General features: G+C 48.4%; 4 protein-coding genes and 1 long non-coding RNA gene across 8 annotated transcripts in view; 3 read left to right on the top strand and 2 right to left on the bottom strand.

Moving 5' to 3' along the window:
* The first annotated feature begins 12,282 nt into the window (after nt 1-12,282).
* On the top strand, nt 12,283-49,623 carry Gata4 (GATA binding protein 4). 2 transcript variants are annotated; one of them, XM_055609660.1, is made up of 6 exons: nt 12,283-12,971; nt 44,036-44,202; nt 44,740-44,865; nt 45,120-45,207; nt 46,868-47,034; nt 47,979-49,623. In XM_055609660.1, exons 1-6 carry the CDS (start codon nt 12,359-12,361, stop codon nt 48,159-48,161), a joined length of 1,344 nt encoding a protein of 447 aa, XP_055465635.1. In that variant the 5' UTR covers nt 12,283-12,358; the 3' UTR covers nt 48,162-49,623. The 2 variants fall into 2 exon arrangements, with proteins under 2 accessions (XP_055465635.1, XP_055465634.1); XM_055609659.1 differs by having other exon boundaries at nt 44,033-44,202.
* Nucleotides 49,624-54,244: 4,621 nt separating this feature from the next.
* Nucleotides 54,245-66,266, top strand: Neil2 (nei like DNA glycosylase 2). 2 transcript variants are annotated; one of them, XM_055609826.1, is made up of 5 exons: nt 54,245-54,311; nt 56,444-56,642; nt 60,049-60,389; nt 62,569-62,765; nt 65,198-66,266. In XM_055609826.1, exons 2-5 carry the CDS (start codon nt 56,505-56,507, stop codon nt 65,509-65,511), a joined length of 990 nt encoding a protein of 329 aa, XP_055465801.1. In that variant the 5' UTR covers nt 54,245-54,311; nt 56,444-56,504; the 3' UTR covers nt 65,512-66,266. The 2 variants fall into 2 exon arrangements, with proteins under 2 accessions (XP_055465801.1, XP_055465802.1); XM_055609827.1 differs by lacking the exon at nt 54,245-54,311 and adding an exon at nt 55,409-55,424.
* LOC129678865 (uncharacterized) lies at nt 61,444-64,816 on the bottom strand. The gene is made up of 2 exons (XR_008720455.1): nt 64,715-64,816; nt 61,444-61,621 (listed from the first exon to the last, which is right to left on the bottom strand). It is a non-coding gene; the product is annotated as an uncharacterized LOC129678865 (long non-coding RNA).
* A 3,955-nt stretch (nt 66,267-70,221) lies between the features above and the next one.
* Nucleotides 70,222-95,849, top strand: Fdft1 (farnesyl-diphosphate farnesyltransferase 1). Its single transcript, XM_055609652.1, has 8 exons — nt 70,222-70,422; nt 79,744-79,841; nt 80,892-81,075; nt 84,099-84,227; nt 86,577-86,768; nt 90,570-90,746; nt 92,001-92,153; nt 95,273-95,849. Exons 1-8 carry the CDS (start codon nt 70,324-70,326, stop codon nt 95,492-95,494), a joined length of 1,254 nt encoding a protein of 417 aa, XP_055465627.1. The 5' UTR covers nt 70,222-70,323; the 3' UTR covers nt 95,495-95,849.
* Nucleotides 95,850-99,395: 3,546 nt separating this feature from the next.
* The window catches only part of Ctsb (cathepsin B), a 20,569-nt gene continuing 17,255 nt past the window's right edge, over nt 99,396-102,709 (bottom strand). For both annotated transcript variants that reach the window (XM_055609653.1, XM_055609654.1), the window contains 2 exons: nt 100,782-100,910; nt 99,396-100,331 (listed from right to left, as the gene is read on the bottom strand). In XM_055609653.1, coding sequence (XP_055465628.1) covers nt 100,234-100,331; nt 100,782-100,910 — 227 coding nt within the window. In that variant the 3' untranslated portion in view covers nt 99,396-100,233. The remainder of the gene's footprint in view (nt 100,332-100,781; nt 100,911-102,709) is intronic.

Raw genomic sequence — 102,709 nt, 5'->3', positions numbered from 1 at the left:
GTGTGTGTGTGTGTGTGTGTGTGTGTGTGTGTGTGTGTGTGTGTGTGTTGGGTGTCAGTGGACACCTAGGATGGGACCCTGTAACCAGCTCTGTGCAGTCAGGGTGAGCAGGGGGCGGGGGCGAGGACCAAGGCTGGAGTGTGCATCTCTTAACAAGAAGCCCAGAGCTTCCTGGGCATCTAGATCGCTCTCCTGGGGGGTTGAAGCGCCCTGGAGACCAGAACCAGGCAGAGAGGAGGGGGACGGAAGGATTTTATCTCGGCTCCCAACACCCTTTACTCTCAGATTTACTGACGTATGCTCTCCGTGTTGGAAACCTTCTCCTTTTACTGTATAGTGCTATAGGTATTGGCAAAGATGTCCAAACAGCCCAAACACTACTCCTAATTTTCTGATCTCACTCCACCCCCTCACTTAACTCTACCTCCCCACATGGCCCTGGCTGCCCCTGATTGATCTTCAGCAGGTATGATGCTGTCTTTTAAAGGATGCCATGCACAGATGTTCCTTAAAATATAGTCTTTTGAATCTTCTTCCATGACACTGAACACCTTTCAAATTATCCGTGTGCTTGGGTGTAGTTGTAAGTCATTTTTGTTGTTGTTGTTGCTGAACAGTATTCCATCCCGTGGCTGGGCATACAGTTTATCTGTCTCCCACTTGAGCGTCCTGGTTTGGAGTAATTATGATCAAACCTGTAGGATTTTTTTTTCAGATGCCAATGATAACTTTTGGTATGTGAAACAAAACCTTGAGGAGCTGGGTGTGTGGCTCAGCTAGTATTGGAGTGTTTTCCTAGCATGTGTGGAACCCAGTTCAGAATAAAACTGGATGTAGTGGCCCACGCTGGTAATTCTAGGACTCGGAAGGCAGGAGCAGGAGGATCAGAGTTCGAGGTCATCCTTTATCCTAAACTACATAGTAAATTTGAGGCCTCCCTGGGCCACATAAGATATTGTTTATTATTTTTAAACTCAAATTGCCAGGTGACGGTGGCACATGTCTTTTAATCCCAGCACTCTTGGGAGGCAGACACAGCCAGATCTCTGAGTTTGGGGCCAGCCTGGTCTACAGAGAGAGTTCCAGGACAGCCTCGGCTACACAGAGAAACCCTGTCTCAAACAAACAAACAAACAAACAAATCTATAAATAAATAGACTAAACGAAGCTCTTCCCACTCCATGGTAGACCTGCTGGACAACCTTCAAAAGAGCAAGAATGACACTGTCCCTAACAAAATGTAGCCTGTGGAAGGGGGTAGGGGATTCAGCTCCGGGGTGAACGAGTCCCGTGCTAGGGATCTCTCTTACACTGATGGTGTAAGAGATCGTTACCCGCAGTGCAGGCGTCAGCAAATGAGCATCTCTGGAGACATGCTGGGTGGCAGATCCGGATGCTGCCCCACTCCCCAAGGAAAGGTCCTACTCTGTGTATTGAGTGATGTGGGAAGAGAAGGCTGACGCCCGAATCTGGGCGCCTTTCTAGGGTAGCTCCCAGTACTTTGATACTCATCGACCCATTTCACTCAGGGTTTCTTCGCTCCGGGGCTGTTCTCCCTTAGACATTTGTTGTTCATTAGCATCTCTAGGGAAGCGCTAGGGCTTTAAGGAGAGTGCATCCTGTCCCTCATCTAACCAAAGGGGAAGGGGGAGGGGGGTTTGAAACCAGCCGGGAACCGAGTGGGAAGCTTCCGTGTGAAAGGACTCATTTCCGAAAACTGTAAGAGCATCGTGACCTAGTCGTCCTGGCGCCACGCTCCCTTTCCACCTTCTGCGGAAGCCAGGTACCGGGTATTTCCCGGCTGAGAGGTGCTGGAACCAAGAGAAGAAGCCGCGGCTCCGAGGGCACCTGCTGCGGTGCTGGGGCATGGGGGGATGGAGGCGTCACTGCTGGTCCTTGACTGGGAAACAGGGCCAGCCTGGAGATGGTCGGTCACTGCGGGGACAGGGTGACCTCCAGTCCCCTTCGCCCCGCCCCCAAAACCTCAATTTGGGACTGAGCCTTGCTGGGAGCTCGCCGTTCAGACGCTGTTTTTGCACTTGGGCTTCGGGCTTCCTTGACACTTTCCTGTCTCTCCGGGCCCGCCACGTCTCGGCGCCTGCTTGGGCGTCTTCCCCGGCTCGGGGTCACCTCTGGCTCCGCATGGGTGAGGTGAAGGGTGCTGGGGTCGGCGGGCGTTCTTTCCGGCCACCTCGGGGCGGGGGAGGAGGCCGCCTGTGAGGAAGTAGGTCCAAGCTGGAGCTTCGAGCATCAGGTCCCTGGAGTGTCTCCCGGTCGCCCCAGATGTGCGTGTGCTGGGAGTTCCTCAGGGGTGCTGGGGTCCAGTTGTGGAGTCTGAAGAGAGAATCCCAGCAGCCCTGTATAACCCCCTCCTGGGATAGCCCCCTCCTTTAGCACGTAGCTCCAACCCTTCTGACCAGTCCTGTGTGTGTCTGAAGCCCCTACAAATTGTGTTTGACATTCTACCTGTTTGATGTGGTTCTCATCTGTGTTTGTTTTAATGGAAAGGAGCTGACCAGGACAACACCAAGTTTCCACCCCTGGAAGTTCTGGGCACACAACAACGCCTGAGAAATGTAAATTGAACGAATGAAAGGTGCTCCGCTTTTGTTTGTTGTTTTGTTTTTCCAAGACAGGGTCTCTCTGTGTAGTCCTGGCTGTCCCAAAACTCACTCTGTAGACCAGGCTGGCATCAAACCCACAGATATCCACCTGCCCCTCCTCCCAAGAGTGCACCATCTTGAAAGGTGTGCCATACTACATCTTCTTCTGGCCTTTTCTAGCCTTATAAGATCCGGACCTCAGACCTTCCTCCGCTCCTGGATGCCTGGTCTCTGCCTGCTTTATTTCCATCTCTCCTCCTTTCTCTCCCTCCTCTTGTCCTCCCAACTCTCCAGTTTTCCCTCTGTACTGATGTCCAACAGTCTCCTATCCCTCTGAGACATCAGAGCCATGCACCCAACAGCATCCCTTGCTGGGCTGTCTCTCTAGGACCCCCACCACCTCCCTGCCTGCCTTTGCTACATTGCTGCTGAGCTGGGTTCTCCAGCTAAAGTTGACTTTCAGCACCTAGTTTATACCTAGACATCCATCCATTCTTTTTGCCTATCTTGGGGCATCTGGTGTCTCCTGAGGTATAGTCTAGATTTTGGTGGGCAATTTGTAGTTAGGACTGGATTAGCTCTCTGCAGATCTGTCCTCGCTTGGCCCCAAGGCCCCCCTGTGGGACCAGGTAGAAAGGCTGTGCATCACTCATGGACCAAACCTTTTGAAAAAGAGTTTTGTGTTCTCCCAGCAATACCAGAGATGCTATGCCCTCTTTGCCTGGTGGTGCATGACTTTAAGGGTGGAAAAGGCAGAGCCAGAGGCAGGTACGGGTCTATGAGTTCAAGGTTAGCCTGGTCAATATGGCAGAACTCTGCCTCAAACAGAACAAACCTTTCTTGCAAATTCAACTATTCAACAAACAAGCATTGAACACCTGCTATGCATCAGCCTTAGCTGGTTTTTCACCTTACACAACTTACTTGGGGAGGGGGGGGGCGTGGTGTGAAAATGTATGCCGGCAACCACAGACAAACAAATTCTAATTTCAGGAACAAAAGATTTACAGATCAATCAAATAGATGTTTAGAATCATCATAGGGAATTAATTAATGGCTCGCTGCTTGGGGTACAGTGTTAGCCCTGGGCAACGTCAACGGTATGAATGAGGAACGAATGGGAACGAATACAGTGCCAGGTCAGCAAGATTAAGTGTAGAGGTGGCACCTTAGATCTCCAAGAGAGACTGGCCGCTACCAACAGCATCTGGAGCCTGTCGTCTTAGAGCAGGCAACCATGATTCCAGGGTCACTCCAGAAGCAGGCAACTCCTCTCCTCAGCTCCCTCTCTCTACCTTCCAGATGGACGCCCTTCCCTAAGGAGGGGTAAAGGAGTCCTCGGGAAAGCTGGAAAGATGGGGTCTGTGGGAAGAGGGGGTGTCAGCAAGTCTATTTCAGGGCCAGAGCTCTGGGCTCCCAGACCTGACAGCCAAGACCTTGCCAAGACTCCTGACTGAAGATTGCCCATCCCCTCCATTCACAAAGCCTCTGGCATCATTCACAAACTTAGCAAAAAATTTTACACAAGGCTCTTTTGGATTTTCTTAGATTATGAGACACAAACAGGTTTGTTCTAAATTGATTTTGAATTTTTAGCTGTCAGACACTCATGATGATGGAAATTGAGAGGATTAAAAAAGTAAAAGGACCGTTACAAAATGTATTTTCTTAATATTAGAATATTAAGAAGACAGGATTAGAGACCATTGCCCCCACACACACTTCACACCTAGAATTTGAATCCCAGTGTTTCTGTGTCGTTTTAAAGACGGTGATGGTAACTTTGTCTTCCTCATTTTTGGTTTTGCAATGTTGTTTCCCCAAAGAAAAATAAAATAGGTGAGTGGCTTGTAATTTAGATGTGACTGTAAAATAGGCCACTAACTGTTCTCCAGACTGGAAGCCCCGGGAACAGTTTCCGGAGGTCTGCGAGAGAGGAAGACGCGCTTCCTTTTGCAATATTGATCAATTCAGCTTCTTTTTGCAACACCGAACAAGCCTTTAAAAGCAAGACTGTTAGTAAGGGCTACTTCCTCTTAAGGCTGGAAACCTCAAGAGCCCACCCTGGGTGTGGGCTGGTTCAGAAAATTCACCTCTGTCCCCCTTCCACCTGGACTCCCAAGTGCGGAAGGCCCAGGGCTGGGGGGGGGGGGGGGGGGAACAACCGCCGGGCCTTTCAGGTTGATTGGTTCTTCACCTTCGTTCAGTGCGGGTCCTGTGCACGCGGAACCCAACAGCTTTGCAGAACCGCAGAGGCGCCGTCTGGCATTTGGGGTACGTGTCTATGGGACCAAGGTGGACTTCCGTCGTCTTCCCTCTGGCTCCCGTTTCCGATAGAGGACACTGGAAACTGTCCAAGCTCCAGATTCTCTCCAGAAGTCGTTTTGTCTCACACCGAACGACCGGCTTGAGAGTCATTCCTGCTGAGCTGGAGGTGGGGGCGACTGGCACCCGCCTCCAGAAAGGCTGACACCGTGGCGAGCAGCACTGCCCACGGTTTAAACCAGTCCCAGAGGGCACTGTCTGGTGCCCAACTTCGGGAGTGTGGGGTGGGGGAGGTGGGGAGGAATGTCCCTTGGTCTCTGTGAAATCCAACATCTGCTGTGTATTCTTTTCCTTCGAGGGAATTCGAGTCGTAATTCCTCCGTCCGTTGTGTTCAGCCTGCAGTTTCATTTCTACCAGCTTGGAGATGGGCTTAAAGTTCAGGATCTTTCGTGGAGCAAGAAATAACATTTATCTTTTCGCGCCCTGGGATCATTCAGGAGGACAGCTCACCTCGGTCAGTCTTCCTATGCAAAACCTCAGGCCTTTCGCTGGGTCCTGAGGCTCCAGACCTCCGCCCTGAGCAAAAAGACCTAAGAAGGTTGAAGGTGAACCCGATCGTTTCTGCCCGTAGACCATGGGAAAGGACAGCAGAAAGGGGGGACGTGAGTGGGGTTGGGCCACCCCCCCTGCCATCCTAGTGGCACCCTCCTTAAAAATAGCCAAGTCGGAACCTCGGCGTGCCCAGCCCCCCTCCTCCCAGCGGCCTCCCTAGTCTGAGAGGAGCCTGGGAACCTCTGGAGACAGCCGATAACCCCCCTCCAGCTCCAGCCAACAAGGCCTTGAAATGCTCCCCGCTCCTGGCAACGCGCGAGGTCGCCTTGGTTCCCCCGGTTCCAGCCGAGGAAGGGAGCGGCTGAAGGACCGGAGGGAGGTGAAGAGAAGGAGGGAGGGAACGAGGGAAAAAACCGAAAGCGCCCGACAAACACCTCTGGTTTGACTCTCGGCCCCCACACAGGGCGAAATTTGGTGTGTGGTACCCAAAGTGTGTGTGTGGGGGGGGGGAGGGCGGGTTTAAATCACAGGAAGCCGAAACAAATGTCTCTGTTCCAGGCGCCTTACAGAGTCAAAAAATTGTCTCAGGCCTTGGGCTGGCAGCTCTCAGCCCAGCAGGAGACGCCTGCTGGAGGCCTGGAGGGAGAAAGCGGCCTAGGAGATACCCGGTTGTCGAGGGCAGCAGGCAAGAGCTGAGGATCACGCGAGTGGGTCGTGACGAGTGGGCAGGGAGCAAGAGCTGGGAATCACGTTTCAGGAAGACTGAGGAGTGGTAAGGGTGGGGAAGGCTAGCTGCTGGACGCTACGTTGCCCAGGCTCATCCGGCACACGGAGAGTGTCCCCTTACGCACAAGGAGCAGCCAGGACGACCCGGGGAGGAATCCTATGGCTGCTCCCCCAGGCGCAAAGCCTGAAGCCTCAGGCTTCCTGGTGACAAACAAAACTAGAAAAGCCAAGTCTGACCCCGAAGCTTAACACATTTTAATCTATGTGGGTTGCTATAGGGAGGCGTCGGGAGGGAGGGAGGGAGAGGAAAGGGAAAGAGAGAGGAAGGGGAGGGAGAGAGACTGACTCTTCCGTGTTCCACGGGCCTTTGGTTTCTTTTCTCTCCTGCTCACCCGGTAGCTGAGAATTCTTTGTAAATAAAGTAAGGGTCCTACCATTCTCTGCGCTCATCAGATCCAAGTGTGCTCGGGGAGGGGATCGCTGATGCCCAGCGATGGCCTCTGGGATCCCCAGAATACGGTCCCTAAAACTTTACCAGACGTGGAACCTGCAGCCCCTGATTCTGTCCAGGCACTCTTTAGGATGAATTGGAGCTGGAAAAGAGACCCTAGTGGTGGGACCCCAGCTCCTGGGGCGCCACAGGGCTCAAGCTGGGCGGCCCCCGTGGCATCGCCTGCGAGTCAGGCCATGGCGCGGGCATCCAGCAGCTCCGTACCCCTGGCGGCCTCAGTTTTCTCTCCTTCTCTGGAGCTGCCCAGGGTCTCGGCCCCTTTGGAAAGAGAATCCCTCCCATCCATCCTCCACCCCCCGCGCAGCCGCCCTCAGTCCTTCCTCTGGGATTTTCCTGAGATCCCCACGGGTTGGCCAAAGTCCCACGGGTTTTTCCTTTCCCTCCGCTCCGGGCCCCAGCCTGTCCCTAGCACCGCTCGAGTTGCCTCTGCCCTGGCCCGCGGTGGCACTCTGCTGTGGATCACCGAACCGCGGGAGAGGGGACCATCCCGAGCCTTCTCTGGCGGCGCAGGTTTCTGGCCGGGTGGTGTTCCAGCCCCTTCCTTGACCCCTCTGATCTTGTATGAGAAACCTGTGCTGGGGAGAGAAATGCGGCCTTAAGGGGTGTGTGTGGGGGGGGGGGGGGGAGGTTAGCCCAAAGCGTGAGAGCCACCAGCGAGCTGTTATCTGCGGCTGAAGGCTGTGGTAATCGATGGGTTATTTTTACGCGGTAATAGGGCCCTGTGATTGCTCTATTAACCTTTAGACCTGTCTCGGGGACTCTCCCCTCACAGCCCCGCTGAGCCAGGGCCCACAGGCCCTGACGCCGACCCCGAATTCGGGTCTGACACCCTCCCCGCCCCCATTCTAGGGAGGGAACTCCAGCCCCAGCATGGGCTCCTGAGGTTGGAGGCCAGGTTCCCCAACCCCCCACTTCGTCCTTTTGCTTGGACCCCCGGCCGCTGGGGGCTCCGGGGAGAACGGGGACGGAAGAGAAGGGGCGGGAGGCCGCAGGAGTTGGAAGCCGTGTCGGCAGGGGTGAGCATTGTTGTCTAAATACATAAACTCCCGGGCTGGGGGCCGGATCTCGGCGCCTTTCAGTCTCCACCGGCTGGTGGGGAGGAGAAAAGGCCGCTTGCGTCCTCCAGGCGCTGACCTTAAGGTCCAACTCAGCTTGTTTAGGGCCTCCTGACCCCTCTCTCAAGCGCCCTTCAAGGGCCCCGTAGACCCGAGGCCGGCCAGGCACCCCGGGTGCCCCGGTGGCCCGCAGGCCACCAGGAGCCCAGCTCTGGAGGTCACCTTCTCCTCTGCCGGACCCGCCCCCCCTCTTGCCCACCGCGGCTGGACCCGAACCCCTGAGGGGCGGGGGGAGAGGGAGGAAAGACTAAGAAACTGGTGAATAAACGAGATCCTCGGAGGGGCAGAGAACCGCGGGAAGGTCGGGCCGCGCACGGTGGGCAGAGCCGGGCGTCGGTCCCCGGCGCTCCAGCGCCCGGAGGGATCGGCGAGCCTGGACTTTGGCTGCTCGGGGAAGCTCGGGGGAACAGCCCCGCCGGGCGGTCCTGCCCCGCGGAGGTGCAGCCGGGGCCGCGCACCCCCGCCCCCCGCCCTTGCACGTGACTCTCCTAGGCCAGTCAGCGCCGGCGAGCGCTGCGCGGGGCCCGGGGACCGCGCCGGGAGCAGGGGACGAGCCCGGGGCAGGCACAGTGGCCGCCGGAGGCTCCGCCGCCGCCGCAGCTCCGCGGGCTCCGGGGGATCTCGCCGGCTCTCCGGGCGGCTCGGGCTGGCCAGGTAGGCTCCCTCGACCTCCCTGCTCCTCCCCGGGGCTCACCGTCCCGCCGCCCTAGTCGGTCCGGAGTTAGGGAGGTGGGTAAACGGGAAGGGAAGCGCGGGTCACCCCTGGGCCCCCAGACTGGCTGGAGACGGCTCGGCTTTTTTGACTTTGGCCTAGCAGGGACTTTACATGCAGAGAGACTGCTGAGGGACCAAACCGATGGGTTCTCGCGAGGTGCGTTTGGCTTGTTTGCGGGGGACTCGGACGCTTTTTAATCTGCCTTGTTGGCAGATTCTCCAGTTCTGTCTTGCGCCCCGCCAGGGCCCGTGTAATCTATCTGACTGACTGACCTGGGTCAGGCCGCATAGCCCGCACACTTTGGGGGCGCATGGGGGGGGGGTCTCCAGCCTGTGAGGCAGGGAATGCAGAGCGGCGGTGGCGGGCAGCCGGGGAACTTGGGGGAGGTCTGGAGGCGCTCGGAGGTAGGTTCCGCGTCCCCCGGACCCTTGCTGCTGTCTGGCCCACCTCCCCAAACTCCAGGCTGGGGCCCGCGAATTGCGTGCGTCCAGCACTGCTAGCTAATGCCCATCCACGGGACCTCCAGCGGACATCTGGGGGGGTGTTCCTGGCCAGCCACCTCTAGCTCCCTTCGGTCCGCATATTATATCGCTTGGATGTGGCCTGGGAGTGAGTGGGCAGTTGTTACTCTTGGAGGAGAGACGTCTAGGTGGTGAACTTTCACCAGGTGGGAGGAGAAAAAAAGGGGCTTTTTAGACGAAAGGAAGATGGGAGCGAGGGACCCGAGGTAGGGGCCGACCTAGGGCAGCAAGGCCGCGCTGCTGGGAAGCACCTCGGGGATTTATTTCCTGTACCTTTGGCAAAGGGGGGCAGCCAGAAAGGACGCTTCGGACATTCAAAGACGGAAAAGTTGCATGGAAGAGGCTGGACAAGCATCATTCCTGAGGGCTAGTGGATAAGTGGGTGGGTAACCGTTCTCAGCGTGGCGAGACTAGGGAGACCGCAAGAGCCGAACAGAGAGAGACCCGTGAAAGGACACATGCCAGCGCGTTTCATTCTCCAGCTCGCAAAAACGGGTTCCAAAAGGGATGTGGGCTGAATCATGAGAAGAGAAAGTATTTTCTTTCTGTTTAGGAACTTGGGGTGAACTTTGTAGAGCGAGAAAAGCCTAAGGCGGACTAGACCTGTGTGAGAATCTGGAGGTCACGGCGCGCCTCCCCCCCATCACAGACAGGCAAGAATCCACCTAAGGGAACAGTTTCTGGCCTTTCCAGAAACAGAGGAGTATCATCCCCACCTTCTATTGTTTTAGCAATCCAACTTCAGGTTAAAGTATCAGCCATTCGAAACTGCAGAGAGCCTTTGCCCGCAAGCTTGAGATACCAAACTGGTATTTGTGCTTGCATTTTTCAAGCTTGCAAGTCAGCACCACCAATATGCTGTAAGTTACAGTTCTGAATGCCAAATCTCTTCCTTTAACTGCAATTAGTTGAGAAAAAAAATTAATTACTTTTAAAAAAGAACAACTTCCTGAGTCGAAAGTGCAATTAATTAGGCCGACTACTTGATTTAAAATCTGCATATCTGCTTATCGGAGCCCAGAGATTTCTAGGAAGTTTTAAACTTTGTGCCTTTCTTTTTTAAAGGGAAGAGTTGCTGACCTCAGGTCAAGTTTCTTTTATCCATCCTCCAGCCAAATTTGCTGGAGGGAAATGTCCAACCACCAAGCCAATAGTTTATTGTATTGCTAGAGGGAAATGTCCAAACACCAAGCCAATGGTTTATTGTATATTTTGAAAAGGTAAATACTAAACAATTTATCAGTCACCACATGGCTGCATACTTTATAACAATTGCATTATTGCTGATGGAAAAATTGTGAAAAACAATTAGTGTGTATATAAATGCCCTGTTCCAGAACCTCTCCAGTAATAAAGATGGTAATTTATTGTAAGTATAGATTACATCCCAGGTACCCTTGCGATATATTAGAAATCTGTGATAATAGCTGTTATGTCGAAGTGTGTGCCTGTTGTAATAGGCTTCTAGGATCTGGTTATGAATGCTTTGCGTGTATTAAATTATAATTGTCAGCCAGCCACAGCCCTCCAATGACTATAAGACACAGGTACCCTTTATATTTGCACACTACAGATGAGGGAATGGGGTGTTTAAAGTTATTTATTCAGCGAATGGCAGACCCTGGGTTTGTATCTAGTTTATTTAATATTATTGCAAGTGCATTGTTCACTAAAATAGAAACCAATTCAAAGAAGCTGCCTGTTCTTAAGGACAAGTGTAAGTGTATTGGAAATTTCAAATACTTAAGGCCCTGCAGCACCGGCTCCCCTTCAAGTGTACTTTGATCTTCAGCAAGTTCCCTCTTTGGTGGAATAAGGAAATTTAGACACCTTTACTTAGTGAAGGAACAGATAGAAAGGCTTGAAACAACAGGAGTTTTAGAAAAATAGAAGCACCCCTCCCCCGCAACACACACACACACACACACACACATACACCATATTCTCCGTTAATGCCAAAATACAGGATGCCAGAAAGGATACGTTCAAGCACCAAGACTCCGTTCTGCTTTGGCGGATCAATTCCACAGGGAAAAGCCAGCCCAGCCCGCGAGCTTGAGCGCTTGCTTCCCTGTTCTGTAACATGACCTTGTTCCTCCGGCCTGCTTCTCTGGTCCCCACATACAGTCTGCAAAGTGTTTAAAATGTAACTATTTGCAGAAACGTGTGGCCTGTCTGATTTGACACCCACATGGTGCACAGTACATTTAAGGAGTTTCACAATCCTTTTTAGGGTTTCGCCGACACTTGCTCACTTATAAACATTTAGATTCTACCTCTAGGCGTTCTTTTTTAGCATTACAAACAAAACATTTGTAGGTCGCTGGTTTTTATAAAGTTTGTCATCGGCCCCGCCCAATCTACAGTTCTTGTTTGGCCGAGAAAAAAAAAATGTCTGAGGAGAGGTAGGGAAACAATTGAAAAGCAAAAACAAAACAAAACAAAACAAAAAAAAAACCATAGAAATCTTTTGAGTCCCAAGCCTTCTTCGGGTAGACTACTTAACAGAAAACTCAGACAAAAAAGAAGAAGAAGAAAGGGGAGGGGGCTTGGAGAATAAGGTAAAAATAAAATCCTTCCTGATAAGCAATATAAGAATAATTGGCCCAGATCACAGCCAAGAACTCCAAATCCCTTAGGTCGCCCTTCAAGACCCTGGCAGCCTGACCCGGACAAAACAAAAGGCCTCGGCTTCAGGCTGTTCGGCGCTCTCGGAACCTAGGCGAGGGAGGAGGTTTCGTTTGCTGTGCGGCAGAAACCTCAGAAAAGGGGTCCAGGGCCCTGAGAGCCCCGTGGTGAACTTTCTCTCACCCTTGCTGTCATTTCTCCTCCAGGACTGCCGCTGCAGTGAGGGGAAGGAGCCTTCTTCGTCCTTCGTCCTTCGCCGAAGCCCGGCTGGAGCCAACAGCTGCCCCTGGGTGTGCAGCAGGAGTAGGAGCCCCGGGTCTGTGGGTGACCTGAAGCCCTGGCCAAGCCTCGACGGCGCCCCGGGCACCTCCATTCTCCTTGCCCTGAGAGTGGAGTCGGCCCTCGCGCGCGCACTACCTTCTGGAGCAACCACAAATCCAACCGATTTCTTTTTTACTTTTTTCCTGAGTGAACCCAGAGCCTAGAGACTGCTGCTCGGATGCTGGATTTACCTTGTGTCTAATTTGAACAAGCCGGGCCTCTCCCCCACTGATTTTTCATCTCCGTCATTTTTTTTTTGTTGTTGTGGGGGGGACGGTTGCGTACAGCTGCGTCCGAACCCCTGTCGCTTCGGTCTGCTGTGCCCGCCAGCCCGCGGCTCCTTCGCCTGCCGAGGGAAGGGAGGACACCGACGGACGCCCAGAGCTCGGGGGAGGCGGCGATGTACCAAAGCCTGGCCATGGCCGCGAACCACGGCCCCCCGCCCGGTGCCTACGAGGCGGGCGGCCCCGGCGCCTTCATGCACGGCGCGGGCGCCGCGTCCTCGCCGGTCTACGTGCCCACGCCGCGCGTGCCGTCCTCGGTGCTCGGCCTGTCCTACCTGCAGGGCGGAGGCGGGGGAGCCGCGTCCGGATCGGCGTCGGGTGGCGGCTCCGGGGCCGCCCCGTCCGGAGCCGGCCCCGGGACCCAGCAGGGCAGCCCGGGATGGAGCCAGGCCGGGGCCGAGGGAGCCGCCTTTACCCCGCCGCCGGTGTCCCCGCGCTTCTCCTTCCCGGGGACCACTGGGTCCCTGGCGGCGGCCGCCGCTGCCGCCGCCGCCCGGGAAGCTGCGGCCTACGGCGGGGGCGGCGGGGCGGCGGGCGCGGGCCTGGCCGGCCGCGAGCAGTACGCGCGCCCCGGCTTCGCCGGCTCCTACTCCAGCCCCTACCCGGCCTACATGGCCGACGTGGGCGCGTCCTGGGCGGCCGCCGCCGCCGCCTCCGCGGGCCCCTTCGACAGCCCGGTCCTGCACAGCCTGCCCGGACGGGCCAACCCTGCCAGGCACCCCAATCTCGGTGAGTACCCCCGAGGGGCCTGGAGCCCCGTCTGATGGTGGTGGTGGTGGTGGTGGTGGTGGTGGTGGTGGTGGTGGTGGGCATTCGACTTTCCCAACTCGGTGGATGCCAGGGGCCTTCCAGGGAGGCGGCCCGGTTGGAGGCTCCCGGCGGTGGGCCGTGCACCGAGGAGGAGGGCCCTGGCCGCCGCTCCAGCAAGGCCCCTCTGTAAGCGGCGGGCTGGCCTGTGCGGCGTGGTGGTGACAGCGGGAGGTGCTGGGTTCTCTAGGGTCGGCTGGAGCAGCCTGGCGGTCTGCTACCTGGGATTCAGCCCCCATTTCCTCTGCCCCTTCCTCCGAGGCTTCAGCAGACCTGCGCCATTTGGCAGCCAGGTTGGAGGAGCCCTGGGGGCGGGGGAGGGGTGGCAGATGACTTTCCTGTGGGGGGTTTTCACAGCGGAAATAAATGAGGAGATCAGCCAAGGAGACCGCCCGAGGAGGTGGGTTAAAGTGGAGCCTAGCCCAGCCGCGTCCTCGGGCCGCACTGTGGGGTCTCATGGTGCCAGCTCTGCTGGTCAGATACCTTAGGGCAGTGCCCGGGGACAGCGCAGAGGGGCCTTCTCTGTAACGCCTGAATTAAATGGAGACTTTGTAGGGCCGCCTCATCTCGGGAAGGCCAGGTTAGCGACAGTGGCCAATGCTCCTATCCAGGAGGACCAGCGAACTTGCCCACTCACCAAATCTAAACACTGAACTAACTTTTAGAAGGGCTCTGGCTGCTTGGACTGGGGGTGGGGGTTGCTGTCCACGCGCGCAAAGCGCCAAAGACCCTGTCGGTAGAATTTCTGGAAAAGAGTGAAGGCAGAGTTTGGATGGAGCTGGCTCTTGGGGGGAGGGAGGAAGCACAGACTTGAGAAACAAAGTTAACATTCATTGACTACCTACTAAGTGCTAAATCCTTCTGCGTTTGCTGTCACTTTGAAGAGTAAAGTCTGTCCCTTGCCGCTCCCGGGGTTAGTTTGTCTTCTGAGTAGAGGCTCTGGCTTTGAAGAGGTTTAAAGTTATTCTCTGGCCCCGGGTGGCCAGGGAAGGCCCTCCCCAGGAGGGGGGAGGGTCTAGCCAAATATACATCGAAGGTAAACTGATTAACAGTGGAAGTGGCGCCAGGGCCGGGTTTGTGGCTACCAATGTCCTCCTCCCCTGCAGGGCCAAGTAGACTGTACCCAGGGAAAGGAGGGTCAGCTCACCAATTCGGCTCAGACCTTTGAGACAGAGCTGGGTGCTGGCTTCCGTATGGCGGAGGCTGGATGTGGGGCGGGGGTGGGGGGGGGAGCCTCTGGTCTGCATCCTTAGCAGTGGAATTTCCCCCCTCCCTCCGACCCAATCCAGCTCCTAGTTTAAAATAAGAAGGAATAAACTGGTGTGATGCCACGCGACTGTAATTTCAGAACGGGGAGGATAGCCAGGGGTGCATAGCAGACCCAGTCTAATTTAGATTTATTTTTTCATGTATATGAGTGCTCTCTTTGCATGCATGTCTTCATGACAGAAGAGGTCATAATTGTGAGCCACTGGGTGGTTGCTGGGAAGAACTCAGCACCTCTGGAAGAGCAGCCAGTGCTTTTAACCACTAAGCCATCTCTCCAGCCTGATGCAATCTAATTAAAAAAAAAAAATCTTAGAGTTAGAATTTGATGTTTGGCTATAGCAAAGATTGAAGTCCCTATCCAAAATGAAGGTATTTTGATATCCAGTACAAAGACAAAGCGATGTTGTGTGAGCGTACATGTGAGCATGGGGGATGAAGAGGGTTCCCCAAATTCCAGGATCCACACACTGCAAACACAATTGGAGATTTCTCCCTACCACCTCCAGGAAGGCCTGCCTCCAGCCAAGGGTTTAAAGAGCTCTGGGATTGCCATGAGGGAACACCAGGCAGTTTTGAAAATCTGTTGTCATGCTTCCATATAATTGGGGGATATACTTGCTTTTTTTTTTTTTTTAAATCACATAGCTTGGGGGGGGGGTCAAGCTGGTGGCTTCGCTCCAGTTAAAAAGTGCTCTCTGTGAAGGTGTTTTCTTCTCCTGCTCCACCCTAGGACAGAAGGTTAAACAGTCTCTGACATGGGCTGGGTGAAGGCTTTACCACTGAGAGGTAGTCTCAGCTGCAGGCCCTCCAAGGAACTTTGTATATTGCCCTGTCTATGCATGTGCTAGTGAATGCTTGATAGCTTTAGTAAGAACCAGCCATCATACCAGCTGATGCTACCAAGGGTGAAGAGAACAGATTCTCTGATGCTTGTTCGATTTGGGTGGATGTTATGATCCCTGAGGTCTAAATGAGCAAGAGAGCATGCTGTTTTGACCACGGCCTTTTTGGAGGCCCCAAACCTCCGTGTCAGAAGGCCTCTGTCCAACTCATTGCATATTCTATAGGGTGGCTTCAGTCCAGCTCAACTTCTTTTGGAGTTGTCCTGACTTAGGCAATCCATGTGATATCTAGTAATTGCTCTTTTACAAATGATAACTTTTAATTTATTTTCCCACTTTTTCTAGGATGAAAGGGCTTCCCGGGTTTTGAAGTTTTTAGCATTAAACCTGGGACAGTTCTGATTAGCAGGCACAGTCGGATACCCTAGTTAGATATGAAAATGTAGAAATGACTGCAGTAAGGGGACGGGCGATGCGCTGAGAGCAAAGCAGAGAAAGCAGAAAAGGAACTTCCCTCTGGAACCCTGGAAGTGTCCACCTAGGGAGCCATCCTCACTAGGTCTTGTCAGGTCATTAAGCGGTTGCCAGGAAAGGAGCCCGAACCTGCAGTTAAAACAAGGAAGAGGAAGAGAGAAAGAGACGTTCACTCCCTAACTCAACGCATCTGTAGAACCGTGGGCTACTACAACACAGCTTGTGCTTTGCTTCAATGATAGAATCTCCTCCAAAGATCAATCTCAGAGGCTGAGTCCCAAGTCTGAAAATGTTCTTAATTTGCGTCGAGGAGAAATAAGCCAACTCCATTATTCTTTTTGTCTGAGGTTGGACTGTTTTGGTAATAAAAGCTAACTAACAACCAGCAAGTTCTTGTGTTGGCTATTGGAAAAAGACAAAAATCAAAGTAATAATAATAATAATAAAAAAAAAACGAAAGGGACACGTGACAAGACACGATCTTGGCAAGAAAGAAAGTATTGTGCCCTGACTGTACTATATGTGAACTTTAGTTCATTCCAAGTTCAACTGACCCAGGACCCTGAAGCAATTGTTAGAAGCATTAGTTAGGCACAATAATGGAATTCTGTGACCTTCCTGGGGTAGGTACAGAGTCTTACTCATATAGAGGTGCCTGGCACATGCTGGGCAGGTAGCAAATATTTGAGTAGAGATCTGGGAGGTAATTGCCCCAGGACTCTGCCCTGCCCTGGTCAAACCACACAGAATGGGTGTGGTGGTATACACCTGTGACCCTAGCACTCAGGAGGCTGAGGCAGGAGAACTGAGCACTCCAGGCTAGTCTGAGCTACATAGCAACCCCTCTTCTTCAAGAGGAAAAGAGGAAAGATCTTACTGGAGAGTTTCAGGGCAGAGTGAGCAGGACGGGCAAGGGCTCTGGAAACCTGGGACCACCGGGGAAAGCTGGGCTCTGAGCCTCTGCTGCTCTCCGTGAACAGGGTTGAGAATGCTGGTGTGCGTAGCTGTGGCTGCCTAGAAGTACAGCATGGATCTCGGCTTGTCTTCCTCTTTTGCTGGGCCCTAAAGTCCAGCTCCCATGCAGCCTGCATGCACCCCTTCCAATACAGCTAGTCAAGCAGTTCTTGCACGTCTAGGGCTGCGCGTGTGAGCTGTAACATTCCCTCGGCCATCTTTATAAAGAATGCAGTGCCACAAGGGCCCTGCTGTAGACATTTGGCAAAGTGCATGGAGATGGACTCTTTAAAAAAATTTTTTTTTTTAGATGTCTTTCTTTTCTATGTATGAGTGTTCTGCCTCCATGTGTGCGTACCACATATGTGCCTGGCACCAGAAGTGAAGGGTGGAGGCCAGAAGAGGGTATCAGATGCCCTGGAACTAGAGTTAAGTGTGGCTGTGAGCCACCATGTAGGTGCTTGGGATCAAACCCAAGTCCTCTGCAAGAGCAGCAAGGGGCTCTAAACTGCTGAGCCATCTCTTCATCCTGAGAAATAGTCTTGTATTCACTGCTCAGCACTATTGAAACAATCCAAAAAGCAAAAAATTGTTGCTCCATCTCCGGTCAGGCTGGCCACTCAAGGTGTTCAGAGAGTCGGAGACTGAGGTCAGCGGGAAACGCTGTGGTGTTTGTTGGGCCTTTTCGGGGACTGCTTTATCCACTGTGCCAGCTGCTTTCAGAGCCAGGTCGCTCATTGCACGGGGAACTCTGTGATCTCTGAAGTAGCCTGTTGAGCTCAAGAACAATTTGTCAGTCTTCAAGAAAACCAAAGTTGTTTAATTTTCCGGTTACCACCCCAGGAAGGTCAGTCAGAGTGGGAACTGGTTTGTGGTGCTAAGTGGAGGAACCAATTAAATAGGAAAGGTGTGTTGGGGTGGCCCCGGGGTGTGTCTCTGGTGTCCCATGAAAAGGTCAGGCCACATTTGCTGGTGGAATATGTTCAGGAGACACTTCTAGATAACGCCTTCTTCTGTTCCCTACCCTGTTATTTTTTTTTCCTTCTTCTTTAAATGCACTAAGAAAACAAACATACTGTGAGGTGTGTGAGACAGGAACTCTGATACCCACGGGTGGGAATGTTCGTTGGTACAACTTTTGTGGAGAGCCATTGGTAAACCAGTCTAAATTACACAGCAGATAGCCTCGCCACTGAACTTTTGACTCCAAAGAATTAGGTCTGAGATAGATATTCGCCACATATTTTGTCACCCACCATACCAAAACCCAGAAGTAACATGAACGTGCACCATCAGGGCTCGGGGGGAGATGGTCTGCACACACACACACACACACACACACACACACACACACACACCTGGGCATAGAGGATGATGGAAGTCATTACCGGGCTGCATAAGATCCCTTTCAAGCCACTTGGAAGTGCTGGAGGTGTGTGCGGCACTGCATTCTTACTGTCAAAAATGGGGGAAATACATTGTATTCATTTGAAAATACACAAATCATCTCTAAAAGCCTTCCCCAGGCCATAGGCAAAGAATTTGTGACATTGACTGTCTATGGGGAGCCTAAGCTGTTTTTTGTTTTGTTTTGTTTTGTTTTGTTTTGTTTTGTTTTGGTTTGGTTTGGTTTGGTTTGGTTTTGGTTTTTCTAAGTAGGGTTTCTCTGTATAGCCTTGGCTGTCCTGGAACTCACTTTGTAGACCAGGCTGGCCTCAAACTCACAGAGATCCACCTGCGTCTGCCTCCCTAGTGCTGGAATTAAAAGTGTGTGCCACCACTGCCAGGCCAGCTTACTCATTTTTGTGCTTCATAAGTCTACCAAATAGTAAAAACAGACTTACATCTGGCAGATAAGTCAGTGGGTAAAAGACCTTGCCGCCAAACCTGACAGTTTGGGTTTGATCCCGCAGGCCCACACGGTAAAAGGAGAGAACTGACTCCTGAACGTTTTCCTCTGACCCCCACACATGACTGTGGCAGGTGAATGGATGTGCACAAACACAGACATGATAAACACATAAAATATAATCTTAAATTCTTTAAAATATATATATTTAAACTCTGGAGGAATTTAGTTTGGTGTAATTTTTAAACATTTAAACTATATTTGTTCATATACATATATAGTATATATGTCTGCCTTTCTCTCTCTCTCTCTCTCTCTCTGTCCTGCATGTGCGTGTGTGTGTGTGTGTGTATCTTGAGAATGTTTTCCATCTTGCAGAACAGCATCGGTTTCTCAGTCCTGACTCTCCCCAGCCACTTCATTCTGCTTTCTGTGGCTGTGAGTTTGATTGCTTTCCCTTCGTTCTCTGAGCAAAATTACTCGGCACCTTTGTCTTCTGTATCGGGTATATTTCACTCAGTGTGATGTCTTCAGGGGCCCGGAGAGATGGCTCAGGTAGCAAAGTGTCCACCGTGCAGGCATGAGAACCCAAGTTCAAATCCCCAACACCCACATAAAATGGTGTTGCAAGTCTGTAACCCTGGTGCTGGGGCAGGGGGAGAGGGAGAGGACAAGCAGACTCTAGTCAGATCACTGAGCTCCTGGTTTACCGGGACACCCCATCTCAAAAATGAAGGCACCTGCTGCCACACCTCACAACCTGAGCTAAATCCCCAGAACCCACACGGTGGGAGGAGAGCCCACACTCCCCCGTGCTGTCCTCTGACTTGCCTGTATACACCACGGCATGTGCATCTCTAAACATAATTAAAAAAAAAAAAAAATAGGTGGCCAGGTGGTGTGGCACAAACTTTTGATACCAGCAAAGCAGAGGCAGAGGCAGAGGCAGAGGCAGAGGCAGATGGATCTCTGACACCAAGGACAGCCTGATCTACAGTTCCAGGACAGCCAGGGCTATACAGAGAAACCCAGTTTGAGGAGCAGGCAAAAAAAAAAAAAAAAAAAAAAAACGGGGGGGGGGGACAGAGAAAGACACCTGGATTCACCCTCTGGCCTCTCTGTGTGTCTGTGTGTCTCTGTGTCTGTCTGTCTGTCTCTCTCTCTGTGTCACACACACACACACACACACACACACACACACACACGCACGCGCACAGTTGTGTGCCCACTCCACAGTTAAGGAGCTGTGCTGGATTTAGAACAGAAGCCGCTGCAAAGGTTGCTGCTTCTGCTGAGAGAAAGACGGGGTGGGGAGAGGACGGTGAGGGTCTCCTTGCCTTTTCTACAAGCCTGATTCTTTTGAGCTTCCTGCTGCCCAGAAGAACTTCCAGAGAACTGGGTGACCTTTGGTAGATCATGACGAGGCCTCATGGAGCATTCTCTGAATGGATTACTCACACGTTTTATTAGCTATCGGTACAGCTGCTCTTCTGTCACCGTCTGAAGAAAACAGGGAAATAATATAAGCAGGGATAATAGGAAATGACCTTGAATCGGTTTTAACCTATGCAAAAATAAATTTATAGTCTTGGTTCTGTGGACGCGCATCTCCTAGCAACCCTTTAGAGATGGTAGCCTTACACTATACCACAGCCCACCGAGAGTAGGAAGTTGAAGACTGAAGCTGGCTAAGACTGCTAAGTCGTCCCTGGGGTGTGGGTAGCTGGTGTTTGTTCGCTAAAAAGAAACTGATGCTTGCTCAGAGAGTCTTTGTGCTCCCCACCCAAGCCCACCAGGAAGCAGGAGCTCCTGCTCAGGGCAAAGAGAGACCTCTACACGTTTACAGCTTCCTCCTCCTCTGCCTCAATGAGCCACTCAGAACCACTAGGTTCAAGGCAGCTATAAGGCTTCTGCATGGTCCCTTTCCAGCTCGGCCTGCTTGCTTCCCATGGACTACAGTCTCTGCAGGGCCTGGGTCTTCCTGAGTCTCCACCATACCCATTCCCAGTTTACAGAGCTGGCAAGGGGTGAGCACATGAACAGGAACCCTGGCCTTGCACATCCTTCTCAGCTTCCTGAAGTTGGTCTACATAGCATGAAAGAGATCCCCCAAATTCAGGGCTAGGTGGTCTCCTAACTTTAGAGAGACTGTTGGCTGCTTAGGACAATCAAAACCCCATGCTTCAAAAATTCTTTTCTAGGGGAATCTGTTACCTCTTCTTCATCTTTGCTGGCTGTGCCAGATGTAGCTGTGGTAGGAAGAGAAAGATGAGGAGGAAAGAAGCCTGGGTGTGTTTTTAATAAAGACAAGTACGGGCTATGGATGCAAACCAGGCATGAAGCCCAGGCTGGAAAAGGTTGCTGTGCATTGCACCTAGCCGCCAGTGACAGCTTTCTTGGGGCTGGCAGGTGGCCTGTGGCTTTATCTATTGCTGCTCTCTAATCAGCATCGGACCAGGATATTCAAACTTCTTATCTCGGTGAAGAGAATTTGGTTTTCTGGCTTTTTGGCATTTTTGCAGGAGACCAATACATGACTTACTTAAAATAATTGTGTCACACTAACAAGTCTAATCTAGGCAGGTAAGCAAACCCATGCTTACAGTCATAAAAATGCCTCGGCCAGTGGCATTTGTTGCTGTCTTTTACTGTGCTGAACGGCCACAGACATACTTTATTTCTTATGAGAAATACTGAAGAAATCGCACATCTTGGATGGGTAGGAATTTTTACAGGTTATAAGCTACGTTCTGTGCAGGTCTCCCAATGGCGGATGAGCGTAACCTCCCTCTTCTTCCCATTTAAACTTCCAGTTCTACTTCCAGAAACCCAGTCAAACTTTATTGCCTTCCCTCAGAACTGATCGATAGCAACTGGTGAGCAGGTTAATTATAATCGCAGAATAAACGCAGAAGTCTCAAAGTTCAGCACTTTGCGATGTTTTCAGACCCCTCGGGGACCATGCCAAGAGGTGCTCATTGACCCATCGGAGCAGGTGTGGCAGTTTGAAGCAGGGGCAGACAATCGGATCTGATTTGGGACAATTCAATTTGTTTCTTATCTGCAGCTTTCCCTATCGTATGAAGTCTGTCATTTCAGATAAAGAGGTTCATCCATTGAACTGTGGCAGGACAGGCTGCGTTTTCCTCTGATAAAGTTTTCTGGTTGTTTTATCAGATTAGGCTGAAATACTTATGTGTCTCTGTCAAGGTCTACAAGGACCTTTTCAGATATTTTATCAGGTATTAGCCCACGGAGACCACCCCCTCCTCTTTCTTTCTTTGACCTAGGAAAGAATGACCTGACTTCCAAGATCATAAATCAAGCTGGGTGAAGAGAGGTAATAATACGAGTTGCCCCTCACAATTGAGTAGGCGGGAAAACGAACAACAAATACGACCTTTCCCTAGCTTGTAAGAACTTAACTTGACCTCACTTGAAGAATGTGGTTCCCATGATTGCACAGTTAGCAGGAAAATTCTGATGATCTGGAAAAAAGAAAAAGAAAAGGATGTTTTCCAAGTAAAGATGGCTTTACAAAAACACGTTTTTGTTTTTGTTTTTTTTCCATCTCAGGAAAACTTTATCTTTCTTTGGTAAAACTTAATATATGAGAATATGGCAAAACAAAAAACTTCCAGTGTGCGAACTGTCAGAAAATTTACCACACCGGGCTAACCAGTGCCAGGCAGCACTCCCTGGCTTTTTAGTTGCTGTACATATATATAAGCGTGGATATATCAATATTTTTAAATCATCGTGAAAGTTATTGTTTAAAATCACTTGGCACTGGAGACAGTTTCTTGGAGATTAGTGAGCCAGACTGGCTCCCAAGGACTGGTCCCTCAAGAAAGCAAAGTCAGAGGATTGGTCCCAAGAACTGGCAGTAGGAGCCGTCAGTGTGAAGAGATGTTTTCACTCTTACAGAATCCAAGGGCTAGCCGATGCAATGCTAAAGCAGATTTACCTTATATGTTATTTACTATCATTTATTTTTGTGCTAGGGGCTGGACGAGGGGCCTTGGGCCTGCTGAGTACATATTCGAACCCTGCTATCCTCTCAGCTTATTTATAGGTTCTTAATTGCACCCTTTGAAATGAAGTCCTTCTTGCAGGATGTGTTGATTTGTGGGGCTCCAGTCACAGGGAAATGTGAGCCATAGTTGTCAACTTGCAGCTAAAAAGCATTCCAGGAGCCCAGCAGCTACAGTGAGGCGACAGTTCATGGGCTCGTGGGTCCAGCATCTTGGATCTGTAGGTCCGCAGGCCTGCCCTCTTGTTTTCTTGTGTATCTGTCTGCATTGTAAGTGAGGAAGCCAGGCAAAGAAATGGTGCAAGGAACTGCCTTAGAGCCCTTGGAATACTTTTTAATGTTTAATTCAATTTTTAATTATATATATATATATGCTATATATATATATATATATATATATATATACATACTATATGCATATATAGTGTGTGTGTATGGGGGGGAGTGTATATGTCCGTGTGAGTGCTGCAGTGTCCAAGAGAAGGAGCTGATCACCTTCAGGAAGTCGTGGGTCACCTGATATAGGTCTTCAAAAGAGCAGCATGTGCTCTTAACCACTGAGTCACCTCTCCAGCTCCAGGGGAGACTTTTAAAAATTCAACAGGCCTCATATAAATAACTCAGATGGACCATGTCTGTGTAGACCATAGGTACCATAACATTGACCTCCATGCTAGAGCTGTGCATTACACTGGCAGGATCAAGCAGGTTTCCATGGCTACCTGCCTCATGAAACAACAGTATATTTGAAATGACACATTAGGTGCCGTGATTCAGCTTTTACACACACACACACACACACACACACACACACACACACACACACACACGGCATATGGCCCACCAAAATGTAAAATCATCCTGGGGAAGCCATGGGTATGACCTCAGTGTCTCTGTGTTGTTGTTGTTTGTATTTATTAATAAACCTATTTACTGCCAGAGGTCCTAGGAAGCTCCGGAGACTCATAGAAGGTAGAGTGGGTGCCAGTCATGTCTTTTCTTCCTAGGCTACCAATCCAAGGAGCATGTCTACAGTCTCTCTGTGAGCCTCCCAGCTGGGCTCTGGCGATAAAAAAAAAAAAAAAAAAAAAAAAAAAAAAAACGTGAGCAAAAAGGTCTCTAACTTGACTTATTGCACGCTAGTTGAGTGCCAGCAACTCACAGTAGGTAAGGGAGCTTAAACAGCAAGGGTACCATCTAAGAGCTGTAAAGGGGAGATTCCCATTATACGGAAGCCCGCGTGTTACCTATCTAGCTTCACAAAGCAGAGGCCAGGCTTGCTGGAGAAGGGGGCCTGTGGAGTCCTACAGCCTAAATGGGTGTTGGTGTGGGGAAGGTCAGTACTGGCCGAGGATGGTGCTGGACTGTTCGGTCACAGGTAAGGGCTGGACCACAAGCAGAGGCACTGGAAGAGTGAAGACATGGAGGGCCTGGACCAGTCAGTAGACTTGGGAATAGAGCAGGGCTTGGGCAACACTCGGGACTTAGCATTTTGGTTTTGAGGCTGAAAGCGTCAGAATGGTGACTGCTGCTTTTGTGTGCACTGCTGTCCTGCAGGGTGATGGCTGCCTCTCTCCATTCTGCACCCACAGGAGGCTGCTGTGAAGCCTCTGAGTCAATGCAGCCTTATGGGCCTGCGTACTGGGAAGTTACATAGACATTGTTAAGCTGTGAGGCTAAGGCGGCTATGTGGTTTCTGCACCGGGACACGCTCCTCATAGCGGCCTGATGTTAAGGCTAAGGGGGACCAAACCCCAGGTCAGTTTCAGCCCCCCAATCCTCTACCCAACTCTAGGATGCAAGAGGCAGTTTTCTGACCCTAGGAGGCAGGCTTTCATAGTCCTGCCTTCTTGCACTTTGTGTATCACCGACCTAGGCTTTTTGTAACATGGTAGATGGTGGGAGTGGCTTTAATAGCAATAGCAATAGTTGCATGGGGGTGGGGGAATACCGGTTTGCTCCGTGGTGCAAAGATCGAGTTAGGGTTTGCACGTGCTAGGATCACAGTCAAACACTTGGCCACCCATTCATCTTAATTTTTTTTTTTTTAATTTTGATGTAGAGTTCCAACAAGTTGTCTAGGCTGGGCTTGAAGTTATTTGGTAGCTCAGGCAAGCCTGGGAATTGTAATCCTCCTGCCTCAGCTTCCCAAGTAGCTGGGATGTGACAGGTCTATACCAATAGCTTTGACCTGATTTTACACAAGTATCAGTGGATCCATGTGGCCCATTTACCAAAGTCCCTGAATCCTAGAAGAAAGCTTAAGGTGAAGCTTAAGGACTCGGGTTAGTCTGCCGGTTCCTGTCTCATTCTGAAAGTCTCCTTAAAATGCATCACTATAATTTTTGTTCATTTGAGACAGGGCTTCTCTGTATAGCCCTGGCTGTACTGGAACTTGCTCTGTAGACCAGGCTGGCCTCAAACTCACAGAGATCTGCCTGCCTCCCGAGTGTTGGGATTAAAGGCATGGCCTGGCACATTACTATAATTTTTATTTCAATTCTCATTAAGCTACTCAGGCTGGCCTTGAGTGTATTGTACAGCTCAGGCATGTCTTGAACTTGGATCCTCTTGTCTCAACCTTCTGAGCAGATGGGATTGCAGTCCTGAATGGTCCCTGCTGCAAATGGTATTGTTTTAATGCGGTCATCCCTTCCTCATTTGTTATCTGAAATACGTCATGAAAAAAAAAACACATTTTTAGTTTACTGAAGATTTGGCTGCCTGGAGTGTAGCTTGGCAGGGAGAGGCAGAATTGATGATTGCTTTTTAATGTACTAGGTAATAAATCCCCTTCTCCAGCATCCTTCGGAGATTATTAAATTAAAAAACTAGAAATTTTAATCTCCCTTTTAGGCATTTTAGACATTTCTGGTGTGTTTTGGTCATATGTCTTGGTTGCTGCCCAGACTTTAGCCTCTCTGCCAGTGGGAACGTGTTCAAATTGGCTTCTGCGGCGCTTGACAAAATTTAATAATTTCCTGTGTCGTGCAACAGAAAGTTCCAAGCTTTTCTGATGTGTATTTTCCTCCCGGACCTGAGTTTGATCAATTTCTTGGGATGCTGAGGTTCTTTCCTCTGAGGAGGCACCGGCAATCAGTCGGAGCCAGCTCAGCTGTTTGTGGTGTGGTCGTCCAATGTGCAAGGAAGCACTGCAGTCCAAGGAAGGACAAGACATCATGCGTGCTCACAGCAGTGTTTTCAGGTCAAATTGGCAAGTTCAGAAAAGAGCGTTATTCATTCCTCGGGTCTTTTGAAAAGGTGTGGTAAAATACACATAACTCAGCTCAGCGTATATCATTGTGATGAAGGATATGGCTAAGTTGGTGGAGTGCCTGCCTTGCATATATGAAGTTCTGGGTTTAGTCCCCATCACTGTGTAACCCAGACATGGTGTTGCATGTACCCTAGCACTCTGGAGGCAGAAGCAGGGGCATAGAAGTTTAAGGTCAACTTTAGCTGCACACTGAGCTTGAAGCTAGCCTAGGCTATGCGACCGCATCTCAGAAAACTAAAACAAAATGCCGTGTCTTTTCCAGTACATGCTCACTTGGCACCAGTGCCCATCTCACGTTTTTATCTTCTCCACATCCTGTATCAGCCTCTGGTCTACTTTCTATCTGTATGACATCTCATGAAAGTAGCTTCATTCCACACAGACACATCTGTGACTGGCTTATTTCACCAGCATAGTGCTCTCCATATGTCCTTGGTTTGTAGCATTTCCTCCTTTCTCGAGGCTGCATGCCACGCCTTTGTAGGTAGAGGCCGCATTTTGTGTGTCTGGCCATCCCTTAATGCGCTCTTGAAACGCTTCTGCCTTCTGGATGTCGTAAACAATGCTCCTACTTCTACAGGAGCGTGTAGTCTGTTCAAGTCCCTTCTTCTGTTTCTTTGGCACATGCAGCAGAAGCTGTATTGCTGGCTCATGTCTCGGTTCCATGTGGCTCTGAGGACCAACCCATTTCCCACAGCATCCGAACCATTTTACATCCTTTGTGGATTTTACATATTTTTTTTTTTTTTACTTTTTTACTTGGTTTCCTTTTCCAGTGCTAGAGACAGGATTCCAGTTCTTGTGCATACCCGGTTGCATTCCCAGACCCTTTCTTATCCTTTGACTTTGGCTCTGCCCCGAGTGTTTCTAGCCCTTGGCTTTGAGGTCCTTTGTAACCAGGAGCTGCTCACACGTAGCCACGCTCACCTCTCACCCTCTATGGGAACCCTCCCTGGGCATTATGGATCTCGTCACACATCTGGGGCAGACTCGCTCTCCCCTCCAGGAGGAGGAAGGTAGCCATGGTGGTGCTAGATAAAGGGGGCCTAAAAATCAGACAGAAGAAGCTCCGGCGTCACGAATGCAGGGCGGGTGAGGCAAAAGCAGTAAATTGGGAAAAGTACACAGGAGTGTGCATGTCTGTGCGTGTATTTGTGTGTGTGTCATGTGCCCAGACAGAATCTTCGAGAATTAGTACACGGCCTGAGCTCTACCTCTCTGTACCTCATGCTTCTGGGTTTGGCTTGTTTCTTTCTTTGTTTATCGTTGTTTCGAGACAGGGTCTTATATAGCCTTGGGTAGCCTTGAACAAACATGCCATGTAACGGACGATGGCCTTGAGTTTCTGATTCCCCTGCCTCCTCCTGGGATTATGGCTGTGTACCACCGTGCCTAGTTAATGTTGTGCCGGGGGTTGAACGCAGGGCTCTCTGAATCCTAGGCAAATATTCTAACGACTAAGCTGCATCTCCATCCTGCTGCTGATACTTTATTTGGTGTTTCATTGGACTAAAGGTGTCTCTAGGGTAAGAATTAACACTTAGTTTGTCTGCAACCTAGTCACCTAATCACATCCAGGTAAATGTTCATTCATGAAACAAAGTATAACATTCAGCCCAAAGCTGACACCCCCCCCCCCATTCTACATTTATGCCACATGAGCAACCTTGCCAGGACTGCTCCTGTAGAGCAGTCAAGCCACCCTTGTAAAGGGTCCCTTAGCAGCGGAGGTCTGGAGATAAGCCCACTCCTAGTCACAATCAGTCCTCGAGGAAGAGCGGGAGAGGGTTGAGGGGGTTGTGAGATCTTGTGAATGGAGCCAACAGGAGGCCAAGAGGTTGGGGATCACACAGGACTCCTGGTGGGACATCTCAAGGGGGACTGGGCACTGGAGAGATGAGCAGAGTTTTGGAAGAGGTGCACTTGAGGCCAGGGCATGAGGGCCTCCATTTGTGTGGTTTCTGTTTGTTTGTTTGTTTGGTTGGTTGGTTGGTTGGTTGGTTGACTGGTTGTTTTTTCGAGACAGTTTCTCTGTGTCGCCTTGGCTGTCCTGAACTTACTTTGTAGACCAGGCTGGCCTTGAACTTACCGAGATCCACCTGCCTCTACCTCTCCGAATGCTGGGATTACACTCATGCACCATAATGCCTCCTGCCAATAATGCCAATGCGCCTAGCTCATCGCCTCCATTTGAAACCTTCCTAACAGAAGGGACCGCACAGGGCAGCAGGGAGAAATAAAGAGGAAAGAGGAGGTGGTGGCTGAGGTGGTAGGTTCAAGCCACAGTAACATATGCTGGCAGACATGAAGCCCCAAACTCAAGCACTCTCCTTGAAAAACATACCTGGGTTCATACCTTGGTCCCACAAGTGCTCTGGGGTCCTAATGGGTTTCATAGGGAGCCACCGGGAACCATCACAGCCTGTCAGTCTGCTGCCGTCCTCCCGGGACTGTGTATCAAGACCTGGAGTTTGGGCCAGCCATTTGTTGCTTCCCACTGCGGAGGCCTGAGTCCACTCTTTCCCATCTTCCTCATGCTGAGTAGAATCCAGGTTCCACCGAGAGGAGGGAGTTGTGTGCGTAACAGTGCAGCCTTTCAGCCTCATCATAACAAAGGACTGAGGAGCCTAAGATCCTCTGTAGATACAAACTCGCCGCCAGGCTCTGTTTAAAGCCTGTAAGTGCCTGTTGACTTTGGAGGAGAGCTCTGCCTGCCTGCAAGTGCCTCACAGAAGTGACAAGACACTCTCCTTCAGGGAATGTTGATATTAAGTTTCCTGCCCTGTGTAAACACACCTCCAGAAATGGCATTAATAATGGAGACCCTTTCCCTGGACAAGACGGAGGGATGGTGGTGAGGAGAGGAAGAAAGGGAGAGCTGGCCACATGGATCCTGTAACCAGTGCGCGTAAAGCGGGAGCCCTGCTGTCAAACTCTCTGTCTTCGTTTTCGGTTTTCAAAAAGTTTGTTTAGATTCCTCGCCGGGACAGCCAGCTTTTCTATTACTTGACAGCTGAAAAAAAAATGAGTGGCAAGATCTTGGGAGTTGGGAGCCAGTTTGGAGAATGGCACCTGGTTTAAAAATCCTGCCTTTGCTCTTTTCAGTGTCCTCCAGTTTTCACAACTGTAACACAGACTTGAGGGCTAGGGGAGTGGCTTAGTTGAAAAGCACTTGCCTAGCATGGTTGAGGCCCTGGGCTCCATCTCAACCACAGGAGTAAAGGGAGACTTGCTGCCATCTTGAAGGAAGTAGGTAGGCCAGCCTAGGCTGCTGGGTTTTGGTGAAAATGAACTGAACAGTGCCTCTAGGTACATGGGCCTTTCTAGACCTGGACTCATAAAATTACCATGACTACAGAGTGGGGAGGGGGAACAGAGCCAGGGCTCTTGCTCAGTTGGGAGAGTGCTTATCTAGCATGTATAAAGCTCTGGGTTTGAACACCAGCACTGCATAAACTGATCGCAGGGGCACACACCTGTAATCCAACTTGGGATATGGAGGCCAAAGGATCAAAGTTCAAGGTTACCCTTTTAGAATAGCCTGAAATAGAGATCCTATTTTAAAAAGAAGAAAAAGAAGAAGGAGGAAAAGGAGAAGGAGAAGGGGAGGAAGAGAAAGAGAATGTGGCAAATGAGAAAACCTGAATGACAATTATGTGTACTTTTAGCATCAGGAGCAGGGGTTTTGTCTGGCCAGCTGTGAGGGCTGAAGATAGCAGGTAGCAGAAGCAACAAAGATAAATACTTGAAAGATTGTCAACTCGGTAAAAAAAAAATAAGATCTGCCTGGGGAATGCCCCTAAAACTTGTAAAAAAAAAAAAAAAAAAAAAAAAAAAAAAGCATCTCGGCGTAGGAAGTGCACAAATATCTTCTATTCCAACCCCCTAAACAAGTCTATAAATTTAATGCAGTCCCAGGAAACAGCCCAATAGGATTTCTTAAATGCAACTTGTCAAGTTGATTATACAATCTCTGTGGAAGAGTTATTGTATGAGAATAGCCAAGATAATTTTTAAAACAAAGACTTTTAAGAAAAGGGAACTTTCCTTATCAGAAATCAAAACAAACTAAAGAGGTCCTGGCACAGAAACACATGCAGCGATGTTCGTTACAGGCCTGTTGTGAGTAGAAGTGAAAAATCACTTGTTGGAAGCCAGCCAAGGTGTTGGGTCCGGGGAGGCGAGCACAGAAAGATTGGCATTAGCAGGGGTGTTTTCAAGCATCAGCAACAGCTGAACAACTGTAGGGACTGGGAACCCCAATGTAGATGTTATGTTCCCTTACGGTGTAAAGCTAGTAAGTCCTCTTAAAAGAGTGAGGTTGGGGGAGCTAGAGAGGTGGCTCGCTGAACGGCTGTTGAGGAGGACCAGGGTTCTGTCCCTAGCGTCCACGGGGTGGCTCACATCCAGCTGGAGCTCCAGTTCCAGGGGATCTGATGCCCCCTTCTGGCCGTCACAGGCATTGCGTGCATGTGGTGCACAGACACACACCCAGGCAAAACACTCACACTCATAAAATAAATTTAAAAATAGGTTTAAGTCCAGGTACGGTGACACGCACCTGTAACCCCAGCACTTAGAGAGAGGCGGGGACTGGCAGATCTCTGTGAGTTAAAGGCCAGCCTGCCTACAAATCGAGTCCAGGACAGCCAAGGCTTCACAGAAAAACCCTGACTTGAAAAAAAACAACGAACAACAACAACAAAATAGGTTTAAAAGAGTGGAACTGACCTGTGCCCATGTGGGAAATGTCACACACTTCGTGAAAAAAGTGAGTTATAGAAAAATGTGTGTGTGTTGTGCAGTCTCCTAAGAGCAGTGTGGATCTCTCTTCTGTCACTCTAAAGACACGGGTTTGGGGACTTGCCTGAAAGTCACCATGCAGCTCCCTAGCAGAGGGCTTATGTGTTGCTCTGCCGTCATTTCACACACATGGAAAGTATGACTCACCTTCAGTCTAAATGCCAGAAAGAGAGCCAGCTCAGCAAGTAATGGGACTTGTTGCCAAACCTGACACCAAGATGGACTCCCAGAACCTACCTGCCAGGAGAGGGGAACCAGCTCCTGAAAATTGCTCTCTGACTTCCACGCATGCATGGCTCCCAGTAAATAAGAACAAAATTGAAAATTAAGATCCCAGAATGAAGCACAGGTACATATCAGAACTATGACTGACTTACAGCTGACATCTACTGTGAACAGAAAAAAGTTCTTACTATTATAAGCTCACCGTAAGTTCTATTGAGATTTGAGGGACATTTGTTACCATATAAGCTAACAATAGCTGACTGGTGTGTTTCTGTTAACAGCATCAAAAGTTAAGCATAAGTCATTTATGCAAATACCTCTGAGCACGGCTATAACAGGCCCATTATATGATTTAAAAAAAAAAAACAAAAACAAAAAAAACTTCCTGCTGGAGAGTGGTGGCACATGCCTTTAATCCCAGCACTCAGGGAGGCAGAGGCAGGCGGATCTCTGAGTTGGAAGCCAGCATGGTCTGCTACACAGAGAAACCCTATCTCAAAAAACAAACAAACAAACAAACAAACAAACAAAAACCCTTTCTCCTATTAAGGGATATGTACAAGGATGCTTGCTTGAGCCATTGCTACAAAAACATAACTTGGAAACAACCAAAACACAGTGAATATATCTTAGTCCAGCTGCTATAGAAGAACACCTGAGCCTGGGTAGCTGAAGAACATGCATTTACTCTGGAGCCAGAGGCATCGAAGCTCAAGATGCTCTTTGTGGCTTGTGGATTGTGATGTTCTGTACCCTCAAATGAGGTGAGAGAGGGGTCTATTTTGTTTCGTATAAGGGTATTCATTCCATTGGTGAGCACTTCAATCTCATGACGTAACTACCTCTTGAGGACCCCGTGTCAGCAGGTTGTGTTTGGGATCTTATAGAAATTGCGGGCTGGAGGGACACAAAGTCTCATAAGGGGACAATGGATAAGGAAAACTTGGTGGCTTGATTTGATGAAAACATGGAGCAGTATAGGCAACAGGTCCACACCAGAAAAATGGATCTGAGGCGAGAATTGGGGCTCCATCTGCAATGCTTTGCTTGCTAAAAATATCTGAAGCAGGACCTGAGGTTGGTCAGCAGCAAAGCATGTGCTTGGCATGCAGGAAGCCTGAGTTCAATCCTCAATGCTGGAAAAAAAAAATTAAGCAAACACAGCAAAGTAATTAAGATGTTACAAAGCTAGGCAGTGGGTTTCATTGTTTACTACATTCTCATTTATTCAGTGATTGAAATGGTTTATGGTTTTTAAAAGTATAAATTCCTATGCAACATGAAGCACTTCCGTAGAAATTTTAGAAAGCACAAAATAATATTTTCATTGCTCAGAGATATTTATGTGTGTGAAAGTATAAAGGTGAGCCAAAGAATTTAATGCTGAGTTCAAAAGATTGGCCTGGAGATGGTAAAGAAGAATAAAAGCAAATTAATTTTTCGTAGCTTTCTGTAATTTAATTTTTGCCTAAAAATACAAATTATAATTAAGAAAATAGACATACTGAAAAATTGGAACTTGTTGGCTACCATTACTAGGGATATAAAATAGTGACAGCAGAGACCTTTAAAAGTGCAATATTCTCATAAAGTATGGCTTGAGTTTTTATAGCAATTTTTGATTTACATAGCTTAAGTGCAAACATTTAAGTATAAATCAGAAGAAGAAAACCTAAAAGTTTATTAATGAGGAGCCTTATAATGGAGTCTCGGGTCAGGTGGTTTGGCAAGCAGGAAGTTAGAAACCATTTTTTCTACAGACTTTACTTCCAAGTTGTGGAGACCAGCTGAAGGGAAGTAAAACAACTGTGCTAAACATTCCCATCTCGGGTTGCTTCTGCAGCGAGCTCCCAGGGCCCTCGCCTTTAAGTCTGGTAAGCGAAGTTTCTGATACTGAGACTGGGCCGCATTAGTCTCACTAAGCAGGGAGAGAGCAGGGAGAGAGTACTGCTCCTGGGGCGCTCCAAGAGTTAGAGGACCTTCCTCAGGGAACCCTTTCACCAACCAGCATGTGGTTCTGTCTTTTAGAGATAATTTAACTTTGATTTTGATCTCTCTCTCTCTCTCTCTCGTCTTAGCTATCCTGGAACTCAGTCTCTAGTCCACCCTGGCCTTGAACTCCTAATTTTTTATTTTCTTTAAAGAAAGGCTCTACATCTTAAAAACAAATGTCAAAGCTGAGTGTGGTGGCACACGCCTTTAATCACAGCACTCAGGAGGCAGAGGCAAGCAGATCTCTTTGAGTTGTAGGCCAGCCTGGTCTACAAATCGAGTGCAGGACATCCAGAGCTCTGTTACACAGAAAAACCCTGTCTCAAAAAAAACAACAACAACAACAAAAATCCCCAAATGTAAAAAAAAAAAAAAAAAAGATATCACTCCCAAAAGAGTAATGTGCAGACCTCATTATTAATCTGAATCATTTTTCAATTAGAGAAGAAGAACTTTAGCTATCTATTATTTGTTTTATGTATGTGGCTGTTTTACCTGTATGTATGTCTATGGACCGTGGGTATGACTGGTGCCCTTGGAGGCCAGAAAAGAGCGCTGGGTTTTCTGGAACTGCAGTTACAGACACCGCCTCTGTGTGGTGCTCTTAGCAGCTGGGCCATCTCCCCAGCCCCAAACTTAATCCTCCGTATAACACCCTCTTTTATAAAAACAGATCCCATGCCTAAGCAAGCATCAACTTCCCCGGGGTCAATTGGCAGAGAAGGTCCCATCTCCTGACAGCACAGAAGTATGTAGTTGTTTTGACTGCTGTTAGCCATATTCCGAACTGAACAGAACCCTGCCAAAACTCATATCAGACCCCGTATTTCACGAAAAAAGCGTGCAGCATTTCAGGGTAACTGCGTAGATTAGCAGGAGAGAAGATGTTAAGTGAAGGCGATTGGGGCTTAACCTTGGTTTGATTAAGTAATCCCCAAGAAACCCCCCCGACAGGGGAAAACAGGCTTGGTGGATAAATTTCGGCACTCTGGCTCCCCCTCCTCCCCCTCGAAAAGGCGAAAAGGCGTAAATCTCCCCTGAAACACCTCCCTAGCGTTCAGGGCAATAAAGAGGTCACATTATATCTCCATAAATCTCCCCTCTGGCTGGCTGGCTGCTGCCATTCTGTCGGAGAGAGGAAGTTGTTTTCCTCCTGACAGTGGCTGCAAGCCTGGAAGGAAAAGGCTTTCCCCAAAGACCCATTGTCTCACCCCCAAGGGAGCGACCCTGGCAATTTGTTCAGTGTTTCCGTCTAGACTGCCAGCCTGCTGTACTCTGGACAAGGGGCCCAGAGGCTAATAGTCACTTCGGCCTGGGCGAGAAAGCCTCTCCTGGGAAAGTCCTGTCTCGGGCTTCCTAGTAAAGTCAAGGAGCCAGGATCTCGTACACACGTGTAACTAAGCTTGAGATACCGAGCAGAGCCACCAGCCTGCACTCATGTAGCTGCAGCGCACGGATGTGGGGAGCTTTTAGACACCGGGGCCTGCGGAGTTAGCATGAGACTATGGTGTGGAATGAGGGAGGCAGTGAAAGCTGATGGGACAGCAGAGCAGAGAACCACTTAGAAAAAAGGGATTCCCTTTTCTCAGTTGTGAAATAAGATGCTTTTGTGGGAAGGTAGCACAGTAGAGGAAAAAAATATCAGAGCATGAAACCTGCCCGACTTCAAACTGTTACTACTACCCGGAGCAGGGATGATGGCTGTCTGTGGCATGTTTAGTCACATTACTGACCATGCCAAATACTTATTTGCTGCTCACTGGAAAGAAATTCACAGTACAACAGGTGTTTGAAGTGAGATGTCTCCCTGAGCCACCAACATGCCTCTCTAAAAGTTGCTACTGCAGAACGTGAATCTTCTCCTCAGAAGGGTCCGTGCACTCACGGCACGCATATCTAGAAGTTGTTTAGTTGGATCAAGTTGCACACGCTGCTTATAGTTGGGATATGGCGTTGCCAAGTCACCGTGCCCCTGGGCTGTGCCATGTTTCCTGTCACACTCCTCATCATGCCCTGGATGCCTGGTTCCTCCCCCTCCCCCTCCCAGGGCACTGTGAGAAGCCAGAGGTAGGCTGGGAGGATGCTGGGAAGGGACGTTGGCACACAGCCCCGTGATTGGAGGAGACAGGACCAGGGCTGGACTTTGCCCACAGTGTGGTTGGCAGCATCCTTTGATATGCTATGTCATCCTCACGCTTGCTAGGACTGTGCCCTGTAGGGACAGCTCTCCTTTCACATCTGCAGATAACACCATACCATGGTGGGTACTTGAGCTAGGTGAGGCTACTGCTAGGAGAATCCTGGTCCTGAGGAGAAGGTATCTTGTGGGAAGTGTTTATTTACCCACTTACGTGGTTTTTTCGTGTCCCTTCATGGGCACGCCATGGCACTCGTGTGGAAGTCAGCTTTCAGGAATTGGTTCTTTCTTATCTTATAGGTTCCAAGAACTCAGCTCATCAGGCTTGTCAGTAAGTGACTTTGCCAGCTGAGCCCATCACTGGCCCCTATTCACATGTCTTTTGAGACAGTCTCATGTACCCTAGGATGATTCAATTGAGATATAGCTTTGGGTAGCTTTGAATGCCTAATCCTCCTGCCTCCACCTCCTAAATGCTGGGATTATAGGTGTGCACTACCACAATTGGCTCTTTTCATCTATTTTGAGATGTGAACATCCAAGGAATAAGTAGACATCTCCCATCCTTCACATGCTAACTAGACTAATTTAATTGCTTCAATTGTTTAATTGTTTGCCTATTTAGTTACTTTACATCATATTTAAGGAGGATTTTGGTTTTGGGGTTTTGGGTTTTTGAGACAGGGTTTCTCTGTATAGTCTTAGCGGTCCTGGAACTCACTCTGTAGACCAGGCTGGACTCAAACTGCCTCTGGCTCCTAAATCCTGGGATTAGAGGTGTGAGCCACCACTGCTGAGTGAAGGGAATCTTAGTATTTCTAATATAAATTATTTTTCGTCTGTGCCAATTTTTTTTTCTTGCTGAAATTTCTTTTTTTTTTTTTTTCTTGCTCCTGATCACTGAGTGGTTGGGTCATTTCCAGTATTTTGCCATAAAAATATTTAAAATAAACATTTCTCTCTTTGGAGAATATTCCAGAGAATTATTGGAGTGGTGGTTAGCATGATGTGGTGTTTTGTTGTTGTTGTTGTTTTGGTTTGGTTTGGTTTGGTTTTGCACAGACACACATCCATTACACACAGTTAGACGTGCACATACATTTCATAAAGTGTGTGTACAGGTGTGTTCTTGAAGCCTCCTGGGGACCCTGCTGCCCCACGGGACCCTTGGGGTTCATATCTTTTTGGAGCCCCGTGTGTCAGTGTGCACTAAGCTCATGTTGTGTGCAGAGCTTGGCGGGTGGAGTGACCCAGAGGGCAGCAGTATGGTGTGGGGGAGGGCACGACCAGGTCACTGACCTCCCTGGGAGTGGCACTAGCCCTCAAGTCACCTGTCTTTTTCCAGACCTTGTTTTCCCCTGAAGAGTCATGAAAATGCATGCACTTCACTTCCTGGTTTTGAGACCACCTTCACAGTGCTGCTCTCCAGGAGCCTTAATGTCTGCGCCCACCTGTGGGAAGGATCGAGGAGCTGCATGGTCGTCAGATGGCCAGGTTGAGGGAAGAGAGGGCACCTGTGGACAGAGTCCAGGAAGCCTTTTGCGTGTTCATTCATCAGGACTCTTGTGTGCAGCTGAGCCGATGGCCATTGACCTGAAGCCTGAAGGCTCTAGGGTGTCACCACTCATGAGAAACACAGTGATGGCAGGATTTTCTGAACCATGTTCTTGGCATCCTTCGAGGATTTTATCTGGGAGGGTCTGGCTGAGACAAAGGAAGTTGTACTTTGGGACATCACGCCGCTTGCTGTGTCCTGCGTGGGCCCAGCTCTGCAGAGCACAGGTGTCCAGGGCAGAATCATTGCTGTGGCACAGACCTTCTCCTGAAGCTTTGTGGTGGGTCCCGCTCTAAACAGGGAAGCCTGCTCTTGTCATATTCCTGAAGTTCTGCTCATGATAGTGGTAGAGGCTGAGAAGCATTCTTCTAGTGGGCGTTCTCAGGGCAATGACACGAATCTCCCTCTCAAAGCTTCAGAGGCCAGACAAGCTGGGAAGACAGCATGCTTGGGTCCTGACTCCTCTCCTGCTGCTGACACGTCATGTTGAGACTGAGTTGCAAACCAGAGCCAGATATAGACCCTGGGTTGAGAGTGTTGGGTCAGGCAGAAAAGCTACAGGATCAGTAGGTATTGGATGACACCTCTGTTTTCTAAGCCACAGCTATAGACCTTCTCTCCGTTGCTCCCTGCCCTGGGCTGACCTCTAACCCTGACCTAACAGTGACAGGCCAGGTAGGAGCAGGAGTAAGTAGTTGGGACTGTGGGACTTTCTGAGGGAAGAGGTGATGGTCCTCGGAGGAAAGGCTGAAGTGGCAGGACTGTGCCTGCCTGTAGTATGAGGCCACTGAGTATTAGCTCCTAGCAATAAGCTGAAGATATTCTCTTTAGTTATTTGTTCTTCAATTTTCCTTTCCAACTCCCCTTCTCGCCTCCCCTCTCTTCTTTCTTTTCATTTTGGTGATTTTTTTTCTTCCTCCCCTCCCCTTCCCTCTCCTCCTCTTCCCTCCCCTTCTCTCTCCTCCCCTCCCCTCCCCCTCTTCTTCCCTCCCCTTCCCTCTCCTTCCCTTCCCTTCCCTTCCTTTCCCTTCCAGAATGTCCTTGCCTGTCTATGATGTTTCAAGACCTGAGTCACATTTAGAGCCCCCACAGGCTAAGGCTTGCCCCACATGAACACTGGCATCATGCTTCTCAGCACAAGAAGCAGAAGTTAGGGAGACCTCCACAGGGTACGTCTCCAAGGCCTGGCTGTGTAGCCGCTTCTGTTCCACAGTCCCCTAGTTTCTAAAATAGGTGCTTTAATCCCATCTGAGCACCATGGGAGCTGTGGCTCTTCCAGCCATCCAGCCTCCTGTCATGGGCTTCTGCTGCAGCCTGATGAAGCCCAGAGGACCGAAGTTTGCTCATAGGCTGCCAGAAAAAACCCAGGGTTTGTTTGTCTCTTGTGCTCCAGACCCAGGCGCCAGCCACAGGGACGGATCCAGGCCTGTCAGGAAATCCAGGCCCAACATGCTGAACTTTGGATGCATGTGAGGCTGGGGTTCAGCATGGGACATGTGGGTGGGGCTATGAACTTTGATCCTGAAGCCCCCTCCCCCAAGTCCCGGAGAAAGGTTTCTGGTACTCAGTCTGGGTTGTGTCTGGCTTTTCCCCCAAAAGATTCTTATTTTTGCATTCTCTTTTCCTTTTGGCTTTTTCCCTAATCCTTATAGCTAGCTGTCCTGGGCATGGACATTATCACTGTGTGGTGTGCCACCCATTTCTGAATAAATGGCATAGTGATCTAGACAGCAGAAGTAGGGAGAGGGTACTGACGGCCAGATTCACTGCAGTCTGCCACATTTAATAGAATTATTTGGTTTGAGCTGTGTGTTCCCAAATAAGCCAATACACCATTGGACAGAGATTTTGCTGCAAATTTTCTACCCTCTCTGTGTGTTCAGCACTTGCCACAGGGGTCAGCGTATGATAGACACGGGGTGAAAGTCTGAGCTGCAGAAGTCCAGAAAAGACCGCATCCAGTTGACAGCCAAGCACGGAGCAAGGGCTCCTCCAGCGTGGGCTCTGGCTCCAACAGCAGATGAAAGACCGGAGGACACACCACAGCCTATTAGGGCCTGTGTGACCCTCAAACTGGCAATGTGACATCAGCTATCCCTGATTGTTTCCAAAGGTCAAGGGACAACCCTGTTCTGCACAGTGCCATGACCTGACTTTGTTCCCTTTCTCTCCCCTCTCTTCCTCCTCCGGTCCTTCTCCCAGTCCACATTTGCTTCCTGGGATGTGCAGAGCCAGATGGGTGGGTTCTACAGGATGGATGGACAGGTAGGAGTAGACTTGAGTCCCTGACTTTGATTGCATCAGCCTCAGAGAGGTCAGGGCCCCGTTTTCCTTTTAGGCGCTTGGGTGGCTGTAGCTGGCCATGATTTCCGGGAATATCCACCCGCAGCAATGTGTTCCTGTTTGAAAGAGAAATGTTCAAAGTAGGTGTGAGATGGTAGTGGGAGTTAGGAAAAAAATTCCCCATTTCCCATGAGCAGCCATTCTGAGAACTCTTATACTGTGAACTTTTGCTTCCAATGTTTGTAGCCTGCAGCCTTAAACTTGAGCTAGGAACCCCGTGGGTCTGAGTCTGGCCTCATCTGCACCTAGAGGAAGCATCAGGTTTCTAAGTCTTCCCTTTTTGTGTGTCCTCAACTTCTCCCTCGTTGTCTCCTTTGTCCCAGGTCTTCCCCTCCTTCTGCCCCTCTTCTCCAACCTCAGGACAATAATCCATCATTGTTATCTCTCTGGGTGTTTGCAGAGCACTCCACAGCCATTGTTGAAAGTTTTCCCTCTTATTTGCAAAGTACTTTACAGCTATTATTACGAGACCTGTCCTCTCAGAGTGGAGAGATGCTGACCCGCTCTTCCAGGGTTGGACTCCCACTGCTCCCCAGTGGGCGGACCGGGGCCTGTACTGGAAAGGGGTGGGAGTGGGAGGCAGGCTGTCACTGCCCACCCGGAGCTGTGGCTGGGCCCTCAGCGTGCCCTCTGGGAAGTTACACCTGATCTTTTCCTGTGAAAAAGTAAGAGGTGATGACTCGGGGCTCCCAGCCAGGCACCCATTCTTCCCCAGAGGAAGTACTAAGCCACTAGAGATGGGCTGCATTCTTTCCATTCCTCAGACCAGGGGGCAAGGGGAGTTTATTTCTGTGTCAGACACAAGAGCATAAAATGCTCCCCCGACACCACCAGGGAGGTGGAGAGCTGCTGGGGAATCATATTTCTCCTTTTACAAAAATCAGAATCTTGAAGAATGAGTAATTATGATGTTACAGACCAGCGCCTTCATGAAAAGCCCCCACAATTAGTCCAGTCAAAGCTGCTCTCCGGCAGTCTTTGTGGCCATCCCTCTGTGGGACACCTTGCATGTTCTGTCTTCCAGTTTGCACGCAAGAGCCAGCATTTCCATTATATTGCTCTTCGTATTAATCAGTTTCCATGGGAGAAGGCTCGCGACCAAGAGCTCTTGTTGCTCCGGCAGAGGACTAGGGTGTGGTCCCCAGAACCCACAAGGCCGCTCACAACCATCAGTAGTAACTCCAGTTCCGGGGGGGCGGGGTCAATGCCTTCTCACCTTTGCAAGCACCAGGCACATGCATGGTGCACGTGCACACATGTAGGCAGAATACTCACACACATAAAATCTTTTTGTGTAACATTTCAGGGAAACCGTTGGGCAGTAAGATTTTGTGGTGGCCTACAGACACAGGTGTTCCTGGCTAGGTGTTTTGAGGAAACAAGGTCTTTGTCTTCTGCCCAGTTTCCTCCTTTGTCGGTGAGTTACACCGACAGGTCTATCTGGGTTGGACTTCCACATTTTCTATCCTAGACCAATGGTGTGTGCCACAAACCCCACATCCAGCTGACAGTTCTGAAAATGGAATGAGTCACCTGATATCACTCACTATTGATTTTCAAGGCCGGTTTGTTAAACTCTTATCATTAGCATTCCGAGACCAAGGCACCTCCTCAGCTCCTACGGCATCTGTTGGTCTGCTTAAATCACAGATGTTTGGTAAATATTTGTGGGTGACAAATACACATTTGCCAATGCCTGGTGACTTTACCTGGGTAGGAAAACAGTTGCTAGAATGTATAGCCTGAGGTTCACTTCCATGAGCAACTCAGGCCAACCTTTCTGTTGAGTTCTTGGAGCAGGGAAGAGTAAATGAGTAGCAGAGAGGACACAGCCATAGATGCTGTTGATTTCCTTTGATAAATTTTACACACATGCAATGTCCTAAGTGTGTGTGTGTGGGGGGGGTCAGGAAAAGCAGGGATCTCTCCTCTTACAAACAGGAACGGAGCAGGAGGGTTTTCCACCCTAGAGTTTAAATGAACCAGAATGAGAAAGAAATTGGTGTGAGCCTCTTGAAAGGCAACATATGGAGCCTTACCTGTGGAAGAAACAGAATGAGATATTGATGAACACGATCTCAGGTTGTTTTCTGTAGAACAGGATGGGTAAAACAGGGAGGGAGAGGCACAGTTGAGATGACCTTGTCCATAAATCTTTGGAACCCAGTTAATGGTTACATAGGAGTTTATACTCTGCCATCTTTGGGATAGAAATCTTTTTCAAGATAAAGAAAAACAGAATCAAAGGGCTGCAGTAGGTTTGAACAGTGAACCCAGTCCTCTCTCCCTAGGTGTGGTTTAAGCCTGTCTGTGGTCTTGGTTCAGTTTTGAGGCTGTAGTGCCATCTAGTGTTCGTGGCAAACAAAAGCTTGCCATTGCTAGCTCTTGTTCCCTCTGGCTATTGGCTCTGGGAACTTCTGGCTTTTCTACTGCCTTTCTAGAGCTTGAGAGCAAAGAGCGAGGCTGACAGGCCACGAGCAAAGTGCTGGTGTTGAAGGTGCTTTTGGTGGCCCAGCATAGAGCAAGCCACGAACAAGAGTCACCGCTAGAGGCAGGTGACCTTGATGAAGGGCCTTCAGTGTGACACAGGTGTAAAAATAGCCTCCCTGGGCCGGCTTTGCTTAACACTCCCTGGCCTGAGCAAACAGCTTCTCCCACCTGTACATTGTGTGCTTGGTATAGACAAACAGGTAGCAGTCTACCTGTTTGCAGGTGTAAATGACTGTTTGTATACCCAGAGCTATGGAGTGGGCACCCTTTCCTCGTCCCGCCAACATTCCCCCAGTGCTGATTACTGAACAGTGAAGTTGGCAAGCCCCAGGACTGGGGCCTGAAGGAGGGGTGGACCTTTAATCCTGCCTTTCTAAGGGGTACTTCTGGCTTCCCTGGGGAAGAACTCAGCATTGCCTTTGGTATCAGGACAAGGACAATCTGGAGACCAAGGTAGCTAACTGACTGTACTTAGAGACAGAAAACAGATGGCATGAGTCACAGAGACTTCTGGAAGCTTTAAACCAGGCCTTATATAGATCAAAGGGAAAGAGAAAACCAACCACACCTTTCTCACTCAGACAATGAGAAAGGACATGAGGGATTCACCAGTTGTAGAATTCTGCAGACGTGGAAGAGAAAAGAAAGGGTTGGTGAGTGAAAGAATGACAGACAGCAGCTTCCTGGTGGAGGTCTAACAGTCACGTTTGACTGACTCTAAGGGACTATGAATTATAGTACGTGTCTTTAGTGTATGCCCCATATACAAGGAAAACAAAAACATCAGATCACACTATAGCTAAAAGTAATACCCTAGTTTCATTTCTGTTGCTGAGATAAAAAAAAAATACCCTGACAAAAAGAAACAAAGGGGCTGGAGAGATGGCTCAGAGGTTAAGAGCACTGGCTGCTCTTCCAGAGGACCTGAGTTCAATTCCCAGCAGCCACATGGTGGCTCACAACCATCTATAATCTGATCTGATGCCCTCTTCTGGAATGCAGAAGTACATGCAGATAGAGCACTCATGCATACAGGGAAAAAAATGAAAGAGAGAGAGAGAGAGAGAGAGAGAGAGAGAAGAAAGGGGTTTATTTTAGGTTACATATTCCAATTTACAGTCCATCTTTGCAGGGAGCCATAGCGTTGAGGTCACAGTTACCTCAAGAGCAGAGAGAAATATGTATGCACACTCACGTGCCTGCTTGCTTGCTTGTACTTCTCTCTACTCTCGAACAAATCAGGACTCCCCGAATAGGGAATGATGCTGTCCACAGTGGGCAGGGTCAATTAACTTTTTTTTTTGAGACAGGGTTTCTCTGTGTAGTCTTGGATGTCCTGGACTCGCTTTGTAGACCAGGCTGGCCTCAGACTCACAGAGATCTGCCTGCTTCTGCCTCCCTGAGTGCAGGGATTACAGGTGTGCACCATGGCGCCGGCTCCACGTTAATTAACTTATTGAGACAATCTTCCACACACACGTTTACAGCCAGTCTCACACAAACCATGCCTCCCTGAGACTCTCTTACCTTCTGAGGCAATGCTAGTTGACAACAGCTCCCAGGTGTCAAGCTGACAATTAAAGCCAACTGTCACAGTGTGAAAATTATGACAATTATAAAGTTAAGGATGGCAATGGAACTCTAGTCTCTGCAACCTAGAAATTCTCCTTCTAGAATGGAACTCAGAGTAATAGCCAGAAACTCACAGATTTTCATTCAGAGATCAGAATTCACAAGACAAACATCAGAAACTAGACAGAGATTACGCAGTCATTGAAGAGCAGAAGTTGGGGGGGGGGCACATTTCAATGATGGACCAATTACGGCGTGCTGGAATGAGCTCATAACACATTTCCAATTTGGTAACACATTAAGGCTTTAAGCAAACAGAACAAAGTGAGATAGGCTTGACCATATCGCTTGACCTCAATGAGGCAAAAGCATGTGTCAACAGAGGAAGCCTTACAAAAGATAGAATAAAATAGCATGCTTGCAACACTGCCAGTGACCTGTTACTGTTGGTACCCGTTTCAGTACTAATTCTCCTATGTTAATGTCTTTACCCCAAAGGAAAACTAATCAATGTGCATTACTTTTGCAATTATTATGACCACAATACCTAGAGAAACTGCTTAACAGAAGACAGATTTTATTTTAGCTTATGATTTCACAGCGATTCAGTCCTCTCTGGCAGAGGAAGCATGGCCAAGTGGACAACATTCTGTGGAGCTTTCAGAGTGCAACAGATCAGAAAGCGAGAACAGGAGAGGTACAAGACTCCCAGTATAACCTCGAGTGATCCTCTTCTGCCAGCCTGGCTCCTCCTCCTAACTGGGCTCCACCACCAACCCAAACAGTGCCATCCGCTGAGGAGCAGGTGTTCAAAACACAAGCCCATGGGGACAGTTAATGTTCAAATCATCACACGGTCATAATTTTGAAAGGGAAAATGAAGAAAAGGGTCTGCGTAGGTTACGTGGGTGCCGTGAAGACACCCCCTTCCCCCACCCAGGAGAGATCTGGACTCAAAAAGGTCCTCTATAGCCTGGGTGGCTGACGACTCTTCCTTGCAGCCCTGCTGTATCTGGGTGGCAGAGAGTGGAACCCACTTGCCATGCAGTACTGAGTGAGGCAGGATGAGTCTTCTGGGGAGACCTCTTGCCCTGCCTTCTAGGTGAAAGGTCTCCAAGCGAAACAAAGAAATAATCATCCGTGTCCTTTCTCCTGTGTCCTCCCTCAGTAGATATGTTTGATGACTTCTCGGAAGGCAGAGAATGTGTCAACTGTGGGGCCATGTCCACCCCGCTCTGGAGGCGAGATGGGACAGGACACTACCTGTGCAATGCCTGTGGCCTCTACCACAAGATGAACGGCATCAACCGTCCCCTCATTAAGCCTCAGCGCCGGCTGGTAAGCGAGCACCCCTGTGGCTTAGGTCCACCAGCCTGGAAGGCAGTCAGCTTCTCCCCTCCTTTCTGCACTTGGCTTTGAGGTCTTGCCCAGCTTTAAATTCTGGGATTAGAAGATACGAGCTGAAGGGTTAGTTAGGTGCAATAAAGAGGGAGCTTCTCACACATTTAGAGCGAGCTTGCCCTCGCTTTGAAGATGCTGGCTCAGGTAATCCGTCCCCATCACCATGCCATGCTAGAAAGTGAAGCTCAGAGAGACAAGTGGCACCAGCCACTGTCCACAGGCCTCTTTGTCTCCATTCCCTTTGTCTTGAAGGCCAACGCAAACCAGAAGCTGTCTTATTTTCAGCTGATCCCCTAGAAAGAGCCAGAGTTCAAGAAGACAAAGCAGTGCATGTGGGTCCTGGCTGGGAGGGCTATCTGTTTCTATGAGTGGTCCAGATACCCAGAGATAGTGCCGAGACTCGCCAGAGGGCTCACATGAGACCATGCTGGCCTAGCACTGCTCGATACAAAACACTTCCTTTCTATGTTGTAGTCTGCTTCCCGCCGGGTGGGCCTCTCCTGTGCCAACTGCCAGACCACCACCACCACACTGTGGCGCCGCAATGCCGAGGGTGAGCCAGTGTGCAATGCCTGCGGTCTCTACATGAAGCTCCACGGGGTGAGCAGATACCCTGCCCTGCAGTGTCGATGCCCTGCCTTTGCCCCTCTCATGCCCTCCTCCGTTCCTATTCTGCAGGTCTCTCCTGTCTTCCCTCCAGAATAGAATCCATTTGTTCCTTAAAAAGAAAAAGAAAAAAAAAAAAAAACCTTTGTGTGTGTGTGTGTGTGTGTGTGTGTGTGTGTGTGTGTGTTTCAGTACTAGAGCAGACATCTACAAATAGAAATCCACATATTTAACTTCCAACCCTTCAGGTACCCAGGCCTCTTGCAATGAGGAAGGAGGGGATTCAAACCAGGAAACGGAAGCCCAAGAACCTGAATAAATCTAAGGCGCCGGCAGGTGAGGAGTAGACCTGTGTGTAGGTATGTAAACCAGTCAGGAGCTCCCAGAGCACATGGGAACCATGTCTGCTCTGGTAGGTGGCCAGCCCAGGCCGCCAGGGTATGATGGTAACCTCCCTGTCCATCCTCTTCTCTCAGGACAGACTGACAACCCAGACAAGAAGTTAGTACCATGCAGTGACGATTGCCTTTCCATGGGCTGGTTGGCTCAATGTGGGCCTGAGAGAGGAATGTCGCTCGGTGCCCCACCCCCAGCTCTGTCTTTGATGCTGTGATCAAAGCAGACAAGTTCCCATTAGCCAGGCTTCTGACAGACTGATCTGTAATCGGGCTATGTTCATGTCACACAGTGCTCTGAACTTGCACCAGTTCCTTCAGGGGTCCTCTCAAGCCCCCAGAGAAGTGGTTTGTTATCCCATCTTCCCGAGAAGCAAACGGGATGCAATGGTTTATTACAATCACGTTGCTACTGACAGGGGTCTGGAATGTCCACTCCAGGATCAGTAGTCTGTTCAGTATACTGTTCTGTCTTCATAGTTTCTGTGTAGCTCGGAATGGCCTTGAACCCATGACCCTCCTGCCTGAGCCTCCTATGTGCTGGATTTATAGGCATGAGCCACTATATCTGGCAATGCCTTCTTAATTTCTAGATTAAGAGGAGGGTCATTAATATCCCCTACCCATCGCTTTGCTGCATGATGCCAAATTAGGATCCGACTGCCTTCAATTGCAGAGGAAATGAATTGCCTGGACAGGCAGACTAACCAAATTGCCCATTTTCACCACCAAAGGCATGGCAAGCATTCTAGTTTCCTAAATTCAACAGGGACTTCTGGAAGAAGTATTTCCTACCAGAACCTTCCGTCACTCCCCAGGGTTCCTGCTTGTGACTGCAGCAGAGCCCAGCCCCTGGGTAACCTCCCCCTCCCTCCCCTGTGACAGGCACAGGTAGGACAGGCATTAGGTTCAGGGGTGTAGCCCTCAACCTGTAAGTCAGAATCCAGGGAGGTAAATTCTGTAGCAGAACCCATTCTGGAGCAGCACAGGCCATTTGTAATCTCCACTTACCCCAAGCAGTGTGGTACAAGTGGAACACTTTGTTACAGAGAAATTAATACAGTTAATTATAAGTTGCTGTCCCAGAACCCTCTGGTAGTATCTTGAAATAGATAGTATTTGCATTTAAAAGCTATAGCAAAAGTGTAGAATCCCAAAACATTATTGTCTCCAGGATGGTCTATTAATAGATCTAGGGTCATAAGGGAATCACCGAGACTTTTGAAAAAGTTCCCTCGGAGCTGTCAGTGGGTAGAGCGCTTACTTAGAACACAGGATGCCCTGTCTTCAATCCCCAGCACTCCATAAACTGGGCGTGGCAGCATAGGCCTGTAATCCCAGCACTCAGGAGGTGGAGGCAGGAATACCAAAAGTCCAGTGGCATCCTTACCTAGTAAGTTTGAAGCTAGCCTGGGCTACAGCAGGCACCATTCTAGGAAGGTAGAATAGTCTCCTTGGAATTTTGATGCTTCTGTCCAATTCTGAGAACTGCTGTTCTCCACCAGAAGGATCCCCGCCTCCCTCCCTCTCCTCCAGCAAATGTACATAAGGCCTCCCTCCCTGCAGCTGGACTGGGTTTTCTGACTCTGCCTTCTTTGCAGGTCCTCCAGGTGAGAGCCTCCCCCCCTCCAGCAGTGCCTCCAGCAACTCCAGCACCGCCACCACCAGCAACAACAACAGCAGCAGCAGCAGCAGCGAAGAGATGCGCCCCATCAAGACAGAGCCTGGGCTGTCATCTCACTATGGACACAGCTGCTCCATGTCCCAGGTAGGTGGAGTGACAGGGCTGACAGGGAAGTAGATTCTAGAACCCCAGTGGCCAGACCAGGCCTGGAAGGTGAGCTGTAGCCTGGTTCTGAGCTGCTGGGTTCTGAACAGCCTAGCCTCCAAGCCCTAGGTACCTCTTGCCCATCTGCAGTGACCTGGACACAAAGAAGAGCAGGCGTTTAGCAACTTCCCTGTGCTGTGGCCTTTGGGGACAAAAAGAGGGACCCAGGGACTGCCCCTAAGGTGTACGTGGCAGATAGTCAGTCTTGATGTTGGGGTTGAAAGCAGACTTGAACCCTAGAACTTGAAGAGCTTTGAGCTTGTCCTTGAAAGCTTTTCAGAGGAGGAGGCAGAAGGACCCTGTTAGCACGGCACACAGAGGAACATGGAGGACAGGGTGGGTGAGACACGGGTAGGAAGCTGATTTCATGAGCTGCAGCTTTGTGAGAGCCTCAGAATGGCCCAGGGGACCATGCCCTCCTGCAGGTATGATGGCACCCCTGTTCCTCTGTCTCTCTAAGGATGAGGAACACACAGGTTCCTTTTTCCAGCCCCCATCACCCCTAATTGTAAGAGGCTGTTTGGGCATTCTACCATCAGAGTGAACCAGACACAACCTGGTTCCACAGAAACAAGAGTGCCAGAACCTGTTCAGGATGGAGAGGATGCCCTCAAGCTGACCCGGAAGACCCCTATGTGAAGTAGTGTTAAGGGTGCCTCCTGTGGCCATCAGAGCCTTCTGAGAAAGCCCAGCAGCACAAGGCTCCTGGGTTGTGGCTCTGCTTACAGTGCTCAGAAGCCACTGAGGAAGCACACAGCAGCCCTGCAGCTGGACCCTAGGGCCTAGGGAAGCAGCTAGAGTCTTAATCTCTTGTCCCCTCCCCAGCTCTGGTCCTTGGGCCCCCAGCAGCATCCTACTGGCTCACTGTGCTCTCTGCCTTCCAGACGTTCTCTGTCAGTACTGTGTCTGGCCACGGGCCCTCCATCCATCCAGTGCTGTCGGCTCTGAAGCTCTCCCCACAAGGCTATGCATCTCCTGTCACTCAGACGTCGCAGGCCAGCTCCAAGCAGGACTCTTGGAACGGCCTGGTCCTGGCTGACAGTCATGGGGACATAATCACTGCGTAATCAGCACCCACCCCTTCCCTCTCAAATTCCTGCTTGGACTTAGGACCTGGGGTCAACAAAGTCTGAGGCCAGGCATCCTGGCCAGCCCCTTCGTCTGGGAACCCCTGAAGAACAACTGGGTAGAACTTGAAGTTGTTGACAGTTTTAGGGATGCGGATGCTGGGCTCCTTCAAACCCTTTCCCAGGATGAGCGCTGGAGAGAGCCTGCATTCCCACAGACAAGCCCGCCTTCGCTGCAAGAACAGTACAGTACAGCGTAGCAGGAGACTTCTCATCCTCCACCTGCCTGTCCCAGACAGACACATAATCTCCTTCATCCCAGCTCCCCACCCCAGTGGCTCTAGGTGACAGTTTTTTTCTCTGTGTTCCTAGAGAGGCTGTAGGGGCCCAGGCTTCCAGACACTGTCTACAGCCTGAGCAGGGTGTCTACTTGTGGACTGGACGTGGCAGCCCTGCCCTTGTCCAACACTCCCCTTGAGGCATGACATGTTCCTGCATGCCCCATACCAGATCTGACTCCAAAAGTACTGGGTGCAAGGCAGATGTTACTGAGTGCTTCCTGGAGGCATGGGAGCGGGGGTGCAGGGGGAGGAGGGGAGAAAGCACATCACCCACCACACAGGATAGCTTCATCAAATCGCAGCCCGGCAGTGGTGCCTCTCCTTCCTCTCCCAGGGACATCAAACCACTTGTTCTCCATCCTGAACATCTCCTACCCTCTGCGAAACTCAAGCTCAGTTCTGTAGCAGGCTAATACCACTTGGTGCTACTCCTAGCATCCTTTTTAACCCCTTCACACACAGAGGTTCCAAGGAGGAACAAAACCTGCTACCGGAAGCAGCTTTGGTGACCGAGCTCATCTGCACCTTGGGTCTTTCTGGAAGTTGTGTCTATAGCACAGTCGTGTTCGTAGGACTCCAGCTTGCTTGCTCTGAGCCTGCCAAGCCATGGCCTCTCAAGTCAGACAGTTACCTGGATCTGGGCCTTTCTCCAGCGCCGATTCTTCATCTAGGAAATACAGAGTGTTTGCAAGATAAATTCCAAGCACAAACAACAAAAACGAAATTTGTGAAAGGACAAAGGTGACAGATGGAAGATGCTTCGGGCCTGACGAGATTGCCATTGCTTGTAGCTGTCCTAGAACTGGCCTTCTCCCCACCACACCCCCCATTATTGGGGCACTCAAAGATTCTTCCTTGTCCTCATTACCCACAGAGCTGTAGCCAACTGTGGCATTACCCTATTGTACCCTAGTCCCCTAGCCCTAACCCCTAAACCTTACTGGCCGTAGCAGAGAATAGCTTTGAACCCAGATTCTGTTGAAATCATCATTTACACACGTTTTCTCCCTCAAGGCCGCCTTCCCATGCTTCCCCTCCTCCACAACCCATTAACATTGTCTTAAGGTGAAATGGCTGTAAAATCAGTATTTAACTAATAAATTTATCTGTATTCCTCTTTCCCTCATTAGTCTTTTCTAGGAGGCCTGATGTTCTTGCCCTTTTCAGTGGAGTAAATGACACAGGCTGCCTCTACCGAGTTTCCCCTTCATGGTTTTGGCAGTTGGCACCTCAGAATTGGTGGCAGAGGCTGCAGAGAGAATGGCAGTGGAAGATCTCAGGACAGGGTTCATCTTCCTGGAGAAGACAGGAACAGCCTTAGCTGAAGCTCCTCTGTCCCCACCTTCTCACATAGAAGTCACCCTGTGAGTGGGGACATTTTTAGAGCATCTGCCTGGGTACTTGTGGCTCCATTTAACTAGATGGTCCTCAGTCTCTCCTGTCTCCTGGTTTAGAACACATCCTGAAGGGTGGCCCCCGAGGGACAAATACTTATCCCCGTGTGACAAAGCCTTGTCTCCTTTATCTACTTTGGCCTCACCTTCTCGGGCACCAGGATGGCCTATTCACTTCACCTTATAAGCATGAGGAATGAGGAGCAATCACTGATCCTAAGGCCGTGTCTCACTTGGTTCCTGTGGCAGTGGCTGGGTTTGCACTATCACTCACCTTCAGAGACATCTACCTTCCACTTGGCTTGTGCAAAATCTAACAAGCATGGAAGGCCTCAGAGATCATGGCATCCGGATTACTTTCTAGTAGTAATAACACACACACACACACACACACACACACACACACACACACACACCATTCTATTTAAAACCAGAAAATCTTCTTAAAAGTTTTCAGAATGATTTAATAGTGTGAATGGGTACACATGCCACAGCACCCCAGTGGAGGTCAGGAACAGCTTTTAGGAGTCTGTTCTCTCTTTTCCACCTTTACCTAAGTTCCACGGATCAGACTCAGGTCTTCAGGGTTGGTGGCAAGTGCTCTGCTTAAATGACCCATCTTACTGGCCCAAGAAAAAATTTCCAACTCTTAAAGGAATAACAACCAAACCCATTAAGCTGAGGACTACTGTCACTCAGGTAAGGTGAGTCCTAGTAAGAAGAGAGATTCCAAACTGCTGGCCAGAGGAAGTTCGTGGTTTGGGGTTAGGGTTTGTTTGTGTGTTTGTTTGTTTTGCTTAAAATATTTACATCACTTCTCTTTAGAAATGGATTTCAGAACACAATTCTACATACTGTCAGCAGATGCCTTTCTGTATACAATCATAACTGGTTCCTTTCTCCAACTAATTTGACTCAGCCTCCTTGATCATCAGACTGGTTGCTTCCCCCAACCAATCAATCCTTAAGGAAGCCTGAGTTGCTGTACCCAAGAGACTATAAAAGATGCAGATAGGCCTGGAAATGAACACTGTCTCAATCATCTCCATCAACAACAAAGATACATTTCCAAATTGTTGGGACATGGTTGGGATGAGGAGGAAGTGAGGGGCGATGCAAAATGATGTCATTGGAATAAATCACTTTCTCAAGGGTCAAGTCTTCATAAGAAATCACATTGCAGGGCTGGAGGAATGGCTCAGCAGTTAAGAGCACTGACTGCTCTTCCAGAGGGAGCCAGGTTCAATTCTCAGCACCGAATGGCAGCTCTCAACGATCTGTAACTCCAATGTGTGATACCCTTATACAGACATACATGCAGGCAAAGCACCAGCGGACATAAAATAAAAATAAATAAATTTTTAAAAATCACATTGCCTTGTGGTCATGCTACCTTCTGACCAAACCTTCTGGAAGCCAGGTGAAGCTGATCTGCAGTAGGATGTGTGCTGGCCCTGGCTTCTGGGCAGGAGACAGCTTAGTTGTGATTGTGTTTGGCTGAATAGACAGTAATGGCCACAAGTCTCTCACTACTGAATAAGCAGCAGATGGGGCTGGAGGATAACCATGAGGAAGACCTGACCCCAAAGCTTGGCATGCTGATTCTGTCGGCTTTCCCTTGCCATAACAAAACACCTGAGAGAATTAACTTGAAAGAGAAAGCTTTGGGCTGGATTTGCCTCAATTGGTAAATTGCTTACTTATACTTACTTATACGTGAAACCCTGGGTTTGATCCTCAGGGCTGTATAAGCCAAAGGTGGTGGTTTATGCAGTCATGAGGTAGAAGGCAGGAGGATCAAGGCCAGCCTGGGCTACATGAGACCCTGCCTCAAACAAAATAAGAAGAATTTTACTGCTCTGAATCTCTGGTATAGTCTAGGGTTGCAAGGCTATCTGTCACAGTAACCCAGTCAAGTCTGTTTCAGGGTACGCTAGCGCTTGGTGGGACAAATGGGGCCTTATTTAGCTTAATTAGGGTTGAAAGATAATTTATACCAACCCCTCCATTCCTTCTTGGAGGTACAAGATTAGACTCTCCGAGAGTTTAGTGGGGCTACAGGGGCTCAATTGCTAAGAATGTCTCAAAGGTTTCCCATAGCTGGCCTGGGAGAGTTGCATGAAGATAACCTAGCTATGAAAGAGGAATCTCTGATCATAGCGGTATCAGAGATCATCTGAAGGTCCATATCCTCTAGTGATGCCACCAGCAGAACTTCCTTAAGGCCACAGAGCTGACGGCAGGAAGATCTCATTTACCTCACCTCCTCCCCCGCCTCTCTCCCTAGGACTAGAGCGCCTGCAAGCACTGTGCTTGCAGTTCATGCATTCACCACGTGGGGGCTCAGGCACACTCTTCCCCTTTCCACCTCCATTCTAGCAAGGTTTTCAAGCCTTTTATCAGCCTCAACCAAATTCCCCTACTCAAAAGCATTGCTGTTTATTGAGCCCTACTGCCTGCCAGACACTGACAGCTTTTGCATGGCTTAGGAGAACATTTGTACATCTTTCTGTCTTTCTTCGTTCCTTCCTTTCTTTCTTTTTTTTCTTTCTTTTGGCTTTTTAGAGACAAGATTTCTCTGTGTAGCCTTGGCTGTCCTGGACTCGCTTGGTAGACCAGGCTGGCCTCAAACTCACAGAGCTCCTCCTGCCCCTGCCTCCCTGAGTGCTAGGATTACAGGCATGCACCACCAACCCAAGCTAGAACATCTTTTTAAACAAGTTTTGCACACAAAGAAAAGGATTTCAAGTCACTTGTCGAAATTCACAGAACTACGAGAGAACCAAGATGTAAAATCTGTTCTGTTTGATTCCAGAATTCTGCTTCTCTAGGAGTGTGCTCCGTAAACTGTAACGGCGATTAGAAGTGACAACAGCAACTAGGAGCCATTCTTTCCCTCAGCCGTAGAATTCTGAGCCGCTTGGTCTCAGGAGAGATCTCTTAGGTGCACAGCTCTGAGAAGGCAAGGATTTAGGCTATATTGGCTTTGGCCCAGCCCAGCCAGTCTATAATAGGGGTGTGTGTGTGTGTGTGTGTGTGTGTGTGTGTGTCCTTCTGAAAGCTGCCATCGGTGTGCCCTGTCTCCTGTACAAGATGTGCTCCTCTGAAGACACCAAATGCAGAAAGCCCACTGCAGTCCTCATACATAAAGCAGGAAGGACCCCCTTCTGCAAATGTTGTACCTTGAAGCTCACCCTCTACCTCCAGGGGACCTTTGCACCTCAGATACTAGAGGCCTCCCCGCCTTACTTCCGGGGAAGGCTGGCTGTCTCCCTGTGCTGGCCGAGTCCTCCTCCAGCCCTCAGGTGCCAGATCCAGGGACTGACACTCTAGCTGGGCCTGTTCAGAGTTCACCAAAAGTCCCTTGACTGGCTCCAACCCTTCTTGGAGTCCTAACTATCTTTGAATAACCTATCATCTTTAATTTTCCAAGTAAAAACTTCAATACACAATAAAAAAAAAATGCCTATAGTAAAAATTCAAACATTATTAAAATAATATAAAGTAAAAAAGTAAAGCTCACTCTTTAAAAGCATTACAGCGCTGGCTGTGTTTAAAATCCTAGTACCTGAGCGACAAAGACTGGAGGATCACCCAGGAGTCCAAGGCTAGCTAGGGTTACAGTGAGATCCAAGCCAGCCGACATTATACTGTGAGGCTTTGTCTCAAAAAACCTAAACCCAAACAAACACCTTCGTGAAGTGTGGAGGAACTGAAATATCTTGGTTTGAGCCATTCAAGACCATTGGATTCTGAGTGCTTGCCTTTTCTTGGTACCGGTCCACTCTTTCCTAGACCCTTATTGGCAAGCCTGTAGGGATAAGGAGGAGGGAATGGGGGGGGGGGGGGGGGCGGGGGGTTAGGCGAAGATGCTCCCAGAATGCTTCAAGGGAGGGGGAAGAGCTTGCACCTCGGCCCAGAGAGAGAGCTGCGCCCCAAGTGATCACTGCGGGGACAACAACGCAGTATCCCTCCAACCCATGCGAGGAGACCCAACTACAGGAGCTCACAGCCCCATCCCACCTCCAGCGCCTCCAGGAGAGAAGCTGCAGCTCCCCATCTCGGGGTGCACCCCACCTCCAGCAACCCCAGGGAAACGCTTGTAGTGCCTCCGTATCGGCGGCAGCCGGGAGTAGAACCCACGGCTCCCTCCCCACCTCTAGGATGAGCTCTGTCCCGGGGAGGAGCCCCTGAGTCCCGGAAGTAGCTGCCCGCCTACCCTGGGGGAGGAGCCCTTTGGCCCTGAGCCACACCGCCTCCAGCCCTCACGCAGGCTGCGGCTGTCTTCCCGCCCTGGTCTGGAAGAAACGGGCGGGCGTACTGCGCTCCCGCCTGCGGCTGCTGAGAGTACAGCTCCGCGGGGCCTGCCTAGGTCCTCGTCGTCCTCCTCCTCCCCACCCTACCGGGCCACACAGGTGCACGTTGTCAACACGTTTTTTTCTTTTTAATCTTTGGTGAAAAGTCAGTTACAGAAAAATTAAGCAGCGTCTCTTCCGGGTAGTTTGTTTTTGTTGATCACGTTGCCTTCCGCTTAGCTGAGCACTCGTGACCCTCACGTGTTCGCTCCCCCTTCCATCCCACCGTAGAGCTGAGAAACTCTGTCGCCCATGACTTTTCCCTGGCCCCTGGAAAACAGGGACCACGTCCTGCGCAGCCTGGCCACCTCACTTTATCTTATCCCTTCCCTGTCCATCAGCATGCTCATGGGCAGAGTTGTTTGTTTTGAAACAGCGTCTCTATGTAGTCAGGGCTGGCCCTGTTGACCAGGCTTGCCTAGAACTCCCAGAGTGCTTGGTGCTTGCGCCACCCAAGACCAGCCATCCAGATTGAAGATTACGGTGCATTGCATGAGCAGGCTTTTCAGACGGAGGCCAGGAGGACTCTGAACTTAGAGGTGGTTAGGCCCTCGGTGCCTGCCAAGCTGCCTTCGAGGCCAGTAGCTTTCCCTGAAGGTGTAGGTGAACTGTTACCACATTTCCATGATTGTGGGTGGGAATCCAAACATGTACACATTTACGTAAACACACTGAAGCCTTGGCACAGTTGGTTGAGAGGGATGGCCTATCTTGCCCGACGCCCTGGGTGTGCGCATAAACCAGAGGTGGTGACGCAGTCCTGTAACGACAGTACTCTGGAGGTGGAGGCCACACATACACAGCGGGCTACAGGCCAGCTTGGCATCCGGAATATAGGCAAACCGGTCTCAAGACAGACAAGAAAAATAGTGTTATTGACTGTATTGCTTATGAAGCCATAAGAATTCGTGGGATGTCTAGGGCATCCCAATTCTTCGATTAAGATACACATTTTAGGTGTCTTAGTAGGGAGCTGTGTGTAGCCCACACTTGGGAGACTTGGGCAGGAGAATCGTTCAGAGTTCAAGGACCAGCCTGGACTACAGAGTGAGACTTAACAACAACCAACAATAACCACCATCCTGGCTTTTTAACAACACTGAAATCATAACTACCTGCTGTGTGCCTTTAATTTTCACCATAATTCATGAGCTCAGTACTGGTGAGTGACAGGTAAGGTTAGGTACAGCTTTGAGTTGGGGATACAGGTGTGTGTGTGGGGGGGGGGAGATGACTGCTCAGTGAGTCAGGATGCAGACAGCCCAGGCTATCTCATTCTGATGCCCCTTGGTGCCTTTGAATGGTTGAGGACAGGGAGGGAAGGAGTGACAGGCAGCCCTGCCCTGCCTTTACTGTTGAGTCAGGCATTAATCAGGAGTTAAGCAGTTTAGCAGCCGCCCTGCCTGGGTGGTGTCTGCTTGTCACCATTGTGAGCTCTGCGGGCACTTCGGGCACAGATAGAGAACCATTTTTAGAGGCCTCACAACTGGTGTATATCATCTTTACCTGAGGTGGTCCTGAGAGAGCCAGATCCATGTATGGATAAGTCAGCAGAGGGTTGGAATGAAAGTTTGAGGACAACTAGCATTATAGGACCAGCTAACCTAGAGCTACATAGCAAGACTCTGTCTCAAGAAATGAAACAAAGGAGAGGTTTCTTTAGTGGCAGTGCCATTAAAGTAGACAGTGCCTGCGACATGGCACCCAGCACCCTATGTTAACATACCCAGCTCAGTCTTCTCTGAGATCTGACTTCCCCACCCCTCACCTCAGTCAGCTTCCAGTTTTGGCATCTATACTCTTAAATGGGTGACCCAAGCTGGCTCCTCGAGGTGCCACACCATCAGACATGCTGGAGAGGACCTGGCTAAGTCAACGGTCTTCTTTGCTGCTTTCTGAGGTAGCCATTCCATTGGACCTGAGATGGTCACGTGCGTGCAAGTCATGCTGGCGAGCTATTCTTGTTGTTTCAGCAGACACCTCCTGTTTTACTTAGTTAAGCTTCCTGTTTTGCTTGATTAAGCCTCCTGTTTTGCCTGGTTAAGCCTCCTGTTTTGCTTGGATATGTTTACTTGGAAAGACCCTTGTGGTTTACCTATATAATTGGTTTACTCTGTAGTAAAGATGGCACCTTGATCAGAGCACTGTCATGGTGTCACTTCTTCATGTTCTCTGTCTCTTTTAATTCCCAGACCCTTGTGCAGGCGGTTACTATCGGTGGTCGCAGGCAACTACAGCTTTCTGCCCGCAGAGATGCCGGAGGGGCCATCTGTGAGGAAGTTTCACCATCTTGTATCCCCTTTTGTGGGCCAGAAGGTGGTCAAGACAGGGGGCAGCAGTAAGAAGCTATGCCCTGCCGTCTTTCAGTCTCTGTGGCTCCAGGATACCCAGGTGAGTATCGCTTCCCCAGGTCCCACTCAGGTGTGCTGGCCACCTCCCCTGGACACATTTACAAAGGGTGTTTTGGGATAGACATCCTTTCTGTAAGCAGTGCACAGCTGTGCTAGGACAGTATATGACCCTGCTCTCAGTGTGCTGTTTCCTGTCACCGTGGACAGGGCACGGTGAAGAACATACAAACAGGACTAATCTGGAGAGCCCATCTCATTGTCTTACGTGAATTTCTGTTTGGTGCCGCTGGTCCCCATTGACCAGCTGTGAGATAAGGAATGAGCACTGTTGAAGATCTGGATTTGCGCCTTATCATCCTGAGCGGGAGTCAGAATTCCTTCAAGGCATTCCGGGACGCCCTGTGGACTGACCCCTCCCTGTTCCTCCAGCCTTTGCACCCACCTTCTAGTCCTTTGCTCAGACTAGCTGCCTGCAGCCCCGTTAGTTCTTGCCGTCAGTGTGGATGTTTGCCCTACTTGGGCACATGTTTCTTTTTTTCTCTCAATTCTGTTTCTACTCCTGCCTCTTCAGTTTACTGTGGTATAAGATCCCCTTAGTCACCCTTTCCTGCCTGCCATACACTGGCTGAGAGATGACTCCTCTGGACTTCTGGGATATCTTCTTTTTCCTCCTGTTCCATCCTTACTGTCAAGTCTGTCCTTCCTGTTGAGTGGGGAGACAGAAACAGGGTGAGGCTGTATCCTGGTCATTCCTCTTTTTGCTTAGCTATGAGTATTTGCATGTAGGAAGTGTGGGGTAAATTTTGTATGTTAACATTTGGGATCTGCTGCTGCTTAGCTTTGTGATCTGAAGCAAATTGTAGTGTCAATTCTGGAATTTTGATTTCTTTTAAAAACACAAAAATACTGTAAGAATACGTGTTCGTTTTAATCCCAGGTGTGAGGATATGGAGCTGCTGCAGACTGTCCTCAGCAGCTGACTATGATTTGCCTTGTGCTCTAGCAGAGGTGTGGTTTTGCCAGCTGCAGATAGTTTCTGTGATTGTGTGATGTTTGTAATTCTAGGGGTTTTTCAGAGGGTATAGAAATGTTAGCTGCCATGAGAAGCATGGTTGGTAGTTGGTTGGTAGTTCTGGGGCATTGGTTTTGGTTTGAAGATAGTCATGCTTTTCAAATAAGAAAAAAGTTAGATTCCAGGATCTCTGTCTCTCTTTCCTCTATCCTTCTTTCTCTCTTATCTAGTGATAGGTGGTGAAACTGGGAAGATAAAGGGTGGAAAAAAGAAGAACCTACAAAGTAGCAAAGGCAAGCCACAGCAGGTTCTCAATTTCTTAGCTCTACTATCTTCTCTACTATCTACTGTAGATGGGGGATAAAACACTTTTGGTAGTTCGAGTGAGAATGATTCCCAAAGGCTTATGCTTGGTCATCAGAGAATACAACTGTTGGGGAGGATTAGGAATTGTGGCCTTGTTGGAGAAGATGTGGTCTTGTTGGTCCACTGGGAGTGGGCTTTGAGGTTCCCAAAGCCCACCCATCTCTCTATCTCTGTCTCTGCCCTCCCCCCTGCCTGCTGCTTATGAGTCAGGATGTAAAGCTGTCTGTCACTGCTCTAGCACGGTGCCTGTTTCCTGCCATGATGGTTGTGGACTCACCCTCTGAAACTGTCAGCAAGACCCCAGTTACATGTTTCCTTTCCTAAGAGTTCTCTTGGTCATGGTGTCTCTTCACAGCAACAGAACACCGGCTGAGACACGCTTATTTGTTAAAGTTCTCGTAGGAGCAGACTTATGCCTGACAAAGCATGCTGTATGCCTGATAAATTGCTAGTTCTTTTCTTCCATCTACACCTGCGCACGTGCACACACACAGTCCCCCTAATCTACAGAACCGTTCTTTGAGGGGAAGATGTCTCATAGCCCTTCACCTATAGTTCATCTTTTGAAACCGAGGCTCTGAATCATCTAAGTGTAGGAGTCCAAACTTTAGTCCGAAGTTTAGATCTTCCAAACTTTAGGCCCGCAGCGTCTTTGTAGAGACTGGATGGTTTGGGTTCCATAGCTTTGGTCTCTCAGCACTTTCTTGCTGGCACAGCGCTGGCACTTCTATATCACTGAAGAGATTTGGGAACAAATGTGTGGCAGGGGAGTGGGAGGTGCAATGGATCCTGTTTCTCAGGAAACAAAGGAGACATCCATGCTGTGGGAGCCCTGAGAGGCCTGAACCTGGGATTACACGATGGTGCTTCCAGGGGTCTTTTCTCCTGAGAAACAGAGATTTGGATGCGGAGGAAGGACCTGTATTTTCATGAGAGAACTGCCCAGGAAGGCAAATCATAGCTGTAATTAAGGCCCAGTAGTAGCTTTGATATGAAGGCGTCCTTCTGGCCTGGAGGAGGTGGGACTTGGGGAGAAGACAGTTTGTGACAGAAGACAGAGGTGTGCCAGGATGCATGCATGAGTAGGCCTGTGTGTATGAAGGTTGTCGGTTGATGTTGGCTGTCTTCCTCAAGGGCTCTTGCCTTATCTTCCTAAACAGCATGCCTCACTGAATGTAACACTCACCACTTGGCTGAACTAGCTGACCAGGGAGCTCCAGGGGTTCTCCAGTCTCCACCTCCCAGTGCTGGGATCATAGGCTCAAATTGCTGTAATCTCACACCCTTCCGGCTCCCCCCAGAGGAGCTTCCTCTAACCCTCAGGCTTGTCTACAGTCAAAGTGGGGTTTCAGGGCAGGTCCCTGTGTCTCTGCTGTATCATATGTGCCACCATCCTGTACCTGCTACCCACCCACATCACAGATGGATACCGTATCCCATCTGCTGGAGGTAGTGGCTTTGAGTTTACCCACTGAGCCATCTCAGTGAGCTCGCAATCCTCTTGCCTCAGCCTTCTTAGTGTTGAGATTTCAGCCGTGAGCCACCACGCTCATCAGATTGTTGTTGAGTCTTTTGTATATGAGTTCTCTTGTGGTTGTTAACCTTTTCCAGGTTCAAGTTGCTGGGTTACAGGATGCCTCTGGGTTTTATGACGTTCTTTCTCTAGCTGTGCTCAGGCTGAGCATGCACACGCTGATTCACTGCAGCCTAGAAACAAGTATCTAAAGGGTCATGAAGTAACTAAAAGAATGACCATTGGTTTAATCTTTTACCGAGTTCCTGAAATCTTTGGGAACTCCCTCCTTGTTGGTTCTGGGTAGCTTTGCTGTCTGGCACAGACCTGTCCCATCGAGAATCCAACTCCTCCAGGTGCTTTCAGGGGTTTGGAAAGCCATGCACTTGCTGCTCACCCCTCTGGGGCAAAAGAGCAAAAGAGAGAGATCCTCTGTTCTGGGGAAGCTCTGGGTGAGGGGAGGGAACCAGACTGTGAGCAGCTAGCTGTTTGTGAAGCTTTGACCCCCTGTGGGGCTCTCTAAGGCTTAATCCTTTTTTTTTTTTTTTTGGCTAGGTTCATGGAAAAAAGTTATTCCTTCGGTTTGATCCGGATGAAGAGATGGAGCCACTCAGCGGCCCACAGCCTGTACAAGGAGTGTGGCAGGAACAAGCCATGGACCCAGAGCTGGCTTTGGGGCCCAGTGCTCAAGAAAGCTCTGTAGGCCCCTCTGGATCTGGGGAGCCTATTCCCAGTGGGTCCGATAGTTCCTCTGGTCTTGGGGGACAGAACCCTTTAGCAGGTGCCCAGAGGTGGCTGGAAGTCAGGTTTGGCTTGTTTGGCAGTGTCTGGGTGAATGACTTCTCCAGAGCAAAGAAAGCTAACAAAAGAGGTGACTGGAGAGACCCGGTGCCCAGGTAATGGTGTGATGTGTGCAGGGGTCCTAGTAGGGTCGACAGTATTCACGTGGTTCCCTCTTTGACAAAGCATGGCATTGGCTGATGGGACGAACTTGGGGATGTCCAGAGTTTGCTCCCCAGGAGGCAGAAAGGGTGCATATTCCCCCATAAGAACTGGGCCGTGGTCTGCACCCGGGATGATTATAACTGCTCAGATCACTGAGAGAACAGGATGGGGTTCCCAGCCAACATGGTACTTGAGAATGAACTGTCTCAAGTGTGAATTTAGGGGCACGGTTATTTATTTCCCGGTTATATATTTCCCACTTATTTAATTTGTGAACATTGAGAACATAAGCTCTGCTTACAGGTAGGGTTATTTCCGTGGCGGCAACTCCCAATTGCTTCTGAAAGGGAATGAACTTTCTTTCTTTTTCTGTTTGTTTGTTTCTTTCATTCTTTCTGTCTGTATTTCCCTCCTTCCTTCCTTCCTTCCTTCTTTTCTTTCTCTCTCTCTCTCTTTTTTTTTCTCTCTCTCTCTTTCTTTTTCCAAATTTGAAGCAAGCTTTAATTAAATCCTGACCAGGATGTACTCTGATCAGGTCCACTCTGGGATCCCAGGGAGTCTCCAGGAATGAACATTCTTATGGCTGTCTTCTTACTGGCAGCATCGGGCTATTTGTGTCCATGCTAGCAATGACAGTTTTCTATTTCATTATTATTGCATGAGTGTGTGCACCTCAGTGTGCATGGGGAGGTCAGAGGGCAACTTCTGGAAGTTGAATCTCTCCCCTTACTGGGAGTTGTGGAGATCAAATTCAGGTTAAGCCTGCGAGGATTCTCAACAGCCTCATGCTGCACTTTTTTAAAGCTTTGGGGTACTAAGCCTGGTAACCCGTGTTGTCAGGATTCTTTCCAGGCACTTGGGAGTTTTTAAGTTTTAGGTAGTCAGTGGTCATGTCTGACTTTACCTTTTAGCAAAGGATTCCCCTTCTGTTGAGTCACTGTTCTATTTTGTAAGTTTGGTGGGTTATTTTGTGGTACTGTGCATTGAAAGAATAATTTTATTACATTCATTCATTCATTTATTCATTCATTTGTTGTGTATGCACGTGTGTGCATATGCCATGGCACATATGTTGAGATCAGAGGACAACTTGCAGCAGTTGGTTCTGTGGGCCCTGGAGATCAAACTCAAGTCATCAGAGTTGACAGCAAACACCTTTACCCTCTGATCCATCTTGCCAACTCTGGCGATTAAAAACAAAAAGGAAAGAAAATAAGAAATATTTCCTGGGTTATTCTATGACAAGGGTCTTCTTGTATAGCCTAGGCTAGTCTCAAATTCATAATCCTCCTGTCTCAGACTCTCTGAGTGCTGGGATTGCAGGTGTGTACCACAGTGCGCAGACCCTAGCTTCCTGAAGTTGCCTCTGCCCTTCTTGCCTGTCAGAACACTGACGAGGTCAGATGTGGATTCAGGCTCTGCTGCTTCCAGTGGAGAGGCAGCTCTAGACAGACTAGCTGTCCCTACGAAGTATCCCGGTATTCCTTTAAAATAACAGAAAAGGTGTGTGAGATGTCCTTTCTTCGCAGGACATCCAAGAGGCCAGGGGCACATCTGTGTAGGAGTGTCCTCCTGGTTAATCTGGCCTGAAACTGGAAGGGATTCCATCTTTGCCACCATTTCTCATCTTCTCCCTAACGAGCCTGCCCCCACCCCTCCAGGTTCCCACTAACCTCCCGGACTCAGACTTGCAGCTTTCTGTCTGTCAGCATGTATTGCTATAATGTAATTAGAAGACAGCATATATGCATGTTTTATTTCATGCCTTTTGGCCCTGAGGTGTTTATGATTCTGATCATGGGAGCTTAACTTCCTGGTTTGATCCAGATGAGTACAGAAACTTAATATGCAGATGAACTGACTGTAGAGTAGGAATTCTGTGTTATGTGCGATCTGTGTGTAAATCCAACCTACGTAGTGATCACTGTATACACACGTGACATGATTATACAGCGGTAACTATATGGTGATATATGTGTGATCGATTACATTGTAATTGTATATATGTGTGAACTGGCTCTGCAGGGGTCTGCTTATGTATGTGTGAACTGACCGGACCGTAGTTGTTGTAATGTGTGAGCTTATTGTATGTGAGGACGAGGGTATGTATGATTTCTTCTGTCTTCTCAGGCTGGTACTCCACTTTGGTGGCGGTGGCTTCCTGGCATTTTATAGTTGCCAGATGTCCTGGAGCCCTCCCCCTGTGGTTGATCCCACCTGTGACATCTTGTCTGAACAGTTCCATCGAGGACAAGCGTTGGAAGCTCTAAGCCAGGCTCAGCCTGTGTGCTGCACACTATTGGACCAAAGATACTTCTCAGGGTTAGGTATGACCTGTGTGAGGGGGGAGGAGCCCCACAGAGCTGATTGACAGAAGTCACTCATCTGTAGGGCACTCAAGACTTGGGGACTCCCGGTTGGGCCAACACTCTTGGTTTTTTATGTCTTGATTTTAGTCTCAGAGGTTGAACTAGTCAGGTCCTCGCTTCTCTCTCTGGCATAGCACTCGAATCATGATAGTGTTTATCCCTCTAAAGGTGGTAGGACCTGGGAAAATGGAGCCGATAAATGAGGTGGACTAAAGTCCCATGCAATGGCCAACTTCATTCAGAGCATCAGACAACTTATCCTCTGAGGGCTAAGAGGATGGTTACATGAGTAAAGTTCTCACGAGTTCAATCTGTATACAATCACAGGGACAAGCCACACATGGCAAAAACGTGTTTTCCTGAAGAGGAATATAGACAAATAACGATAACCAGCTGTAATGAACAATGAAGTAAATTCACTCCTATCCCCTGCACCTGGGAGGAGTATGAAAACACATTCCAAGAACCATCCCGTGTTTTGAAGGAACGGAGGTCACACGACTCTTGTCCTGTTTCCTGTTTTTTTCCCAAGCGCTCAGAATTCTTCTCACATGACCCCATTCTTGGACCTTGCCCCGACATGATGCAACTTCCAGTTGTGAGCCTCCTGATGGCATTTTAGTGTGGCCTCCTAGCAGGGGGATCATGTTGGGCACCTGGCCTCCTCTAAAGCCTGGAGGCCTACGGAGCATATAGAAGGTTCTGGGTCAAGGCATGTTGGGAATGGTTGTCCTGCAGGCCATTGGAAGAGAGGAAGGAGTGTTCCTACCAATAGGTACTGCTCTTGGCAATGGAGCTTCCCGCTGACAAAGCAGAGGCTCTTAGAAGCCAAGAGAATAAATGTTTTTATTTCCTTTGATGATGGGATGAGATGAGAGCTATAAGCAAGCTTTACTAATACATGACTTGGGCTGAGCCAAGAGCATTTCTATCAAAATATCCCTAGGCCTAGGCTTAACCTAGGCCTAGAATGTTACCAGCCTTTTAGTGCTGAATAAGATTACCCTTTACAGTTCTTTCTGAACTCTGGCTGGCTGGATTAACTTACCTCTTCTGGCTCAAAAGCCCTCTTCAAGCTGACTGACTTCTCTTGGCTTCTCCCTGAATTGCTCTGCTTGGAAAAACTGCCTCTAACGTTTGTGAACTGAAGTGCACTGAACTGCCTGTCTTGAACTCAGGCAAACTGCACCGAACTGTATTGTACTGACTGCACAAACTTCACTGTATTCCTGTACTATACTCTATTCCTCTCTACCCTCTCTGCCAGCTCTTAAGTAGCTTCTCTTTTTTGTCTGTTCTTGTAAGAGCTGGACATAACCTATGGATGACTCATTCTGTAAAATCTTTTTCTGATTCATCACTTTGTCGGTCCCTCAATTAGACATCATTGTGTGGGACTAAAGGTGGGTATTCCACCAAGGATTAAAGGTGTATACTAAGGGTATTTCTGTATTCCAGCTGGATCACACAGACCTAGGTCTTTGGATGTGATCCTTTGCCAGAGCAGCCATGTTGCTGGATTAAAATTCCTCTGCAAGAAAGAAGCAGCTTTCTGCTCTAGAGAACTGAATAGTGAAACTGTGAGCATTTCCAGTTGAGACCAGGCGTGGGTAGTTCTTAGTACCTGGGGAATGGCTTTCTTACTACCCACAGGAGAGCAGTAGGTGCCCCCACAACTGTCTGGTAAAGCTGTTGGTATTGGCAAAGCTGCGTCCTTACACCAAATGTGACTTTGCCTGCCATGGGTACAGTCACCCTAGGAAGGTGAGAAAGCCTCGTGCTTTCTTGGGAGAGCCTGTGGGGTCTGTTTCTATGCCTGAGGAGCAACAAAGCTTCCAGAAATGGCTTTTGGATTTGTGGAGAGAGCTGACTGCACCGTGACAGCGGTGACAGCTGGCCTGACTCACCTGACTCCAGGGACTCAGGTACACAGTGGCTGTCCTCGCCGCTGTTCCATGGGGTGATCACAGGTTAGCTTTCCGTTCTATTCAGATGAGGAAACTAAAGCAAAGGGCACCTTGCTGACTAGTGGCGCAGCTGAGATGAGTCCAGGTAGGCTGCCACTCAAGTTTGCTGAGAACCTGTGTGCAAACGGGAGTGCGATTATGAAACTCTTGGGGGGAAAAGTCAGCTGTCTGGTCTGTGGCCACCATGTGTCTCCTAGCTTACTCTGCTCTCCTTATCAAGGTCATTGCCCAGTGGCCAAGCATGCTAGACTCCATTCATCATAACTTAAGACAGACTGTGAGCTTGTGTGGTGGCACATATGTATAACTCAACACTTAACAGATGGAGGCAGGGGGATTAGGAACTTAGCCTAGGCTACTTAGCGAGTTTGAGGCTACATAGACAGAGTGTTTCCCTGCCCTCACATCTCTCTTTGTTTTCAGGGAACATTATAAAGAACGAAGCCCTGTACAGAGCAGGGATCCATCCCCTCTCTCTCGGTTCGCTCCTGAGTCCTCCCTCTCTGGAGGCCCTCGTGGATCACGTGGTGACGATCAGCACAGATTGGCTTCGAGACAAATTCCAAGGCAAGGAACAGCACACACAGATCTACCAGAAAGAACGGTGTCCTTCTGGTCACCAGGTCATGAAAGAGATGTTCGGGCCCCCGGGTGGGTTCCAGAGGCTTACCTGGTGGTGCCCTCAGTGCCAGCCAAAGCTGTCATCTGAGGGGCCACAGAATCTGCTGTCCTCCTAAAATACTCGGTCTCCTCCATGGAACTCGTTAGCCTTGAAGCTCCAGAGAGTCAGGTGTAGGCACAGATTGTAGTACAGGCCAAGGATAGGCTCAGGAGAGTCAGACTTGTTGATGTTCATCTCATAGCATTATCCCTCAATTACAGTTTTCATCGGGATCCGTGTTTTCCTTTTCTAGTTAATTCTGTGTAATCTGTGTAATCCCACCATGCTGTCAACAATCCTGACAGGGGGCTGGGGAAAACTGCCAGGAGCAGCAAGCAGTGAGTCTGAAAAAAGAGTGATGGGGTGTTTGTGGGGGAAGGGGGTTGCAGCTTGGGGCTAGGGAACAGCTAGATGGGACAGTTGTGGGTCGGGCAGCTGAAGGGGTGAACATTTGGGATATACTATGCTCCCAGGCTACTGTGATTCGGCGTTCTGTGCTGTGTTTTGGGAACTGGTTGGTTTTGCGTGTCTCCATTTTTTCTTCTTTCCCATGGAGGGGTCAGGGATGAGGGCAACGCTACAGGAAGGTACTGATGGAAAGCTTTGCCTGGTGGCTTGTCAGGCTGAATACTCCAGGGTGCACAGGGGCTTGTGCCCAGGGACTGTGAGAAAAGCTGTTGTTAAGATGGGCATTTGTTGACTGTTGATGTTTGAACAATTCATGTGTCCAGAGATGTGGAGAAACAACCTGTGGGGTTGTTAGCGACAACTTTATGGAACTGGGGCGCTAGCAATTGAAAATAAAGGATGTGATATTTTCTGTTGTCTTTATTAGGAAGAAATGGATTTTTTTGCTGTTTATGATGCTGGGATGAAACTCGGGGCTTCATGGGCTGTGCCACTAGGTTATACCCAGCTCTCACCCCTGGTGAAGGTGGCCTGGCAGGGTTGGCCTGATGAATCCACTTAGGAGCAGGACAGGAGGGAGGTACAAACCTGCCCTTCTGCCTTGGAGAACTGGACGGACCTTGTCTTTTGCTGAGCTCCTCTGGCAGATGGTGTGATTTTTGAGAGACACTGAAACAGTGTCAACTTCCCCTCTCTGAAATTCATCCCTTGGAGGTTGTCAATGGCGAGTGTGTGACACAATGAAGTGCGCAGCCATGAGTGCTCACCGCATGGAGGGGCCATCCCACACCAAAGAGCCACCTGCCTTGAGGAGTCAGCCTTTTTAAAAGATTTTTTTTTTAACAATGTGGATGCGTGTTTGGCCTGTATGTATGCCTGTCTACCATGTGCATGCAGTGCCTGCAGAGGCCAGAACGTAGCATTGCTGTCCCCTGGGACTGACTGGAAATCAAACCCTGGTCCTCTGGAAAAGTAGCCAGTGCTTTTAAACCCTAAACCATCTCTCCAGGCTACTTTAAAAATATTTTTTTCAAATTTAATGTGTGTGTGTGTATGTGTGTATGCATGTCTATTATTTGTATATAGCATGTGGACATGAGTGCATGGCCTTCAAAGCCAGGAGTGTCGGAATCTCCTAGGAAATGTATGTGGGTCCTCTGAAAGAACATTAAATGCTCTTAACCACTAAGCTGCATCTCCAGCTACTGGTACAGCCTCGAATGTTCACACACACCAGACAGACACTCACCACTTACGTCGTGGTCATAATCTACAGAATAACCCATGGAGTTGGATGCTTAATCATTTAAAAAAAAATTTTTTTTTTTTTAAAAAGGAGCATTGATTTTGAATAATGTGTGGGTGTGGTGTTGGGGGTTGGTCTGATGCTTCTATTTTGATGCTAATTACTGGCCCTCAAGATCTGGTTGCTGCCCCCCAACACCTATCCTTGTATAAACCTGCCAAAGACATTATTTCTGACTGGTTGGTTAAAAGGCTTAAAACCTGGGCAGGGCAGAATGGGGTAGATATGGGTAAGGTTCCTAGGCTTTGGGGACAGGAGAATCAAAGGAAAGGATAGACAGGAAGAGAGGAGAAAGGAAGATGCTAGGATGGATTGGCATGGAGAAGAAATTACGTGGGCCTGGAGGAAAGAACTCCAAGGATGTCGTGAATGGAGAAACCGACCCAGATGACAGATAAGCAACAATTTATAAGATTATGAACGGAAGGTAGCCCAGATGGGAATGGTTCAGGCGGGTGGCAGTGGATGGGGCTGGGAGGTAGATGGGGTTATTGAGACAGCATAGGTGGAATAGCTTCCCAGCCCAAGGTAAATAAGGCAATTATAAGATCTAACAGGTGTCTGTGTCTTATTGTGATAGTGGGTTAAAGAATACTTGCCATAATTATTATAGGACTAATTATAAACACTTTATATTTTAGCCCAATGCCTTTTATCAAGAACATCAGTGTGGTGTGGAGTTATATCCAAACAGTGCAGGTGTCTGAGGAGGTCAGATCCCCAGAAGCTGGAGTTACAGGGGTTGTGAACCTCCCAACTTGGGTGCTGGGAACTAAACGTGGGTCCTCTAGAACAGTGTGTACTCTTGATCAGTGAACCATTTCCTCAGTCCTGGCCACTTGTTCTGGCTGTCCTTACTTTACGTGTGAGTAAAGTGAAGTTTTGGGAGGCTATGGAATTTAAGACGACACAGTTTAACTGAGTGTGGTGGCACATGTCTGTAATCCCAGCTACTCAGGAGGCTGAGGCAATCCAATCCAGTGTTTTAAGCCAACATAAACACTGCCTCAAAGGGGAAAACAAAAGCAAACAAGGTTTAAAGCCACTGTCATATATGTCACAGCAAAAAACAAAAAACCCAGCTCTGTCATCTGTGCCAGAGATGCCCTCAATGTGCCCCAAGGTGCGTGGGAAATAGTCGAAAGGGTGGTAAGAGAGGCCCCTCACATCAAGCTATTGGGGACCTGGAGCACTGGTGATGTGCAGCTGACAGTTTCCAAAACCCCAGGATTGAATCACGGCAAAGAAGCCTGGCTGGCCCTTGCGTAGGATGCTCTGCTGTAGTGCCACCCAGTGCTTCTCCAGAGCTCACATCTTACCCCGTGTGGAGCAGCCCCCTGACTTCATGATGGTATGTCCCAGCAATGTGAAGTCCATGACAGTGTGCATCAGCAGGCATGCCTCTGAGATCATCCACCTGCTCGTCGGTGGCTGATCACTCTCTGCCAGACTTGATTGTCCTTATCAACAGGCCTCCCAGGCCACTTAGGGTGCACTGGGAGGCTGTGGGTGTGGCCGGCCCCCCCACACCCAGTGAATCAAGCCTTCTGGCTGCTGCTGATCTGGGTGCCTGTGCCGCCACCCTCCAGAACGTTAAGGACACAGGCAGATAAGCCCTTAAGCACCAGACTGACTTTCCAGCTGTTTCTAATAAACTGATGTTCTGAACAGAAATTTTAAAAAATCAAAGCCTGAGTGGGTAATCTTTCACTTCCTACAGATGTGTAAGATGGCTGTCTAAGATCAAGGCAGCTTCGGTTATCTGATGAGGGTTCCCCCTTCCTGGAATACAGATGGCACAGTGACCTCACTGTGTGTGTCTGTGTGTGAATCACCTTAAGACCTGCCTTCATAGCTTTGTATATATACAATCCCTATCAAACTCAGTCTCTTAAATTCCCCATTTTAGACTAAAGCTTCAACACAGGAATTTTGGAAGGACACAAGCATTCAGAACAGGCACATACCTTAGAATAAGTGCTTTTATTAACATAGTCACCATACATAATAATGGCTTTCATTATGGCATACATGCAAATAATGTATTGATCATATTCACTCCCTCCTAGTCTCTGTACCTCTCTCCTTGATCTTCCTCTTTGAAACTACATGTTTTTCTTCTTGATCAAGGTTTAATTAGCGGTATTAACAGACGCATGGGCAACTCACTAGCAATCATACCACTTAATAAAATCTGCCCCTCATTAGGTCACAAAAAGGCAGCACCAAACCTGATGACCCGAGTTCTATATCCCCAGGACTCGCATGGAGAAAGGAAAGAAATGACCTCCACACATGGCATGTGTGTAGCAACACTTAACGCCCACATCGAAACGTAGTAAGAAATTTGTGAGTAGAAATGGGGCTAATTGAAAGAGTAAGGATTGACAACAGTGGGAGTCACCTGAGGGCTCAAGGGGATTATAAGCAAAATATAAACATGCACATAGGGAAACTTGCGCAACATTTATGCTAGTAACTTTTAAAAAGTCATTCCACTAGCAACGTAATTTTTTTTTTTTTTTTTTAATCACGAAACCTACTTTCTTCCGATAAACCTCTGTTTCTCAGAACGTAGAGCAGCGCCCGAGGGATGCGGACCTTCGGTGTCCTGCCGCGGCTGAGCCGCCGTTCCCGGCCCCCGCCTCCCTCCCGGTCTGACACCGCTTACGGCGTCTCGAGAGTTAAATGCGGACCGGGAGCGTGGTCCGCAGCACCAAGCGAACCTCTCCCAGGAGCGCCCGGGCGCGCGTGGGTCATCAAGCCGGTTCTCCGCGCCCCGGAACCTCCACGCGCGCGCCTCGCTGGCCGGCCGCCCGCCCTCGACGAGCAGCCAGCAAACAAAGGCAAGACATTCCGGACACCAATCGCGCTTTCTGGCTTCTTCCCAACCCTCCAATCGGGCTCTAGGGTGTGGCCATCGCGCCAGGCCATTCCGGCCGCCGATTGGCCGGCGTCTTCCTGGTGCGAGCGTCCCTGGCCAATCAACAGCCGTCAGTCCACTCCGCCAGTCCTCGTCTGGCGGCGCGAGCGGCGCGGCCGGTTGAGGAGGGCGGGAGGTAGGCGGGGCGTCGGCGCTGGCCCCGCCTCCTCGCCCTGCCGCCCCGCAGCATCTAGACACCCGTGGGAACCGGAGATCCCGACAGGTGAGCCCGGTGCCCGACGGTCGTCAGGATGGAGTTCGTGAAGTGCCTCGGCCACCCGGAGGAGTTCTACAACCTGCTGCGATTCCGCATGGGGGGCCGGCGGAAGTTCATACCCAAGATGGACCAGGTAGGCCGAGCATCCCTGCACCCCCGCGGGGCTGTGGCCGCTGCGCGCCCCGGAGGGCCACGGAGGACGGTCTCGGACGCCCTGGTCTCCTTGGAGGGCGGGATCCCGGCCTGGGTCGCGCACCCCGGCTGGACCCTCTAGCCTTACAGGCCCCGCCCTCCCCTCCACCTGTCTTTAAAGGTTTCTCCAAACCATTGCTTTTCGTGGTGGTTTGGCTGCGCACTTCGTTCTCCTAAGCTTGGGGTTTATTTTCACGCCAGTGGGTGCGTTCCAGAATTGAGATTAGATGGGGAGAACACGCCTGAGATGATTTTTTTGTGAACATAAGGAGCCCTGTGGGAGTTCTCATATCCCTGTCTTCTCTGGAGTGGAAACTTAGACCGCTCCCACACGCTCCTTCCAGTTTTCAGACATCACCGCCCTCGTAAGCTTCCTCGCCTTCCTGCAGCCCCTGATTTGTTCCTGGGTGCTTCCTACGGTTTTCGTTGTGCGCGCATAATCTACAAGTTCTTACTAGCTGTTGGCTGCTGGAAGGCCAGAACTTGGTTTTTGTTTGTATTTCATCGTACGCTACCCTTTGTTAAATGCGTGCTTTGACGATATTTATTCTAACAAATGTATGCAACTGTTGGCATGGATACACATCCAGTTGCATTAGTGAATTACATCAAAACCTTTAAACATTCCCCCCACCGGAAACATCAGACACTGTTTTTATTTAAAGGTATTCTTGATTGGCGTCCTTTATTATAGCACTTTAATTTTCTTGTAACTCAGAATGTTACTCATTTTTTTAAGACTTAGCGCTCTCTCACGAGTGCTCTGGGCCATTCAGCAGACGTTCATGGGACGCTTGCGCGGCGATAGATGCTCTGTTGGGTAAAGCGTGTATGGCAATGTAGTTAAGAGCATAGACAGATAGGGCCCTCAAAGAAATAAACGCAAAGATTACATTTCAGGGGAGAAGGATGTACGGTTGTGAGAGTCTTGCAAGGGAAGGGACCAAAAGCCAAGAATCTGTTTTCTATGTAACCCAAGTCACTGGGTCTCCTGACAGCTCTAGTGACAGGTAGGTTCATGTCCTCTGGGGAGGCCAGTTCATGCTGCCTTCTGCAGAGAGTCACTAGTGACTCCATCTTGCCAGGACTCTGATAAAGTGTTGTGAGATTGTTCTGTAGAAATCCGAGGATGGCATTCTGATCTGAAAGTTTTCTTACCTGCCCTTCTCTAGCACTGTTTAACTTACAGCGATCCCATAGTCTTGTATTCAGCTCCTAAAGTCGCTTTCAGATGTAAGATTTCTATATTTCAGTCTTGTTCCAATTTAAGATTCTCTTATTTGATTCTGGATTTTAATTTTTTTTCCAAGACAGGGTCTCACTGTGTAGCCCTGGCTGTCTTGGAACTCACTTTGTAAACCAGGCTAGCCTTGTTTGTACTCACAGAGATCCACTTGCCTTTGAGTCCGCTGCCTCTGCCTCCTGAGTGCTGGGATTAATGGTTTTCATTACCCCTGGTAATTCTGGATTTTAAGCTGCTTGAAAATGAGAATCTTTTTTCTTTGTGTCTTTACTGCCTTGAACAAAATAGCCTGTCAAACATGTGAAGATGAAATTAACGAACAGACCTGCCTTGGGGAAGCTTCTAGCCCTTTAAACCAGGTGACTTTACCTGAGTGTAGCAGAATAGTGAATGTTACAAGGAAATTTACAGGAGTAAGGAGGAAAATCACTGCTTGTTAAGATTCGAGTTTAATCTTTCCAGGGTTGGCCAGAGGAAATATAGAGATTTCAATGTCTCTGGCTTTTATGACTAAATATTTGTTTGGCTCAATATTAATAAGATTTCTTTGAATGCAGACATTTCTACACCTGACCTCACACATGCATGTGACAAGTCATTTTCAAAATGCAGATATGTTAAAAGCCTTGTGGAAAGTTACCTGTCAGCTGTGTGCGGAAGGCATATGTCAAACAAAAAAAGAATTGCATGTTTGGACTTAGGTCCCATTGCCAAGTTATCTTGTTGCACATTTACAAATCTTCAGAAATCTAAATGCTTCCATCCTGGAGCAGTTGTACATTTGAGCTTTTACAGGGCAAAGTTGCCATAGCTTTTCATTGTTTTGCAGGAATTTGGAACCTAAGATAAAGGTTCACTGCTTGCAGTCCAGGTTGTTTGGTCTCCCGACACCTCTGGTGACATAATTCACCACCCCTGCGGGGGTGGAGGGGGTGCATTTGCTGCCTTCTCTTAGAACTTCCACCCTTTGTTCTGCGCTTAGAGCGAAAGGGAGATTAAATCTTTGTTGTGTAATAAGACCTGAAGTATTAAGAAACTCAGTATTCTCTAATACTGATACAAAGCCTGTGATGGTGGCATGCACGCCTTTAATCCCATCATTAGGGAAGGAGTTGAGGATGGATCTCGGAGTTTATGATCAGCCTAGTCTACATACTGAGTTAAGGGCTAGCCATGGATACATATCGAAACCCTGTTTCAGACAACAGGCCAAAAAAGTATTTGCTACAGGTGGGCGTGGTGGCCCACACCTGTAATCCTAGTACTGGGGGAAACAGAGGCAGGAGGATCTCTGTGAGTTCCAGGCCAGCCTGGTCTACAAATCAAGTCCAGGACAGCCAAGGCTACACAAAGAAATCCTGTCTCAAAAAACATATTTACATCCTTTCTTTAGTTATTTGTCGTATGATACTCTTTCAAGGCCATGTACCTGGTCCTTTTTCTGTTCTCTTTCTTCTCTTTCTTTCTTTCTTTTTGTTTATTTTTGGGGTTTTTTCAAGACAGGGTTTCTCTGTGTAGCCTTGGCTGTCCTGGATTCACTTTGTAGAACAGGCTGGCCACGAACTCACAGAATTCTACCTACCTCTGCCTCCCCGAGTGCTGGGATTAAAGGCATGTGCTGCCACCATGCCCGTCTCCTTCTTTTTCTTTAAAGTTTGGTTTCTATAATTGCATGGTACTCAGGCAATTTTGTTCTGGCTACTTCAGAACTTTATATTTCTTTATCATGCTGTTATTTCTAATTCCCATACCTTAAGATGGATGGTCTCTGGGTGTTCCATTTTTTTGAGACCAGCTCTGTCACTTTGTATTGTAAACTAATCTGGAACTCACTTTGTGGTTCAGGCTGGCTTTGAACTCTGAACCTCCTGAGTGATGGGATTGTAGGTGTGAGCTTCCCAGCCCAATTAAGACTATATTTTATTACAAAATATTTCATGCAGAAAAATACCTAAAGTATTTAACAAACCAGTGTATCTGAGGTTAAATATGTATTCTGTCATATTACTTCGTTCGTTATATATTTTCATTAAGAAATTAAGTGTTCAGAAACAACTAAAGCAATAGACTGTCCTGCTCTAGCTCCTATTTTAGATGGGGCCCTGAGTTGTTACCTAAGGTCCCATAGCTATGGAGTAACCTCTGGGATTTGACTCTTACAGTCTGACTATAGAGCTTGTTCAATCACTATTTTAAAAGATTCATTTTTTAAGCCAATATTTACTTATTTATTTGTTTATTTACTTATTTTTACAGTATTTTGCCTGCATTGTGCCTGCATGCTGTATGGGTACTGGGACCTCTGGAAGAGCAATCAGTGCTCTTAATCTCTGAGCCACCTTTCCAGCCCTCATTTTTAATTTTTTATTGTGTGTCTCTGTGTGTGACAGTACCTGTGTGGGTTTGTGGAAGTGAGTGCAGAGGCCAGAAAAGCTCGTCAGATGCCTCTGGAGCTGGAGTTATAGGGGTTGTTGCCAACTGCATGAGGTAGATGCTGGGAACTGAACCCCAGTCCTCTGCAAGAGCAATACTTGCTGTTAACTACGGAGGCATCTCCTCTGCCCCTTCAGAGGTCTCTCTATGTTAATATGCTGTTCATCCTTAGGGTAATGAGCCACAGAAGTATATTAAAGCAGCCTGTTCAGAGCCAGCTAAGAGTATGTGTGAGTATGTATATATGTATCTGTGCATGGTGGCACATGATGTTAATCCCAGCATTCTTTTGGAAAGCAGAGGCAGGTGGATTTCTGTGAGTTCTAGGCTAGCCTAGGCTCATTTGTGAGTTCCAGGTCAGAAGATGCTTCTTACAGCTATTTATTATCTGAGCGTACCACTTAGAGTTTTTTAAATTAAAATTGAAAAAGTGTATTATTATTGTTGTTATTGTGTGTGTGAGTGTGCGCATATGCCACTGCACACATGTGACAGCCATAGGACAACTTTGTGGAGTTCCAGGAATTGAACTCAGGTCACCAGTCTTGTTCAGCAAGCCCTTTACTCCGCTTAGACATCTGGCCCGATTAGCTTTTACTGAGGACACTCCATCCCAAAGCTTAGGGCTGCAGTTGTAGAGTTTGGCTGTACGACACTGTGCTGCGTCCTAATACCAGTGAGCTACTGAAAGATGGCTGAGTGGTGAGATATGCTGTGTATGCTTTATCCTAGTTTTAGGAAGCCAAAGTTAGCCCTTTAACAACTGTTGCTTAGGTCACAGTTGTCTGGGACAGCTGGGGGGTTCTGGTGGGAAGAGCTGGAGCCATTTCTCCGTGGCCTGCTCAGCTAACAGGCAGCTTGTGGCTGATGGAGGGGTGACAAGCAGGCTACAGCCCGTGTAGGGGAGACACACATCTCATCAGCCTCCAGGCTTGCCCTGGGACTCATGAACACTACAAGCGAGCAGACCTCAGTACCCACACTTTTCAGACTTCAGCTTCAGTCACATCTGTTGCTGTCCAACTGGACCCCAAATGTTGAGAGTCAGGTATGAGGAAGGAGAGAAGGATTTTTTTCCTTGCGGAAAGAGTCACGAATTATCGTGGCCATGGTTACAATTTATTGCAGATCATTCTTTATAATCTGAAGGGGACAAGGAGGATTGTTGCTGCCGTTTCACACATTACAAGCTTTTCCCTCATAGCTCTTTTAAGCGTGTGTCTGGGAGGCCCAGCCATTCCTGGCCACACATGCACCTCTGTGATGCTTTATAGCTTGGAGTTTTTCAGCCCAGAAAGCTCAAGTGTGGGATACACCCAGCTATAAGGCCAGAACTGGTGTGTGTAATTTTCGAAAAGCAGCAGCGGCATCTAGGCAGAAGACATGGCTTTTGTCAAGCATGTCTTCCTTTGGGAGAGGAGGTGAGACAAATACCCAGTGTTTCCACAGAGATCATTACCAACCTCTTACATAGCTGCAAGAGGTGGGAGTGGCGAAGTCGGGAAGGCAGATTTTTAAGGTTATGACTTAGAGCTGGGGACTGTTTCTCTTTTTCCTCTATAGAATGAGAGGCTTGGAGACTGAAGGCTTTGGTTTCCTCTGTGAAAGGAAGTGGGTGGCCATGGTAAGGGGCAGAGAAAGTGATGCTTGAGCTATTCCTGAGGAGTTGGTGATCAGTGTGCTTCCTGAGTACTTGGAAGGCGCCTGTGAGCACCACTGCTCTGCACCCCAAGATGAGAATTAAACCCAAGGCCTGGTAGCCGAATGCTGTCACTGAAATGCATGCTGTGGTACAGGCTATTCCAGAAGTGGAGGCAGGAGGCTCCTGTGAGCCCAGGAGCTTGAGACTAGCCTAGATGCCATGGTAAAACCTCAGACAGACAGATAAGACTAATAAATAGTGGCTGGAGAGGTGACTCAGAGGTTAAGAGCTGCTCTTCCAAAGGTTCTGGGTTCAATTACCAGCAACCACATGGTGGATCATAACCTTCTATAATGAGATCTGGTGCCCCCTTCCGGAGTGCATGTGCACATTCAGGCAGAACACTGTATACATAATAAATAAATCTTTTAAAAAGGATTAGTAGGAAGATAGATGATGGATAGGTAGATAGTTGAATGTGCCTCTAATTAGGAGAAACAACAGGAAGGTTCATTTCCCTTCATCTCGAGTTGTTTTTTTTTCCCCTTTTTTTGAATTAGAGTTTCTCTGTAGTCTGTCCCAGAACTTGCTCTTTAGATCAGGCTGGCCTCAAACTCACAGAGATCCACCTGCCTCTGCCTCCCGAGTGCTGGGATTACAGGCGTGCCGGGCCATTTCCCTTCATTTAGCATTTCTTTCTAAATAACAATAAAACTGAGGGCCATAAACAATAAAAAATATTGAAAGCTGATTATTTCTGTAATAAATGCATAAAAAGATAGATGTGGGTTCAGGCCAGACATGGTGGTGCAGGCTTTTAATCTTAAAAAAAAAAAAAAAAAAATCAAGTTCAAGTAATTTGTCTTTTATTGGTCATATTAGCACTTTTAAGTGCATTCCCCCACGTGCAAGCTGGGGCCACAAAATGGAAGGAGCCGGCCTTTTCTGAGGAGATCTGGCTTCTGTCAAGGCTCTTAGTGTTTAACCAAGCATGTTCTTGTCAGTAACTTAATCTCTATGTTTCTTTATCATCAGTGAGCTAGTACATATACAGATGTGGGCCCCCAGCCACAGCCTGCCAGCTCCAGGCTAACGAAAGGGGTTTTGTTTCTTTTGTTTCTTTCGTTTCTCTTTATGCCAAAAGGCCTTGGGATGTAGCCCAGATGGCATCTTCACCGTTTACCTCCGCCTCCCAAGTCCTGGGTTGGGAGTTTTCCCACCATGCCTGGCTAACTGAAAGGGTTCTGTTTTGTTGTTGTTGTTGTTTCCCTATGATTCAACATTATTTGGCAGCAGAGTGTGATTTGATAGAGGCTGAGGCTTCATTTGTCCCACTTGGTTTATATATCCGCCTGTGCTGCTTTAAGAATTGTTGCTAGTGAGTCATGGGTCCAAACTCCCACTCTCAGAGCTGTTCCCACACTTCATGGTTTGTTTTCTAAACACTGAAGTGTATGGACTCTGCTGCCTGTGTGGCATGGACTGTGGCCTGTTATACCTTCCTTAAACAAATTAAAGGCAATGTTTGTGTCGTGTTTGGGATGCAGCGCCCAATAAAAAGCAGTGACTAATCTTCCTGCTAAATCCAATTCTGAGGTTCGTGGGTTCTGAGGCCTGGTTTTCCCATCCTAAGCAAACCTGTCTTATTAACCACAGGGAATACTAGCTGGGTGGTGCTCGTGGTTGTCAACTGGAGCCTGGAGCGTCTGTCTGGGAGTTCAGCCTCGTTAAGGAGGCAGCTGTACTTTTGCCCTGAATGCCCTTGAGCCCTGTTTTCCCTCACTGGAGAGTTCTGTGTGTGTGCTTGGCCTCATCCAGCAGTGAAAAAAAAAAAAAATTGGAAGGCTCTAGGGACAGTAGCAGTGACATACGTTGAGAGAGCAGTGCTGTCCTTAATAGGGACCTGTTGTTCAAGGTGACATACTGAAACCAGAAACAGAAAAGTGACATGGAGGAAACAAAGGATGCAAGTCCTGTTGCTTTTCTTCTTGGGGTGCTGGGAGAAGAGTGTTCCCTAAGACTGCTCTTCAAGCCCAGTGCCACTGTCCCTTTGCATTCCTTACAAGTCCTGGTGCAGCCCCTAGCCCAGTGGTTCTCAGCCTTCCTAATGCTGTGACTCCTTAATACAATCCCCATGTTGTGACCCCAACCATAAAATTACTTCACTGCCGTTACATAACTGTAATTTTGCTACTGTTATGAATCATAATGTAAATGTCTTGCATTTTCTGATGGTCTTAGGTGAGCCCTGTGAAAGGCCTTGTCATTGACTCCCAAAGGTGCTGTGACCCACAGGTTGAGAACCGCTGCCCTAAACCATTATCCCTGAAGATGAAATCTGTGGGACAGCATGACAGAGAGCTGTGCAAAGAGCTGCTCACCCTGGGTGTGGTAGATCACTCCTGTAATTTGAGTGGTGAAGAGACCAAGGCAGGAGAGGCTTGCCATAAGTTCCAGGCCTGCCTGGGTTACACGAGCAAGACACTGTGTCAAAAGAAAATACTTACATCTTTTTTTTTCTTCCTATGAAATCTTGTCTTTCTACATTTTGAAAGAGTTGGTGAATTGTTTTAAAATATTTTATTAGAAATGGCAATCAAATGAAACTCGGGGTTCTATCCTTTTCTTTCTTTTTTTTTTTTTTTAAAGAAAGCCTTACTCTGTAGACAAAATTATATGTATCCATATTAGGAAATGTAGGAACTAGAAATAAAAAAGGACACCCCAGGGTCCAAGGTTCTCTGACATTCCAGTGCAACTGTGGATTGCCTACCAGCAGATGAGCAGTATTTCAAAACAATTCCCTCGTTAGAAGATTGTGTCTCCTTTCTTAAAATGAGTGGTGAGATTGTATAGGATTGTGTGCAAGGGGCAGCTCATAAGGGGTTCGTATAAAATGCACATACAGCACAACACAAAGTGTAGACAGTCCTTTTAAGGTGTATTTAGTCCTTCCTTGCTTTCCTTTGGAAGACCAACTCCCTGCACATCTGATACCGTGCTTCTAGGAATTGTAAGGTTTCTGACAGTCTTAGCAGGAGGGACAGCAAACATTACTACAGCTTTTGTGAAAAACCAGGTTCTCTTTAGAGAACACGATTGTAGTAGGGTTAAGAAGCCTCAGTCCTGATTATTTACGAGAAATTAATAAGGTGAAGGGGTTATTGCTTTAGGTGGCCAGAGTGGCCTCAGGTTGGTCGCTTTCAACTAAAATTGGGCAGTGCAAAGACGGACACATTGCTGGGTTCGGTGGTCCGTTCGTCCGTGTGTAATCCCAGAAGGTAGAGGCAGAAGGGTTGCACAAGCAAGTTCGAGGCCAGCCTGGTGTACCCAGCGATTTCCGAGCCAGCCGGAGCGACACACTAAGATTGACCACAGACACAGGACACTTTAGTTTAGTTGGTAATAGGAGTGGGAGGAGCCTGCACTGATAGTTTTATTTAGAAAAGACCCTGTCAGAGGGACGGAAAGCCAGCTTCTCAGGGCTGCTCCGGGTCCGCACCCCCTTGGCGCCAGCCCGTGCTGGGGGAAGGGGGATTCAGTCCGCGGGGGCGTGGCCAGAAGCGGCAGGGGGCGTGGCCGGGGCTACACGTGTGGTGGAGTGAGGCTCACCCTGCTCTGGCCAGCGCTAGCCCTAGCAGATCCCCGCCCAGCGGTGGGCGCCTCGCAGCTCTGTGGGGCCTATGGAGGAAGGGCTCCTCGCCGCACTCCCCATGGCAGCCGCCGGCAGCACCAAGGCCATGGCCCTGGTCAAGCGCACCTTGGTGTTGAGCCCGGTCGCCGCGCCCAGGACCCCCGGCTCGCCCCAACGGGGCTGCTCCTTGGCCCTGACAACCTGGCCTTGCAAAGACTGGTCCCGGGCGCGGAACTCGGCTGCCAGCTGCCTGCCGCAGTCTCACTCCTGCTCCACGTCTGCCACCGCCGTGTGTCTTCTCTGCCCACAGGACTCGCTCAGCAGCAGCTTGAAGACCTGCTACAAGTATCTGAATCAGACCAGTCGCAGCTTCGCCGCCGTTATCCAGGCGCTGGATGGGGAAATGCGGTTAGTGGACAGCCCTGCATGGGGGAGGACCGCTTTTCCAGGGACCTCTGAGTCACTGCAGCCACGTCGACACACCACTTAGAAAGACGGGCTCCTTGTTGTGGCTCAGACAGGACTGCCTCCCCCCTCTGTGCCCATGTGTTTACTTGCAAATGCCCTTCCAGGCACCTGGCCATCTACCAGCCAGCGTCCTTTTAGGCCCGCCCTTTCAGAGAAGGGGGTGGGGCGGCCATGTTTATTACCTTCTTTTAGTTCTGGCACCTGCACCTGTCAGTGAGCAGGCCCGGCGTTTTTCTTGGCTTCTGTCTGTCGCGTTACATTTCAAGCGTGCCTCTTGTGCACACCGCACACAAGTTTACAGCGGTCGCGGCATTCATGCTGAAAAGTTTTCCATCTGCAAAATACTCGTTCCCTCTAAACATTTTCCTTTTGGTCCCTGACGTGCATTGGTTAAACCTAAAGCAGTCTGAGAGTGGTGTAGCACCCGCCTGCTTAGGTTTTCATTTTACTTTGTATAACCGTTAGCGTTCATTATTCCTGCTTAAGACTCGAGAGCGAGTGACAGGCTCAGGACATCACTCCTTAGCCCTGGAGTTACTGATGAGACAGCTTTAGAAGGTGACCTGGCACAAGTTAAATAAGTTATCTCAGGTAGGGTCTCACTCTATGGGCCCAGCTGTCATGAAGGTAAGATCTCCCTGTCTTAGCCTCCCCACAGCTAAGATTAGAGGCATGAGGCACTACCCTGCTGTAAATGTTACTTAAAAATAAATATTTTCAAAAAGAGGCTGATGAAATAGTTTACAGGTGAAGGCACTTGCTGCCAAACCAGGTGACCTGAGTTCAGTCCCCAGAAGCCACATGGTGGAAAGGGAGGACCGAATCCCAGAAGTTGTTCTCTGACCTCCCACATGTGCTCACTCGTGCATACACACTCACACACACACCATACACATTTATACACACAAGTAAGTAAGTAAATAAATAAATAAATATATGTTTAAAAACTACATGCTTGTCACCATGTTAATAGCCTCTCTCTTTTCACAGCCACGCAGTGTGTGTGTTTTATCTGGTCCTCCGGGCTCTGGACACTGTGGAGGACGACATGACCATCAGTGTGGAGAAGAAGATCCCCATGCTGCGCAACTTCCACACTTTCCTCTATGAGCCAGAGTGGCGGTTCACGGAGAGCAAGGAGAAGGACCGGCAAGTGCTGGAGGACTTCCCCACGGTACTGGGCCCTCCTCCGGGTACACGTCTTGGTCATTGGCAGTGCAGTTGTCAGCCCCTGCACTGAGAGAAAGGCAAAAGGAATAGTTGGAGGGCGGCTGAGAGTCCTGAGCCAGACTGTTGTGGTTGGAATCCCAGCTTACTAATTGGTGATGAGGCGTTTAGCCCCTCCCTACCTGTTTTCCCTCTGTGTCGTACAGACAGTGATGTTGGTGCTCATTGGATGGCATGGCTGTGGTCCTCACTACAGAATGCTGTTGAGAAGTCGCAGGTCCAGTCATTCACATTTTAGGCTTCAGACAGACTGTCGAAAAATTAAAAGAAAAAAAGTTGGATCTCCAGACTGGCTCACAGGGGCCTATTGACTGTAGTGTAGGCTGCAGTGAGGCTTGGGGGGTGCTGTGAGCATGGGTTACACCTTTGGGTGGGGCGTGGGCTTCTGCAGCAGCCAAGGGGAGATCCTTGACACTTTGCTGAAATCAGTTGTGAATCAGTGTCCCAATCTATACGAGCAGAACTGCAAGAGTTGGGTAATGTCTTCAGTATAAAGTTCTCAGATCGGTGCCTGGAGCGCAGTAAGTGCTACAGGTATTAGCTCTTGAGATGGATTACAGGTAAAGCCCCAAGCTTAAGTTCATACTGTACATGTGCCTCACTTCCTGCCCTTCCAGAAGTTGCATGTTTAGCGAAGTCACATGGTTTCTGACACCCTAAGAGGGCATTTGAATGTTTTGTGTGTAGTTTGCTAGAGTTTTGGAGAACAGTCCTTATATGACTTTTACAATGAAGGAATCTAGTCTATACATCTGAGTGGGAGGGAGTTGGGTGGATAGAGAGAGTCCAGCCTATTTAGAGGAAGGCTGCTTTTGGGCAAAAGCTGTTTGCACTTGCTGAGATCATGTTTTTAGGGCCAAAACCCAAAATACAGGAAGCCTTTGGTGAGCTGAGAGGCCCTCAGAGCTCTGCCGTGGGGAAGGTACTGTGCATTGGTATCTTCAGAGCACCAGGTGGCCAGAGATGCATTTCCTCCAACCATGTGGAAATTCTGTGAAGCACTTGGTTATACCTTTTTAGTAACAGAAGTGGGTTTTGTTTTTGTTTTCTCTTTGGTACTAGGTATGGGACCCAGTGCCCTCATCACTGGGTACACCTGTTGAGGCGGGGTAGGTAGAATGTACTTTAAAGGACAGTTTGTTAGCTGAACTGAAACTTTTTTTTTTTGCCTCTTATGGACCTCCATTTTCATGTACTTTTGTTCTGAGAGTAAGCCAAGTGAACTCTGTTTACTTGGTGCACATCTGTGCCCAAAGAACTCATGAGCCTGATGCCCCATGTTTGTCTGCCTTAGCTTTTGCACATTACCACCCCTGCCTTAGACTTACACCGTGTGTGCTGTACCTTAAAACACCTGTAAACAACCTATATTTTTACATATAAGGAAACTGAGGTATGTCAAAATTGAAGTCCCTTGCCTAAATGGGGAATCAGGATTGGAGCCCAGGGTGCCTGACCCCAGGAAACCCATGCTGACTAGGGCATCTCTATTGCCACCTCTTTAAAGATTGGTAGCTGGGTGAGGTGGGGCAGTGGAGGCAGGAGGATTAGGAGTTCAAAGCTAGCCTCAGCTAACCAGTGAGTTAGAGGCCAGGATATATGTGAACTTGTCTGAAAAGGTTAACACAACCAGGCATGTTGACATGCATGGTAGAAGCGAAGGCAGGAGGACCAAGAATTTAAGTCAGTTCTGAATATCATAATGAAAGCCTCCCTTAAAGGGGGAGTAACGTGGGAGGCAAGAAGGGGAGGGAGAGTCAGAACAACAAAATGGCTAGTGTTTTTATCATAGCCTGCCCAAGGCCTTCTGTAAGCCGAGGAGTTTGTTTTGAAGTTAATGGAAGTGCCCTAATCCCCTTGCCCTATTTGGGATTGTGGTTTATGCAGTCACACAGCAGAGCATGGAGAAAAATGCAGACCTTCCCTCAGGGATCCAGGAAGACAGAATTCTTCCTTGTTTTACTGGGTATTTTTTGTTTTCATTTGCTTGAATTACATCGTAAATTCCAAAAAGCTACTGAAGATGGTGGGGTGCTGTTTTGGGGTGTTTGTTTTTCTGCCCTCATTGGGCTGCCCCCTTAACAAGCAGAACTGCTGTAGCCACAGAGCAGAGTTGCAAAGAGCAGAGTCCTAGGGAGGCGCAAGTAGATGGCTTCAGCCCACGTAAGGAGTTGCCCTTTGGCTCTGACTTGGATCAGCTATCCTAGAAAGAAGAGAGTTCTAGAAAGAACATACTGACTTTTATGTAATCTGAGGAGAGAGGAGTTAAGAGTTAGTGTCCCTCAGAGATGACTTGGTGGCTCTCTGACCAGCTGGTGTACCCTTGGACCTTTCTGAGGAGGGTTTCTAGCTTCTCTGACACAGTGCCCTCACGTGAGGTCTTGACTCACAGTTGCCTGTTCACAGTTGTTGAGTGTTTCATGTTAACAGCTCAGCTGTTCCTTTATGAACTTTCATGGAGGGTCAGGTTGTGGTGCCACACACCTAAGAGAGCCTAAGGCCGGAGGATAGTGAGTTAGCTGTCAGCTAGGGCAATATAGTGAGACTTTGCCTCAAAAATAAGAACAGAAATTTCATTGTGTTTATGTTGTACGTTGATAACTTTTAAGTGCTTTTTTTTGAGCTTAAGGTATTTGTGTAGTAGCAATACATTTCCAGAACAGTCAGCACTACATTTCTGTATGGAGCTTGGGTTTACAGGGAAGACAGCACTGAGAAGCAGACATACTGAGTTAAACTGAGCCCTTGCGTAATTTAAAGACATGGCCTTGGAGTGAGGAAAACACTGGTTTCACGACATCGTTGGGGAATCTGACCAATGAAGGGAAGCAGCTGTCTTATCACCAGCTTGTGACTGGACAGCATTGTAAATTTCTGTTTGGTACCATGAAGTGTGTAATCTGATTTTTGTTTTGTTTTTGTTGTTGTTGTTTGTTTGTTTTTTGTATGTGTGTATGTTCTCCATTTCAGATCTCCCTAGAGTTTAGAAATTTGGCTGAGAAATACCAAAAAGTGATTGCTGACATCTGCCAGAAAATGGGATGTGGGATGGCAGAATTTGTGAACAAGCATGTGACCTCCAAACAGGACTGGGACAAGGTCAGTGTCTGTAAACAGGGTCAAGGTCTGCTAAATTAGATAGCCAGCTGACCCCATGGTAAAGCTCAGAACAAGGACTGCATAGCCTCCAGAAGTGGGTTTTCTGGTTTAACCAGCATCTGTTGAAGCTGACTGTGTTCTTATGCCCCCTTAGCTTAAAGTGAATGCTCTGTCGGTGGCAGTGCATGCCCTACAGGGCTTACTGTTGCAAAGTAAATTGTGAGATTGTCCTCAAGTTGCTGTGAAATTTTAGGTTAGGCCAAATAATTTCCTGTAATACACATAGCAGTGCTTTTCAAATTTTAAAAACAATGCTTTGTTTGTTGTTGTTATTTTCTTTTCCATTATGGAATATTGTGTATGTACATGCTTTAGTGTGTGAGTCACCAGAGGAGTTTTTCTTCTTTAATTTTTGGATTAGCTCAGCGGTAGAGTTCTTGCCCAGTGTGTCCAAACCCTGGGTTTAATTCCCAGTGTTGCCAAAAGAGAAAAAGGAAAAAGAAATACAAAGGATGCATTAAAGATATCCAAGGTTTTCATGCCTTCTTTCTCAAATGTCTGGAAAGTTTAGTTATATCTAGAAATGTCCTTCTTGCTCTTCTCACTGTAATATGTCCAGAGAGAGAGAGAGCCAACAGGAAAGGGAAGTCCCAGCCTGAGGCTCATTTATAACTTGCACTAATCCATTTATGAGGATGGAGCTTTCATGTCCTCCATCCTCCCACAAGGCATCCCCACCTTAGCACTGTTGCCCAGGAGACTTCCATCTGCTTTTAGAGCAACACGGAAACTATAGCAACTGCTGACGAATGGAGAACTCAGTTATCCCTGTTGTCATAGTGCATCATCCTCCTGTGAGCATGGTGCATCTTCCTGAGGAGAGTTGGAAAAGAGGGGATGAAGCAAACACAATAATAGCTTGTCTGGCCAGAGTGTCTTCCTTTCCAGCAGTGTGGGATACAGGCTAGGCTAGGAGTTGGTAGGCTATGATAGATTGCCCATCTGGACAAAGGAACCAGTTGTTCACTTAAATACCTAGAGAATTTATGTGTTTGTATTTCTTTTAGTACTTAGGTTCAGATTTTGAAATAGTGACATATTCATTGAGCCAGTATAGGTCCAGGTGATGTAGTCAGACCCTGGTCTCTGACCTCAGCACTGAACAAACTTGGCCAGGCTTGGTGGCATATGCCTTTAACCCCTGCACTCATGACACAGAGATCTCTGTGCATTTGAGGCTAGCCTGGTCCACATAACAGGTCCCAGGACAGTTAGAGACTACAGTGAGACTCTTACAAAACAAAATAAAAACTTCAAACTTAGGGGAATGTCTTTGAACTGCTGCTTATCCTGTCTAATTTAATAAATGTGTAATTGGTGCTAGGCCAGCTTCTGATTTTTAACATAAAGTTAAAAATTCTGGCCAACTCTAGGCATGGCTCATTCAATACTAACTCCTTTTCATCTGCACAGAGCTGTTTATGAAACATCATAGTTATTGAAGGAAGTTCTCAACAGATATAATTGAATGTTTTATGAATTATTTTCTCTTCAGCTTTGAAGGCAGATGAATTATGGGTCTCTGTCCTAAAAGTGTTTCTGCCTAAGAACTATTATCTTGAAATTCATTTTTCTTAGCACTGTAGATGGAGGATTGTTTTTCAATATCTGGTATATAGATTTCATGTGGCAATCAACAACTTACCCTTTTTGGGTGGTTGGGGAGCAGGGTGCCTTCATAAGAAAGAAATTCGTTGGCAGTTAAACATTACATTTACCAAAAATCTTGCTGAGATCTTTTTAGAAATGTTGGTGAGGCTGGATTCATAGTTTGAATAGTTTTTTTTAACCATCTATAATTGCGTACCCCTGTAACCCCAGCTACTCTGGATGCTGAGGTGGAAGGATCGCGAAGTCATAAGGTTGAGGCCTGCCTTGTCTACAGAATATGGCAGAAGTAAAGTGAGTGAGATCGGCCTTTGGGAAAAGAAAAGCAAAGCTCTGCACTTCAAACCCTAATACAAAAAGAAAAGAAAGAAAAAATAAAACAAACACCTTTGGGTCATGGGCTCTGCAGATGAGTGATTATAGGCAAAGTAACTGACCACAGCGCTGCTCAGTTTTGTCCTCTGTGCAATGGAGGTGAAAACATTAGGTCCAATGGGTGTTGGCCTGCAGTGCTCACAGGGTTTCAGGAATACAGTGTAGCTACATCTTGTTTGTATACTTGTGTTTTAATCAAAAGGAGAACTGAGACATTCTGCTTTAGACTTGCTATTTTGTAGCTAATGATGCCTGGCAAGGCCATTTCTGTGTCATTATTAAAGTACTTTACACAATCTTTTGCAGTATTGTCACTACGTTGCTGGGCTGGTGGGAATTGGCCTTTCTCGTCTGTTCTCCGCCTCAGAGTTTGAAGACCCCTTAGTTGGTAAAGACACAGAGTGCGCCAACTCGATGGGTCTGTTCCTGCAGAAAACAAACATCATTCGTGATTATCTGGAAGACCAACAAGAAGGAAGAGAGTTTTGGCCTCAAGAGGTAACTGATGTAGAGTACTTAGGGGAAAATGATTTTAGACTGAAAAATGTTGCAAGTGACTAAAAAGTCAAACTACCTTAGGGAACATCAGAATGGATAGAATACATTAGGTCATTTCCTTTGGGTAGACCAGCTGCATCCAGGGATTCAGGCTTTGTGAATGGCCTGGACGCATTTCTCTCTCTGGACAGACTTCCTCCAAACCAAAGAAAAATCTCCTCTTGCTTTTCATAAAGTGTTCTCCTAAAGCCAAGTGCTCACACCTTTAATCCTAGCACTTGGGAGGCAGAGGCAGGCAGATCTCTGTGAGTTTGAGGCCATCCTGGTCTACAGAGTGAGTTCAGGACAGCCAGGGCTACACAGAGAAACCCTATCTTGAAAAACAAAAAAACAAAAAAACAAAACAAAAAAATTCACAGTGAGGAAAATGCATTTCCAATGTATATAACAGATGCAAAACTTACATTCCAATATAAAAGGAACTTTTTAAAGTTTTAGGGTTTCCCCAGACTAGCCTTGAACTCAAGGCTTTCCAGCCTCAGCCTTGGGAGTGCTGACATTGTAAGAAAGAGACCGGCCATCTGAGAGACAGGGTGTGCACACCTCCCAGGTTGCTTGGGCAGGCAGTCTTGAGAAAGGCTCCTGCCTGGCTCTCTCTTGCGATCATGACTCTGTGGTGGAGAGTGGTAAGGGCCTTATCTGATGACCTCCAGGCATCCCTGGCTACCCAGGAAGGGGGGTCTGACTGTCCCAACCCACAGTCTCACAGACACAGCCTGAATCACTGCATGCCTGTGACTCGTGAGTACCGGTTCCTCAGCTGCGGAGTGAAATGGAAGCGCTCACCTGCACTGCAGGCTAGAAGGGTGACAGAAATGAGACAAATGTCCAGTCCACCGTGTCAGTCAGTGTCAGCTCCTGAGCAGGAAGAGGCACCAAGATGCCATTTCTCGTTGGGCAAGCCCATGGAGCGCTGTGCTGCTGGCGAGCCTGTTTACGACAGCATTCTGTGTAAAGGTGAAGTTTCTCAGTGCTTCAAATGTCTAGTCACAGAGTAAGGCTCACGGCACTGTGGCGTCACCTCCAGGTTATGTCCCCGTGGAAAAACCAAAGTGCAGAAACTGCTGTGCTGCTGTTTAAATGGAAGGCTCTTCTTCGCTGTTTCCTGTGACCATGCTGTGGGTTTAGGGAGACAGCTCAGAGGCATGGTGCTTTCGTACATGCATGAGGCTGCGGTTTAGAACCCTAACACCATCTGTGGGCCGGCAGTAAGCAAATGCAAGAAAGGAGAGAAAAGTAATCCTGTTACGAAACAATTTCATAGCAGAGCTGGGTCTGCTGACACCTTCTTATAATCCCAGAACCCTCACAGTTGATGCTGGAAAATCTTTAGTTTAAAGCTAGCCTGTGTAAACACTCAAAAAAATTATATTGAAATGCTGAAATTGGGCAGGGAGTAGGGATATGCTTCAGAGGTTGAGTGCTTGGCTAGTACATGTAAGACTCTGATTTGATACCTGGTACTGCAAAAAGCAAACAGAAACACCTGAAATTCTTACATAAGCCTGGCAGCATGAAGCTGCCTGTGCTCATGCCATTAATCATGCCATTATTATTTGATTCATAATGAGAATATGTACTCGGTGCTTGTTTTCTGGCACAAACCTCCCCAAACCCTTGGTATCTTTTATTTTACATTTTGAGCAAGATCTCACCATGTAGTCTAGGCTGACCTAAACTCACCCTCCTCCTGCCTTCGCTTCCTCATGCTAAGATTGGAGTCTTTTGAGGCCTAAAGATGTTCTGCAAACAGATGTCTAATGGCTGTGGGCTCCTAACAATCTGTGAGTAGAGGATTGGGGCTCTCAGTGTACCCACTGTGCCTGAGATGGATTCTTCCAAGGCAAATTAATGTGACCAAAAGGGAGAGGGGTGCCAAAGATGACCAGAGGGCTGGAGATAGGATTGACCACCACCCATCGATGTAATTTATACTGTCTCCATGGTGAAGCCTCCCATCAAAACTGCAGATGGCTAGGGATTCGGCTTCAATAGCTGAATACATGGAGGTGCACACTGGAGAGGGCGGGGAACCTCTGCACCCTTCTCCCACAGCTCACTCTGTGCATCTCTGGCCTGTTGTCTGCATCCTTCATGATGAACACTGAACAGGCGACAGCTTGGGCCTTGCAGTGGACATCTGAGCTAGGGAACATTCTTATAGACTGAGCCCTCAATCTCTTGGGTGTGACGGCTCCAAGGACAGAGTGTCAAGAGGTCCACATAAACTGCTGTTTTCCTAGGAGGCACAGCTTAGGCAAATGACACAGATCAATAGTAAAGTACTTTTGCCAGACCTACCATTTACTAAAAAAAGCAGGGTGAATGAACATCATGGGATTTAGTCAGAGAAAGGAAAAGTCGAGAAGTCTTCCAGGGCCCGGTACACCCTTTCCTTCAGTAAGTAAAAACTAGGGAGACATTCTCAGTGATGTCCAGCGCATGCTGGGTGTGGATCTTATTTAGAGTCAAACTATGTGAGGAGGAAGGTAAATTTCAAGACTGTATTAAGTATTAATCATTCATGACCTGGTATTTTATATATACAAGAAAGGTTCCAGGCAGGGAATGTAGCTCAGTGGTAGAACACTTGCCTAGCATGTATGAGGCCCTAAGTTCAATGTTCTTTTGGAAATCATAATGTAAGGATAAAAATGATAAGTCTAGCTCTACTTTAAAATAGTCCACTAGTTAGATGTAGATAGAACAGATTTGTCATATGTCAGTAATTGTTGAAGTGGGTTGATAAACACATTCATTCAGTAAGGTTTTGTTGTTGTTTTTAATGGGTTCCACAAAACAATCTAGTCTCGGTAGATTTGTGCACATACTAAGACTGTATAAGATGGCACTGGAGCAGTGGCTCAACGTTACAAGCACCTGATCCTTTCTCACTGGACCTGAGTTCGGTTCCTAGCACCTACACACAGGTGGCATATATATATATATGATGTTTCCTAATTAAAAAAATCATAAAACTAGGCAAGGTAGGGTGGCCATATACCTATAATCTCAGTGTTCCAGACCCTGGGACTGAAGCCTGGAGGTTTGAGGCTGCTTAGGAGATTCTGATTCCAAAAAACAACCACCAAAACAACAACCCTCATGCCCCAGAAAACAAACCATTAAACTCCTCACACTTTGGAAGTGAGGGGTCCGAGAGTCCTATTCTGAGTTCAGGTTAACATGCCCTGGAGAGGTGATTGGCCCTCCATGCACAGCTCTTCATTTCCCCACACGTTCTTGTGCAACAGCGTTCTTAGCAAAATTGACCGTCTTGGGTTTTGAGCGGTCTGCTTGTGGTGCCAGAGTTGATTTGTATGTAGCTGGGGGTGTTCAGTAATGTCCTCACACCCTCCTGGCTAGCAGGAGGCCTCTGTAGGCCGAGGTCATTATGATATTGCTTGGTGCGTGCTGCATTGATCATCTGTAAGGGCGCCTTCTCTCTCGAGTGCCACCTCGACTCTTTTGTTGTTGTTGGACTTTGTTGCTGTAAATGACTGTTAGCTGAAGCCTGAAGCAGCTGGGTCTCGCAGTGAAAAATGCTTTCACTGTACATAGCTCATTCATGTCTTGTCAGTTTTTGGTTCTGAGGATGGAACCCAGGCCCGGCTCAGGCTAAGCTTCCATGCTTAATGGTCTACACTGAGCCCCCTCCGGGCCACAAGTAAATTGCATAACACACGTCAACTCTCCACCTGTTCGCCCCTTGACTTGTTCTGTGCTCTCCTGACTGGCTAGGTGTGGGGCAGGTATGTTAAGAAGCTGGAAGACTTTGCTAAGCCAGAGAACATAGATGTGGCCGTGCAGTGCTTGAACGAACTCATAACCAACACCCTGCAACACATCCCGCACGTCATCACCTACCTGTCCAGGCTTCGGAACCAAAGTGTGTTTAACTTCTGTGCTATTCCACAGGTACGGAGTGGGGTGCTTGGGCCGGAAAGAGTACAGCTTCTGTCTTGTGCTGTTGTGTTTCTTCAGGGTCATGGTTTCTTAAGAAAGTTACTCTGGTGTTAATCACTACATGACTCAGGAGTAGGCCGTGAGTCACCACAGGCTCCTTGCACCACATTTAGGAACAAGGTTAACTGTTCAGAACCTTCCTTCTGGGTGTACCCTTCTTCCACCAAGTATTCTAAACTAGCTAAATTATTATGCTAATAAAGCCTGGGCTTCAGCCTAGATGACCAGCATGCCAGTTAACCTGGGCAAGGCTGTTACCATGAGACATGGCTCAGCAGGTGAGGACTCTTGCCACTAAGTGACCTCCTGAGTTAGATTCCTGGTGTCCCACATTGCCTACACACATGAAATGAGTGAGTAAATGAAACGATGTCTTCACTAAACCTCAGTATTTTAATCCTTTGTTTGTATTCAAGATAGCAATGTCTGGTCCTAGCCGCTGTATATTCTTACACTTAGTAATTTCCTTTACCAGTTATTTCTGTGATTAACTCAGAAGTGTGGGTTGATCTTGTTGTACTGACAGCTCTGACTGGTGCTCAGCTAACTCTGTATAGCTATCCCAGGCTTCCATCAGCCCAAGAATCATTTACCTTTAAGCACAGGAAGTCATCACCCCCTTCCACTGTTTTCATGTCACACAATTTTTAATAAATAATGATTATATTCATAAGAGGATAAACTGGAAAATTATTTCCAGATATTATTTTGAAATATATTTCCATTCTACTAACTTCACTGCTTTACTGTGAAAAATTTTGGATTTACTTGTGTTTGTAAAATGGAATCTTTGTAGCTAAATGATTGTGTGCGTGTGTGTGTGTGTGTGTGTGTGTGTATGTGTGTTTTGTTTTTTGAGACAGGGTTTCTCTGTGTAGCCCTGGCTGTTCTAGAAGTAGCTCTGTAGACCAGGATGGCCTCAAACTCACAGAGAGCTGCCTGTCTCCATCTCTGCCTCCTACATGCTGGGATTAAAGGCATGCGCCACCACAGCCTGGCGAATGACAATAATTTCTCCTTGTTGAGTAACAGGGAGCTGGAAAGGTAGACCCTACTGGCCTGCTCGCTGGGTACCGCTGCTTAGCTGGTACATTAGCCCTTCAGCACTTGTGCGGTCTACAGAAAGGCTTTGCTACTGTGAGTGCATGCAGCGCCTTTTGTTCCATCTTCATGAACTGAGATTCCCCCCTCTCCTATTGCCTCTAGGTAATGGCCATTGCTACACTGGCTGCCTGTTACAATAATCAGCAGGTATTCAAAGGGGTAGTGAAGATTCGGAAGGGGCAAGCAGTTACCCTCATGATGGATGCCACCAACATGCCAGCCGTCAAAGCTATCATATATCAGTATATAGAAGAGGTGGGTATTTAATTTTCTGGTACTTGCAGCTGCTTTTATGCATTAAATTGTGTCATGGTTTAACCAGACCATGTTTGGATAGGAGTCCTCGCTATTCAGTGTTACAGCCTAGAGAGAGCACTTGGTATCCCTTATTAGAAAATACACACAGAGCCCCCTGCAGGACCCAAGTGATGATACAGAAGAAACACGGCTGTGTGCTGAGGCCTCTCGGAAGAACAATGTGTCCTGAGCTGTGAGATGATGCTAGAGGCCCATCAGGCTTGTTTGAGGGGTGAAGGATGTGACATGGAGCCTTTTGGAAATTAGTGCAGTGTATGGCTGAGTGACCTCATATGCCAGATGCTCTGTCCTGACAGTATGTTCTATCCTATAACAGACCTCGCTTGAAAAACTCCAATAAGACTATTAAGTTACAATTAATTCGTAGGTGTTTTTTGCTTTGTTTTCTTGAAACTCTTATTTTCAAATGCCAAAACCACCTTAGAAAGCAAAACCTCCCCAAGCTGTGTCCACAAGCATGTGAGGGGTGACTGGAGCATAGTGTCTGCTCAGGCTGGTCTTGAACTCACTGTAACCCTCCCTCCTCAACCCCTCAAGTGCTGCCTTTACAGGCGTATTGGAAATTACCTGGCTTACTGATCACTAAATTTAGACAGTCATTTTTTAAAACCTTCATGAGCTGGGCTGGAAGAGATGCCTCAGTAGTTAAGACCACAGACTGCTCTTACAAGTTCAATTTCCAGCACCCACATGGCAGCTCACAACTGTGAGCTCCAGGATCTAATACTCTCACACAGACATACAGACAAAACACCAGTAAAAGCAAATTTATAAAATCTTCGTGAGCACTAAAGTTCATATTTTATTTTGTATCTTTCTTAATTATTAGAATTAAGTACTGCTGGTAGTTGAGTTTGAGGGCAAAGCTGTCACAATTGTTTCTCTAAATGCCGCTGGCCTAACTTGGCTGCTGTGTTCCCTTCTTGTCTGGCTGATTTTGCAACTTCAGGGCAGAGTTTAGTAGTTACAACAGAGTAGCCCAGACAGCTAAAAATAGCTTTGGGCCCTTTAAAAGAGAACTTGCTAACCTCTGATCCAGGGTTTCTAATTTTCTTTTAAGTTACTCCAGTGAAATGGAAGGTAAAGGATGTATTAATATTTAAGTTGATTTGATGCAGAAAAATTTCAAAATTGTAAAGTCCAAATAGTAAAATCTGAGCTCTAATGTCAGCTTTATGGAAAATGTTCCAGTGATGCTTTATAATGAAGACTTTCGGCCTGGAAATAGAAGTCAGCTGCTAGAGTGACTTCCATGCACAAAGCCCTTGGTTTGATCCCAGTATCCGCCATATAAACCAGTCATGGTGAAACGTGGCTATGATCCCAGCCTGGGGAGATGGAGGCTGGAGGATCAGGAATTCAAGGTCATCCTCACCTGTATGGCAGATTTGAGGCCACCCTGAACTCTGTGAGACTCAAAATCAGTCGGTCAAGATTAGATGAGGTCTACAGATAGGTTGACCTGCTGGCGTTTAGATAGCAGCTAGAGCCGTTCCTGATCTCACGGATCAGTTCTGCCCTTGTAGGAGAGGAGGATGTATCTCTTCCACAGTGTCTGTCTCCTCAGTTGTACTAAGAATGTACCAGGAGGAGGCTTCCTAGAGGCCACCAAAGCCTACAGAGAGTTTCAATGGAGGCTCATGTCCTCCTGAGCAATGGACAAGACTGCTCAGCAGTAGCTAGAGCAGCCTAACTCAGAGCAGCCTGCATACCTGTCAGCCAGAAAACTCTACCTGCTATTGCGGGATAGAGGTAGTGTGTGGGCAAACACCCGGAAACTTCCATCCTCTACTCTGCCAAACTGAATTCCTTGGCAAGGGCCATTGTTTTCATGTTCCTGTGCTTTTTTTTTTTTTTTTTTTAGGCTCTTGGGGCCTCCTTAACTATACAGATTAGCACCTGAGTGTGTATAGCCCAAAAAAGGAAGAAATAATTTGGTGGCTTTTCTGATGATAAACCATCCCACCCCCTGTCATTTGATGCAGTGACTCTTTTCTCCTTGGAGTCTTTGCTTTCTTGTATTCAGTAATACTTTCTCCTATTTAACCTCTCCTCTTCCTGCTCCTGAGCCTTTCTCCCTATTCTTAGTCTTTAAATGTTGGATTGCTTTGCTTCCATCTTCATTTTCCAGTCACTTAGATTGTTTCATGGATATTATCCAGCTAATGCCTTGGCTGTGAACTCTAGTTGTTAACGACATTGCCATCTACCTTAATCATGGAATCCCTGGGACATCCTCAGAGTCCACACATACCTAGACTGGCCTGTCTGTGCTTTTGTAACTGCACTACACTCTGACCTAGCAATGTAGGACTTTATTTTACAGAAGAAGGGAGAACATGCGAAGGGTGAGTGCAGGAGAAAGAGGTGGCAGTAGCATTGCGTGTGAAGAGGGAGGTGCCCAGTTGCCTGCGCATTGGAGAGAATATGGCCCAAGTCACCTCACATCCACAGGAAAGAGCTCAGATAATCTGCATCTAAGAGGGGTGGGCACAAGGGTTATCGGGATCAGGTTGTAGATGTCTGTTGACCATGTGAACAGGTGAATGGATTTGGGGCTCAGATGTGAGTCACTAGGGGCATGGACGTCGAAGGAGTAGCAGGATTCTGCAGATGTGGACCATAATGGAAGGAGCAGCGCTGAAGAGGTCCTGGCAGGACGGCTTGGTGATCTCTGCTGTTTGAGCTACCTTTGCCCAGTTGCTGGGATTGTAGTTTCTTCATCCAACACAAGCCTTTGGTCAGAGGTGTAATCAAATCATGCCACCATGCACCGGGCACCTACGCACGCCCGGCACTGTGAGGCGTCCGGATCTGGTGCAGCAGCTGCTCTGCAGGTACTTAGTGGCTCCTTGGTGAGCTTTGTACATTGCACTGCACCACGTGCTTCCTTGCTCAACAGGCCTAGGTGGCGCTTCTGCCTTATCACAGCACAGCAAGGGACTCCTGTTCTCAGAACCTGTTTTATGACATGGTATAAAGCACCTACCTGTTGAGAATGTCTGACATCATGTGCTCGGGACAGTGCTGAGTAGCTTTTCTTCTCTCCTCAACAGATTTATCACCGGATCCCCAACTCAGACCCGTCATCCAGTGAAACCAAGCAGATCATCTCCACCATTAGGACACAGAACCTTCCCAACTGCCAGCTCATCTCCCGAAGCCACTACTCTCCCATTTACCTGTCGTTTGTCATGCTTTTGGCTGCCCTGAGCTGGCAGTACCTGAGCACCCTGTCCCAGGTCACAGAAGACTATGTCCAGACAGGAGAACACTGATTTTGTTTGGCCGGAAGCTGAAGTTCAAGTGAAATGGGTTTTCCTCTTCCTCCAACTGGATTTTGACTTCCCTTCCATTTTCCCTCCTTTAACCTCTCGGAGAACTGTGTGTGGGACCTTTAGGAACTGTCCAGAGGAAAGGACACCTTGCCCTCAGCAGCCTGGTGCTTGCTGAGGAGTGTGGGCCCCTCTGCCTTTTGTAGCCATTGGCAGCATGCTCACTGCTGCACTTTAGAAGGGGGAGCCACATGTGATGGTCACAGATCCGAGTGAACCTGGCCAGAGCGCTGATTGGATTGATTTCATTTGAAACAGCCTTTGAATAGCCATCATAATAGAAAATGAAGTGACTTTTTCTTCTGTCTGGTTCCTATTTCTCAGTGGACGGTGTTAATGTCATCATTCTAGATGCTGCCGCGAAGCTTCCCGAGAGTGCGGGCCTGTGTTTCTCACTCAAAGGGAGCTAAAGTGTTCACCAGTGCCTTTGGCCACCTGTCAGAAGCGTGGGCTGTAGGAAAAGTTACTGATTTTGAGGTTTTTAGAATAGCATGTAAGGGCTGGGACATAACTCCTGTGGCAGAACACTTGCCTAATAGGCACAAGGCCCTCGGTTAGGTCCCCAGCCCCAGGAGGGAACAAACTAAAAGCCCTTGTAATGACCAAGTTTGTCAAGTGTGGTTCACCTGCAAGCCCAGGCAGATGGTGTAGTGATCTGAGGACAGGTTCCTCTGTCACCACAACAAAGCCGGTTGGCAAGGGCTGGGAAGGGCTGGCGGTCCTGTGTTGCTCATGGAGGGTAGCAGCAAAGATAGCATCATCTGCTGCCTAGCCTGCCAGTGCCATTTGCCCCACCGGCCACCCCTAGTCATTTGTTTTGGTTTTTTCTTTTCACATTTCTATATTCAAGTCTCAAGACAAATGATAAAAGATCAGTTTTATGTCGGTGGTTTTATTTTTATTTATAACATGGCTGATCGGCTACCCTGTCAGGACGGCCCCTGGCTACCTGTGTATCTGAAAGCCATTGTTTCGGGAGGACTGTGAAGAGGCTCTAGGCAGACATGCTGACCTGTTTTCCCACTGTAACAAGACATCTGAGACCAATTACTTTATCAAGAAAAGAGGTTTATTTTACAGGTTAGGAGGATGAAAACCCATGAAGCCTCCAGCCTTAGCCTCTGGAGGGCCTCATGGGAAATGACACTACAGTGGGGGGGAGGACATGCAGCAGAGAGATGTGTAACAGGAAGCAAGAGGGAGTGGGAGCCCAGGCTTACCAAGGCCTACCCTGTAGCTCGGGTTGGCCTGGAAGTCTGTGTAGCCTTGATCCCCCTGCCTCAGCCTTCTGATGCAAGAGTTGCAGGCATGAGCCACTCCACTACTGTCCTCAGGGCTTGGTCTCGGGAGAACTCGGAAAGACCAGTACTGGCTCCCCACTCGGAGGACAGTGCCTCCAACACCTGATCACCTTGCACTGGGCCTTAGCCGCCACACTGCCATCCTGTGGAGCAAGAGCCCAGCATAGGATCCTCTGGGGGACACTCACGCCAGAGACATGTACAGCATACAGTGTGCCCCCTATTCAGCCTGCTGGGTATGCTGGCTTCATCACTGAGGTACAGCATTGCATGGAAGCACACATTTTGTAATGTGACTGCTGGGGACCACTGGGGCATGGAGACTTACTTAACTGGTCATTTGAGGCTCAGCCTTGAACAAATACCACCCTGTTGAAACCAGCCAAAGTAATGTTACATGGTTCTTAAACTTCTGCTCTCAAGAAACCCAAAGGTCTTAATGTTCGTTCTTTCTGGAAGCCATGATTCTTACCATTAACCCCAGCATTTGGGAAGTAGAAGCAGAAGGATCAGGAGTCCAAGGTCATTCTCAGTTATGGAGGTCAGTTTGGTCTACATAAGATCCTGTCTCTAACACAAAAAAGACCCTGGGGGCTGGACGTATGGCTCAGCAGTTAAGAGCATGTGAGTGCTCTTCCAGAGGTCCTGAGTTCCAAGTCCTAGCAACCACATGGTGGCTCACAACATCTATAATGGAATCTGATTCCCCATTCTGATGTGCATGAAGATAGAGCGCTCATGTACATAAAATACGTGAATGAATAGATCTTTAAAAAGGGACCGACCCTAACCCTCTGAAACAGTGATTTTTTTTTTCCCCTTGGCAGATAAAACAAGGTGCCAAGCTCCCCTTAAATTTCAGATCACCAATTTTGTTCATATCCAAATATTTAGCATGGAACATTTCTGTAACGTCATTTACCTGAAATTCATTTAGTTGGGCATTCTATGTATCTGACGCAACTACCATTTTTTTTCTCCCCACATTATTTTGTTGCTGGGAACTGAACTATATGCTGGACAAGCCCTTAGGCTACCACCGAGAGACGGCTCCGGCCTGCTTTTATGGCATCTCTTCTGGTGTATCTGCTTGGTTCCTTCCACCCCGTGTGTGCTGCCTTTTTCAGATGCCCATCTGGAGCCAGCTCTACTACAGCTAGAGGAGCCTGCTCTCCCATCTTTCAGGAGCCTCTGGTTATCTACTCCTCAGATTCCCTGCTGAGTCATTTTCCAGGCTCTGCGGTTAGAGGGAAGTGAGCTCTGAGGCTGTGTGGTTCAGTGTATTATCTGGAACCAAGACTTCTGACCAAATAGGTGTGGCATGGTGCCTAATGAGTTCCTGGGTGGCATGGATGCTGTTGGTCAGAGGATCAGTTTGAAGACCATTGCCCAAGCTGTAATTAGTATATCTACAAATGATCTAGTGACACTGGCTCATTTGAGGACCACATGCAGAACAGGATTCTTACAACCCTGTGTTTCACTTTAGTGTATAGAGAGGGAGGATGTGTACACACTGACTCATCAAGGGCCCGTGGGCAGGCTCAAAATGAAACGCTGCTCTAACTACTTTTAAAATGGGTTTTCTAGATAGGGTCCCACTGTAGAACAGGCTGGCTTCAGACTCCCAGAGATCCATTTGCCTCTGCTTCCTGGGTGCTCATTTGTCTTCCAGTACCCAAGGAATTCCGCTACGGACTTGGGCACAGGAAATGACCCACAGGATAACCTGGTTATGGAAGCCATCCAGAGCCATCCCTAGGCATATGATAACAAGGTAGGTTTCTCCCAGAGGCTCCTTCAGTGAGTGTGAGGATACCCCAGGCCCTTTGCTCTTAATCTTGACCCCCCAACTGGCTCTGGGGGGTAAGAGTGGTCATGTGGGAAGGCATAAAGGCAGGGGAACTATTGATGTTGTTGAGGAGCCAGAGGACCTGTCTTGCAGTACTGAAGCCCCAGTACCCAAACCAGGTTGCCCAACCTCAGTTACATGTCCAGCACTCAGCAGGCTTTCAGAGCTTCTTTGACATCATTCTGAGTTATTCCCATCATACAGGAGGGCAAGCTTCCTCAATTTCCAGAGAGAACCAGCCCCTCTCATTTAGCAGGAAAAGTAACGGCTCCACAGGACAAGGAAGCAAATGCTGGTTAGTGAGGCCCTGCTCCCTACTAACTGCGCTTTCATTAGCCATTTATGGTTTTATAAGGGAATCTCTTGAGCCGTGGAATCCACCGACCCAGAAAACTTAAAACATGGTGCACAAGCTTTGGCTCTGCCCCGGAGAGATAAATGTAGACCTCTAGGAAGATGACAGCCCTGGCCTCAAGTGGAATACACACGTCTGGCTTGGTTAATAAAACATGAAATGCAGCTCCCTTATCGCTAAGCAGGAAGAAGTGTTCCAATGCTTGAGCAGAGTTCTGGGTATGGCTTAGAGAAGGGTTTGAGGGTGACAGGATACAGGAAGAGGGCCACCACAAATGGCTTGAAAATGCAGCATAGTGCTGTTCACCCTGCCTCCAGAAGGCCGTGAGAGCACATGTCAAGCAGACGGAGAATTGGTTTATTGGCACAGTCATTCCTTGTTAAACTGACAGGGTTGAGTGGCAACTCTACAACAAAAAAAGCAAGTTTTTCCCAGACTCATTTCACTGCAGTATGAGGTCGGTCAGTCAGCCAGCAGACCAGGACCACTTAAGCTTGTTTTAAGCCATACAAATTAGGGGACTACCTGTAAAACCAGTACAGCTCTTCATACTCAGTTGAGGTACACAAAAAATAAAACTACTATTGAAAAAAGCATCAGCTGAGGACAAGACCGGGAAGGGCTTGCCACATTACCAAGGGAGATGGAGGCAGATGCCCTGGAAAAAGGTAGCTTTTCTCCAGAGACCTGCACTGGGCCATCAACCCCTGCCAAAGACCCAGGAAGTGGCTAGCTTTAAGGTGCAGCTGACGGGTGGCGTTTGTCCTCATCATGAAGTTGGCGTTCCATTCTTTTGGAAAACCTGCAGGAAAACCTGCGTTCCATTCTTTTGGAAAACCTCCATTCTTTTGGAAAACCCTTGGGTCTCTCCTGCCCTGTAGAGGCTAGGATGGGGGTAAGGGGAGTGGCAGGCAGAGCCACAGCAGCAGGCACTAAACAGCACTAGTCTAGGGGGAGGCTAGGATGCAGGCTGTGATCACTGCCATGGGAAGGGCTGGGAGGGCAGCTCTGATGGCAGGCGGCTCTGGTCCAGTTGCTCAAGCCTTGCCAAAAGCTTCGTGCATGTTACGTGAGCTCAAAGAATCAAATACTCTCCTGTCTGCCTCACTCCCAGCCTCGGTAGCTAAATTTAGGGAAAATGTACCTAAGGACCCGCCAACTAGATCACAGCATATTAGAACCTTCCCCAATACATGTCAGTGCGTGGGATTCCAGCCACAATTTCTGACTCGATTCCACAGTGGTCCTCTCCTCTGAGGATTTTAAAGAGGCCTGAGGGAGACAAAAAAGTAAGGCACTTTCAAAGCATGCTCTGGATTTGGTCTAACCCTTGTTTTCAGATGATGCACCACTCTGGTACCCCAGGCTGGCCACGAGCTCCATCCTTAGCCTCCTCATCCTGGGTGCCAGGGCTGCAGCAGTGCAGGGATTACAGCCACTATACCCACCCGCCTTGGTATACCCAGATCCATCCAGGCCAAGGGGTGAGCTGCCTGGCCTCCAGCAGCAGCCGAGACACATCCCTCAAATGCCTTCACATGCTGCTCCTGCCAACAGGAACTTACAACCATGTGGAGCTCCTGGGCCGAGACGGTTCTAGACCAAAGTATCTATACACTTAGCCAGGCAGGGCCACACCTCAGACCACAGTGGAGTCAAGGGGGCTATGATGTTCTGCCCCGTAGCTTCTTCCCGAGCCCAAGGAAGGGGACTGCCACTCACCATTATCACCCCAGTCAACATTCCAAGAGTTGGCTGCCAGCCAGTAGGGAACTCCATTTTCTACTCCCCAGCCCAAGATTCGGATGGCGTGGCCACCCATCATGTCACCGGCCTCGTGCTGGTATACTCCTGAGGAAGAAAAGGGCGGTTCTCACTGAACACAGGTCACTGCCTGTCCACAGATTGCCCCAAGATAGCTAACCACCCAATCAGAAGTAATGGGCTGACAGGAACAAACTAGCCTTCTACACAAAAATCTCTAGAAGGCTGGAGGAAGGGCTCAGAACAGTCAGTTGCTAGTATGGCAAGGCCCTGAATCTCCAGGGATGGATCTCCAGCACCAACAAAACCACAGTCCTCATCAGAGGCCTTTATTGTGTGGCTTGAATTAGCCCATGTAGGCTCAAAAGTTTGAATGATTAGTTACTAGGGAATGGCACTATATGAAAGAATTAGAAGGATTAGGGCATGTTGCCTTATGTGTCACTGGGGGTGGGCATAGACGTTTCAAAAGCCTGGCCTACTGTCTGTCATACCTCCGACACCCACTGCCTGCAGACCAAGATGCAGTTATCTGCTACTGCTCCACCGTATCTGGGCTGCCATGATAACAATGGACTAATCCTCTGAAGCTGTAAGCAAGTGCCTATTAAATGCTTTCTTTCATTAGAGTTGCCTTGGTTCTGATTGTCCCTTTAGAGCAATAAGACAGTGACTAAGAAAAGGAGTGTCTCTTCATAGCAGTAGAACAGTGTCTGTGACAAGGGGAATCCATGGTATTAGGAGATTATGTAGCTATCACATATATTATGTGACCGTATGTATGGAGGTGTTTGTGTGTGTTTGAGAAAGGGTCTAAAAAGCCCAAGTTGATCTGAAACTCACAATCCTGCCTCTGCTTCCTACATGTTGGGATTATACATGGGTGCCTCTATACCTGACTAAAAGTGTACGTATATACTTTTTTATTTTTTAGACAGGGTCTTATGCCTAGGTGGCCTGGAACTTGCTGTGTATACCAGACTAATCTCAAACTCAGAGATGTGTCTGCCTCTTCCTTGCGTGCTGGAATTAATGGTGTACACCACCATGCCTGGCACTGTAAAAATATTTTTGGGGAGCCCAACACGCTTAAGTATGTGATTTTAAAAAGTGGGATCCTACAAAAAATGTTGTTTGGTTGGCTTTGAAATAAAGGTTTTGATAAACTCTAAGTTGTAAAGAAAACTTAGAAGTCCAGGGGCCAATTATCCATGGCTTGCCGAGTTTTCAAGCTGTTGCTCTGGGGTCCACTGGAGAGGTTAGGGAGGGATCACGGCTGCCACTGTTGGCTAGTAACAGAGACACTGCTCAGGTATCCAGAGAGCTGGTCAACAAGGCCTTCCACCCGAGGGTGAGTCACACATCACCTTAAGTGATATAACGGGTACAGGGGCTGTGATGGCTGTTCCTGGTTGTTCACTCGACTACATCTGGAATTAACCAAAACCCAAATGACTAGGCACACCTGTGAGGGATACTGCCTTAATTAAATCATTTAAAGTGGGAAAGACCCACTTCTAACCTCGATCTTTGAGGTAGGAAGATCCACCTTTAATTCAGACCTTTGCAGGTGAGAGGATCCAGCTTTCATCTGGGGCACAATGTAAGGACATAGAAGAAAGAAGCTCCTTCTTTGCCAGCTTTTTCTTTCTGGTAAGTCCATTCCTTACTGCTTGAGATTCCAGCATATACTGAAGACCAGGTGCAACCTTTAGCCTCATGGACTGAACTACTAGATTCTTAGACCTTCTGTTGGTTGAGTGCCATTGTTAGACTATTTGGACCACAGCCTGTAAGCCACTTGAATAAATCCCCAAAAGAAAGATAGATAGATAGATAGATAGATAGATAGATAGATAGATAGATAGATAGATAGATAGATAGAT

The sequence above is a fragment of the Psammomys obesus genome, unplaced genomic scaffold, assembly GCF_907164565.1.
Source record: "Psammomys obesus unplaced genomic scaffold, mPsaObe1.curated_primary_1811, whole genome shotgun sequence".
Taxonomy (NCBI): domain Eukaryota; kingdom Metazoa; phylum Chordata; class Mammalia; order Rodentia; family Muridae; genus Psammomys; species Psammomys obesus.
The sequence above is the reverse complement of the archived record's forward strand: the minus strand, read 5'-3'. Positions and strand labels throughout refer to the sequence as shown.

Coding starts and splice junctions, on each gene's coding strand:
- Gata4 (XM_055609659.1), top strand. CDS start 12,359: ATGTACCAAAGCCTGGCCATGGCCGCGAACCACGGCCCCCCGCCCGGT. Junction 12,972..44,032: donor TGCCAGGCACCCCAATCTCG/GTGAGTACCCCC, acceptor GTCCTCCCTCAG/TAGATATGTTTGATGACTTC. Junction 47,035..47,978: donor ACAGCTGCTCCATGTCCCAG/GTAGGTGGAGTG, acceptor TCTGCCTTCCAG/ACGTTCTCTGTCAGTACTGT.
- Fdft1 (XM_055609652.1), top strand. CDS start 70,324: ATGGAGTTCGTGAAGTGCCTCGGCCACCCGGAGGAGTTCTACAACCTG. Junction 86,769..90,569: donor GAGAGTTTTGGCCTCAAGAG/GTAACTGATGTA, acceptor CTGACTGGCTAG/GTGTGGGGCAGGTATGTTAA. Junction 92,154..95,272: donor TATATCAGTATATAGAAGAG/GTGGGTATTTAA, acceptor TCTCCTCAACAG/ATTTATCACCGGATCCCCAA.
- Neil2 (XM_055609826.1), top strand. CDS start 56,505: ATGCCGGAGGGGCCATCTGTGAGGAAGTTTCACCATCTTGTATCCCCT. Junction 60,390..62,568: donor TGGAGAGACCCGGTGCCCAG/GTAATGGTGTGA, acceptor CTGTCTTCTCAG/GCTGGTACTCCACTTTGGTG. Junction 62,766..65,197: donor AAGATACTTCTCAGGGTTAG/GTATGACCTGTG, acceptor CTTTGTTTTCAG/GGAACATTATAAAGAACGAA.